This window comes from Trachurus trachurus (assembly GCF_905171665.1).
Source record: "Trachurus trachurus genome assembly, chromosome: 3".
Classification (NCBI taxonomy): Eukaryota; Metazoa; Chordata; class Actinopteri; order Carangiformes; family Carangidae; genus Trachurus; species Trachurus trachurus.
The window spans coordinates 39,512,769-39,656,947 of record NC_139893.1 but is presented as its reverse complement, the minus strand read 5'-3'; the positions used below and the strand labels follow the sequence as shown (position 1 = coordinate 39,656,947).

The 144,179-nt window shown below is 41.5% G+C and overlaps 3 protein-coding genes across 4 annotated transcripts in view; 1 reads left to right on the top strand and 2 right to left on the bottom strand.

Annotated features, from left to right (window-relative positions):
• Nucleotides 1-48,623, bottom strand: part of itga11a (integrin, alpha 11a) — a gene marked incomplete at its 5' end in the record, with an annotated part of 57,758 nt that extends 9,135 nt beyond the window's left edge. Inside the window, 21 exons of the mRNA XM_083998555.1 lie at nt 1,862-1,960; nt 2,136-2,346; nt 3,045-3,130; nt 3,211-3,321; nt 4,363-4,502; nt 6,987-7,153; nt 7,956-8,086; nt 9,691-9,894; nt 13,315-13,458; nt 15,646-15,794; nt 17,648-17,792; nt 21,206-21,276; nt 22,579-22,744; nt 23,225-23,369; nt 24,504-24,652; nt 24,898-25,025; nt 25,166-25,280; nt 25,542-25,633; nt 26,802-26,914; nt 40,146-40,260; nt 48,551-48,623. Of these exons, the coding sequence (XP_083854681.1) occupies nt 1,862-1,960; nt 2,136-2,346; nt 3,045-3,130; nt 3,211-3,321; nt 4,363-4,502; nt 6,987-7,153; nt 7,956-8,086; nt 9,691-9,894; nt 13,315-13,458; nt 15,646-15,794; nt 17,648-17,792; nt 21,206-21,276; nt 22,579-22,744; nt 23,225-23,369; nt 24,504-24,652; nt 24,898-25,025; nt 25,166-25,280; nt 25,542-25,633; nt 26,802-26,914; nt 40,146-40,260; nt 48,551-48,623 (2,754 nt within the window). The remainder of the gene's footprint in view (nt 1-1,861; nt 1,961-2,135; nt 2,347-3,044; nt 3,131-3,210; nt 3,322-4,362; nt 4,503-6,986; nt 7,154-7,955; nt 8,087-9,690; nt 9,895-13,314; nt 13,459-15,645; nt 15,795-17,647; nt 17,793-21,205; nt 21,277-22,578; nt 22,745-23,224; nt 23,370-24,503; nt 24,653-24,897; nt 25,026-25,165; nt 25,281-25,541; nt 25,634-26,801; nt 26,915-40,145; nt 40,261-48,550) is intronic.
• A 26,318-nt stretch (nt 48,624-74,941) lies between these two features.
• Nucleotides 74,942-133,423, top strand: coro2ba (coronin, actin binding protein, 2Ba). Of its 2 annotated transcripts, none has more exons than XM_083995363.1 (12): nt 74,942-75,163; nt 110,308-110,508; nt 119,672-119,788; nt 121,266-121,415; nt 123,250-123,414; nt 125,135-125,251; nt 125,361-125,465; nt 126,756-126,852; nt 126,954-127,066; nt 128,721-128,811; nt 130,559-130,698; nt 131,267-133,423. In XM_083995363.1, the coding sequence occupies exons 1-12, from the start codon at nt 75,149-75,151 to the stop codon at nt 131,399-131,401; spliced, it is 1,446 nt and encodes a 481-aa protein (XP_083851489.1). In that variant the 5' UTR covers nt 74,942-75,148; the 3' UTR covers nt 131,402-133,423. The 2 variants fall into 2 exon arrangements, with proteins under 2 accessions (XP_083851489.1, XP_083851490.1); XM_083995364.1 differs by lacking the exon at nt 74,942-75,163 and adding an exon at nt 107,305-107,401.
• A 99-nt stretch (nt 133,424-133,522) lies between these two features.
• anp32a (acidic (leucine-rich) nuclear phosphoprotein 32 family, member A) lies at nt 133,523-142,955 on the bottom strand. Its single transcript, XM_083996200.1, has 7 exons — nt 142,802-142,955; nt 138,625-138,774; nt 138,419-138,541; nt 137,451-137,649; nt 137,200-137,315; nt 137,054-137,108; nt 133,523-134,747 (listed from the first exon to the last, which is right to left on the bottom strand). Exons 1-7 carry the CDS (start codon nt 142,853-142,855, stop codon nt 134,674-134,676), a joined length of 771 nt encoding a protein of 256 aa, XP_083852326.1. The 5' UTR covers nt 142,856-142,955; the 3' UTR covers nt 133,523-134,673.
• Nucleotides 142,956-144,179: the final 1,224 nt, after the last annotated feature.

Sequence of the window (144,179 nt, the reverse complement as noted above, 5' to 3'; positions counted from 1 at the left end):
TTGAAGCCCCGACATGAGAAATTGTTCCGAAAAAAATTAAATAAGTCTATATTTTAAGCTTGTTTGTAGCGGAAGCTCCCAGTGTCTCAGTTCACTGCTCTTCCTGTGTCAGTGCAAATCTTGCGTGATTTGTACTGACCGGTGGAACAAATTCTCATGTTGGGGCTTCAATACAAGAGGGACATTACAGACGAGCAGTATGGAGGTATTTGGATGTATTTTGGTGTGTCTTTTTGGACGAAGAAAGTTGGTATCCATTGACAACCATTATATGGACAAATACTGCTGCACGGACCCCCCCGTAACACAGAGAAGGCACGGAGGACAGCTCTTAGTCGACATGAGGGTGAGTAGATAATGAGTGAAATTTGAATTTTGGGTGAACTATCCCTTTAATGATTTTCAAGACAGCTGTGTGAGTGATGGCAACAAACTCACATAATATTATGGCCTGTGTCCCTGAAATTCTCCAACCTCCCCACTGTGGGTTTTTAGTAGCACCGGAATGTGTGACCTCATATAAATTGCGGGAGATTTATTTTGATATTATACTTGAAATTGGAAAATGTGAACTCAAAGTCGTCCCCATCAGGTACAGTTTACAGTATAACTCTGACCTATTCTTATTTATCAGTTTTATTACTTGAAAGATCAGTTTGTTCAAAGTGTTCAGAGATGGAAAAATATCTCTGAAAACACTTGAAAAGGTTTGGGTTTCTACTACTCTATGAAATCGAGATGTATTTCAACCTCTGGAACTGCATCAAGCAGACACTGTGTCAGGCTAAAGAAAATAGGAAGCTCTAAAACACTAAATCACATAAAATCATTGACACTGATGATAAAGATGGTCCATCCTGTCCCCTGCCCTTATCTAGCTTATTGACTAAATCAATCAGTACTTTTTTTTAATTTTTTTTTATCTATCTCCAGGCAAAGTTTCATCCAGTGCAGTGAGACATTGGTGGATTTCGGTGTTGGTCTTTTGGAAATATGATATGTTGACAATTTCACAGGTCCTGTATTCCTCAAAAGACTGATAGAAATTGTAAATGGAATTTTCTTAGGAAGGATTTTTTTTTTACAGGCCTTGAAATAGGCCTACATCATCACCAAAATGGACAAAGTGGTAAAAATTTGGACAACATTTTAAGTTCTTTGGATGTAAGAACATGGGACTGCTCTATGAGGACTGACACAGATAAAACCTGTAGATGTCAGTTATAAATATGTTAATGTACCACTGAGAGATGTTTACACTGACGTTATAATAAGATCTTAGATTAATCGTATATTACAGTTGCTTCAGTCACATTTGTTAGCTTTGGAGGGTTAAATAGAGAAGGGCATGTTTCAGTGTGGACGCTGTAGATGTCAGGCTATAGAAAGAAGAGATCTCACAAACCAGAACTAAACTGGGCTCCTCTGGTTGCCTTGTGGTTCTTACATTAACCAGTGTGGTCTGTCATGGTCATCTAGAGCCTGGAGCATGTGTTCAGGGCCCCTGTGGTCTAATACAGTCCACGTCAATGTTTTCTCAGCCCCTGGGTAGCAGCACCATGCAGCTGGGACTGGGCTGCAGGCATTTACTCTGATTTTTATTCCAGTCAGAAATGAAAACATCTCAGCTGACTTTTATCTTATCTGGGAATCGGTATGAACAATTTCCAATATGAATAAATTGCTCATGGTGGGAATGATAAAGCTTTACCTCTTTTTCCACTTTAAATGAGGAAAGGATGACTCTCATCTAAAGCATTTAAGGACATAAATCCAAAACATTGGATATAAGACAGGAAAATTAACCAATGGTTGATTTTTCGAAGTAATATATAACATAAAATGAATTAGATCACCTCACCTGAGACTTGGCCCTCATGAATGGAGCGCTGACATTGCAAAGCTTCTCATTCCTCAGTTTGTCCTCAGTGTAACACTCGATCTTGATGTCAGAGTTGTCCTAGATCAAAAATAACCACAGTTCAGATTTTCATTGCAGCACTGGCATCTGGAATGCAGGCTGAATCTCATCTAATCTGCTGGTTAAACATGAGACGTCTCAGGACATACATATACAGTAGTTTCACAAAGTTTTGAGAAAACCACGCGACTAATTCAGGGTGATCATCAGGTACCTTGACTATGAGGCTGGAGAAGCGTAGATTGTGTGTGTAGGTGATGTTAAGGCGAGTGTTGTAGGCGTTCTCTCCCTTGTTCTCCAGCCGTACGTCCACCACCATCCTCCTCCTGTTTCCCTCCATCACCCTCAGAGACCCCTCGGCCCCCTGCTCGCTCACATGGCGGCAAAAAGCCCCACGAGACTGTACAGGCTGCACACAGAACTGACTGCGAGCGAGGGAGGGAGAGGAAGTCAAACCATGAGTAAAAGAGGAGCCACAGATTCAGTATAGTGTAATCATTTTTACATTAAAGGGATAGTTCAACATTTTGGAAAATTGGCCCACTGCCATAATCCCTATAGTTTTAGGAGTAGGTTTGTTACCTTTAATTGTCGGTGCAAGCTATTTTTAGAATGGCGGAGCAGAGCCGCGAGCTGCTCAGAGCTACGCTACGGAAGCTAATGGGATTTTTTGGTTTCCCTCATCAAACTCATCAAATACACAATCCAACAACTCCAAAACCAACAACATTCACCACGCTATGAGATTATAATGGAACGTTAACGAGACAGAGTTGTTTTCGAGGCAAATGCAAAGACTGCTTGCCGAAAACCTCGAAAATCTCGTAACGTTCCGTTCTTTTTCATAGTGTGGTAAATGTTGTTGGTTTTGGAGTTGTTGGATTGTGTATTTGATGAGTTTGATGAGGGAAACCAAGAAATCCCATGAGCCTCCGTAGCGTAGCTCTGAGCAGCTCACAGCTCTGCTCCACCGTTCTAAAAATAGCTTGCACCGACAATTAAAGGTAACGAACGTACTCCTAAAACTATTGGGATTATGGCAATGCGCCAATTTGCCAAAATGATGAACTATCCCTTTAAATTGTCTGCATATTCTCACGTAGGTGAGTATGTATGTGCCTACTTTCGAGTCATCAGGTCGGTCATACTCTGCAGTGCGAGGTCCGGTATGCAGCGGTCGTCCTCGTCACAGCCGTTCCAGAAGGGCAGCTGGTCAAAGACACAAGCTTGGATGAGTCAAAGAAACAAGTGCTCCTTGTCTTTCTGGAGGACGTCAGAATGTCTCTCACCTCAGTCCTCACAACAGTAGGCCAGCTGTCATCCAGCACCGGCCCGTTGTCTGGACGCTGCAGTCCCACTTGTACAGCGAACACTATGGGCCTGGCATAGTCTGTGGTCTCCTAATATGGGACATTAAGTTCAAAAGATTACTGGTGGATTTACTGTATCATGGCACTTTATCTATGGCACACACATACACAAGTTCCACACGATGATGACGATGATCTCATCTTAATGAAGACTGTTTGTTGGCTTTGACTCCAGTCTGAGACCAAATTAATAGTGGTAGCACATCTTAATTAGTAGGTTTGGGGCCAAAATACTAATTTTCTCATGATTTATTCTGGCTTACATCAGCATGGTGATTCTGAACCAGAATAAATCATGTGAAAAGTGAGTATTTTGTCCCCAAATTTACTAATTAAGATGCAATACCATTGCAAGTTTTTTTTTGCAAACTTTGGTAACGCTTTATACTTTATTAAGGTCCTTGTAATAAGCGTTAGTTAATTAATTCGGCCCTTATAAGATGCTTATTAACATAATTATGTGTTTATAAGACTATGTAAGTGTTAATAATGTTATTATAATATAGTTAATATCAGACTAGGAGATTTACAAGAACTTAGAAGAAACTTGTTAACAATTTGTAGGTGTTTATGAACATTAATAAAAGCCTCATGAGTATCTTATAAGTGTTCATAATAGCATTACAAACACATATTGACTCAATTCATCTTTTTTTGTTTACTTTAATAATATTAAAATGTACTTCTATTATCAGTTAATATGCACTTGTTAACAGTTAAGTATGTTTCTTGGCAGCTACTGGATCAGCTACTAGATCTCATAAGGGCCTTATTACCTATTAACTAATGCTTATTACTGTACAAGGACCATAATAAAGCATTACCCAAACTTTTTGATTCATATCAAGGTCTTCGGTTCAGCACTCTGATTTGAGTGAGCCTCTTTTTGTGACCAAATTAATAGTCTAATATAGCCAAAGAGTTTTTGCTGAAATTCATGTTAAAAAGTGGACTCAATATCTAATGATGACAGAATTTGAACAAACAAATAAGCTTAAATAAATATGAACGATAACACATTTTCAAATCCATTCTCTCATTGCAAGTTTCCAGTGTCTACGTTGACCTCACCATGACATGGAAGTAGATGTGTTCGCAGGTCTCTTCTCCAGGAAGGAGGGTCAGGTTTTGGGGCTGCAGCTTGTTTGGGTTGTCCAGTATGGCCCGGGGGTTGAAACGTCGCTCCGCAATGGAGACATTATATTTGATCCCTAGAGGGTAAAATAAATAATAATGAACCTTCATATGAAACTGTTCTACTGCATATGATCATATTCTGCTGTTCTTGTGTTTAAATGTTTCAGAGATGGATGGGCTCCTGTCCTAAGTGAATAAATGGCAGCAACGGGCCATGGTAAATGACATCACTGCAGAGCAATATTAACTTGACTCTGAACATATAATAAATGTGTGACCAACATATACAAGAATCTATCCCCTCTGGCTTTAGTACTGAGTCACTTCCAAGCCACATTGTTTTAAAGGCTTTCCATTTCTTGCATCTTGTTTTCATGGCATGAGAAAAAAAATCCACCCGGGCTGAACTTATGCATGCCTTCTGTTGGGGGGGTCAAGCAGAGAATTAGAGAGCTGGAGAAAGATCTGAGCAGATAATGGATACAGAACTGGAAGCTTTTATCCAATTTCCACCACATCACAAGGATCATTATCAACCAATATAAAATGTTTTTCCTTTTTTGACGAGAGAATTACAACACTTCTTCCTGCACTGAGGATCTGGACTTGGACGGTTCTTGACTGTTTTAAAAGTTATGGGGCTGGTTGAGTAGTTTTTGTTTACAGACGCCACTCTCAAATATCGTGTACAGATATTTGCACATTGGCATAAATAAGATTTACTTGTATGAGAAAAATTCCATTTTATGCAACAGACCACTGTGAACTTCGAAACACCAGCACATCTGCCACGCATTACCATCCAGACACGACAATGAGAAGAAAATTAAATCAACGTGCTCCACTGTAGGCAACCGTGGAAGACAAGATAACTCCCTCTGTTCCTTCCCTCCTCTGTTTTGACACATCCGATAGATTTGATAAAGATGTCGACGGGTCAGGGGGTTAACTCGGAACACGCTCCCCCGCACCTCGGCTTCCTCCCCCCCATGAAAGCCTGTGAAACTGGACCCCGCCATGATATCTCTTAAAACAAATTGTGAGCAGAGAAGGCTCACATTCATTTGCAGGGGGGCTAAACCGGTCTGTAGGTTTGAAGGGTCAGTGAGCCGTTGCTGACATCGAACGGTCAGAAACACCTCACAGAAGATAAAAACAATATGGCGAGCGGATTTAACATTTAAAATCTAAGTTTGACTATCCGGAATTAACATTGTAGATATCAACAACGTCTTTCTGACTAGTCGTAATTACATTTTGAATAGTTGGATTTTTTATTCAAGATATCTGTAATTCAGTTTTGCCTCTTGTCAAAAAGAACATTTCAGATATCCGCAACTACATTCTTCCTATCCACAATTGTGATTTCAGATATCCACAACTACGTTCTTCCTAGGACAAATGACGTCACTTTTGCCATTCATGTGTATGGGGTTTGTCATTACAGATATCTACAATTCAGTTGCGGATATCCGCCATGTGAATTACAGATATCTGTAACTGAATTACGACTAGTACGAATTCCAGTTTGAGATATGTACAACGTCATTTTGACTAGTCATAATTGCAGTTACAGATATCTACAACGTCATTTCGCCTAGTCAAAACTTAATTACAGATATCTGAAAAGGGACATGTAGATATCTTTAATTGAGGTGAATTAAAGGTATCTTGAACTGGAATTATGACTAGTCAGAATAAAATTGTAGATATCTCAAACTGGAATTAGTACTAGTCGTAATTCAGTTACAGATATCTGTAATTCACATTGCGGATAACTGCAACTGAATTGTAGATATCTGTAATAACGAACCCCATACACATGAATGGCAAAAGTGACGTCATTTGTCCTAGGAAGAACGTAGTTGTGGATATCTGAAATCACATTGTGGATAGGAAGAATGTAGTTGCAGATATCTGAAATGTTCTTTTTGACTAGGCAAAACTGAATTACAGATATCTACAACACATATCCAGTCTGGCTTTTAAATGTTAAAATGGCTTGCCATACGTAGATGCATTCCAACACTGGACACCACCGGCGTGGTTCTGATAGACCAGCTGTGGATGCAGCATGTCGGCTTTGGCAGAGAAACTGCAGTGAGATCAGAATCTCTTGCTGCCAGCGACGGCCCATGCACTCTGCCCTCGGCGCCACAAGCTACACGGTGAAATGACTGCTGGACATGGAGGGTTGAAGTGAAGTGATGGATTTTCTCACTTTAAGCCAACTATGTTTCATTCTGTCATGTATCAGTGCAACTGCATTGCAACTGCAGATCCAAAATGTATACATTTTTCAGATGGGTGCATTGGCAAAAATACTCTGCTAAAAGTTTGACAGTATCCAATACAGCAGACAGGGCAAGAATCTTTTTATGTCAGAGACTAAATATGATTGAGTAGTTTTTGTTTGGTAAGTATTAATGTGATGAGTTGTATAAGAAATAAAAGGCTCAGCCAGTGGACGAGGGTTTTGTTACCAAACATCAGGCAGGGGGAGGAACAAGGAAACTTTGCTGGGTTTACACAGCAGTGGATTATTTTTGCTGGCTTACCAATTTCCTGTGTGGGAAGAATGGCTGTCCTGGCAGTGATGTTGAAACATACAATGGCTGACATACAGGTCACGTCTTTGCCACCTCTCTGACAGTCCTTCACAAAGATGTTGATCTTACTGGGCTCAAACCGGACAGTGGCGTATATCCGGATAACACTCTGTGACCTGTCAGGGCATGAAGGTATAAAAGATGAAGCCAACCTTTAACTTGTTAGACTCCAGGCAGGACAATCAATTCCTGAAAAGACAAGTCTTTCGTAAAGGGATAGTTCATAATTTTGGCAAATTGGCCCATTGCCATAATCCCTATAGTCATAGCAGTAGGTTCCTTACCTTTAATTGTCGGTGCAAGCTATTTTTAGAACGGCGGAGCAGAGCCGAGCTGCTCAGAGCTACGCTACGGAGGCTAACGGGATTTCTTGGTTTCCATCAAACTCATCAAATACACAATCCAACAACTCCACAACGCTCTGATGGACAAGTTGTGAGCTGCACATTCACCACGCTATGAGATAATAACAGAATGTTACCAGACAGAGTTGTTTTAGAGGGAAATTCATGCAAAACCACTGATACGCGTTCCCGCCGAGGCCAGTTTTTCATCAAGCAGTCTCTGCGTTTGCCTCGAAAACAACTCTGTCTGGTAACGTTCCGTTATTATCTCATAGCGTGGTGAATGTGCCGGTCACAACTTTGGAGTTGTTGGATTGTGTATTTGATGAGTTTGATGAGGGAAACCAAGAAATCCCATGAGCCTCCGTAGCGTAGTTCTGAGCAGCTCGCGGCTCTGCTCCGCTGTTCTAAAAATAACTTGCACAGACAATTAAAGGTAACGAACCTACTGCTAAAACTATAGGGATCATGGCAATGGGTCAAATTGCCAAAATGTTGAACTATCCCTTTAACTGCAGCAAACTTCTTTTATGTTTTTGTCAACAGTCTTAGTAATTTGCTGTGAAATACTAACCAGAGGAGAACGGCAGCGCCGAGGGAACCCACTGCCAGGTCCACTAAACCGTCGTCGTTCATGTCCATGGTGCCGTGGATGCTGCGGCCAAAGTACTGCAGGCCGGGGGCTAAATCTGCTGCTGCTATCCTCTGACAAACAGGAAGAGGAAAAAACATCATAATGAAAACAACCACAATTTACAGTCTCATTGTTAGAGCGGCCACATGAGCAATTAAACTGTGCAGTTCAAGTTTTTGGGAAATACAGTAATCCCATTCAAAGCCATAATGGAATTTAGACTGTACATTCACAATGATGTAGTCAAGAATCATAAAAATCCTCATCACTCCAGAAGTATTTAACTGTTTCTTAAACTGTAAGACCATAGACTACTGCGAAAGAGCCAAAAACAGTTTAGAGGTTCTATGTCCAATGTAACTTAAGTTTCCTAGGGTTTGTGTGGCGTGCACCTTTGTACCCTTTAGCCAATCTGGTGCAAATCACTTATTTTTAGATTATTACCAACCATTCCTTGAAGCATAACAATGTTTTGATATGTTCACTGCAGCTGGCTGTTTCTGTTTAAGAATTATCAGATAGGCTGCAGCGGATTAACTTATTTTGTACAGACTTGTTTGTCCCTTGTGTCTGACAGTCACTAGCCATCCACCTGTCCAGCAGCTGGCCCTCAGTCCTTTATCACTCACTCAGTATATAGCATCACCTTCATGCAGTCTGCTGTTGTGCTCCTTTATCTTTTGGTCTACAGGTCCATTATCCTATCCTGTCTGACTGTCATGGCCACTGCTGGTCTCCTTATTTTTCTTTGTGACTTGTGACTGAACTGAGCGTCAAACTTTCCACCAAGTAAACCCCCACACATCTGGGTACTGAACTGTTACAAGTATAGAATGACACTTATAGCGAGTCTGTTTTGTTTTACCATAGTGAACTGAACATAAATCAGTGGCTGCCTAGAAAGTGGTAATTCTAATGAAAAACATTTGGTATGATTTGGGAAGTGGTCAGCAGTGATATGAACTGTGTGGGAAATTATAGTCAATAGACAAAAACATCCAGATACATTTGTTCTGTCTGTTAAAGGGACAACGAGGAGTTTCTATTTGGTTATAAAAAAGTCTCACATATAATTAATGGATTCAGTAACACTTAATACGCGATTCAACAAGTGCTTTATAGAACGAGTTATACGATATTATTTAGAACAACTTGCCAGGTTGTGTAAACTCCTCCATTAGCCGCTGTATTCAGAAAAGAAAATTGATTTTGAGCCCACTATGGGTCTTAACATTAGTGTAATCACTCATCTATCAGACGATGCAGCCCAAACTTTGTGCAAAATTCTATTTTCGAGTAAATCCTGGATGAAAGTAGAAAAAAAAAAAAAAAGTCTCACGTTAATGTGGATGAATCTACGTTACCACTTGTTAATGGGCCCATTTTCGATAAATATATTGTTTTGTCTCTATCGTTATTTTGTTATTATTAGTGGTGGTGGAAATGCTGGGCGAGCCGACCAGCGTTTCTTTACTTTCGGTTTCGTGGCGAGTCATGAGAATAACACCGCCGAATCGCCGTTTATGGTGGGAACTACGACGGTATGTGATCGTCTTCCAACCTCTGACAAATAATTTCACGGTGCACGGAGGCTCATAAATGTGGTGTGAAAACACTTTGCTTTTCCAAAACTCATCATTGTCCCTTTAAGTGTATTTTTTTCCAGACTTCCTACCTGTTTGTATTTGCGTATTATTCTGTTTTGCTGACTGAAGAAAACATAAACAGCTCCTTTGTGGTCGTCTTCCAGCGGCGCTCCCACCACCAAGTCGTTGAAGCCGTCGCCGTTTAGATCGGGGACGGGAGCGAGCGATGAACCAAAGCGAGCGTTCTGGCCGCCGTTGTGGATCTCCAACGCCCCTTCGAGGATGAAACGATTCTGAGGGATGACGGGAAACATAATGAATTCATACTTTGTTATCTTTTCGGGAATATCCTAAAGCGTACTCATAAATATTAGATACATGTTTTACATGTTGCACAAATCATCATCATCTAACCAACAGAAAGCATTTGTTTTTCCTTTGGATCCGCTTCATGAATATTTCAAAGCAACCGTGCCTTAAGGGAAAACTGAAAAGAACTACTTACTCTGTCATTTCATGTTGGTAAATAGACATTAGCTTTAGGGGGAAGTTCATAAAAGTTCATTTAATTATAAGTTACTGCAACAAATAAACAAACAAAATATCACACGCACATGTGCAAGGAAAACAGACAAAGCCTTTACAGTATACACATTTATAGTATGAATGAGCATGTGTTAGTCAAAGACAGTGCTCTTGTGCATTATATCCAGAGGGAAGATCTAGTTTTCCAGGACTAATCAATTTCTTCATTACCTGTCAATAACTCATTTAGACATCTCATTATGAGCCCAAGGCAGAGATTGTTATCTGTCCTCCATCCTGTGAAGTTTGTTTTTGCACTTACATCAAAACCATTTTAAGAGCTCTAATCATAATTTATACAGGAAAAAGCAACAAGCACGTCTTTTGAAATCCATCCTCTAATCAAACAGAAGATAATGTTTGGATCAGCTTCTGTAATTTTCCACATAATCCCTTAATTCTGCCTGTTTGAACTCAAATATTTTAAACATGTGGGATACAAAAGTGAGGAATTTTACCTCCAGGTCATAAAATAACTTAAGGGCGCCGTATAGCTTTAGTGTATTTATTTGAAGTTCTATTCTTGGTGAGTGTTAAGTCAGATGGAAAATATCTATGATGTCTTTGAAAGCAGCTACCCAACTGGAAAACAGTCTGACAAAATGGAGCCAAATGCTCACGTCCATCAGTGGTCATGCATATCATTGCTCCACTTGGCATCCCGGCCCATAATGTAATTTAAGGTCGTCCGACGTAACGTGAGATCACTTGTTTTTCCAGTTGTGCAAATGGGACGGGTGTTGATTTAGGAGTGGAGCTTTGCTACCTGATGTGTGCATGTGTGACAAAGAGGGAGACTGATAGAGAGTTGGAGAAAAAATATAGCCAGCTCTGTTTAAATTTGAAACACATGGATCGTGTGGAGGCCATGAAGGGTCATGACTAGTCTGCAGCGCAACTTCTGCATGTGGCTGTTCTGCTGCGCTTTCGCTTAAGACCTGCAGAGTTGCACAATGATCGATGTGAACGCAGCTTAGTAGCAGCTTGTTATTGATTATATCTGTGTCCTGTACTTGATAATTTCCACCATTCTGCTGACTGGAAGACATTCATCTCACATGAATGAGAATTAGAAAGAGGAAAATATCTATCTACAATAGAAGGGCTCTGTGAGGCTTCAGGCTGAGTGCTGCTTTGAGTTAAATGCTAAAATCAGAATATTGACATACTCACAATCACAATATTAAACAGCACAAATTCTTTTTTTTACCTCCTTGAGGTCAAACAAACAGGACATACTGTCATCATCTAAGTTGATATGGCAAACATGTTGAAAAGCAGATGTCTAAACTGCACATGTGACTGTCAAATATTCACTCTTTTACCTCAGTTTTGTTCTACTCCAGATAGAAGGAGACCCTACAGCAGCTGGATGGAGACTGTGTCTGTCTGCTGTTTGGTGCTGGGGGTAGTGTTCGCTGGGGTTTCAGAGCATTTATGATAAAAGCAGCTGCATAGCTATGGCCGAAAACGGCACCATATGGGCACTGAGAGTGAACCAAAGCAATAAAATCGTGGGACAGAAAACCCAAACAATGAGCGAAAAGACACTACAAAAGCACCATGAGGGAAATTGCAGGCATGTGATCCGTTGTTAACATAAAACTTTTGATTATGGCTGCTTTGAAATGAAAACTATTTTAAGTGTCAGAGCAATCCATCAAATCGTTATAGAGATTTCTCCATTTCAAAAAAAAAAAGCAGAAAATGGAGACCAGACCTATGTGAGGTACTGGTTTACAGCAGATGTAGAAGATATTTCTATTTTTTGATGAGATTCTTGACTAGTATTGTCATTCCTAAAGTTATGCTGCTGGAATGGCTAATGGCCAACAAAAATGCTTTTTTTTACACTTCTTAAAAGTCAAGTCTGCAGAATCACATGGATGTGGATGAGCAACATACACTGTGACTACAGGGTGTCCAACCTTTAACAGTCTTCCAATAACAATACCACTGTGCAGCATCTAGAGCAACACCTGAAACAACCTCATCATGATTATTAATTGCCCTGAACATGTGGTATTACTGTCAAGTAGATGACAGACAGTTTTAAAAGGAGTGATTTCTCTCTGTTTGTGTTTTGACTGTTAGGCTTGGCTTTGCCTGCCTGCCACCTGTGATGTGGTTTGGGCCACAGCAGATATTTAAATACCTCTTTCTATGGCTTCTCATTGGATTCAAAACAGCTGAAGACATTCATTATTCCAATGAGCACGACAGACCCAGAATACCAGGAGATTTCCTTCTATTAAAGAAAGTTCTCGCCTCCAAATACTTTGCTGGAAATGGCTTTAAAAAGGGGCAGAATACTTTCCTGTTGAGTTCACGCTACATGTCTAGTAAAGCCTACACACTGGCATGGCAGGGGTTTTCTCATGTGATCAACACATTTATTCTGGACATAGTCATGTGTCAAATGTCTGTCTGCAGCATGTCAAGTGTGGAGCTGCAGGGCAGCAGAGTGTGTGTTACAGCAGTGGTTCTCAAAGTCAAATTTTTCTTGAAATTGTACCACTTTTTTCTAGAATTTTTAATTAAATTTTTTTTTTGAGAAATTTTTACCACTTTTTCTAGATTTTTTTTTAAACTTTGAGAAATTTTACCAGTTTCTTCTAGAATTTTTTAAAAACTTTTTTGAAAAATGTTATCACTTTTTTAGAAATCTTATCACTTTTTTCTAGAATTTTGATTTTTGATTTTATTTCATTTTATTTTTTGAGAATTTTTACCACTATTTTCTAGAAATGTTTAATTGTTTTTGGAGAAATTGTGGCACTTTTTTCCCCCAGAAATTTGTGTACAATATTTCTACAAATTCACACCATTGGCCCTAATTTGAACGTATACATTGACTAAAAAAATAATGTTCATCAGTCTCAGAACAAATATTTGTGTATTTCTAGTGTTTGCTTCAACATTTTGTCCAATGGGGGTCTATGGTCTACTTTGTGTCAATTTAGGGGTCCTTGAGAACCACTGTGTTGCAGGACACTTCTGGTGTGAGGTGTTAGAAATGACTGGGAGGGTCTGGAGTTTGAACAGGTGCTGACCCACTTCTGAGTAATGATGGCTTAGTCTATGGTTGATACGTGTCCAGGCTTTGTGTGTTTAGAGTTGATACCCACCAGCTCTGTCACTCTGTAGATGTAGACTTTTCCCTTCTCCATGCCTGCGCTGAAGAACATCGGAGCTGCCACTAAGAGGTTGTCAGTCACACCGTCCCCATCAATATCCAGAGGTGCGATCTCGCTGCCATAATAGGAGCCAATCTGAAAGAGACATATACTGTAAGCATTCCAATGCTAAGATCTTCATTGTTTGTTATTTAATCATTTAATGCAATTCATTTAGGTTATTACACTGTTTTATGGAAGAGTGTGTTTATTTAAATGCCATAACAAAGATTATCGTGTACTGTCTATCCCTGAAATTCTTGACTTTCCCTGTTGTTTGTTGGCCCACGTCTTGTTTGGCTCTAATGATCTGCTGTGGCTTTTGAGGTTAAATATTCTAAGCAAATGGGGGTCTGTGTTGTGTCTCAGCAAGTGGTCAGAGCCCTGACGCTTTGGTCGGTGCTCAGACTGCGAAAGCTGCACGGAGAGAATCTGGATTAGTCACCAGAGCGGATGGAACATCATCTATTGGTTTTCAGATCTGAAACATCTGCCTATAAAAAAAGGGCTCTTTTCTGGAGATCTGTTTGATCGAGAGAGTTCACTTCAAAAAAACATCTGCCACTTTTGGATGAACTGTTGCTGACAAGGTACAATGTAAGCTGCTGCAGGATCACTTCAGACTGGCAGTCTGTGAAGCGCTGCCAGTCATGAGTGTAGTGCTCATTAACACAGAGAGCCACATCCTATTTGAAATGAGGGCCATTTTTAGACTTAATGCAACTAATGTGACAGTGGGATTAAATCTCAGCAGATGAGCTGATGAACAATATTACAAATACATAGCATGTAACAACAACAGAGCTTACACCCCTTCACATACATTAAATGTGTCGTAACTTGTGTCAACCCACAGCATCAGTGCAGCTTGATGTGTTTATGTCATTTGGGCTACAGCAGCACAGTCATTTTATTGAGCTCAGATTTCAAAATGAAAATCCTTTTGGCTATTGGCCGTTTCCACTGAATATTAATTTTTCAGGCCATCTTGTCTAATTTTCTATGATCATGAATTGGAATAATTTTAACACTTTCCAAAGTGCCAAGATGTCTAAAACAGACAGAGGAAGACAAGGAGGATCTATCCCTGAATCTGGCTAAAGGAGGGCCCTCCACTGCCAGCTGGGATCCTGCTTTTATGCACATATACGTAAAGTCATGAAGAGATGCTCTTCAAGCATTTTTATATATTTTCCTAAAAACTTAATGTAACTATCCACAGTCTAACTAAAGTGCCTTGCCAGCGATTTTTTTGTTTTTTTTTGTATAAGAATAACTAGCTGCTATATGATGCTGCTGCTATGAGAATTTCCTATTGAAACGCAATGCACATTTATTTATCCTTGGCTACATATTGTGAATTGCCTCTATGCAGAAGTTATGCAGGTATGCATGTCATTAATAGTATGCATGTCATTAATCAACTTAATCACAGTGCAGTGGCATAGCCAAATTTGTTTACAAAAACCTGTGGCATTCAAAAAAATCATAGAAAGTTCCTGTGGGATAATTCACTGTTGCCCATAAAGTTGGAGTAATTTTGTTTTCAGACACACTCCTCTTTTTATTCCCATTTCTACATGTCAGTAATCATCTTTGACCAGGTGCAATGATTACATACCGAATCCCAGTTACCAGTATTGAGACGATATACACTTTATCAAGAATAAATCACATTGTCACAATCATTTCATGAGAAGAGGTAAAAACAACATTTTATTCCAACTTCATGGGCAACAGTGTAGAAAGATCTACACAGTAGACACACTTTAAAAGAGCTATTTACTTTAAGTTTTCCTATTGCTACATAGCCAACTTAAGCACTGACAGCTGTTTAATTTCCAGTCTTTGTTGGCAGGAGCTTCAGCCATCAATGCATTCAAAAGACATGAGGTTATAGTCCGCTCCCTGAGCAGCTACCTCTCTATAGTCGATGCTAACTTCAGTACAAGAAAAGAAGTAATAAAGATTAAAGCAAAATAAGAGGGTTGCATTCCACTGGACAGTTGTTAAAGGAATGAAGTTTGCAACTTTTCTCCTAGACTGGTAGTAAATTGCCGTTAATGCCTGCAACCTGGGGTATGTAGCGATAGCAAAATTTATAAATAGCCCCTTTAAAGACACTCATAGGTAACTCAGCTGCTCTTCGTCAGTGGCAGCGCAAACAGTGATTTATAACAAAGTTTCATGACATTCCTTGCTGCGCTGTGGCAATTTTCCAAAGCATGGAGCTGATGAGTTTTTTTTATCAGATTGAAGGGAACGGGCTGGACACCAGAGTACCTGATGGCCTTTGAGGGAATGCAGGATGGTGAGGTTTCCTGAGTTCTTCAGAGTGAATATGATGACTTTGCCGGTGTGGTTGAATCGTGGAGCTCCCGCTATGAGCAGCCGGCCATTCTTGGCTGACACCACAGACGTCACAGTGTACCCTGGTTATGTAAAACACAGCCATTACTCACAGACACGGAAACTCTCTTTCTCACTCTTGCCAATGTAAAAGACTATTTGTGACGTGATTAATTATCTATTTCGTACTTCATCTTTTTCTTCTCTTGATTATGGATCTGGAAATCAAATAAACTAATGGTTTGATGGATGTCAAACACACAGTCAAAAGTCAACAAAAAATGTCGGACACTGCACTTTATTGCCCTATTCACTGAGCTAACAGTGTTGGGCCTAACCTTTATATTGACATTTGTAGCAATGATTTGCATGACTCAAGGAAAAAACTGTAAAAACGTTGTAATTTGAGGAGTTAAAACTCAGTGTGCTGCATTCAGTAACGCAGAAGTGGTTGTTCTGGTTTCTCAGGTTTCTCCGATTTCTTCTTCCATGTCTTCTATTTCATTGTATTCCACTAAAAATTCCACTTACACCCAGTATACTTTTCCACCTTCATCTCTCATCTTCACCCCCCCCCCCCCTTTTTTTTTTTCTTCCCAGCTTTAACTTTCTCCCTGTCTGTCCAAAATTATGCTTCCTCCTCATATTACTATTGAGTCTAGAATATGGCTTCCATTGGCAGGCTGGTGAATAAGCTCAGAAACAAACCACTGATGGTAAAAGCAGAGGTCTGTGGTGGTGGGGTGAGATGGGGCTGGATATGATGGGAAGCGCTGGAGCAATGGGTACACTTTATAGAGCCGGGCTGCAGCTCGGACAATTGGTGCTAAACCACAGGTCTTCTACCAAGGCAACCATACATCCTTCCTTCACAAAGGAGGCTCCGTGTGAGGGAGAGAATAATCAAGGGGTGTGCGACTTTAACTGTCACTAGCTGCGTTTCCATTACAGATTTTCGCAAAATAAAAGCGATATTTCTGAAACTTCGAAAAAGTGCAATTGCTATTTGTGGGTGTTTCCATTGAAAGGTATTTTGCGAATGAGCCGTAATGCGTCTTGCGTTTCTATGGTGACGGCACAGCGATCTCAGCTGCCGACAGCTGTTGCTGTTATTGTTTTTAACAAAGACAAAAACAGCGCTTGATTGCTGAAAGGCAAAGCCCGTGTGGCGCTGGCAGCGGCCACAAATAAGGGCGCACTCACACGGGCCAGTTGTTCCGCACCGTGCTGAAGCCCGAATACCCCCCCCCCCCCCCCTCTCCCCCGCTGGCCCGCACTCACACCACCTCCAACCCAAGCTGATCAAGTACGGTTGCCTCCGTTGATAGAGGGATTATTTGTTTACCAACACGGCGGATGTGCGCTTTAACCTGACTGCAGAAGCCTTTTAAACACCAGCGGTGATGAGGCGCTGACAACAATAGGTGGTTGTGACCACACACCCGTACTGGTTTATGTGACTTAAGGTGACATTTCGCGCAGGAGGGAGTGGGAGTGTGGATGCGAGCCACATTTCCTTCAACCATGCACAGAAAAGGGGAATGATAGGAAAGGTTTTTCTAATTTAATGAGAAACAATGCCCAGGTCAGCAATGCATGACAATAAACGTGTGGTTCATTTGTCCCCTCAAGTTACATAAACCAACACAGCGTGGACACACACAACTCCGGTGACGCCGGTGACGTGTAGAAAAGCGAAAAAAGTGTTTCCATTACACTTTTGCGATACACGTTTGTATCGATACGTCTCAAAAACCACCTCATGAGAGCGTAAAAACTTTGTTGCGATATTTGAGAGTTTTTTCGAAATGTAGGTGTTTCCATTACCAGTTTTTAATTTCGATATTTAGGTTTTGCGCATTTCAAGGGGTAATGGAAACGCACCTAATGACAGAACAGCAACACTGTCCTCTACAGTTTTAAGGGTGTTACTTACCCAAGTAGGCCCCATGGTTTTTGAGCTCTTCAGGGAACTCCTGTGTGTAGGATGATTTGGGAGGGACCACCTTCCCCTGCCGTGTTTCCTTCAGTACTGCTCCGTTCCAATCGTAAGCCCCAACAGCCCCCACCAGAATCCCATCCTGCAGAGAATGCATTTTACACTTTAGTATAAAATTTGTACCATATATATACAGGGCCGTTGCTAGGAATTCTGGGCCCCCTTAAATAATACTAAATTGGGCCCCTCCCCCTAACTTTTCCAGTTTTTTTTCTTAGACTACATATGTATTATCATTTTTTATTTTGCCTACTTTGTTTTGATGCTAGTGTAGCATTACACTGCAAAAACTCAAGTATCTTACCAAGAATATTTGTCTTATTTCTAGTCAAAATGTCATTTCTAGTCAAATCAAATCTCATTATACTGAAAATAAGACACGTCATATTAAAAGTAGCTTGTTTTTAGACACTTTTTTACTCCTTTCAAGCATATTTTCACTTGGAATAAGTATAGAAAAAATCTGATAGTGGAACAAGTTTTTCTTCCTTATTACAAGCACAAAAAACATGCTTTCACTGGCAGATTTTTCTACTTATTTCAAGTGAAAATTTGTTTGAAACAAGTGAAAATGATGTAAAAACAAGTAAATTTTTAGGTTATGAGTCCTATTTTAAGTGGAAAGAGATTAGTTTTGAATAGAAATGAGACATTTGGACAAGAAATAAGACAAATATTCTTGGAAAGATGTTGAGTTTTTACAGTGTACTATGAGTATTAGTCAGGGTCTTATGCAGAATAATTCAGTCATACAAAGATTAGACTACTGGGGCTTTTTGTGGGCCCCACTGGGCGCTGGGCCCCTAGAATTATCATCACCTTTCTCCCCTATACAACGGCCCTGGATCATTTCGTTGACCACTGTCTGTGGGGTTGGTTCACCATTATTTCAGATAGATTAATGGTGGTGAAACATTTTTTGGTAACATAAATTCTCACTATACATCTGGATTATTTTAAAAGAATATGAAGAAAATCTATTTAGAGTACAATCAATATTTACATATACCTGTGTTCTGCTCACAAATCAGTCGAGTTGAACACACAATAGTAATAATCCACCCATTCCTGGAAACATTCACTAAACTATAATGGCAGAGTGCATACCTCGGCCAAGGCCAAACAATCCTACACATGTCGGCGAGGTTCAGAAGTCATAGATCTCCACCCTATTAATATGTCATTGGTACGCACATTATTTTCCTTCAAGGAAATATCAAATGTTTAAGAAAGCAATAAACTTTTGGATCTGCCCCTTTCGTGAGATCCACACCAAACTTTAATGGGTTCCTCCCTGACCCATGGCCCATCCCTCCAATAAGTAGAAAAACAACCAACCAACCAACCAACCAACCAACCAACCAGGTGATAGGTGAAAAACCTAACCTGACAGAGGGGTTGGGGTTAGGGTTACCCTGACCCCAAAATGATGGTTAAACAGTCATATTAGACAGCATGAGTCATTCATCTCATTCAACAAATTTGATATCCTTTCCCTCTCTAAAGGTCTCAACATTTCCTGTAGAGAGTGCAGTGAAAGTTCATGTGAAAGTCATTTTCTTTTTCCTTCTTCCAGATCAAACACTGGATAAATTCAAATTTCTTCTTCTTTGGCAGTGGTCCAACCCATTTCATCACAAACCAGCTTTAATCTGAACACAAATGGACCTTTTCTTTCTTTGATCAATAAGCACATAGTTTTGGTTTACTGCAGGCCTCATTTGTCCCAACTATACATTGTCAAGACTTTCCCACCTTTCAGATGTAACAATAATCTTTCCCAGCTTCAAAAAAAAAATCACTGTCAAGCCCATATGTACAACACATTCAAATTCCTTATCCAGTGTCCATTTTGTTGTTTGTTGTTTATTCCCACACTCATTAAGCCCTTCCCTAGCTACAACATACCACCCACTGAAGCCCACATGGATCCCACACTGTATGTCCACACCACAGAGACAGCATTAAAATCTCCATTATCAAACCACTGCTGTATCTTGATCAGTCTGTGTTTTAACTATATATCTTCAACAAAGCAAACAAACCAGCAAGTACAATAAGTTGCAGACACGAGCAGGGATGGAGGAGGGATTTGGTCCTCAATGGTTCACCATATTTTGTATCACTGACACTATAATTATAGGGTTGCTCTGCATAATGAGCTCAGTTTTTTTTTTTTTTTGCCATAGACAATATGCCAACAACACATTTTCCAGTGTTTGAGCAGTAGCCAGAAGGCCTGCAATTCCTTCCTGAAAGAAGGAATTGTGTGCTCACCACGCTGCCACTACGTCACTCTCTGACAGCTGCGTTATGCCAATGTGGTTATCTGTTTTGGTCAAAATGGTCTCCATGGCAAATGAATGAAACCTCAAAACAGTTCATTTCATATAAAGCAGTGACCTATTTCAGCAGCAGTTGCATGTATGGACAAGTGCCTCGCAAGTTAGTACGTCAACTTTTTTATTCTACTTGAAGAGCCACAGAGTTCTAGTTAAACATACAAAACTGTAAAGAGGATCAAGCTCAACAAACTACTACATGTAATGTGCGTTCACATTATGTTAAATACAGAGGCTAATTCTGCAAATAAGCCTAAACGGAGCCTTGGGATTATTTTTCAGCATTGTTTACAGTTAAAGAAACAAAGAGCATATAGAGAAAGTGCTATGTATGCAGACATCTGGATACTATATGACATAAGCAGCCTTCAGAGTTGGCACGCATCACATTCAGCAAAACCATCTGGGCTTTCGGGACTGTTTTCTCCTTTAAAGCCCCGACATTCTTTCCAATAAGTTATCCGACTCTCAACACTCAGGTTGGTGTTGTCGAGCATCTCTGGAATCTGGCCTTGAGGACCGAATTTCCAAACATTCCTGCCACCCAGCTACAAATCCTGCTTTATATTTAATTTTCATCATAAAAGGGATATATTTATTTCTCCCATGACAAATCGCACTGTGAAAGGGGACTGGAAAATCAAAGCGGTTGCATCAGCGAATGTCTCAGCGGAGCCAGAGAGGGAGGAATGGAAATCAATTAATTGCTATGAATAGCAGGTAGAGAAGAGATGTGCATGTGCCTTATCTTCCTCCTCCAGCTGTGTCGCCCCTAAAGCCAGCACACCTGCAACTACATGCACTTAGATTCAATCAGAAACCTCGAGGAAGGAAGAAGGAAAAATAACCCATTCTGAAGCACAACTGTCTAAACCTCATTAATACGTTTCCCTGTGGGACACGTGGTGTCTTATTTCCCCCATCACGAACTGGCTGAGATGGAAAAAGGCCCGTCTCCTCTGTCAGGGGCTCCTAAATCAGAATGACCTAAACCCTCAGGGGCCACACAGCCGGCACCTCAGGGGGGGACTGGAGAGTGATGAATGGCAGGTCGTGGGGAGGAGGTATGATGCGCCAGAAATTGAGACAATGTGTGTTGTTGTACATGTTGACAGATGGTATGAGGCGACGTGGTAGCAGGAGTCAGGCTCACCTCCACGTTGTGTGCGGAAAATCCAGCCTGAGACATCTGGAGGCCAAACGCTGTCCCATTCTTACTGGTTCCTGTGTAAACAAGTCAGTCAGCGGCGGATAAAGTTAATCTTCCAAACGGTCACATTCTGAGGGGAATGGCATTGAAGTCATTTCACATTTAAGAGATGTAAGAGGTATTTTGATGTACTACTAATTGTAGCTGGATCAGTTGTAGCGTAATCAGTGGGGCTGGAAAAAAAATTGTGCTTTCATGACAAGTTCATCTTTTCTTCTTAAAGGGATAGTTCACCCAAAATTGAAATTTCACTCATTATCTACTCACCCTCATGTGGACTAAGGGCTGGGAGAAGTTTCAGAGTCCTCCGTGGCTTCTCTGAGTTACAGGGGGTCTCGGCGTAGCAGTGCATGTCCATATAACGGTTGCAAATGGATACCAACTGTCTTCGTAACAAAAAGACACACCAAAAAACATCCAAATACCTCCATGCTGCTCATATGTAATGTCCGTCTTGTATTGAAGCCCCGGAATGTGAAATTGTCCTGAAAAAAATGAAATCAGTCTATTTTTCAAGCTTGTTTTGTAGCGGAAGCTTCTCTTCCCGGTTCGTTTGGACGTACCAGGGTCTGTCCTCTTCCCAGTTCGTCCAAATTTGACGAACCAGGAAGAGGAGCTTCGAGAAGCTTCCGCTACAAACAAGCTTGAAAAATAGACTTATTACATTTTTTTCGGGACAATTTCGCATTTCGGGGCTTCAATACAAGACGGACATTATACGAGCAGCATGGAGGTATTTGGATGTTTTTTGGTGTGTCTTTTTGTTATGAAGACAGTTGGTATCCATTTGCAACCGTTATATGGACATGCACTGCTACGCCGAGACCCCCTGTAACTCAGAGAAGCCACGGAGGACTCTGAAACTTCTCCCAGCCCTTAGTCCACATGAGGGGGAGTAGATAATGAAATTCAATTTTGGGTGAACTATCCCTTTAACAATCATTCAGCCTATAAAATGTCTCACAATATCAGAGAGCTCAAGGTGACATTTTCAAAATGTGAATTTTATCCAACCATTAGTTCAAACCCAAATGTATTCAAAAAACACTCTTCTTGGAGAATCTGCAACAACAATTTTCTAAATATTTTATAATTTTATATTAGCTCACTTGGTTTTAAAGGTTTTAGGTAAAGTGTGAAGTGTGTTGAAATGGCTGATTGACTGATCACCTATAGTCTCTGAGGTTATTCAAGTTGACCTAAGTTTGTAAATCCCATGAAGACCCACTGCATCCTTTAGTTAAAAAGTTACAATATGAAGCAGAGTGTGAGTGACATTTCTAAGCAGCTTCAGTGAAATTCATTTCATCCACAACCTTCCAAGCTGAAGATGCGTTCTCCAAGGGCGTCAACGATATCCTTCAGCGCCGACTCATCTGTCACATTAAAGAAGTGTTTGTCATCTGGGTCGCTGGCAATGTACTTGATTTCATTGAGGAAGGCCTCAGGGTTGATTCCTCTACGGTTGTAGTAGCCCAGGACCTGTGATGATAACATTCATTTGTCAGTGCATGCATGAGGTACTCGAGTGTGAAACCGTTTATCTGTCACATTTTTAAAACTTCTCTTTGAGAGGGTTTAAGAGGATTTTGACTTTCTGCACCAGTGCCAGTGCTGTCACCAATTTCAGTTGATTTTCATGCTGAACGACTTCAGAGCCTGTGCCCAGCTGAGCTGCTGGATGGAAACATGCTGCTAGCTGTTCCAGCAGTGGGACAAACCAAAGGACCATGTGGTCTGGAGGAGATCATTTACACCTAGAACTGCACTTCCACTGAGCGTACGCTTGGAGCTCTCTGAGGGCCTCTGGCTCCATTCTCAACTTAGCTCTTGAAGCACTTGCTTTTACTCCATGAGGTCACCTTATTAATGTTTATAGTGATTTAATGATGCACAGGAAATTTATTAGCCATCAGAAAACCAAGTGAAAACCCAGGTGCAGAAGAAATCGAGCAGACTCACAGCGATTGCATAACGGGTGATGCCATCCCGCTCGCTGTCCTCAATGGCTTGCTGGAGATCTGGACTGTCATGTGACTCTCCGTCCGTTATCACGATCATCACCTTCTTGGCACCGCGGCGACCTCCTTGTTTGAACGCTTGTGAGCTGTTAGAACATGTAAGATATGATGATCAAATTAAAGGGGACATATTATGTAAATATCACTTTTTGAAGGCTCTTTAACATATATTTAGGTGTTTGTCTTGCCTTCTGCCCTGAAAATGTGAGAGTTGACAAAAAAAAATCTGTAATGTTCAGGCTCCCGAGGTTGAAATCCATGTGGTTTTCCGTTTTTTACAACCTGGACCTTATTTCTAGCATTTACTCACCCAGACAACTTTGGTGTCATTTGGAGTCGTTTTGACGAAATGAGCCCCAGTGGAGCGGCGCGTATATCCGTATAATGCAAGTACTCGGAGCACCCAAGCGCAGCCTCTATATAACGCATTATCTGCGGTGAAACTCGTTCATTTCACCAATATTATGTTATGATACACTAGTGCTATTGCCCTCCGAGCCCGTGGTGGCATGTTATCAACATGCTGCGCCTGTAGGTTGACATACTGACCTCTGACCTGGATGATGTCATCTCCGACCGCGGTGCGGCGCGGCTAACTTGCTACCGCTAATGCTATGGTTCATTTCTGTGTGTTTCTGACTTGTCAGAACAAAATGAGCAGCTGGATGAAGTTCAGCTTCCACAGGCTTCCTCTCCTCAACCTGGACTCACTAAAGCTCCGGCTAGTTGAGATAAAAATGGACCTGAATGCCAAAGCAGAATGATTATTATCAGAATGAGCCGGGCAGCGGTCGGAGATGACATCATCCAGATCAGAGGTCAGTAGGTCAACCGACAGACCCCGGATGTTGATAACATGCCACCACGGGCTCGGAGGGGAATAGCACTAGTGTATCATAACAAAATATTGGTGAAATGAACAAGTTTTGCAGCGGATAATGTGTTATTTAGAGGCTGCATTGCGTGCCCCGTGTTCTCGCATTATACGGATATACGCGCCGCTCCACTGGGGCTAATTTCGTCAAAACGACTCCAAATGACACCAAAGTTTTATTTTATGCTAGAAATAAGGTCCAGGTTGTAAAAAAAACGGAAATTATCCTTTAAGACACATGGGAACTATTTTAATTTCTGGAAAGGGGGCATAATATTAAAGGCTCCATTAAAGGAGATAATTGAGGCACAGTGAAGTGGTGGTAACTTTCACAGAGATAAAGTACCGGGCAACATTGATGCCAAGAGCTGTGTTGGTCTCTTCGCCTCCTCGCTGGTTGATGCTGCGAGCTCTTTTCACCACTTCCTCAACTGATTTGTAGTCGCTGAGTTTGAATTCATGAACCACCTTCTCTCCGTACTGCACCACTCCAACCTGTCACAAAAACAGATTGATCTATTAGTTAGCAAGAGCTTTACTTTCATGCAGATATGAATTGAAATGAAATGCAGAATTTGCACAGCACTATAAGCTTGTAAAAAATATATATATATATATATATACTGGAAAATGTATTAAAAAAAACTTATATAATTTGGGTCCAATATTTAAATGTATCCAACAGGAAACATTACCAATACATCTTATCTTCTTTTAGTATTGCCTCCTTTCTTACACACCTGTATTTGACCTGGTCCAATATAGAACTTCTGAAGAATGTTGATGAGAAAAGCCTGCACTTCATACCAGGGGTAGATGGAGTTTGAGCCATCCAGAACTATCACTATGTCCATGTAGGTCTCACATCCTGAAAAACATTTAGAGATGAGACTTAATCCTGAGTGCATACACCGACACACTGAGAAAACAGATGTCCACGAATGAGTAAATAATCCCCTGCTTTGACTGAGAACTGTCGAACGGTCTGAAAACTGAAGAGATGCTTACTCTGAAAGGCCGGCGCGATCGTCCTGGAGAATTTGAAGCTCGCGTTGACTCTGGAGCATATGCCAGTGCTGTAGTAAGAGCTGCCACACTCGTAGGACCACAGCGGCCCACAGGCCTGGAACATAAGTGGAAGCATTTGTAGAGGCAGCATTATCAACCTCAGCATATTACCAAAGAGTTACAGTAGGTTCTTGCTCTCAGAAAACTTCCGAAGGGAGAGCAGTATGACAACCTTGTAATCAAAAGACAATCTTGTGGGATTGCCCTTTTTTTCCATTTTCACTATCAAATGTGTTTCTTTTTCCTGCAAAGGTTCTTCAGCAACAGCCCATTACTGAGCTCCATCCCCAAGAGGTAGTTTAAAAGCCACACTCACCACAAAGCTGTTGTCTTTAGGGTTAGACGTGAGCGTCATCCCCAGCCTCATCTTGTCTTTGCGCTCCGATACGTTGGTCAGAGATATCCTTCCTTGAGGGAAAAAGAATCTCAGTCAGATGATCTCGGACACACGGACTCGCATATACATAAATACGTGCACTATCCTTCAGAGACCAAACACAGGTTCCACCATCTGGGACGGTGGTTTGTTATTGCTGTCTGGGCAGCCTAACCAGTGTCTACATCCACTCATCTAAACGTTTACTTGACAGAGCTTCCTGTGCCCACCTTACCAGCGTGACACATGTGCGTCCCATATGAAGTAGCGTGCGGTGAGATGTGTGGTGTAACACACATGTGGAAAGGTACATGAACCATTTTAAAAAATAGTAAAGTCTGGAATGATCGGTATGGTCCCCACACCTCTGTCTCACACATGCCACCATGATGCTCGCTGGAAAGCTTACAGACGTCTACACATTTACAGTCTATGTATACACATTTGTATTCATTCACAATGGGAGTGGTGCTTGTGATACTGTACCTAAACAGACAAACAGTTGACACAAGTAAAAAAAAACAGGAAACGACGTGAAGTTATGATGATATATGTAGGTAGTATAAGTGTGTGTGTAGATAGGTGGCAGGTGGAGTGGTATTATACATATATAATATGGTATAGATCAGTGGTTCTCAAAGTTTTTTACATCAAGGAGTCGGACCCCTAAACTGACACAAATTAGACCACGGACCCCCATTGGACAAAATTTTGAAGCAAACACCAGAAAGACACAAATATTTGTTCCGAGACTGAATAAAGTTTTGTACATTCAAATTAGGGCCAATGGTGTGAATTTTTGGAAATATTATAGAGACATTTCTGGAAAAAAAAGTGGTACAATTTCTCCTATAACATTTCTAGAAAGAAGTGGTAAAATTCTAAAAAAAAAAAGTAAAAAAAGAATTCTCCAAAAAAAAAGGAAAAAGTTTAACAATTCTCGAAAAAATTGTAAAATTTCAAGAAAAAGTTGGGGACCCCCTTGAACCCTCTCAAGGACCCCTGGGGGTCCCCGGACCCCACGTTGAGAACCACTGGTATAGATGATACAATAAAAATAAGTAAATAAAGTATAACATGTAAATTATAAATAAAATAAATAATAATAGTTTGCATTAATCTGCAATAAGGTATGATGTATTCACATAGTATTGTGCAATATAAGTTAAGCTAATGTCATATGACAAGATAATACTGTACCTAAATTGAGTTTGGAGCAGCCGTTGCCATTGATTCGTTTGCTGAGCGAACATTTGTAAACGTCCCCTGTCTGGTAAGGGCCATTCATTTCATATGGAGCCCCCACTAATAACCTGCAAAAAAAAGAAGAAACAGTTAACAACAACAGTTAGAACATGTTAGTGTGTTGTTTGTCTGAAAAAACTTAATGGCAAGAGTGACAACCTTTGTTCTTTTTAACAGTAACTGGTCTTTTGTGTGGTTTCTAACTCTCTGAAGGAATATGACTGCAACTGTTACCATCAGTCACCCAGACAAAACACATGGGTTGACCCAGAAGAGTTCAAGCCTTTATTTATCCAGGGAGGTTAACTAAGCATGTTTAACCATGTCCAGGAGACTGCAGGTCACCTTCATAAACAGTTCCCCACAGTCACACCCAGTAGCCAGCAGTCATCTCCTGTGACTCATATTCCGTCCTTTAACACTATATTAACAGAACATATGGAGGCACACTCAATAGTGCACGTCAGTTACTGTGTCAGTATGTGTGTGTGCAAGGTTTCGTATTTCTACAATGTTGCAACAGCTTTAGGTAAAAACTAAAAAACTTAAAACCACAGGCTAAAGTGTTACTGTTCTTTACAGGAAACAAGGCTCAGTTTTAAGTGTCATTCCGAAGTGAGAGGAGCACAACACCTCACATGTGTCTGCTCATGTTGTTAAGGGGTTTTTATTTCTGTAAAATTTGAAAGCCCAGACACACTGGGTCTCATTCATGAAACGTGAGTAAATCTGTGTGTAGATTTGCACATAAAAGCTCACTCTACTAAAACTCTACTCCGGATTCATGAAAGGTGCGGGAAACTCAGATTTGATCGTAAACACGTGTGTAAGATGATGAATGCAAACCCATCGTAAACTAACAACACGCCCCCGGTGATCAGCAATTAGCATAGATCGCCATACATGAATAGCCATATAAGGAGCTCCTGACCACCATATTAGGAGGTAGGCGCATCCTGTTCACCTGTGGCCATGACGCAATCAAGGAAAGAGGGAGAGAGAGAGAAAAAGAGAGATCACGGATCGAAGTCTTTTTGGGTGAAGTGGAGTCCAGAAAAAAATATTTAATTCTCTTCTGTTAGTGGTGGTGTGACTGGGACAGAGGTCAAAGGTGTGGAGGGAAGAAACAGATGTAGTGAATTAAGTAGGCCTATCCTTGGTTGATTAAAGAACCGTTTAAGAAGTAAAGCCAGAATAGTTCGATATGAAACATGAAAAAAAAAAAAAATACTACACACAACTACAGAGCTACAGCAGCGACGGGAGGAGGAGGCTCTTCACAGCCTCAGCTGTAGAGGAGCATGGTTGTATCAACACATGAAGTTATATAGGCAGGTTATATTGTTACAGAAGCACCAGCCGTCTGTCACAGCTCCATCAAACCGGTGCCGACTGCGTTGCTGCGCAGGGTGAAGTGTGCGTCCACCAAGTGTGTAGCAACACAAAAAAGTTTTTTCCGGTTTTATATCAGATTATTATCATCATTAGATGGAGCTTTGACGTGTTTGTGCGTATCCGATCCCTAAAACGTCTCTCTCCAAATATTTCTAATTGTTTGTCATGTTTAGATTACGTGTAAGCCGTCGGCGTATTTTGAACATGAGAGAGAGTAATACGGATTAAAATTGTAATTTTCAACAGTGACAAGCAGTATTTATTTGCATTCCTACATTTACACAAGCGCTACACACAGTCCGGAGCAGGTGTAGATTTCGTGAGTAGCTACGAAAAAATCAGCACAACTAAAAGATTGATGAATGCGGAAATCCACGTAAATTTGCGCTGCTCAGGGTTTACACACAAATCCGTGCTGCTCACGTTTCATGAATGAGACAACATGAGGTAAAAAGTTGTACATCCTCACAGCCTGGTTTGGATTATATTCAGTTTAAGATGCACCACCTTCACTCATCATTTGAAGGAAGAACATACAGCACGGATGACTGTATGTACCACATCAGCAGCAACATGTCTTCATCTGTGCTTTAAGAAAGTTATACTGGTGCATTTGAGAGTAAATTTCTTTTCATGCCACAGCAGCTCATATTTCCAAAGAATACAAGAAGGATTTGGAAACACTTGTTGCTATTGACCAGCAGGTACTATATCACAGCAGCAGCAGAGTCCTTTGAATTCATTTTTAATGAAAATTATACACTTTAACTTGAATAGTTGCTGCAGGTATAATTATCACTTCTAAAGACTAAACTTCAAATTTATATTTTGTTTTGCATGTCTCTTGAATTTTTTTTGGTGATTTTTGTGTTGATTTGTAACTTTATAGTCAAATGACATATACATGTATACACCACCACTGCATACCAAGTTTCCAAAGCAAAGAAAAAACTGGTTTAATATATATATATATATATATATATATATATATATATATATATATATATATATATATATATATATATATATATATATATATATATATATATATATATATATATATAAGCTATATATATAAGCTCTCAAACTAAAACCAGCTATGACAGCAGCAGCTTGCACACTGCTGCTGTTCACATACACATATGAAAGTACTTCACATAATACTTTTGACCTGAGGGTCCACTCTAATGAATAGTCAATTATCATACGGTACAATTTCTCTTGAAGTGACATCAATGTGTGAATCACATGAACAGACATTCATAGTTGTTAGATTTAGTGACTTGCTCAGGGAAACCTTTACAGTAGTTGTAGAATGGAGGTATTTGTCATCCATTTGTTGCATTAAGATTAAACTGTCCAACCAGTCATTACTGCAATTATGTTTTCATTGGGATCTCTCGCAGCAACATTTATTTTCATAAGGGTTATCCAATTAATAAAAAAAGGGGGGGAAAGTGTTGTCATAGACCAACATGGGATTTAAATTTTCACAAAGAGCAGTGATGAGTGCTGGAAATTCCTTTCACATGACGGAGTCAGTCCTGCACTTGACTTAACAGTGGGTTTCCTGTGCAGGGTCAGTGTGGTCTTATAAATGTCACTAAAAGGTTTTAGATGACTTTGGGTGATGGGGAATATAAAGTCCTCTGGTGCTTTTACTTCAGGACTGATGGACACCTTAAAGGGGGCTATAATTCACATGAATTTCAGAGATAAGATGTATATTCTTTACAGGCAACACAAGAAGAGTGTTGAAGCTGCTGTACACAAACTCCTCAGGTTCAACTATTTGTCCTGTAGGGTTTTTATGCTATATCTCGTGATGCATGTCTGGTTATCGCGTGATGTTTTCAAATCAAGTGGCTCACCATTTGTTCATCTCAATCCTGCACTATCACAAGGCTCAAAGTCCATATGCCCCAGGTTTTAACACATCAGCAGAGATTGCCCTCAGCTCCATTGCTAGTGAATTTCATATACAACACAGGTCCAACTTCTCCACAGTGCAGGCACATGCTTCTGTAAACTGATGTGTTACAGTTCATACACTATTGATTGTTTGAAGCTCTCATATACAGTTCAGTAGTGAGTATTTGTCTCTGAAGTAAAATAAATAATGGACTCTTACACAATTTCAGAGGCCTTAGCATACACAGTTTTTAACATAACTTAATATTTCAAAGTGTGTACCAATCATAAAAGCTAATACCAACCCTCACTGTTGCTGTATAACATGTACTGTAAGATGACCTACCTATTAATTCATAATAAATGGTTTATGTCTGCATTTTGGCATTATCAGTTGTGTGTTGTTTTAAAAAAAATCTCACCTCAGTTTACCCAATTCAAGGCCGCCCTAGATGAATCACATCCCTGAAAAGCTGCAGTAAATGGAGTAAGTGATCTACTGTAGGAATTTAACAACTGTGGGGTCCGAGTGAAAAATCACAGGGAGGGCAGTGAGCAAAGGAGCAACTTCCATTTCACTGATGCCCCAAAGGAAAGACACTCGACACCACTTTATTGTAAAAACAGACTCTGGTCAGCCCCATGCATGGTCTCTTAGGTCAAAGTCTAACAAATTAGGAAAGACAGATTTTCAGCAGCAGGATTTCTAGGTCAGGCTCATGATCCATGGACTTTTGGAACTGTTTCAAATTCCCAAGAAAAGCCTTAAAAAGCATTTAGTCAGAAAGGTGTGTTGTCAAAGCATTCCTTGTAACTGGCTAAGGTTAGCATGACATAACATGATGTAACTGATTTCAGCAGAAATCAAAGCTGTGGAGACCGCCGTGTGCTGCTGAACACTATTCCTAAGACTCAAAGATTTGCAGACAAATACCATTTATTCAATTGCTGCAGAACAAGAGCAGATAAGAGCTGACAGTCTGTTGGAAGAGAGGGCTCATTTCTTTTAGTGAAACTGTGAAAATATGTTCTTTCTCTCTGAAAGTCTGATGAATCTAGACTGAGAGCGCCTTCAGACACAACAAAAACATTAAAACAATTCAGCTTGAATGTCCCATGAATTCATCTGTTTGTGCTATAAAAGCTAGAAACCCTGAAATTTACTTTAAAAGCTCAATGTCCATTAGAATTAGAACCTCAGATGAGCTACAGCATTGCCCTGTCTTTTTCCTAATATGCCGTTTGAACTTCAGCAATAAAGTTGTACCGAGGAAAATCATGTTACAGAATTAAGCTCCAGAACAGAAGTGGATCTTGTGGTGAGACCGTTTGTTCATGTACCATTTCCAAGACTGAGCATGAACCTCTGGTCTTAAGTATATTTCTTGCTGTCATTTGGCCTGTCGTCTTTATTTGTGAATTTCTTTTAGCGCAGCTGTACATGCTAGATATGATATATTAGGGATACAAACACAGAATGATATCAATTATAGTCTGACAGCTTACAGCAGCGATTGAGGACAAGAGAAAATGTGGTTAAAACAGTCCATCACTGTACATCAAAGAGAGACGCATATGGAAGTGAGCATCAGTGTTATTGCTCTGGGAGCCAACTTTTTAAAGTCTCAGTCTCTGGAAGTCATTTTCACCACAGTGGCTCCGGCAGAGTTCATACACTCATAGCTATTAATATCATGATTATTACTTCAGTTATTGCTACCCCTTGGCAAGAGGACACACTGCAGCCCAAGTTCAGGTCAGGATACAACTACCTTGATGAAAAGGGACTTTTGTTGCCTCGGACTTGGACGCCTGCCTCGGGACCTCCTGAATTTCACCAGAAGCTGTTCAAACAATCCCGTTCCAGAGCTCATTAGGGTCGAGCGCTAGCCCCAGTGCATCATCACTGCAAGTATGGTAATGACACCGAAAAGAAATAACTTGACCCAAAATGAATGCATGGACATTTTCTACCATGGTTACCAGGGAATACAGGATTTTGGGGTTTGAGGAAGCGCCATCCCCAAGCCTAGGCTGTCATTAATGTGGTAATGTTTTTCATATTTGGAAGGAGGAGATGTATACGCTGTGAAACCACATCCATGCCCCAAACATGAGCGCGCTACTCCAGTGTCACGCTTACTCATCACATTCCATCCGTCTGCTTTAACAGGATGTGTTCTTTTGTTAATGCTGCCTCATAAATCAAAGGAAGTGCAATGCTCATATGATCAGTTTACTAAGACATTTATATGAGGTGGCAGCTTCACTTGACAACATTAAGTAGACGTAAGAAGACATAAGACAATTACAACTACTCATTTCAACTATTCAGTTTTTCTCGTTTTGTTTTGAGAAATGTTTTCTCAGTTGGCTGGTTGGTCCACCATTTTCCTCCAACTTGGATGGATTGGTTGGAATTTGTATGGACATTTATGGTTCCCATTGGATGCATCCTGCTGACTTTGGTCATCTCCTAGCACTCCTAATTTTCACTTATCCAACAAACATTAACAGGACGCCCCTGTGGCTCAGGGATCCAGACATGGATTACGTCAAATATTTATACTGACATTCATGGTTCCCAGATGATAAACCAGAATGACTCCCCCTGACTTGTCCTCTCGGTGCCATCATGTGGCTGACATTTGGCATTTTAGAGCAATGACAAACTTTGGCGATGGCTTAACTTTCCATCATTAAATATTAGCATGCTAACATGGCAAATGGTGAGCATGGTCCAATAATTACATTACACCTGTTAAAACCTTGGCAGTGGTGTGTTTGTTAGTGTATGTTGATGGTAAGTCTGATACCAAGCTCAAAGCCTGTCACTGACGCCAGCTTGACTGTAGACTCCCTGATTTCAAGTACATTTTGCTTTTATTGTTACTCAGCCCTCGAACAGTTACAACCTACTTGATTTTAAGTGGATCATGCAGACATCGTAATCACATGACTGTGATTGTTTTACCTGAACTAAAACTCAATAGATCGGATTGTGTTTTCCTTCCGAGGTCCGGAGGTGTGGAAACGCCTTCCTTTGCACTTCTGCAAATTGGCTAAATAAAAGGAACACTATTTAAGGGCCAGTGGTGAAAGACGTCATGGACTTCCTGTGGTTCTTTGTGGTGTGCAACTCGTAACTGAGCTAAGGAGTAAAGGTCAGGTCTCCGCTGAGGAGAACTGGTACAACTGCAGAAAAATAAACAGTGGAAAACAGAAAGTGGGAGACTACTGTGGTGCATGGCTCAAATATGCGGGTCCGTGTATCCCATCAGGTTTAAAGACCTGAGCTAGTTGCCAATTGGAAGTGATGTGGCCTCTTCTCAACTCCCCGTAGAGTGTCTGGTCTGGCAGAGTGTTTAGTGCACCATAATGCTGCGTAGACACGAGAGGAAATGACACATTCTTGACATGATGACCTTTCCTCAACTTGGTAGCTCCATCAGCAGTCATGGACAGAACCTGTCAGCGGACCTCATAAAGACTACTCAACGCCTTCAAATCTATGAAATTGAATATTACTACAATATTTTTTTTTCTTATACTTTCTTACTTAAATTTTGCAAAATGATCATGTTCATACCGCATGCTTGCCTGACAGGAAATAATCTCAGGACAGACAAGTTTTCTCTTACACACTATTTGAGTATCACACGGACACACGAAAGCTCTTGCTCTAGGCACACTGAATCAATAAACGCTACTTTCTTAATTTAGTCCTCATAGAAAGCCTTTTTCACTGCACGCCTGTCTTACTTCATGGTCTGGTCATAAAGTTTTTTTTTTTTTTTTTACAGAGTCACTTTCCAGCTGTGATCCTGTTTCTATCTAAACAAAGCTGAAAGTTTTGAGAAATCGGACAACTCTGGAAAAGTTGACAGTGCTACAGTTTGGCACAAATTCTCACGGGCAATGTTAGTAATAGTAACAATTTAAATTCCCTTGAGAGCCCAGCTGAGGTGAGACCACTTGAGCAGAGAGTGGAGGTTAGTAAGTTAAAAGGCATACGGTAAATAGCCAAGGAGAGCATTGGCTGTATTGTGGTTAATATCATCTGCATCACTCAAAACCAGTTTTCTAATTCATAAATCTTACTGTAAAGTCACATGTCTGTATCCAGTGTAGTCTCACAGGCAGTCAGATAACAAAACCCCACAGAGTCTGCAGAGCTGCCCCCCCCTGAAGTGTGCTGACACTTGGTGAGCACATGTCCTATGTACTGTGGAGTTGCTGTCTGACACTTCAAAGATGGATCTTGATTTACAGATTTGCCCTAATGTGCAGAAATATCTGCCTCATTGGCACATTCATGTTTGAGGAGGGGGTGGGGGTGGGGTAGAAATCCTTAAAAAAAGCTTCTTAGTCGACAAACATGAAAGTGAGACATGTGTTGAGTTAAAATCATCACTGCTCAGTGCTCGTATCGCAACAACAAAGCATCATTGACCTGGTACCAGAGACAGACAGTGGTTGTAGTTAAGAACTGGAACATAATCAGATACTCAAGTACCATTGTGCATCTCCATTGTGTACTATTTTATACTATTTTAAGCTTAAATATAAGTCAGAGCGACTTCTTGTACATTTTACTCCAGCTATAGTTGGACCTTTCTCTGCAGATTAACATTTTAATTAAAGGGATAGTTCAACATTTTGGCAAATGCAGAGACTACTTGCCAAAAAACTGCCCCAGACGGAGACGCACATCAGCAGTTTTGCATGAATTTACCTCGAAAACAACTAGTAGCGTTCCATCATTATCTCATAGCATGGTGGAATGTGCAGGTCACAACTTGTCCACCAGAGCGTTGTGGAGTTGTTGGATTGTGTATTTGATGAGTTTGATGAGGGAAACCAAGAAATCCCATCAGCCTCCGTAGCGTAGCTCTGAGCAGCTTGTATATATTACTATACTGTATGTCACACTTATTAAACATGCTGTATACGTTCACCTTTGGTATACTTCTTTTGCAGGTGATACTTAAATGCATGTAACCAAGTAAATGTGAGTGGGTGTAAAGGAGTAACAAATCTGAACACCTTCTCGACAACTTAAGCTCCAGTTCTCAAATGAAGCCAGTAGATAAATAGATAAAACTATCTTAAACAGCAGCTGGTCCTTGGTTGAGGATCATTATCCACTGTGGGGAGGGTCCGTAGTGGATGAAACACATCAACTCTTGTCAAAACTGTATATTAAGTTCATTTTCAATCTTTCTAATGATCCTTTCACGCTCGGCGATGTAGTGTTTTCCCTATTAGAGGCAGATCCTGCAACATTCCTTAGTGCAGCTGAGAACTGTCAGACGATGTATTGCACACAAATCCTCCCACAGACACAAACAAATATACCGTCTTGCTTGAGTATGTGCACGCAGCTGTGTGTTCACAGACCCACACCTACGCACTCTGCGCTGCACTGATGTACCAGACCTTTTTAAAGTAAAGTCAGCTGGATGAGTAAGTCATTTACCAAGCAGACTGACCAGTCACAACCAAGGTGTAAAAATAGTGGGAGACTCAGCTCTGTGGGTCACAGCTGGTTCAGTGAGACTACTGGTGTGTCTACTATCACAATACTGAAACCACATTTTCTAACATTGTTAACATATACAAATAGAAGACATTTAAAAAAAATACTTTCTTTCCTTGAGTAAATTAGGAGAATTTCCACCACATTAGTGCTCTCCCACACTACAACTACTTTATTTCTTATGAATAAAGGCACTTTTATACAAGATGTTTGTACACCTAATAAAGATGTCAAAACTCAGGTCCCTCCAGCTCCATTTGGCGGTGTGCTCTGTGTGCAGTCTGCACTGCTGTGCACTATTCCTCCACTGCAAATGTTTTCACCTCATTCTCAGACATTTACCTCAGTTGAGGCTGTGTCTCTGGCGATCTTTATTCCACACATGTCGGCCTCATCAGACCTCTCGGCTTCTGGTAGACATGGTTGCCTGACAGATGCTCAGACTGACAAAGAAGTTAGATTTTACGGTATAACCGACAACGTCACTATAATGTGTGTTCTGCAAGAAAGGACTTTGACTTGTGTGAACTAGCAGCTCCTTCTTTGTCCATACATCCTTCCTGTGTGTCATCCTGCTGTACACTAAGGACATGCATTTACAGTACAACCCCAACAAACTATATCTTGAGCAATTTTATTTGTTCAGCCCGTTTTTACAAACAGTTTGTCTCAAAGGGCTTTACATGGCATCATAACAACATCCTCTGTCCTTAGACCCTCACATCGACTGAGGAAAAACTCCATGGAAAACCCTTTTAACAGGGAAAAATTGGAGAAAGCTCAGGGTGAGCAACAGAGGAGGGATCCCTCACCCAGGACAGACAGACGTGCAATAGATGTTGTTACAGACAAGAAAACAGTTTATAGTTGAGATTAATGTATTAAAAGAAATTATTTTTCAACAAAGTAAAGATAGATGGGCATTAGATACTTGGGGTAAACCAAAACTGCGTACTTACTGTGAAATAAAACAGGTATTTGGCCCAGAAAACTATGTTTTGTATAATTTGTCTAAAAAGAAAAGATCCCTGTGTGCTCAATTGAGAGCTGTATTCTTGGTCTTCATATTGAGACAGCAGAAGGCGATAGAATCTGTAATTTATGTGACATCCAAGAGGTGGAGAATGAAATTCATTTTGTGTTCTACTGTCCTTTCTATGACTAAAATTGTTTAGTAAAGTAGATCCAAATAACAAATGTGTGTGGTTAGACGATGCTGAGAAGCTAAAACTTCTTTTTCATTTGAATATTTTTGCATTTTCTTTATTTCTTGAAAAGGCTTGGGCAATGAGACGAAGAGCGATGTATAGTTGAATACTGAAAGTGATCTTAAGTTGTTTATTTATGTCACACCTGTGTGGCAGGTAACACCAACAGGAAGGACTGTCTAGTCTTTGTTTTTGTATTTGTTATTGTGTCTTGTAATCTCATATAGGATGGGCCAGTGGTGGCATGACACGAAAATAAATTATTAATTAATTGATTGGAGAAACCTCAGGGTGAGCAACAGAGGAGGGATCCCTCACCCAGGACGGACAGACTTGCAATAGATGTTGTTACAGACAAGACATGGGTGGTGGGACTGCTCGCGGCGGGGTTGCAGGGTCGGAGCTTTGCGCCCACACTTGTGATTTTTGAATCTCGCGACTCGAATCCCGCAAATCTTCGCGCGTACTTCGGGCGCTACAACTACTGTACTGCCACCTGCTGGGCCGGAGGGGAAATACGGGAGATTTATAGGAAAATATGCAAACGGGAAGACGGCGGGACAGACGATTAAAATAACAGAATTTCCCAGGGAAAACGGGAGGGTTGACAGGTCTGCCAAAAACCAACCAGGTGTTTGTCTGTAGATCAAGATCAACATGTCAAAAATGTAAAAACTCCATTGCAGTTTATGTCAAGTAAACTGTTTGTCTAAGGGGAACTATTTTAGATTGTACATTCATGCACATTTGGTGTGATGACCGCACATCGGTGTTCCCTTTATTGCCTTACTCAGTCACCACAATGCCCATGTTCACTATAATATTAGAACCACATCACTGAGTCACACAGTGTGGCTCATTGATGTGTTTAGGACATCTTACAACCATCATACTCCTCATACTCTTCTTACTCTCAGCTGAACCAGACCTCATGTCCTGCTTCAGGGTGATGGAGGATGGAAACATTTGCCAGAGGAGCAGCTATAAATAATCAGTGTTGGACACTGAGCCCAGTATGATATTTACTGCAGATTCAGCACATTGGTTCCCATTGTTAGCACAGCAGCATAGTGAAAGAAACAATGGTTGAGCTGTTACTCACTTAAACTGCAATGTTGTTGTGATTAGATGGAGTGCAACAAATAATACTTTTGTTACACTAACACACTATGGGTTGGGAAACAATTGTGATTAAAGTCCAATAATTGAAGAATTGGCATCTTTTTGCAAATGGGTACCTCTAAAGTTTCAGAGCGTGATTCACTGTCACACCTTTTTACAAATCACACCTTCAACTTCACATCCTAATAAACGGGTGAACATGTGCATTGAAGGATTTGAATCCAGTAAATGATAATGTCATGTTGACTTAAAGCAGAAGTAAGCGATCCGGTGGTTTTGGCTAACTTCCTGTCAGCAGATGGAGTTAGCAGTCCCCGCCCTCATCCCTACGTCACCACATTCACGCGCATCCCTTGGCTGCACACACAGAGAGGACCGCCCCTTTATGCCGTTCTCTCTCCTCATTGGATAAAGGTTGTTGGATACAAGGAAAGTTTTCTCCTCGGCTTACAGCAGAGCAGAGTGACTTACAGACCCGTGTTTCAGACCAAACACTCTATAGAAGTGATTGCTGTCGGTAGATAGAACTATTTAAGACTTATATTAACACAAATATTCCGCTTACTTCTGCTTTAAAAGGTAGAGCACTATTACAGGATTTACACTAATATCAAAACATTAATTTGCCTAATTAACTATTATTTATTTGCACGTTAGCCTGAGATGATATAGGTACAGCCATGGTCCAATGGCTGTATGTCAGCTGTACGTAGTGCATAGTGTTATGAAGCATAAAGCACTCCTGATCGGAGACTGTGCCTACATGATCCAAGGTACAAGTTGCAAGAACAGGCATCGAGTGCAGGGTGGAATAGAAATTACAAGTCAGTATACCAGCGAAATGATTTTGAATTTCGTATGTTCTGTTATGTTGCAACCTGATTAATTGTGCTCATGGGAAGCATTAGTAAAGTATAAATATAGGTCACTTGTACTTTCCAAATGTCCTCATCCGGCCCTTTTCTGAACTATCACTGGGAGTTTCCCACTGCATAGTTTATTAATCTCTAGCTGGACACATGTTTTATCCAATGAAGCATCAAGCTGAGGATTAGATATTGACCAGGTACTGCGAGTCCTGCAGGACTCTGCACAGCGGCAGTTCTATGATGTTTCATCATATCGTTCCCAAGGTACGTACTACAAACATGCTGCTTACGAAATGTTTACTCATATTACTTTGATTATCTGGTGCAATCATTGTTGTTAAAACTACATGTAATGTTTTATAAGAAATTGGAAACAGAGACGATTTCAAGCATTGAAACAAACAGTCAATGTCCTCGTGTATTTTGGTGAGGCCAGTCTGAAAGTCACTGAGGTCGGACAACATTTTTAAAAAAAGATTCAGAATTAAAATATTTATAAAGTGAATTTATGATTAACACACACCCACACACACACCACACAGAAGCACAGCTGGCAAGGGCGCTACTGCAGTGCTTGCAAACCAGACATTTTTGGGGATGCCAGGAACTAATTCTGGCCACCAAACGGTGCCAGCTGGCCTAATAATAGCGTGTGTTAGGAATCAGCTTGCGCTATGAGGTAATATGATGAATGTGAGGTATCCAGCACAGAACTCCAGGTTACTTTGCAAGCACAAATTAATGGGAGGAAACTTTGCGCAACCCAAGACAGGTAGAATAGATCACTATCTTTCATGGGGGGAAAAAAACCCAGAGACATCCTATTATAGCTATCTCTGCCAAGTCAGACAGTCTGTCAGCACTACGGCTTGTCAGCATGTGTTTTACAGTCATAATGTACTTGACCCCTTAATCTCAGCCATAGATCACTGGGGCTCTAACATTCTGGCTTGTTTACAGAGGCACGAAAGTATATATCACAATAAGAGATACTTACGTTTAATGTAATAAGATATAGATGATAAAAATTTCAATTCTGGCACTCACGATGTTGAAGGCCTTTTTAATGTCTATATACAGTTTTTCTAGTTGCTGGAAAAAGTAATCATTTTATAATGAATAGTGACATTGCTAACTATGAGATTTCTCAATGGTTTGAATGTAAAGAATAAAGCCTATGCCAAGTCATTTGAAGAAAAAGAAAAGCTATTTATTTTACACAACAGTAATGTGTAAGTAAATGAGAGTGCCTTACCACTTTTCTCCTCCAGCAGCCACGTGTTGCTGAACAGTGTATCCAAACTGGGCTTGTTTAGGACCTTTGATGATCCTGTGTTTCTTTGTGTCAATGTTGAAGCAGTCATTGAACCCTAAAAGACAGAAAACACAGTTATCATCAGCACCATCTACAGAAGAGCTTTGAAGGGATAGTTCCACATTTTGGCAAATTGGCCCATTGCCATAATCCCTATAGTCATAGCAGTAGGTTCGTTACTTTTAATTGTCGGTGCAAGCTATTTTTAGAACGGCGGAGCAGAGCCGTGAGCTGCTCAGAGCTACGCTACGGAGGCTCATGGGATTTCTTGGTTTCCCTCATCAAACTCATCAAATACACAATCCAACAACTCCACAACGCTCTGGTGGACAAGTTGTGACCTGCACACAACGTTACCAGACAGAGTTGTTTTAGAGGGAAATTCATGCAAAACCGCTGATGCGTGTTGCCTTCAGGGACAGTTTTTCATCAAGCAGTCTCTGTATTTCCCTCTAAAACAACTCTGTCTGGTAACGTTGTGTTATTATCTCATAGCGTGGTGAATGTGCAGGTCACAACTTGTCCACCAGAGCATTTTGGAGTTGTTGGATTGTGTATTTGATGAGTTTGATGAGGGAAACCAAGAAATCTCATGAGCCTCCGTAGCGTGGCGTAGCCAATGGGCCAATTTGCCATAATGTTGAACTATCCCTTTAATTAATTTCTGTCAACATTACCCCCTCCCCCCAAAAGCCGATGGTGGTGTTTGTTGCTGGACAAGATCTTGAGCTATCATTGTTCACATTGGTCCTCTGAGCAGCCATTTCTTCAGGACAGACCATAATCTGCTGTGAGTTGCTATTGGAAAGTGATGAGGTTGGCAGGCTAGCTGGTTAGCATGCTGACTTCAGTAAGTCAACACTGGTGTTGCTTTCCACCTCTGGAGACAGCTGGATCAAGTCTGATGCTGAGCTTGCAACATTTCCTCCAGGCTGGTAAATAAACAGCTGTTAATGCTAACACTGGCTGTGTACCGAAAGCAAAATGAACAAATAGCTCCTGTAAGGTCAGTGCCTAGTTTTATAGCGTGAGAAACAATATACAGCACATCTAGTCTTCAGTCCTGTCTGGTCATATCTCAGCAACTTTATAGATGTTTTGACTGGGAGAACACACATGACATTAATAATGATCAGACCTCAGCATCTGGCCCTAAATGCAACACACAGCGGTAAGTCATCCTTTGCTCAAAATGCTTAAAAATATCCTCACGCTGTTTCATTTCCGTCTGCAGACTAAACACAGACTTCACTCATTAGGAAACAAATATTAATTGTCCAAGTAAAGCAGCCTGTCGCATTCGAGTGCTCTTCTTCCATCAGACATTTGCAGATCCAGCCGCATTGCATCAAAGTGACTCATCTGGCTTGTCTCAGCACAACGTATACATGTAACAGACCTACATTCAAGATGTCAGATGTGGGTTTTTTTTTTTTCAAATCCAACGGCTGAAAAGGCCTGCACTGCATCACCGCTAAATTTTGAGCAACTGAAATAATACAGTGGGCAAAAGGATTCTGCAGTGAGCCCCGTTTTGTAGTTACACTTGATAGGTGAAGTGTAATGAGGGGCGAGAGGTAAAAGCTGCTGTGGGACCTGATCAAAGTGAGGCTGTTCTCCTGATTGTGCAGTTTCCTCTCACATGTTTGGACACCTCACCAGGTGGGAGGACATGTCTGTTATCTATTAAAATACCGATCAGATAAAGTATTTTGCAGATTTTGCATGTCACCAAGTTGCCCATTACAGCTTATTAATGGTGACAGCATGATTTGGCTTTTAAATTTCCATCAAAAGAGGAGGACTCTGGTTGAGGACACAGAGGTGATGAGATTTTCCTTTTGGCAGGGGAGAAGGGGAAAAATATAATTGTCTGCCCCCTCTCTTCCTCTCCATCCATCTCTCTCCGTTCATCTGTCTTCTGCTTAATCCCCTGCAGCTCTCCGTTTTCACCGCTTGCCAGACCTATCACGAGCGTGTCGGCTGATCGGTGTTCAGCGCCATTGATGTGTCAGCTACTGTAAGGTCAGGGACCACGCTGACCTTTATTCTAGAGGTCACACATCCTCCAAACCTCAACATGTAGCAACTTGGGCTGGGAACAGTCATTTTCAGAGACAAAAAACATATAAAGAGAAGAAAGTTTGACAGAAAGCGAAGTTTATTTGATGTTTAATAGGACACTCAGTTTTATTTTGTAGAAGATGAAAACCTTAAAAAATAACAGCTGAGCTGAAAACACAAAGGCAACTACTTCCAATCACCACAACCAACACCTTCCCTCCTCTCCCCGTACACACAAACACACCACCCCAACTTGTTAGATCTCTGCGGCTCTTGTCCACACACTAATGCCCTTCTTCAATCACCCCCACCTCACACTAAACATCCCCACCGATAGCTCACTCCCCATCTGTGAGGCTCTGGGGTCAGGTTAAGTCAAGTGAGCCTTTTTTTCTCTGCTAGGGGAATTTCAGTTAAATGTAAACAACAATGCAGGAATGCTCAACAAAGTTGGAAAACATAAAACTCCAATGAACCCAGAGGAGCTCTAATTACAGACAGCTACAGTAGACACGTGGTTGTCGCGTGACTGTGAATCAGTGAAACTGCATTTTCTTTTTCTTTTTTTTAAAGCATTTTTTTTGGCTTTTCGCCTTTATTTGATAGCACAGTAGAGATAGACAGGAAAGGGGGAGGCAGAGAGAGGGGGAATGACATGCAGGACAGTAGCCTCTACATGGGGCGGCCGCTTTACCCACTGTACCACGCACCGCCCCTGAAACTGCATTTTCATTGGTAGATGTAAACAGGTGAAAGTTTCATGGACAGACAGATTGCGTAGGTAAAAAGATCACAGAATATTAGAGTTTGTTAGCCACAATTTTCTATGTATAGGCTACTCCCAGTAATGCCCAAAAGCCTGCAGAGCCAGTTTGTTTGAGTATGGTTAATTTTTACATTTACTTGCACTGTATCATTAAATTATTGCAATCATTTTGTTGAATGAATTGTGTGTCACAGTATGAATAAGTTAAAGGGATAATTCACCCAAAATTGAAACTGAATTTTCTTCTCTGAGTTACAGGGGGTCTCGGCGTAGCAGTGCATGTCCATATAACGGTTGCAAATGGATACCAACTGTCTTCTTAACAAAAAGACACACCAAAAAACATCCAAATGCCACCATGCTGCACGTATGTAATGTCCGTCTTGTATTGAAGCCCTGAAATGCGAAATTGTCCTGAAAAAAATTAAATAAGTCTATATTTCAAGCTTGCTTCTCAAATCTCCTCTTCCCGGTTTGTCAAATTTGGACGAACCGGGAAGAGGGCAGACCCTGGTTCATCCAAATTTGACGAACCGGGAAGAGGAGCTTCCGCTACAAACAAGCTTGAAATATAGACTTATTTAATTTTTTTCGGGACAATTTCGCATTTCGGGGCTTCAATACAAGACGGACATTACATACAAGCAGCATGGAGGTATTTGGATGTTTTTTGGTGTGTCTTTTTGTTACAAAGACAGTTGGTATCCATTTGTAACCGTTATATTGACATGCACTGCTACGCCGAGACCCCCTGTAACTCAGAGAAGCCACGGAGGACTCTGAAACTTCTCCCAGCCCTTAGTCCACATGAGGTAGATAATGAGTGAAATTTCAATTTTGAGTGAACTATCCCTTTAAATGAAATTTAAATGTATATCAGACATAATATAAAAATAAGGGTCCAACTGCAGCTCAGCTTCATTTATGCGGTTTGGTTGTGTAGTTGTTGCATTTTGACGCAGAAAAGAAGTCACATATTGAGCAGCTGTATGCTGTAAGAAAAAGTAGTCCATCAACAGAAATCTGAAGTTGCCTACATTCCTCAGATAGTGAATGCTTAGTAGTGTTGATACGTTGTCCAAACAAACAGCAAACCTAACTCTCTTCCCACTGTTTCTTTAACACGTGTCTGTAAACCTGGTGCTGAAACTGAGACCGCTGAGGCCACAACTTCATGCCACAGTTCTACAACGGGGCATTATGTGAGTGGAGTGACAGCCACACAAGTGAGCGAGTCATTCATCGTTTACTGTTTGAACACCCAGGGGTATATCGCACCTTGATTGGCAACAACCGTAGACCATTTGTTCCGTTTCGTGAAAACCTCCATTAAAATAAATAGCCATCTCTGCCATGTGGGCTCTTCGTGTAAATATTGACACATTCTCCATATTGCTCATTTCCTGCTGTATGAAAGCTTCACATGTTCTGCTGCTCTTTCATCCTGCCAACAAACATCCTCCTGCAGGTTCTGTTTATCGAGAAACATTAAAGGGCTGACTGAAAATAGATGGCTGGGAACGGATAGGTGTAAGAAAAGTCCATTTAAAAAAAAAAATCTGTAGGTAACTCTTGGCAGTGTGGCACGGTCTAAATCATTCCGACATCTCTCCATCATTGTTCAGCTGGAGCGCAAAAACATTCTGGTACAGTAGCTGATTTAATGCTAAGATGACGTTTAAGCGAACCCAAAATAAATATCCCAAGATGCGATCGCAGGAGAGAGCTGAAGTCTGCCCAAGAAATGAGGAGAGGCAAAGACAGCGTCAGGGAAACGTGTCAGGGTGAAAGCATGAGAATGGAGGTGATCCAGTTTCCATTTCAGGCTACTAATGTGGCACGGCAATTTAATATTCCCAGTAATATCAGCAGCTTCTAACGCAATGTCGGGGAGTCTTGCTGAGTTTCCTGTGTACCGACTCCCGTGCCCAGATAAATAAACCTCAGGCCGGTGCTGCCGGTGCGACCCACATTAGTTCGCTGCTGCCTTTGGCCTGACACCAAGCTGTGGGAGCTCCACCACAGATCCACTGACAAAGAGCAGCCGTGTGAGCGTCTTGTGCAAACTGCTGGCCAGGAGGAGACATCCTCATATCAGACAAACATGATGCAGTTTCCTTTCTCTCCCCCCCCCCCCCCCCCCCCACCCTCTGTGTTTAGGAGCAGATTTGGTGTGCACATGTCAGTGCATAAAAACCACATTTTAACTGCATCTGGCGGGTTTTATGAGTCCAGTGGCATGAATCTTTAACAAATACGAGAACTGAGTCTCCACATGAAATACATTTCAAAAGCAACCAAATGTCCTGTCCATTGATCCATCTCTGGGTTTCCATTACAATGGTTTTCTTTGGAGAGATGCTTTACAGTGGACAATATACTTTTAAACATGTTGGCACCTTATACCATTATTAACACAAGCCAATGTAAATACTCGCAGAGACGTGGGGGTATCTGAAACCAGATGTTCCCGATACACACCAGCCAACTGGGCACGGGCTAACAAGCCGTTAACCCTACGAAGCCAAACAAACCAAGTCTCTGTGGCGGTGCGATACCAACAGCAGCTATCACACACAACACAGCTACAGATCAAAAAGGCAGCTGACACAGCACAAGCATCTGCCAACATGAATCCCTCATCTGGATCCTCACCAAACCAAAGTGTAATCAGTCAAGATAACCTTACAGAACAAGACAATGGCCTTTTTCAACCACACAATTTTACTACTCTCACTTCAGTAAACAGACCGACTAAGACAACAACAGCATTATTTCATTAGGCAAATGGCCCCAAAATGACAGAGTTGGTTCCAAGTGACACAGCCCTCTAGTGTCTGTACTGTAGGAGTTTGGAGCCCTTCTCACTGAAGGAGGTGGCTCAATGAAACTGTTCAACTTCACATTATTTTAACCATCGCTGCTCATGGAACCCAAACCAAGATGGTTTGCAACATTAAAGGAGACATATTCTGCCCCCTTTCCACAAATTAAAATAGTCCCCAGGTGTCTTAAAGACATGACTGTGACATGCTTTGGTCAAAATTCCCCAAGGATCAAACATCACAGCTCTTTTCATCCTCTCTAAACAGCCCTGTTCAGAACGGCTGCTTTCAGTGCCTGTCCCTTTAAATGGTACCAGGTAGGGGTGGGGTTATGCAAATTTGAGTCCTAGTTACATCAAGACAACTGAGGGAACAGCTCATAAAACCACGTGGATTTCAACCTAGGGAGTCTGAACATTACAGATTTTTTTGTCAATTCTCGCATTTTGGGGCCGGAAGGCAAGACAAACACCTAAATACATGTGAAAGAGCCTTCAAAAAGTGATATTTCCATAATATGTCCCCTTTAACTAATGTAACCAATCACCTATTTTTACTAAGCATCCAAAAAATGACCAGAGCTAATCAAATTTTAGCCGTAGCGTGCACTACCTACCCAGACCGACAAGCAGAGGTGATTATACTACTAACATCAAGAGGCAGGGTAGAAATGTCGACTCAATGTTCACAATGCAACTTTTTAAGATGATATTATGTGAAGAAATATCATCTGTTCTTCTGGCTCCTCGTGGCTGAACACTGTAAATGCAGCTGCAGTAGTAAGAAGCATCACACAGGTGGTGACAGTGAGGAGACAGCTGGATTGTACATCCTGTATAAAGCTTTGTGCTCCAAGTCAGATCTGAGCATGGACTACCTATACTCCTTACAAAAATGGTATGAGTGGATGATGATGATGATGCAAAAAGAGGCTCCCAAATTTCCTTTGGAAAGTGGCCTGATGTAATTGCAACCATGCAAGTTGAGGTTTACTCATTAGGAAATAATGGACTATAGCCTTGAAACTTATCAGAACACCCCCATGTTGTTTGTTTAACAGGCAACAGAATCTGGCATACTGTCATTTAGACTTAATGAACCATAAATTATGCATTTTGGAGGACCTCCAATAACAACAACTCATTTCTTGTCTCAGTAATCCTTTAGCACTGTCACTTTGTCACACACATCTCACATCAACATGGAAGTCAAAGTGAGAGCTATGCATGACAACTTCATCATCATAATCATCATCATCATCCTGTCATTTTGAGCCTCCATAGGGATGGATCTGGTGAATGTATGGAGAGAGAGCAATGTTCTGTAAGGGAAATGTTAAATCTATGTGTTGTACTTCGATGTTAAATGCTAATGTTTCGGAGAAAAATTCAACCCGCCGTTTACATCCCGATGGGACCACTGATCCAAAAGTTCCGGGCTTTCTCACACACAACACAAATATCAGACTAAAATGCTGCCTCCTTATGTGCCTGTCAAAACATCTCCCACCACAGCCAGCAGCGAGTCTTTCTCCGCAGACTCCAGCTACAAGGTCATGTCTCCTTCTCTGTGGCATCAGCCCAAAACCTAGTTCCAACAAATTCCAAAATCAAACCAAATATTTACAATAGAGATTTCCTCTCCCCCACCCTTAAGTTTTGTGTTATTTGCCACACTAAATGAGGATAAACTAATTCTGCAAAAAAAGATAACAGTATTTATGTTTGGGGTGATAACAGAATAATACATTAAGAAAAACAACAACAACCTGAAATACATCATTTTCACCATCATCATCATTTTGCATTCGCTTACACTGAACTATACAGACTTTTACCATATCATTGCCCCCAACTACTAAACTTTTTATTGTGTATTTTATGTGGAAAATGCAGTAGGTTTGGCTGGCTTTACTTGTGCATGCAGGAATATAATATATTTTTTCTATGCGACCCATATCGAATCCTTTGAAAGAATACAGATATATAATCTTTGCTCCTTTTTATTCACTCCGTCTCTCTCCCTCTCTTCCATGCTGTCTAGATGTGTTACTGTTATAGTGATTTCACTGGTAATTGACCACAGCTCTGGCTCAGCACCAACAACTCTGCAGCCGCTGGAAACTTGACTGTGCAAAGATAGCATCAACTTTTCATTTCAGCGAACATGAATGCTTCCAGTGAGACAGAGCACCTCTGTAGACCTGAGGGGGGACAACATATCCTTCAGTCAATTCACTGAACTCTGTCGTCCTGTCCCTTACTGGTCATACTGGGCCAAGATGTCAGGTTAGGAAGACATTCACACAGACAGCCATTCATTCACCTAAGATGCTCAGATATTAGGATTCCTTTAACTGCACAACATCTGTGTACGTTTGTCTTGTGTGTATTCATCAAACACTAACCGAGAAGTTCCCTAATGTCACTTTTTTTAGAAGTTTTGCTTGGAGTTATTTATGTCAGACCTTTAAAAGCAACAGAGTCAAAATTTCCTGTGTCTGTTGGAAAAGTATAACTATCAATTAAAGCGCCATTATTATACTGCAAAGCTGCTTGACTAAAGAAAGACAGTCAGGTTTATACCCCAACAGCACAACAAGTATATAAGGATATATAGAGACACACACACACACATTCACACATGCACACTCCAACAATAACAAACCTACATAAACACCTCTCACTCACCTAACTGCTGGCTGCAGATCCAGAGCAGGATGAAGCAGTAGTACTCCATATGTTTGCCGGTGCAAGCGTGCATGTGCATATGTGTGTGTGTGAGTGTGAACAGCTGTGAGTGTGTATGTGGTGGGCTGAGGCACAGAGACCCAGTGGCAGGCAAAGTTAAAGATCCCACTCTGATTGACTCCAAGTCTAAGTTAAAGCGCTGCCTATATCTTGGGGAAGTAGGAGGGGATTGCAGGAGGAGAAGAAGGAGGAGGAGGAGGAAGAGGAGGAGGTCCCCTCACACAGCAGGCAGAAACAGTCTGTCTCTCACACACTCCTTCAGCTCAGTGTGACTGGGTGAATACTCTCAGATGGCTCATATTGGAGCAAAGTTTTTTCTTAATGGACATGTTTTAAAAACAGTCTAATGTGGAACAAATTAAATAGAACTGGTGAATTAAAGTAGTACTAAACTGTGGTTGGGCACCTCCAATGATTTTATGAGATGTGTGAGGAAGCTTAATGATATTTAGTCAATAATAAAAAATAAAAAAAAAACCCTTGACATAAGCATCTGGTTCCATGACTGAAAAAGGAATACAGACACAACAACTATAAGGAATGAAAGAGCTCAGAAAGACATAAGCAGATTCAAGGCATGAATGACGCAAGTAGGCACGTCAGAATTTGAAAAGACATTTTGAAATGTCTTAAAGAAAAGAAAAGAAAACACACACACACACACACACACACACACACACACACACACACACACACACACACACACACACACACACACACACACACACACACACACACACACACACACACACACACACACACACACACACAGTACTGTACATCACCACCAAACCTTTTCTCTCGACAGACCAGAACCATCTCTGTCAGACTGGAGCTATGCACCACTAATGCTATCATCATGGCACAACCACAAACTAACCAGTGTATTAACGGTGGAACGCAAATGTGGGGTTTCTATGTTACCTCATACCCCTGCACTTGAACCATCCAGTCCTAACTACAGAATGTATAATGATCCCACTTACGTAATAAGACATAGTTTGTGCATATTAGCTCTCCTGAAATCCATTTGCGGTCACCTTGTAGATCTCCAAATCAGCACTTAACTACCGTATGTCACAGATACGCACATCTTGTCTTGACACAGGCCTCATTCTCACTTTGGTTTGGCAAATGATTTTTAGACTGGTAGCACTGTGTTTAAATACATCAGCACCTGCGTCTGCAAACTACTTATACAGCTTTGCACAGAATAGTTGGCTAGTAACCCAGTAAATGAAGCAGTTAAGTTCTAATGTTAAAATGTTCCACTGATACAAACCGGGATCATTACAAGTTAGTTTAATTCATTCAATGGTTTTTTGTGTATTGATCCAATATTAACACTCAGGCCTGGACTGGATGATTCCAAAACCAACCGATGTCGACTGCTTCTCATTATGTAAAAACAAAACAGTTTGGAAACGATGGATGCCCTAAATTAGAACCGTTAATGATGTATGACTAATTTGAGAGAAAGTCTGCCTTATGTCAGTCGTCTCCAAGGAAACATTGTTGGGCTGCTAAACACCTCTGGCATGTCATCTTCATCACACTGACCACCTTTTTTCGCGAATAAAGTAACACTGCATTCAATGGCTCAAATGTAAACATACACACACTCAATTTGTGTGATTTGATGAAAAAACAAAAAAAGGTATTGTGTATATATATATTTTTTTACATATATACACACACTAATATTGTCCAATAGCAACTCACTCTAGCATCCAATCTTCCCTGAAGATGAGCTATATGACAACCTCTTGTCTTGTGAACTCAAAGCCAAAGCTCACTGTGACAATACTGCAAAAGAAAACTAGAAATATCCCTTTCCCTACATGAATAAAATTCAACTAAACTGACTTTAGAATGTATTTAAACTGTCAAACTGTTAGGTGGTGTTGGGGAAAACGGTGGTTGTTGCTGGCATTGGCATCAGCAACCAGAATTAGTCTGCTAATTCTGTTAATACCGGGTATATTAGTGGTTGACTGTGGTTTTTCTATGTGGGTATATAGAAAAAGTGGCCTACATTCACTGGATAACATGAGCTGTAAATGTATTGCATCTTGGGGTTTAAATGGCAGGATACAACAGGTTAACAGGAGAATATGTTAAGTCAGGTTAGGATTACAGGGCGGGCTGCAATAAGTAGAATAAATGACCTACATCTCCCCCTCAGTACCACACATACAGCAACACAGTCTAACAGTCCACGTGAGACTGTGGAGCGCCTGCAAAGCTCATCATGGAGGTAACTCATGATGAATTTGTCAAATACCCAGATCTGATATCCATCTTTTCAACAGCTGTCTATCTGAAAATCTGTCAAATGGACAAATGGACACCCTCGTCTCCAACAGGCACTTCCTCTCCTTTCAACATGGAGTAATCACAGATAACAGAAATCAAGTCAGTATTTGTGCTTAGATGACTCAGGATAACCAAAGCTTCAAAAAAGAGCAAAAAATTAAATCAGGCCTTTCATTAAGGGTGCTTAAAAGCTCATTGGGTTTTTATTTGAATCATCACTGCTCCTCAGTATATATAGACAGTTGCCCCCCCCCCCCCTTTTCTGTCTTTCTTTCAAGTCAGGAAATTAAGCCCTGCATGCTGGTGCCTGAAAATGTCCACATATCACCACTGATGTGAATATCAGTGGGCTGGGTTCTTGAAATGAGTTACTGCATTAGGTGAATGAAAGTAAGTGATATTCAGTGGCCGGATGCAGAACAAACGTCTGCATTTGACATTAGGACATTTCCTGCGCTGTGAAACTCCAAACATCAACACGACGCTGACATTATGTTGTGCTTCCTGCTGACATTGTATTGATTTAAAGCAAAAGTATGTCTTCAGGGTATACCAGGTTACATCATGACCATATAGTAATTTCCTCGAGCAGACTTAACGAGACAATACAACAAAGAAACGTTTCAATGGGCAGCATTCCTTGCCCATCAGACTCCATTTCCCATAATTGGAGGAGAAAATCAAGAAGTTATAGGGGGTTGGCAATCATTATAACAGAAAAAAAAAAGTTCTCCATAAACATGAAAAGTTTCATAACATGAATTGTTTCATCCAGTATTGTGGGCACATATTCATGGCCCAAGAATCTCCCACTGTCAGTTTGTAAGAAAAATGATAGATCAGGGGGGGAACCTACAATTAAGATGAAGCTCTGCTGCTCTGAATGAAGGCAGTGTGCCAGTGCCGTTAAGGAGTCAGGCTCTTTATGTCAGTGTTTCAAGACCGGGGAGGTGGGGGTCGCACTTCTCCCCAGTGCTTTGCTGTTAACCAAAATTGCCATGTAGATATTTAGCTCACTGTCAGTAACGGGGGGACTAGAGTCAAGGGGAACACAGTCAAACTAAATGGAGTGTGAAAAATTAGATTTTGAAACCTTATGCTTTTTCCCCTCCTCCAAACCATAAGAGCCATACAGAGTCCTACTGTGAAGTGCAGCCTGAAATCAATACTGAACAGGAGCTGCACATACATCACCTTCTCAGGGCCCTCTCTCCAACACCATACCACAACTGCAAGCAATTACCTCAATCACTCCAGGATTATCTGTTTGTGTGCGATATACGGCCGTCTCCCCAGGCTAGAACGGGAGCTTTGGCCAGACACAGGACAAGTCTTCTGGGATCAGACATAAAGAAGCAAATAGCCGACCCCCATCAGAGTTCAGGCTGGGTGCGTGCCTCATGTTGAGACCCACCGTCAACCATCCCATCATAATGTTGTCATGCTTGAAACCTCCAAGCCTGGTCTCTGGGGCTTTAATCCAGCAGCTTCTGGACTGCTTTTTTCAGAGGCATCGTTACTTACACAATAGCTCTGTAGCCAGTTTGAAGTGTGAAGGATGCAGGTTTTTGAGGGGCCAGGCCTCGTTTAAATCCAACTGTTTTCTTTTACCTTTTTCCCCCCAATTTTAGTGGGTGTTTCTGCAGTTTCTTTCATCGCTGTGTAGGGCCTCTGAAGTTACTAAATCAGGACACAAAATTCTTCACTGCAACACAAGCTCTTCATGTTTTTCAAGGCAGGTTGGCACCTCTTTAAAAGGTGCATCAATTGACTCTTGAAAACAAGGGGGCAGAAAAACATCAATGCAACTAAAGCCTCAGTTGAACCCTCCAATAATCACCTTTTAAAGAACTTAATGTGATTTTGTTGCAATTACTGTCCATTTGTCATAGTTTGTTTAAAGCTTTGGCCAACGTTGAGAAAGATTGATCATTATTAATAACGTCATTTAGATGGTGGTTATGGCCCAATAGTGCAACCTACACAATGTGAAGAGCAAAAGGAACAAAAAAAAATCCAGGTAACACTTTACTTGACGCCTATCTCTATAACACATATAATGCACATAATGCTTTATGACAATAATCATAACACACTATAAAGCATTTTATCTTGACTTAAGGTCAGGTATTATAATACGTTATTATTGTTAGTAACTCTCTGACAATGCCGACATAATGCATTATAAATATAGTTATAATGTGTTATAATTAGCTTATAGATGTGTTTAACTATCATTATAAACACTCATAAATTACCATAAGGCTTTATAACATGAGCACATCATAGAACATTTTATAATGTCTTATAAAATCAAGTATTATAATAGAGTTAGAATGCTGATGATGTGTTATGCTTATTGTTATAAAGCCCTATGATAATTTATGTGTGTTTTTATACACATTTATAAGCCAATTTATAACACATAACTATACTCATAATGCATTATCGATGTGGGCATTGCCAGCGAGTTACTAACAATTATAATGTATAGTCATGATAAAATGCTTTACAGTGTGTTAAGATTATTGTTATAAAGCATTATGATAATTTATGAGTGTTCATAACTATAGTTAAGCAGTGCTATAACTGCATTATAACTCATTATAAGTATGGTTATGATGCATTATAGAGATAGGCGTCAAATAAAGTGTTACCAAAATCCATTCTCTCTAGAAGCTGCAGGCCAGCAAAGAAACTGACCAATTGGTCACTCTTTCATACCCTCAATTCAATCCCTTCACTCAGTTTAGTCACCCTCCTGCTCCTCGTCCCGACCCCCTTCCGCATTTGAATCTACGAGCGGTTTGTAAGGCCCTGAGCAATTCAGCAATAAACATATATACACTGAATACATGAATTCAGCTGCCTGAATTCAGGCCGAAAGAAAGCGGAAGTCTGCCACTGATCGTTTATCGTTTGACCGATGGAGAACGCTCCACCAAGGTATGAGCCTGAAAAGCGATGTTGATTGAGTTTTTCTTGGACAGGTATTCTTTCATTTTTATTGTGGAAGTTGTGACTTGTGAATCCGACATTGTTACTCCGCATTCGAAGCTGGCGCTGTGTTGGGTTTCTGCTGGCAGGCTTGTTGCTCTGCTGTGCAGGAGGGGGTGTGTTGTTCGGAGGCTCCGAGGGGAGAGTGTGTTCTCATCGTCTTTCACAGCGTTGACCATAGCTTTAAGTGGTTATTACTGATAGTAAAACAATTTGCCCCTATCTGGCATAATAAAGATATCTCTCACCCTTCCAGCATTTGACATTGTTATCACAAAGTTTAGATCTTTTAGATCATCTACTTTAAAATGTATGTCATTTTGCAATAGGCTTTATCCAGACAGAAATATCAGTGTATTTACCTTTTAGACTCAAATTCACACAGTGATGACAATGAAAATCCCTCAGCGACGAACACAGTTTGCTTCCTAATCTGAAATCTACTGTACAGTAGATCTAGAGCCAACAACACACAAAGGCTTTTCAGTTTTGTTTAAATTGAGAAAACCACATCCCTCTTCTCTTCCATATCGCTCTCTGTCTCGGGGGATGGACTTCCTCAAGAGTGCATGAGATCTAAAGCAACAAAACAATGCCAGGGAGTGTTCACCCTTTGACTAAAAGCAGTGAATCATCTGGGAGGGCAGATTTAAAACCACTGATCTGGGTGTGAAGCTTTCACTTTTAACCAATAGAGAGTGTCTCATGTGCAGTTTTATGAACACAGCAGCATTCACTGTCAGGAGGCATCTCCAGCTCCCTGTTACTGTCTGAGATACTTCTTCTTGGAAATTGTTCTTCAAACATTTACCCGTACATGCTGAAGCTTATTGCCCACGGAGATGTTACTTTCCACAAATCACGGCCAAGTAAGGCAGGAGGAAGGATGAAACAATGAATGGTTTTTATAGCAATAGAGAAACACATTCGGAGTCCTCAAAGGAGCTTTTCAAACATGTTACTGTTCCAGCAGCTCGTTGTTGGCCTGGCTGCCTGTGCTGTGAGGACGGCAGGGAGAGGATAGCGCACTCAGCCAGTAGCCCTGCAGAAAGCATTAACCTGGAGGAAGTGTTGGGCGGTCCTCATCTCTGGAAGGCATTATGTACTGTTATGAACCAAACATGACTCCATGTGTGACCCATATTTCACAAGTTACCATTTTATATAGTCTGATGTATTTGTTCATCTAATGCACATATTTTTATTATTCAAGTAGACAATTATGAGGATGTGGGAGGGTAAGTCAGGGTTGTTATGGAAGGAAAAATACTAAAATATTCTGCTTTTTTCTGCATTTTACTTCAATAAAAAAGTTAGATTAAAAGCAGAAGTAAGCATAGTAATCCAGTGGTTTTGTCTAACTTCCTGTCAGCAGATGGAGTTAGCAGTCCCCGCCCTCGTCCCTACGTCACCACATTCACGCGCATCCCTTGGCTGCACACACAGAGAGGACTGCCCCTTTATGCCGTTCTCTCTCCTCATTGGATAAAGGTTGTAGGATACAAGGAAAGTTTTCTCCTCGGCTTACAGCAGAGCAGAGTGACTGACAGACCCGTGTTTCAGACCAAACACTCTATAGAAGTGATTGCTGTCGGAAGATAGAACTATTTAAGACTTATATTAACACAAACATTCCGCTTACTTCTGCTTTAATCATTAGTGACTGACCATAGGGAGTAAACAACACAGCAAGTGGCCAACAACTGGAGCGACACCCAACAACCTTACACATAGTTAAAGCAGAAGTGAGTGATATATTTGTGTTAATATAAGTCTTAAATAGTTATATCTTCCGACAGCAATCACTTACATAGAGTGTTTGGACTGAAACACGGGTCTGTCAGTCCCTCTGCTCTGCTCTGAGCCGAGGAGAAAACATTTATCGTATCCTACAGTTTTTATCCAATGAGGAGAGAGAACGGCATGCAGGGCTGTGTGTGCAGCCAAGGAACGCCGTGAATGTGGTGATGTAGCGACGAGGACTGTTATGGTGCGTTCAAGGAAACTCGTATTTTTCCGACCGTGAAGTGGTACCAGTTCGATCTGGTACGAGTTCACCGGTCGGAAGTTACGAGTGGCCGTTATAGTGACTTTCACCGGTAAAACAGGTCGGAAAAACACGAGTGGGTTGCCTGGAACGCTACAAAGTCGTAAGTTGTGACTTGAAGCTGTAATTTACGATTTCAAAAGCCTGCCTGGAACGCAGCATTAGCGAAAACGACCGGATCACTCACTTCTGCTTTAACCAATAAATGTGTAACAAAACATTTTTTTTTAATGAAATGTTGTAAAGTAAAAAATTGAAATTTTCTAATAACTCTAATTTTTCCTTGCAGTCAATTCCTTGTCAATTTCCAAAAAATATGACATCCAAAAGAAAGAAAAAAGTACAACTGCATGTTAAAAATGGAAATGCAGGTCTTCCGTTTTATTAAATGCATTAAGTCATCTCTCTGGAATGAGAGGAGATAGTCAACCAGCGATGGAGCAACACAAATCAAAGCAATGCGAGTGGATTTGGATGAGGAGAACTTGAGTGACAGAATGCAGGCTGAGAGGAATTCAGTGGTTTTAAAGCTGCCAAGCAGAAATCTTGTTACTCTGCAGAATGCAGAGGGGTTATTTTATGTTCGCGAAGCCTTTCTTGTGCTCACTGTATGTGACGACTATGCAGTGCGGCTTATGAAGATTCCTCACTTGTAGGAAAGTACCTAAAGTCACCTATATGCAAGATTATACTGTGAAGCATAAATAAACAGAGCAAGGATCTCATTCAGTGTTTTCTAAAGAATGCATTTAGAATAAACCTGAGATCTCTGTTTTTAAGCTTCATAGATTCAGAGACCGTCTATCCACATAACCAAGGTGGAAATGCGTAATACATCCCACATATCATTATGTGCAAGTCACTGTGGTGTTGGAAATACACCACAGTGACTTGCAAATCGGAAATACAGAGTTATAGGCCTCATGGGCTTCTGTTAATTTGGGGGTAAATAAGCAGAAGTTGCTGTATTTCCATCATTCACTTTCTTTGCCTAATCCAGGCTCAGTGAGAGCTGAAGCCTGTCCCAGGATACATTAGGTAGAGGGCAGGAAGTGACCATGTGACAGACAGACAGACAGGTGGCTTGCCTTAGGTAATGCCTCCAAGCAATCAGTACAACATATTTCAGTAACGGCACTGACTTTATACTCTACGTTGTAGAGAATAATAGAGTAAAGAATAAAGAGTTTCCACGGTTACTCCCACTCAGCCTGCATTTAGTGGTCATTAGAGAACCTGCATCGTAAGGTACTTTTAAAAAAAGGTAATGTCACATCAGTCTGCCACTGACTCAGAGGGAAACATTTGAAGAGTGTTCACTGTGAGAAATCTGTTCATTATTAGGCACTGGTTGAAAAATAAAAAACTACTGCTTACTGTACTGCTGCTGTTATGAAAAGGACTGTTCACCTTCAGAAGATTAATGTTAACCCTGCAGCTCAAGGGAGCGTTTTACCTCTATAAAGACATATATATTCAAGACGTGAATTTATGGAAAAAGACTAAGCCTCAAACTGTCTCTGTATCACAGTAGGCAGCTGTTGGCAATAGCAAAGAAGAGGAAATCAAAGATAAATCCATTGAAGCGTAAATGTCCAAATGCCACCAAATGACCCCTGCTCTTGTAGGTGACTGTTTGCTGAGACTCAGGCTGCAACAACATGGTGATAAAGCAGGGTATTCCAGATGTCCCGCTTCAGAAACATTTTCCAGCTCCTCCTGGAGGATCCCATGCCAGTCCCAGGCCAGATGGGATACGTAATCCCTACAGTGGATTCTGGATTGACCACAGGGTCTTCTCCCAATTGGACATGCCCAGGGAACCTCCAGAGAAAGGCAACCAGGTCCTTCAGACTTGGAGAGACACAACCAAGTCCCAAGTCTCAGCTTTAGATTCCCTCTGGATAGTAGACTGGTCTAACTTAGACAAAATATTGATCAGTGATGTTAAAACATGTGGCTCCATTGTTGCCACCAACAGCAAAATTCTTAAAGCAGAAGTAAGCGGAATGCTTGTAGTTATATCTTCCGACAGCAATCACTTCTATAGAGTGTTTGGTCTGAAACACGGGTCTGTCAGTCACTCTGCTCTGCTCTGAGCCCAGGAGAAAACTTTCCTTGTATCCTACAACCTTTATCCAATGAGGAGAGAGAACGGCATAAAGGGGCGGTCCTCTCTGTGTGTGCAGCCAAGGGATGCGCGTGAATGTGGTGACTTACTTCTGCTTTAATTTTTTTTTCTCAGTCAAGTGGTATCACAACAGTTTTCAGCTGAAGCACAAACCCCTTGGGTGAAGTGTCAATAGTTCGTCTGGGGATCTAAATTTAGTCTCAGAGGAGACTGAGCCACGATGGAGAGCCAAAGCAGTTTAAGAGTTAAAGAGGGGAACAATCATCACAGGCATCATGAATCTACCAGAGGTTCAAAGAGATGGTTTTCCACCAATATTCAGCTTCACACCATTAGCACACTGTTGAGCTTTGTCTTACTGAGTGGATTTCCCAAGAGCAAAAAAAAAACAACCACTCGGTAACTGCTACAATCTCATTAGTAGTTGACTATGTGTGGAAAAACCCAATATATAGTAAAAATGATCATAATATACAGCCACATACTGTACAGGGAATGAGAGAAGTAAATGTTTCTGTCTGCGCTAGAGTGAGTCATGCTAACTTTTCCAGATCTCTGGCAGTGCGTTGTGCAGGTTTGAGTTGTGCCAGTAGCAATAGTGGGAAATAGACTAATGTGGAAACTAAAGCCACACGCCACAAGATGGACGACAATGGAACGCCGCAAAGCTCACACATCCAGATTCAGGGTAAAGCCATGTCTCTCGACACCCAGCTTTAACACAAAGCCTTGCTGCCCATATGAAATTACTCCCATGAATGTAGTTATGTGCTATATGTCAGGAAGGACCCCCCCCCCCCCCCCCCAGTCTTCACCCTAATAGTGGATACATATGATATATAATGCTGAATGTGAGACAGTCGTAGACATAATATAAAATCAGCTCTTATTTGAGCCTTGGGTCTTGTAGTTGTGTTACTTTCCAGCACATACAGACAAAAGAATGAATTCCCGTCACTCACCAACTCCCTATATCCAATCACACAGCTCACACGTCCTCACACAGGGTTAGGTCATTCTGTCCTGCGGTCTAACATAAACTTCTGCCTTCGTCATATCTTCATCATGGGAGAACACACACTACTGTTTCATTGCGTTTGCATTTACATTCATTGCAAGACAGATGGAAAAATTGTACTGGGCTTTTTTTTTCTCCTTTTGGATCTCAATGGAAAACCAAAGTGTCTACAATTTTCTGCTTGTAATTATTAGGTTTCGTAAAAGCTTATACGCAATTATCTGTTGCAGGTTGACCACTCAAACACCAACTTAAGTCCCTCTCAGACTTTTTGAACACAATCCTTATGACAACACATCAATGGTTAACGCAACACAACTTGTGGCGCGTGTTTCCAAAGGGACAGTCTGTGTGCGATGGTATTTTCTGTTGTTTTACACCCTGGCAGCTACTGTTCCAATGAGAGCTTAAATTTTCTGTTTATTTTTGTACCAGCCCTGGCTGATGATTCGCTCACGAGAAGATGGATTCAGTTTCCCTAACTATGTTTGTATTTTTCAAAGAGCTATTGAATTTGGCAAGCGCAGGATATCTGCCCTTAATGGCTGCTAATCCAGTTTAGTTTCATGCTGTACATTGTGTTTAAAAAGCATCTGCCAAGATTACACTGGGGTTTTCTCAGAGGGCACAACCTGCAGTTACTGCTTAGGTTGAGGTTTTACAAACTAAAAAGGGAACATTTTATTTCGTCAGCACATATCTAACTGTTCTCCAGGTAGAGACAAAAGTAAAAGGCCAGTTGTCAGTTAGTCAGTGGATTATGTGTTTAGCCAAAAATGAGTTTGGTGAGATTCGGATTTGGTTCCAATTCTAGGTGCTAATGATCATGCATAGTAAAATCCTTGTGTTTTTTAAATTTCACTGCAAATCAGTTCTTTGCACCCAATCGTTTTACAGATCGCCGTATGCATTTGCGGATCCTGCAGCAGCAGAATTCAATTAATCACTGAGGCAGGAAAGGATCGCAAATATTAAATATGTTCATACATTTATCAGTTTGTATGTGTATGTCAGTCATTTGCAGTTACTGCTTAGGTTGAGGTTTTACGAACTAAAATGGGAAAATTAGATTTTTCGTCAGCACATATCTAACTGTTCTCCAGGTAGAGACAAACGTAAAAGATACTGATAGGCCATTAGATCAGAATGTTAAATGGAGCAATGCTTAAATCAAAACACCACATTACCATTTTCAGCAGTGCAACATCTGGGGGAGCATGTTTTTGTAGGATAGCAGTTAACAGGCCAGTTGTCAGTTAGTCAGTGGTTTTGTTATATATAATGTGAGGCTGACAGTTGTGGCTTGTGCCACTGGGGATGAATAACTGACCCCAGCCTACAGGTCTGGTAATGGAGGCCTCTTATCACCAAGGGTCCTGCCCTTGAGTCAGCCTGAGCCCATAATCAGAGGCCGGGAGTCCGGGACACTGGGGGGGAATTTAAAATGTAAATATGAATGTGTGAACGGGGGCAGAAAAGGAGCAGGATTATAACCAGAGAGGTCACTCAGAGTCCGCAAACTGGAAGAACAGACGTGGGTCCAGTGCTTGCCCCTCCCTCATTACCTCACTATAAATCCAGCCACCAAACAGCTACAGCGTCAGACTGTTTATCCCAGGAGGCTGGTGTGACTTTTAAAAAGTGTTTCTTTGGAATATGGGACAACACAATAAGTCAGGAATGTTATTGGTGTCCCTGGTGACCACATGTTCTAGAGAAGTGTCAAGTTTAAAGTGCACAAAGCCCTGACTTGATCAAGTGCAGGCCACATACTGCGGACGCGCTTACCAATGAACTAATGTCTGTTGTGTAAAAGGACAAACAGAAACACTGCTAAATTTGGACAAGTCTTCAGTGAATGTTGACTGTGTAACCTCAATGACATGTGCACTGATAAAAAAAAAGGCTTTATTCTCACACGAGAGGACAAGCTGGTGTGTGTGACAAATTATATTGCTCTGGTTAGTGGTTACAGTTTATAAGTATCAGTGGATTATGTGTTTAGCCAAAAATGAGTTTGGTGAGATTCGGATTTGGTTCCAATTCCAGGTGCTAATGATCATGCATAGTGAAATCCTTGTGTTTTTTAAATTTCACTGCAAATCAGTTCTTTGCACCCAATCGTTTTACAGATCGCCGTACGCATTTGCGGATCCTGCAGCAGCAGAAGTGTACCAAAATTCTTGTGTAAAAAGACACATTTACAGAACTATTTACACATTTACAGATTTATGCACACTTACAGATCTTTGCACACATTTGCAGATTTGTCTTCACTTGGGAAATCTAAATACAGTCAAGGATTTGTTTTACACATTTACAAACCTGATTACGCACACAGATTCTGAACACACATTTGCTGATTCATGTACATACACACACATGTCAGTACACATTTACAGATCTCATCACACACACAGATTGAGATACACATTTGCAAATAATAAAGTAACAATAATACAGTACCTCCATACAATATAAAGGGCACGTATAGGCTTGAATTCAATTTATCACTGAGGCAGTAAAGGATCGCAAATATTAAATATGTTCATAAATTTATCAGTTTTCGATTACTGTGAAAAGCTGAATGGGATCATGGAGGAGTGGAGACAAAAAAAGAGATTTTCCTGCCAGAACGGAAACACAAATCATTCAGTCTTCATGGCGCTGTATAAACTAGCTGTACAACGGAAAAATCAATCTGTTACTGTGATGATAAAAAGCTGTGGGAGAGATTTGTTCATCATAAATATAGTTGAATGTATTTTAAGCCATACTTCAATGTTTCTTAAACAGTGCCACCTTCAGGGAGATGATCAGACTTAGATTATAGGATATGATGAGATGAAATATCTTGACAGTACATAAAGTATGCAACAGTACATCCAGACTCACCCACACACACACACACACACACACACACACACACACACACACACACACACACACACACACACACACACACACACACACACACCACAGCCTCGCCGATCATACCAGACACACTGCATTAAACATAATGAACATCACATTCCCTCCATAGCAAAGTCTGAAAAATGAGCCATGGAAAGAAATTCAGGTACCTTCACCAAACACCACCAAAAGATATATAGCTGACTGGTGCCCCTTTCTCACCCTGCCAAACAGCTGGTGTCCAGGAATGAAATGTTTAGCTGGAAATACCAACTCAGACTTTTAAAACGTTTTCAACAACCCCCACTGCTCTGGGATTTTCCAGAAGAGGACAGCACGGGTCCAGGGGCAGGGTCCAGAGCTGCACAGGGTCCACAGGCCTGCTGAGCAGCTTTCCTCTATCGAGCACAGGTAAATATGCCCCCTACCCCAACCCACTCCCATCTGTTCAGTTACACATTTTATGAGCACCGAGTCCATGGTGCACCTGAGGAGTTCTGGTTACAAGCATGTCTTCATTCCCATTAAGTGCCCCTTTCTGCTTTTCTGAAACTAACTCATGCGTCGTTCAATGTCCTGAGAACACTTTTCTCCTCACTTAAAGGGATAGTTCAACATTTAAGCAAATTGGCCCATTGCCATAATCCCTATAGTATAGTTTTTCAAGCAAGCAGTAGTAGTAAGTAGTAGTAGCAGTAAGCAGTCTCTGTATTTCCCTCTAAAACAACTCTGTCTGGTAACGTTCTGTTATTATCTCATAGCGTGGTGAATGTGCAGGTCACAACTTGTCCACCAGAGCGTTGTGGAGTTGTTGGATTGTGTATTTGATGAGGGAAACCAAGAAATCCCATGAGCCTCTGTAGCGTAGCTCTGAGCAGCTCACGGCTCTGCTCTGCCGTTCTAAAAATAGCTTGCACCGACAATTAAAGATAACGAACCTACTCCTAAAACTATAGGAATTATGGCAATGGGACAATTTGCCAAAATGTTGAATTATCCCTTTAATCAGCCTATATGCCTGTGATTATAGAACATATATACATACATACAACCTTGATGCAGATGGAGTCAACCTCCTTCAAACCCTTTACACACCACACACACAGATTTAGACAATTCAATTATTGTTTTTGGCTTTAAAGCCTGAAATAGATTTGGGCCTCTCACCTACAGTAATTAATGCAGCCATATTCTCTTCCACTCTTTCAAATACTTGTTCCTAACACCAGCTGTTTCCACACAGATGTGGCTGCATATGAACTATTAACCACGACAAAAGGAGGCATCAGAGAAGATTGCCTACATCCTCTGATGCAGCAGATGTTGTATAGTCCGTGGGAAAACACTTCCTGTTTTTTGAAAAACGCCTCATGGTTATTGAACAGCAACGACAACAAACTCTCTAAACAACCTGGATTAATGTCATGTGTGTCCACCTTTCAACTATTAGATATCCGTTTACAGAATCTCATTCTCCTGTTAATCAATCACATCATGAACACATTAAGAAAATGCACATATTGAAGGAGCAACAAGATAAAAGGAGAACAGTGCCTGGAACATTTGTTTGAGTACCATTTAATACTTTTTTCAGAGGAAATTGTATCTAAATTACTTTGTGTCATAATGAATCCAGACAAATTCTCTGACTGAACAACACAATGCCACTTGCTCCATGTGTTAGACATATGCCACTGGTTTCAGGGCGGCTGGCACTAATCAGACTTTGCATGCGTTCCAAGTTTGATTACCGGCTCAATCAAACACAATCAAGAGGAAAGTTGGAATGCAATCAATCCCTCGCAGTTAGGATTCAAGCTGTTTGTCAGATATAAACAATTCAACAACAGAGCAGACAACAGAAGGAGGCAAAGAGCAGACAAGAATTTATAAAACCTCAACAAATTTTCAAAGATTTTATTTTATTTTTTTCTTTATAAATTTCTGAACCAACCAGAAGCAGTTCTTGTCAGACGACAATACATTTCTCTGGACATTTTTGCGCTTTCTGGTAACTGACCTGACTTTTTGACATTGAGGTGTAGGCAAACATAATTCATGCGCCTTTGTTTTCACTTTTAGCAGTACCCTGGAAGGGACGCAGACCTCTGCACAGGGTTCAATAGCATTCCACTGCTTTTATGATAAGCCGTGGCCAGTTAGTGCTAAGCCTGGGAGTGAAAACTTCAGGCAGGCCAACAAGCTGTGTAAGCAACGACAGGAGCTGCACTAATTGAAGAAAGAGCGTTGGACTTAGGGCTGGACTAGGAGTTAGCCTTGCTGCTTTTGAGTTACAAAGACCACACAGCCACATCTACACCGCTTCTGTTTTTGTTATGCTATCATCTCAACAGATCACCACAACTTACTCACATGACCTTAGCTAGAAGAAAAAGACAAAAACACTTTATAATTGTCTGTCTTTTTGTGCTGATCAATAACAGAAAGGGTTTAAACTGGGCCGTGGATTGTTCATACAAATTATGGTTTTGCTTAATAAAGATATTTGAATCTGTAAAGGTATTGTCAGTGGTTACTGGGAGGAATGATATTGCCATTACTTAACCAACAATGTATGCAATAACTAGCAGGAGGACAATTTTGCCAGTCCGCCTAACAGTAGGCCTTAGGCCTACTTAAGTAGTGATGGGGTGAAATTGTTAATTAAAGGGACAACGAGGAGTTTCTCCAGCGGCAGAACGAAAAATTCTGCGACAATAAAAAAGTCTCATATTAATGTGGATGAATCTACGTTACCACTTGTTAATGGGCCCATTTTCGATAAATATATCGTTTTGTCTCCGTGTCACCGTGCGCGCGGAGGCTCATGGGAAATGTAGTATGAAAACACTTCGCTTTCCAAAACTCCTCGTTGTCCCTTTAATGTATAAATCAAGTCAAACATTGAAAGAACAAGCCAAGGAAATAAACAATGTGGTGCGAGACTGCACCATAAAGAAGCTTAGAGTATGGAAGGGAACGTGTAAACAAATTAGAAATAAACCAACAAACTTGAAAATGTGACTATTTCTGTAAAGTTCAAAGCCAAGTGGTTCCCAGCAAGCTTAGGAAAATCAAAGCCCACAATAAGCCATCAGTGCATTCAAGATGGCCGCTCAACCCCCTGCTCCCCTCTTCAGCACAACAGGATACCACACAAGAAAAATAAAACATAAAATCTCATTCAGTCGACTAGTTAGCTGCACACTACCACAGACATAGAAGAACATTGAACAAACACACAATTAACTGTGGCGCACATCAATCTACAGCTTGTGCACACAACTCCAAACTTTTATCCTTCACCAAACATGCGGAATCAATCAAACCACATTTTAACAATCATCTATCAAACAATATCATCAGCTAAGCTAAACAGCAGTTGGCAAACCAGCTTATTGGTACATTGCCACCTACTGGACTGGAGTGTGGATCAGAAGATTGGCAGTAAAAGAAAAACTGGAAAAAAAAAAACTAACCAAAAAAAAGGGGGAAAAAATCAAATTCTCTCTGTTATACAAATTATTTCCTTCAAAAAAGTTATTAGTTGTCCATATATTTGTCCCAGTGCCTTCTTGCCTAAGATATTCTCTAGCGTATTCCCCTGGGTCCTAATGCTAGCCACCTCTTTTCTTCCCCTGCACATTCCAAAAGATGGTGGCGAGGAGCACTGTCACACATCAACCCAAAATCTCCTGTAGATGTTTGACTGGGACGAGATCTGATGATTGTGAAGGCCACATCATACGACTGACATCATCTTTATTCTCATACTCCTTCCTGCCCTGTGACATCCTACCTGCCTCATCAACCCACTGCCTTTAAACAGAAAGAACCGAGCCAGGAATCATTTGCCAGTGTGGTATCCTTCAACTTGACCCCAAATGGAAATCAAATGAACATAAAAGGCGCTTCATATTCATTGGTGGGAACTGAGCTGACCAAAGGAATATTTAAATGTACGGTGTCTGCCAAACTGACTTGCTCATTCAGGGCAGTGCACGATCCTAGAGGGGATTGTAAGTTATGAATGTGTTTTCCTCTTGCTTATTGACTTTTATGAGAGCCAAATATATAGCCTTTGGCTATTGTAAAGAGAAAATGAGTGAACAAGAGCAGGGTGGCATTTCTACATTTCTGTCTAATTCCATATAATGGAAGGACGTTGGTATCAGAGCATGACGAAGCCAATGGTGCAAAACTTATCTCCGTCTCCTGTCGGTTCTTTATTTGATGAGAGCTTGTGAGCTATGTTTCCAGTGATTTTTTTTTTTACTTTATTTGAGGTCTATTGCTAAGGTCTGCTTAACTACTACCACATGTTACGTCTTTGTGCTGCTGTCACCGACTTAATGTGAGTGTGTTGTTTTCCAGACTCTGTGTGTGGTGAATGTGTGAGGGAGAGAGGAAAAGAAAAAGACGCAGCAACAAACAGTGGAGAATAAAATAGAATGTGAGTGTCTGGTTACTCAGCGTGGACCTTTTTCCAAATGGTAGCAGCACACCAGAAATCAGTAACATATCTCCATCCTTATTTGCATCATCTGTTACTTTTATGAATCAAACAATTCAGCAACAGGTTTACCAAGGGTCATTTAGAAATAAAAAAAAGTTTTTTTTTAAATATATTTATGACAGCATAGTTTAGAAGCATCTTTCCTTGACAGTGACATGAATCAGAGTCTGGTGAGGTGAGGAGTGGAAGAGGATGGCTTTTTTCCATCAGAGGACTGTGTAAATCTGCCCCAATGACCGGCAGGTGAAAAAATAGAGCAAATGAGAGGCTCTGGGAAGGGAACTGTGGCTGGAGAGGAGACTTGGATGAATTCTAAACCAATGGAAAAATGACTCAAAGAGAAGGCAAAGACTGGAACGATACATTTGTGCGCCGGGTGAATAAACTGTGGAATTGACTGCTCATGGTTGAGCTATGCATCACCTACACAAAGAGGCGCACACACGTGAGGACTGTCTCTTTGAAATACACAAGACTGGTTGATTACAGCCTCAATCACTCTCTCTCCCACTCGCTGCCGTATTTCCTATTTCTGTCAGCTTCTATCAGCTTGTTTCTATTCATTTCTTCATGGTCTCTTACCCCCCACCTCCCCTTCTTCGTCGTCTTCTTCTTCTTCTTCTTCTTCTTCACTTTGCTTCAGATAAAGGAAGTGGTTTGTGTGCAGACTGTGGCTGGCTGGAACACTGTGCTGTGCACTGGAGAAGCCGAAATCTGAGCCCCTGTGCATTAAATGTTCCACTAGAGCAACAATTTCTGTGAGGGGAAATCATGTGGTGGGCTAGTGTTAGAGGATCCGAGGGGGGGGGGGCTCAGGCTCAGTCAGGGTACAAGGGGGAGAGTGAGAGAGAGCAGGGCTAACGGGGAGAAATGCTCATTACTATAAATAAGTACTTGGCCATTCTGACGGTTGGCTTGGTTTTGGTGCACACCATAAACTGTAGGTCTGAATTAAAAGTTGACCACATGTCTTAGTGCATTCATTGTCTTCTTTCTCCTCCATCGTTCTCATCTCTCTCCCTCCCTCTGCTGTCAGCCGGCCAGCAAAGCAGGAAGATGACAAAGAAACACAGACCTGTATGTGCGGGTCACATGTCAACATTATAAGACATAGGTACACAGTGCCATCTGTGGACAGGCCTCAGTCCAGAACATATTTCAGTTGGAGTCATTTTAATTTCTTGCAAGGCTAAGTCTTCTGAAAAAGCAGTTGAGGGCTTGGCTTGCTGTGGGATTTGTTGCAATAGTTTACCAGTTGAGGCAAACTAAGAAGAGTACAGTATGCACTGGCACTAGATCAACATGCTGCAGCACACATTTCTTTGAAGCTAATATGTTAAAGAGGAACTATGCAAGACTTTTAATTTAACTATGCTACATTTTTTACTTTAATTAAAGCAGAAGTAAGCAATCCGGTGGTTTTGTCTAACTTCTTGTCAGCCGATGGAGTTAGCAGTCCCCGCCCTCGTCCCTACGTCACCACATTCACGCGCATCCCTTGGCTGCACACACAGAGAGGACCGCCCCTTTATGCCGTTCTCTCTCCTCATTGGATAAAGGTTGTAGGATACAAGGAAAGTTCTCTCCTCGGCTTACAGCAGAGCAGAGTGACTGACAGACCCGTGTTTCAGACCAAACACTCTATATAATTGATTGCTGTCGGAAGATAGAACTATTTAAGACTTATATTAACACAAACATTCACCTTACCTACTTTCTCTGCAACATCAGTGCCTCAACCAGGTGTCCCAGTTCTCGTCTTGGCAACACAAATGTGCCCCGTAACCCATAATCTCTTGTTTATGACAGATAAGACTTCACAAATATACACGTCATACTGTAACATCATATATTGTATAATGAATAACGTTATCCACGGCTCCATTGATTGATTTCTTGCATGCAAGAAACAAATGCACATGGCTGGGAGAAAAACAGCGGAAAAGCGACCGGACTCGCAAAGTTTCCCTTTAAATCTTTGCTACAGGTCCTCATCCTCTGCTATGGGCTTTCATGTGCTACTCCCCTGACAGTATGTTATGTCCCTGGTTGATGCCTATATGTTTCTACATGTCTATTATAGTGACATACTGTATGTGCAGTGGTGGACAGTAACAGAGTAAATTTACTTGAGTACTGTACTTAAGTACATATAGGATTTGTACTTTACTTGAGTATTAGATTTCTTTGATACTCATTACTTGAATACATTTCCAAGACAAATATTTTTACTTTTACTGGAGTTAATTAGTAGGAAGGCTGAAAAGTACTGGTTACTTTCAGGTCTTTTTCTAAAATCCTATTGGACAAAAGCTGTGTTAGTCAAAGAAGGAAACCCTAACCCCTAAAAGCAGCACATCAGTGCAGCTGCTTTCAAAGAGTTCATTCTCACAAACAAGAGTTAAAAGCTCCTTACATTCATTTAGAAACAATTATAGTAATTCACTGATGTGAAAAATAAGAAATGTAGCCTACTCTTACTCTTACTTTTACTTAAAGTAAATTTAAAAGCATGTACTTTTGGATACTTAAGTAAAAGCAAGTACTTTTTTACTCTTACTGGAGTAACATGTAGACTGAGCTACTTTTACTTGTAACAGAGTAAATTTTGACCTGTCGTATTTGTACTCTTACTCAAGTACTGGGGTTGAGTACTCTGTCCATCTCTGCATACATGTATGTGCTTTTAGGTAGTATTATTTTAGTGATGCACCATGTAAATTGTATACAACAAGTACAATGCATGTAGGCTACTCTTGTTTTGTTGTGTTTGATTACAGACTGGGACTACAGCTGGAAACTAGCTAGAATAGCTATTAGCTAATATTGGTGTGGCACATTTACAGTAATGGTGATTAATAAAAGTTAAAGTAAAGTAAAAGATAGTAACACTTCAAGTTTTCCTGTTGGCCTAAGGTTGAACCGTTTGTAATCACCAGTCTCCAGTTTCTGAGATGCTGGATGGAAGGTCACAACTCAGTATGAAGCTTGGAATAGTTTTTACTTTGCAGTTTTGAAGTTGCCTATGCAAGCAGCCTTTAGTCTGCAAGATTAGTCATTGCATGACTGTTATTATTATGTGGTTTCTGAATGGTGAGTCAACTGGAGGTCCTTAGGTGAGCCTTCTATTTTTGCCAGTGGTTTGAACACTATTGCTAGTTTTCACTGAGAGATAGACAGTCAGCTTGAATCAGTGGGCACCGTGGTTGTTTACATCCGACACAGTCATCTACTAAGCAGCTTTATTAAATAGCGCCTTACATGATATCACTGCCACACACTGGAGTTAGTGGGAGAATGAATCATGAGGGATTCCACTGAGAGTTGTTGCGTCAACAGGATTATTAAAACAATGACGGGAATCCATGTACAAATATATTGCGAATGTGAGGCCAGCTGACAACGTGTCAGGTTTAGAATATCATTTTGCTGCAAACTGTCATCAGAAGAGCTGCAATTATAGGGTTTATCAGCTGTGGTAAGCTCTCGAAATGATCTATTAATGTTTAAATCGAATATTTAAACAGAGCAGTGAATCGGTTTCACAAGCTTGCACAAGGCACCACCAGCGGCATAACTGGCTTTCATCTGCTGAAGAGAACAAAAAATATGAAAATGCAGCCAATGATGAGATTAAGCCCATTCTGGGTTTATACATTAATGATACTTCAGTGTTGAGGTTGAATGAGCTCTATGTTACACAACACTGACATTTAAAAAATATTACAGTCATTACTGACAATGTCTTGGAATCAATTGATGATCATGTAATCAGAGTCAGCAGTGGGATGACAGTCATGACATCCGGTTCTCCAAAGTTAAACCATCCTGATAACAGGAAATAATAATAACTCTATACACATGTAAATATAATAGATGCATATGGATTGGCTGCACCATTGACAACTTGATTTGTCAATGGAGCCCCACAATACATCTGCGATCTTTTAACCCCATATTCTCTGGAACTCACTCCCACTACACATCCGTATTCTGGACTAAATCGATATATTCAGTTCTCACCTCAAAGCACACCTCTTCAAAATTGCTTACTCTGTTTAATGCTCCTCGTGTATTCATTTCCTCATATTGCATTTTCTTTTTGTTTGCATGTGTTTATATGTTGTTGTTTTTTGCTACTGTTCTTTTATTTTTTTTAAACATCTAAAGACACTGTTGTTTAGACAAGCTTTTAGCTGATGCCTTGGTTTAGTTATTTTATTGGTATGTTTTATTTTTTTTAATATGATTTATTTATGTTGTGTTATTTTAAATTGCCCTATTGTGCCACTCTGTACTCATTCACTTTGTGAGTTTATGTGTAAAAAGTGCTAGATTACTTCCTTCCTTACTTACTTGATTTTAGAAACCGTTACTTTGTTTAAAGAAAATAGTTGTACTGTGATTTTGGTTCAGAAAGATCACATCAAAGTAGATACGATTACAACATTTGTCGGTGATGCACTTGTAAAGACATTACCGTAAACAGTGACTGGGCTGCAATCAAGACATTCACAGCACGATAATTAAATCTACCACATCTATCATTTAAATCTGATAATTTATGGGATTTGTTAAGTAGAAGTAATTGAGTCTTCAGAATACAAATAAGAAAAGTCTTCAGAAGAAAGACAAGAACATTTCCAATATGTATTATCATCTTGGGGGTAATAATATGATGTCACCACAAGAGGGCAGCAAACTCCTAAATATGGTGGACTCCCCCAAGTTCCAGTACTAAGCTGTCTGAGGGTCAGACCAGTAAACAAGGAAATGAAATTCCTAATGCAAAACAGATACAGAGGAATCATTGGTGTAGTGGAGCTGACCCCGAGTCTGTTTTTATTATTCCTCTTATCTAAATCAACATTATTTCCATCCATTTAACTTTCACTATGAACATTTTAATACATGTTCTCTCCCCCAACCTCCATTTTCTTTGAACAGGACCATGTGGTGGAACATGGGCGACACGGTGGCTCCGGGTCTGTTTGCCACCTCCACCCAGTGGATGATGTATTTTCCTCCCACACCTTTTTCACAGTGTGAATTGGAAAGACTGCGTTCTTCCAACATCCTGAAGAACTAGACTTGGATGAAGTGCTTGCTATGGCACAGCGTGTTAGTTTCACACTGGGTCAGACTCATGCGTGTTATAGAAATGACACATCTCATTTGTTCTCGTCTTTTAAATGAGACAAACTGTCAAACCTTTTGAGGATGTAATGAAAAGACTTTGATATGAAAGGTTGTTGTTTCTGTCAGCTGTGTTTTCATTGTCACTAATGTCACTTCAGAACCAGCCAATCACCTACTCTGCCCAGTTTCTCTCCTGCTGATGGCTCCACAATTCAAACACCTGCTCCCATTTACCTCTGTACATATACACTAACCAGTTCTACTGGTGTCTTTGTGTTTAGTGCCAAGCTTTTCAGACCTCAAGTCTTGTAACTGCTGATTCCTGTTCCTGACTGTTTGTGTGACTGCTTCCTGCCTGCTGCCCTTCTGTACCACTGCCAGTCCAGTAAAGACTCTTTACCTGCCAGCAGTGACTCTGTTGTACTTTGGGATCTTAGGAGTCATGGAATGTGTCAGATTCTAGGTTTGGAAACTCATACTTTAGCACTCAAAAGCATGAATCCCTCGTGATACATTAACCATTTAAGATTTTGAGCAACAGAGTAGTTTAAATACTGGAGAGCTGGGCTCTACTGTATTCTAGAGTCAGTGACAGTCTTTGCATTCCAAATATTCTCTTGTATACAGTTTGAGGACCCTCCTTCCTCACCCATAATATACACACAGACACAGGAAATACTATTGTTCTAGACAGGAAATGCTGAGAGTGGGTCCTCAGATGACACTCCTAAGGACTGGGATTGAGGAGTAAGGTGGACTTACTATGTGCATGTAGATGCACAACACAAAGCCAGTATTGTGGGCTGCAACCGTTAGAGAAGAGTCTCGGACAGCCACGGGAAGTTAAGCCATGGCAACTGAGCTGGAATCTTTCCCTGTTTGTAGTATACCTCTGTGTAGACAATTGCCATGGAAAGATGTGTGACTCTGTGTGGGTTGTAGCCTTGGTGCTACTATACTTGTGGCCTTACAGGGAAAAGACCACATAGAAACACAAGGAAAGGTACCACAAAATCACTGATTCTGACTTCTTTGTATGATTCAATAAAGGGATAGTTCACCCAAAATTGAAATGTCTCATTATCTACTCACCCTCATGTGGACTAAGGGCTGGGAGAAGTTTCAGAGTCCTCCGTGGCTTCTCTGAGTTACAGGGGGTCTCGGCATAGTGCATGTCCATATAACGGTTGCAAATGGATACCAACTGTCTTCGTAACAAAAAGACACACCAAAAAACATCCAAATACCTCCATGCTGCTCGTATGTAATGTCCGTCTTGTATTGAAGCCCCGAAATGTGAAATTGTCCCGAAAAAAATTAAATAAGTCTATTTTTCAAGCTTGTTTTGTAGCAGAAGCTTCTCGAAGATCCTCTTCCCGGTTCGTCAAATTTGGACCAACTGGGAAGAGAAGCTTCCGCTACAAACAAGCTTGAAATATAGATTTATTTAATTTTCGCATTTCGGGGCTTCAATACAAGACAGACATTACATACGAGCAGCATGGAGGTATTTGGATGTTTTTTGGTGTGTCTTTTTGTTACGAAGAAAAGTGGTATCCATTTGCAACCGTTATATGGACATGCACTGCTACGCCGAGACCCCCTGTAACTCAGAGAAGAATTTCAATTTTGGATGAACTATCCCTTTAAGGTTTAAGACTCAGTGTCTCACTAATGTGAGAGAAGTTAGTTTTTAAAAAGAGTATTGGTAAAACATCTAGTATACTATCAAAACTACTGAGTTTTTGTAAAAATCCGTTTCAAGATGTACTCTTAGCATGAGAGAAACTTTATATTTTTCATTCGGTTTAACAGTGTCTACAATTGGAGCTGCCCAGGTCCATCTTTTGAAACTGATAGAGGCGCAAGGTGCCAGGAGGGGAATGAGATCCGCCCAGAGTTGCTGAGGGTCTTGGACAGTGAAGAGGTTCATCAGCCAACACAGTCCTACAATGTGGCATGTAGGTTGGGGACTGTGCCTGTGGACTGGCAGGCAGGGATGCTGGAAAAGAGACCCCGAATGATTGTGTAACTTCAGCTTCAGGAATGTGGATTCGATCCTGGCCGCGCGACTACAACTCTGTACCTGGCAAGGGGTCATGGGAGTTTACCCATCTACTGTAGTCTTCATGTGCTTCTGACTGAGCTCCTGGTGGGATCTCGGAGGAGATATCTCAGAAATAAAGGCTTCCAGGGCCATAACGAGTGAGAGTTGTGTGCCTCAAGCAGGTTTTCCCCTTTTTACCAATAGGCTACTGGTTGTGGATTTAAAGGGCATGGTTCCTCTTGCAGATGCTCGGCTCTGTTCAGACTATGACCTTCAGCGTGAACTGGTGAAGTCTGCAGCCGAGTGTGAGGCAGCTGGGATGAAGGCTCAGCACCTCAGAGTCTGAGGCTGTGGTTATGTGCCAGAAAGCTGAGCTCAAGTTTGCTCAGATCGGGTTGGGATGTAGTTTCTGAAGGAATGAAAGTGTCTCAGGATCAGGATCATTTTATTTGTATTTAATCCTGTAGTTATTTTATTGCTCTGGCAGAGGGTCTGTGAAAATGACTGCATCAAATGCTCACTAGAAATCCACCAAATCCAACTTCAAGAAAACTCTGAACACAGGATGACTGGCAGGAAAATAGCAGAATATCTTCCTACCAACGGCGTTGAAAGTAAAACTGTTTCCTTTCATGTTGCTCAATGGCACTGGCACCGTGAATCAGTAAACAGATCAATATGACCATGACAATTCGATTATTCCCGTTGGCTTGCATGCAAACTCTTGACATGCACATGAACTTTGAACTATATTATTACATAATTCCCCCACTTGGCGAAAAATAAAGGCGGCGGATAAACGTGGTTCCGGTGCGCACCGGCACCGGCAGCACACCTCTGTAACGGACACTCAGTAGCTCCGTTCCCTCCACGCCGAGGAGCAGACTGCGACACAGCGTCCCCCTCCCTCCCCTCCTCCCTCCCTCCCCCAGTTTCTGCAGTCCTCTCCCTTCCTGTCCCACGCAGCACTGCTCCAGTCTCCCCCCGCAGCCCTCATCAATAAGCTGTATTTTGCCCACCACTAATCATATTGCGAGAGAGACAGAAAGAGAGGCGGACAGACCTCGTGCGCATCATCAGTGCGTGTGTGCAGCTGGTGAGGGAGGGGGGGAGGGAGGGGAGGGGTGTATCCTAGCAGGGAGCTTTTCCCTGTTGTAGTAACCAACCGCACGCAGTCTGCCAGCCATTACTTCACTGCAGCAGCAATCACCCTCTCGGTACTTAGTGAGCCAGACACACTAACCTGTCTGTCCCCTCCTCTTTTCTCTCTCTCCCTCCTTCTCTCTCTCTCTCTCTCCCTGCATATTCAGCAGAGCTGCCCTCCTCTCCTCTCCTCCTCATCACTCTCACACTCCTGCGGCATTGCTCTCTGCTTGAAGGGGACACTGGCCTGCTCCTCACACACTGGTTCTGCATGACTGTCACAAAGGTAAGAGCGGTTTGGATGGAGAGCAACTTACAGGCTGTCACCAGTGATTCTGGGCTTGGAATCAGATTGCAATGTGAAGGTTGTTTAATGTATTATTATCCTCTCTGATTGGCCGGGTATGAGTTTTTTGAGTAGTGCCGGAGTTGCTGTGTTGTGCAAGGTTGTCAGGATGCTGCCTCCTGTGGATGTGTGTTAATCTCAGTGTGTGTGTTTGTGTGACTGTGTGGCCATCAGAAATGCAGTCTGGTCAAGATGATAAATGATAAAATAAAGTCTGATTCTGTGATCGCATCCCCTAGTCTGCAGTGACATACCGTACATGGATTCTGGGTATGAAGAAGTTATTTTATGTGTGTTTGAGCTGTATAAACTTTATGTGGTCTTTGTGTTCAGAGAATGAATGAAATGTGAGGCCTCACACTCTTCACTGTTTCTTAAACGGGCAATTTTGTGTCAACCTGCATGTTTTAACTGAGATATGCACATGCAGGGTTGCTGAGAGTATGTATTGTTGGAGACAACGTTTGGAACTGTAATTTACTAGATTATAAGAGCTGATAAATGTTTTCATACTAATTGGCTGCTAGCAGCTGCAGGGTGTACAGTACAGTGTATCTCCTAAAGCCCTGCTCTGATTTTGACAAACAGTGATTTCTAATCCTAATTAACAGCCCATTACAATATGCAAATCCTTGTTTAAAGTAGCATTTACATATAAAAACAAAACAAAACAAAAAACGGCTGTCTATTGTGTCAGTGTAATTTTGTCATGTTGCAGCTTCTTGGTTTGTGGCAGCTGGGATTATACCCTGTTTACACATCATTTAAAACAAATTATTAAATGAAAAATAATATTTTTTTATTATTTGGCAAATATCAATGAAAAATGTAATGTCTCATTGCAGGGACTCACCCTTCAGTTTCTCCACAAGGCAAACTGCTGAATACATTCATCATTGTAATAACAGTGACCAACATATAATAATAATATTTTTGTTTTTTTAGGAAATTTTAGGAGTTTGGCCAGTGAATCTGTGAATATACTGTATATAAATCAATGCAGAGACACCAACACAAATGTGTTTGTGTTTAGCAGTCTGGAGCTGATCTCCAAGTTATCCCTGCTTGTGGGAGTGTTTGTGTTGACACAAGTGTGTATTGGTGGTCGCAGTCTGTGCTTAATGCTGCAGCAGCCAGTCCAATCCTCTTAATCAATTAACAGAGAGGGAGAGAGAGAGAGAGAGAGAGGGAGAGGGACAGGAAGAGACACACACAGAGAGAGAGGAAATTAGCACACCTACTCCCATGTAGAGAATTAACCTGGACAGAAATAGATGACCCACTGGTGGCACAGGACAATGGCCTATTTACTCACACTGATGGTCCCACACCTGCAACTTCCACACAAAACTTCTGTTAACACGGAAACAGTTTGGTTTGTGTTTCCAGCCTGAAAGTCTTCCTTTAAACGAATCCACACAAACCCACAGACGGCCACTCTGGAAGTAGAGTTTTTCTGCCCATGTGTGAGAGACGTGGTGTGGGAGGTGTGTGCTGCTGCTGTGTAGGTGGATGTTCTCCACTACCAAGAGCTGGAAGAGGAAAAGGTCAGGTGTTCTATACGCTGGCATGGAGCCAAAGCCAAAGCGAGTCCGACTGTAGACGTGGCCAAAGGCACCGAAGAGAATTTTAATGAATGTACCCGTGACTTTCCTTTTTTTTTTTTTTTTTGTCTTTGCTAGCATCTTTGCTTTTTTTTTAACATGCAAATATGGAAATGAGGTGAAGAGGAAGGAATGAGGGGAGGGAACAAAAGACAGGCAAAAACATGCTTTGACATCTTTGCAAAAAAAAAAAAAAGCAAAAGGAGCTATGAAAGCACATTATCCAGTGGTATCTAAAAGATGATGGGTGTGTGGGAGAGGCAGAGAAAGAGAGAGTCAAGGGAGCAGTTTTCATAGCTCCGCCTGCCAACAGCAGACAAGTCACCTTGGGAGGGAAACAGGACAAGAGCTTCTATGCTGACAGGGCTAAACAACCTTCTACCCAGCAGCAGCACACAGATGCAGACCGACAATATTTGAGAGAGGCTGTCCCTGCAATGCCCACGTAGTATCAGACCGAGTCCGGCCTGATCTCTTAATATTACAGTATGGATTTACAAAATACTGCTAGGGACATAGACATTTATGCATGTAGAAAGAGCATGATCCCAGTCAGACAGTGTATTGTTGGTGTGGTTTGGTCTTATGAGCACCAAAATGTTAGCTAAACACAGAATTACTCAGGTTATCTCCTCCTCATCTGCATGTCTGCATATCTGATTAACCAAAAACTAGTTGTTAAACAAGGCTTAAACAAAGCTCTGCCGGGAGTGTCCTTGCTGTAATAAATAAATGATAAGCTTTTTTGGCTGTAAAACATCAACAATCTTTTGAGATGACAAGAGGAGCGATATGATGTCCAGGCAAAACCAAATTTAAGATATTTCTTAAGAAATCAGGTCAGGTATTTTATTATAGAATAGATGTCAGGCTGGCAACCTGTGCTGGCAACATATGGAGTCATAGGGGTGCCAAAAATAATCAATCTAATTAAAGAATACAGAAATAAATGTGGAAATTAAAGCAGGAAGGAATAAATAAAAGATAAATCAATAAGCAATTAACTCATTGAGTGCCAACCACGTAATTTCTCGTTTTTCGTTCCCATGCGTTGAGTGCCAAAAACGAGATTTTTCGTTTTTTGCTTTTTTTTTTTAATTATGAAAATAGACACTTTAATACACATTATATGTAAATTTGGGGACTCTATGACGAGGAGAACTGAAATAGATGACGATCAAAGTCACATGACAGCTCATGATGTGGAAGTTTTTATCATAACTCGGCTTTTGCAAACGGAGTTCTGCATGCAGATGCAGCGCAGATGCAGCGCAGCTGCTCTGCTCTCACCCGCGAGGCTCCAGCAGCTCGGAGCAGAAACAGGAAGCTCTCAGCCGACTGTCCCGCCCGGTCTTCAGCTGGAGCAACACCGTGTCCTCCCCAAAGTCCTCCCGCGGTAAAATCTGATGGTCTCTGGGCCAAAGCAGACCGGCATCACCGACCCGTACCACAGAAGGACCGCGACCACCGGCGGGACCGGTATTCGCGAGCCGCTGTGGCCGACAGACCCTCACGTTCCGCGGCCAGAGGCTGTGACACGGCACGGTGCGTCTGTGTTATTGTTGTTTAGTGGCGCCCCCCCCCCCCCCCGCCCCCGATGGTGGTTTTGTGAATAGAACAACAATTGTTGTATATATTTATCTTATACGAGCCCTTTGATCCAGAAATGCGAGTGTGAGAAGAGCGACAGGCACAAACAGAGCACCTTTCATAAAAGACGCTCTATCTCCTTTTCTAGAAAAAAAGGAGGGATTTTGGTGAAACCCAGCCATGTTTAGCTTGACTTTTCTCAGGAACAGAGGCACGTAGAAACAAACGGTTTGTGGTCATTTGAAGCATAAAGTTAAACCTTTCAATTGAGCTACAGTATGTGTTGGTGGCAATAATATAGAATACACTATGGCTCTACATAAAAAGTCAAAAATGGTCTAAATTGCCAGTACACTTGACTAAAACTTTGGAAAGGAGCGCGGCACTCAATGAGTTAATTAAAAATGTGTAAATATAGAGACTAGGACAAGGCAAGGGCAACAGGGGACAAACAGTTTGCTGTTTTATGTATTTCTTAATTTATTTACTTATTTATTCTTGTTGATAATTCAACACTTTTTTATGGTTTTACAGTCACATAAAAATGATCTTTATTACACAACACAGTGCACTGTATATTGGATGTTGTTTTGGCCGCTGCATCCATGAGTTTTCATTTTTGAGAGATGTTCTGTCTCTCTTTGTGATACATCCTGAACATCAAGAAGACCTCACATTGGTGGTGGTCCTAGATGACAGTTTAATCCTCCAACACTTACGTCAGATTCAAACATTTTTTACAGCAGCAGGTTTTTTCCAAATAAAGTATTGAAGCTTTTCCAGCAGGTCTGCTTTTGCTCTCTCTCTCTCTCTCTCTCTCTCTCTCTCTCTATGGAATAAGTAGTTTCTCTCCCATCGAATCTATCAGAAGACTGTAGCCGTGAAGGCAGTAACAGATACTGGTTATTGTTGATCCCTGAGCTACTGCATCCAGGATTCATTTTCCATAGCAGACATACTTCTGTTCAGACGTTACTTGCTATAGCTCGTCAATCCCAGTGGTGATGGATGTTAATACACAGATCAACCAAGAGAAAAAAATAAACTAACATTTACTCCTCTTACAAAATGCTGACAGACAAAATAGGTCATTGCATGTTTAAATTCAAACATGGCTCTACTGGGCTCAGTCCTCTCTTAGACGGGACCATCACTTCTTCAGCTTCTTAATAACACTTCAGTTTACTGGCAGTCATTTTTTAAGGCCTGCAGGTTTAGCTTAGCCTGACAAGCCAGACTATATCATTAAAATGTATATAAATCTATAAATCTGGCAATGACCGGGAGCGTACCCCGGGCCCTATGTTCCCCAGGTCTTATGTTCCCCGGTTTTCCCAAAAAGGGTCCTATGTTCCCCGGTCGCAATACATACTGGGGAACATAGGACCCTTTTTCTGAAAAACTGTCCTATGTTCCCCACTGTTGCTGGTTGATGGGCTCTCTCTACTTACCTGGACTCTCTCTCTCTATCAGGCCTGTCTAGCGTCTACCTGGTCTTTTTACTAAACTTAACCAACTCCTTTCTTCGTTGCCTAAACCCAACCAATGGTACAATTACACTTCTCACTCAAAGTCACAAAAAGGGGGGAAAAGCGGGGAACATTTTCTAAAAAAGGGTCCTATGTTCCCCTGTCTGGACACAGAGGGGAACATAGGACCCTTTTGGGGAAAAGCGGGGAACATAGGACCCTTTTTTAGGGTCCCATACAAAGTGGGGAACATAGGACCTGGGGAACAGGACCCGGGGAACATAGGGATGATCCCCAATGACCGGTAGACCTCGGCTCAATCCAGGGGGCGGGATGAAGGCTGTCCTCTGCACCAATAGGGTAGCGCTACGACCAATCAGAGCAAAGAGCAGGATGACGTTAGCCTGACAAGCCAATTAAAATGTATGTCGTCATGGCGTTAAGCCCGCCCAACGACTCTCTAAACAGATAGAGCGCTGTGATTGGTGAACACAAACGGTGTTCGAGACTCAAAAAGTTCCTATGGCTCGTTTCTAGACCCACCTACGGAGCAAATAGATTGGCTGCCCGCTAGGGTGCAGCTAGATTTCTAGGCTAGGTTTAGCTCATATATTGTGACCAAATATCATAATCCCTCAAATTGAAAACTGTAATATGATTAGTGAAATACCTGAGAGCAGTGCATCCCTAAATTGCAGGATGATGTAGTTACACTGTAGGTTTATGAGGAGCGATGCTGGGAGCAGGACTTTTAAACACTGCTGGGTAGAAGCTGATGAAAGTCTTCTTTTCATGAATCCAGTGCAGAGTACTGTGAATGTAAATAATGTCTATTCTACTATCATTCATCTATTCTTTGTCAACTCGCTGACAATTATTTATTATATCCAACCTAGTATCAGTACTTTTATTCTGAAAGCTGTAATGTAAAATCTCCTGATGCACTTTTGCTACACTTGGTAAATGGAAAATGATGCTTTTTGAGACAATAGCTGTGTTTGCCTTAACCAGAACTTGAAAAGCATTTGAAATATGGAAATTAAGTTGTTTTTTCAAGCTAATTGAGTAAGCCATATTTTGCAAAAGTAAATTTAAGTCCCGTGACGAGTGGTCACATGACATCCAGAAACATTGTTGACTATTATCCCCCAAAAATCTTTGGTACATGGCTGCTGCCAGATACCAGTGGTTTGCCTCTCATTTGTCATTATGTGCACCACATACGCTTGTCGCCTTTGATTAAACACCACAACAGCTGTCTCAGCGAATGCATGCAATTGAAGTCTCTGTCCGACATGTTGCAGATGCTGGAAAACCGTTGCCATGTTTATCGCAATTAAATTGAGCTTTATATGTAAAACATCTCTCAATGGAAACAGAAACCATTCGCAAATCAACTTTCTGAAAAAAATATTCTATTTCACTGCAATATGCAAAATGCTTATTGTTGTTTCTACCTTCCATGCAGCATTTTACTTCCATTTATTTGTTTCTCTATTATTTTGTTGCTGTTAAAGAGGAACCATGTAAGTCCGGTCGCTTTTCCACTGTTTTGCTAACTCTCCTCCCGGCCATGTGCAAATTTGTTTTCAATGAAGCCGGCCAGAAATCAATCAATAGAGTGGTAATGAATACGTGTATATTTGTGTAGTTTAATCTATTATAAACAAGAGATTATGGGTTATGGGGCACGTTTGTGTTGCGGACGTCGCGGTGCGCAGAGATGAGAGCTGGGATTATGGGGTGGTGGCGGCCTCGATCTTGCAAAATTGTTTTTCAGCCAAGAGATGCAATAAGTAAGACGCTAGATGGAAGGAAGGCAGAACGCCTCCATTGTCACTCGTAACAAGCTAAGCTATTTATTAAACCATCACAATTACTCCAAAGCTGTTTAATGAAGGTAAATATGTAGCATAGTTACACTGCAAATCCTGCATAATTCCTCTTTAAAGGGCTGTTGAACATGTTTGTAGCTCATCTACAAATGATTCACTTCTTCACACGGCAATGAGGAGAATATTGAAACAACAGAATGTGTTTTTGTTGAGGTGCTCGGTGCTGCGTGCAGCATGCTGCTCTCAGCGGTGCAGCAGAAAACTGCCAACATAGCTAGCACATCAGGGGCACAGCACGAGATGATTATTACTATATTGGGACGCTCTGTTCTCATCTCATCTGCTCTGTGATTGTGTTTGTCTGTGTGTACTTGAGTGTGTGGACATGTGTGGGAGGGCACAAATGTGAGTTGGCAGACGCATTATGTGTACGGGGGTGGAAAACTTCCATTACTACTAAATCGGTAGAGTAGCCAGCAAAAGAGCAAACCTGTTTATCTGCTGTCTTTTGACCTTCCGCTGTGTGAATTGTGTGTGCCTGTGTGCGCTCAGGGCTTTTTGAATTGATCACAACGTAGCCAAGTTAAATCCCACCCTCCCTTCCATGAGATAAAAGAAGGAACAACAACCCTATACAGTAAAACCACTCAGCTTTCAGTGTGTTCCAGAAAAGACCACTTCAGTGTCCTCCAACAACACAGGGGGCAACAGAGGCTAGCTGCAAGCATTGATCGTTGCCCCGAGTTACCTTCCTGTCAGTTTTAGTTGTGCTCTCAGCCCGCGGGGTTCAAGGGAGAGGCATAATGGCCACGGCGGGATCTCTCTGTGAAAGAAACTGACCTCTCCAGAAGACCGAGGTCACCCAGCCCCTCCGTCTGCCAAACAACCTCCAGCCAGAGTCTTCAGGCAATAAAAAGCAACACGAGGACCCGACTCTGTTTCATATTCAGAGCAATTTCTGCTGAGCATTTAGCAACCTATTGAAATGTGCCATAAAGCATAACGACAAGTCGCTGGCAGAGAAACGGGTTGCGCCATTTTGGCTCATGTCTAGTTGAACAATCTCCCCTCTTTGATTAGAAAGCTGTGATTTGCACAGAGAGACCCCCCTTTTTAAATGGTCCAGTTGTTTTTGGTTGGATACCACAGAAAGAGCAGTGTGCCATGTCTGAGGAGGGGGTGGAGGGGTGTGACTGAGAAGAAGGGCAGAGGGAGGAGAAGAGTGACCAAGACAGGGAGGGGGGGGGCTGACCTTTGGAGAGCACCTTTTTGTTCCTTTAGACACCAGCTAAAAATGCTCCCCAGCTAACACTAAAGGGAGTCCATGCAGTGATAAATGAGGGTCCCCGAGGACCGCACACACACACACACACACACACATATTCATATATCTGTATTCCCATACTTGCAAGTGCCCTTTATCACCATTGATTTTCCGGCTCATAACTCTAACCTTAACCATCTGCACTGCAACCGTAACCTCACTCTAATCCTATTTTAACTTGAACCCCTCAGACTAAAAGCCTAAGCTGTTGAAGGTGGGAGGAGCACCCACCAAAATTTCTCCCTTCTGCAAAAATGTCTTGCAGGTCTGAAACCCAATCATCACAACGCACACTTCCAAGCGCGGTGCCTCTCTCTGACTTTATATTTAACCTGCTGACGTGAATCCTCCATAATTCAAAGTAACAATCCAGCTGTGTTAAGTGTGTTTGCAATTACATATCTGCAAACACCCCAATTATGAAGGACGCCCGTGCTGCTCTGATGTCAAACGCACATATGTGGTTGGAAAGACATCTGAAAGCCATTTCCAGCGTGTTTATGGTATAGCTTCTGCTCTTTACTGTAAGGCAGTTAGGGCTCTTGTAACGTTAAATGGTTCAAGATTCGCTTGGTGATGTGAGAGCTTTGACACGTGTCAGTGACTGTCCTCTTTCCTTTTCATATGCTTTTTATAGAGGTTTTATTCATCCAGTCAAAATAGAAAACTGTACACACACATACACACACAAATCCCAGCACATCCACGCTCAAACTGTCTAAATTCTTCACTCCGGGCACCTCGCCCGCCATAAATCTTAATTGAGTCTGATTTAGACCACTGGCCATTTGTCAAGCTTAATGTTTACCCGCACGCTCTGTCTCTCTTTCTCCCTCACAGACTGACACATTAAACGGAGAGCTAAATCGCTAACCTAGCAACCCAAAACCTGCTATTCCTGAAAAAGGAAAAATACACAACAGCCTATAGCACATTAAGAATACTAGACCCAGAATTGAGCTTTTTTTTGTTTCCTTACATTCACCATAAATGGAGCAGATAAAAGAATTAGCACGAGGGGAGAAAGTTGTTTGTGTGTGAGGAAGGGGATAGACAAAAAAGTGTGAGAATAAAAAGGGGGGAATAGTTTGCATGAAAGCCACAGAAAAGCATTCACCACAGGAAGACATTCAGATCTCATGAGCTCATTGCCTGTCAGAAAGCTTCCTTATCCTGATCACTGTGTCTGTGCCTGACTGTGTGTGTGTGTGTGTGTGTGTGTGTGTGTGTGTGTGTGTGTGTGTGTGTGTGTGTGTGTGTGTGTGTGTGTGTGTGTGTGCATAACTGTCTGTGAAAAACTGTACTTTTCAAATCTGTGTGAAAAACCCTGAACTCTGTCTCCAAAAGAATTGTGAAACTCTTCTCTTTCCCTGTGTCAATGCATAAATCATCCCTCCGCTGTAAATGCATTCACACAGTCCAGACTCTCACAGGACGCTCGCTCATACAGTAGGTGGCTTTCTCACCACAGTACTGAAGTATGGGGGGGGGGGGGCTTTGTTGTGGCTCTTTGTTAGATAAGTGTTCATTTCTGGAGCCAAGCCTTTGGGAGGCTGCTGAAATAAAGGAGGACGGAGTCATGTGAAATTATTTGCGAAACATCCTCCAGCGGAAATAAAGACACAGGAGAGAGTGACCATTACCAGCATCCCCTTTCCCCCTCCAGCTGAGATTAGGTGCACATCTCATTCAGTGTGTGTGTGTGTGTGTGTGTGTGTGTGTGTGTGTGTGTGTGTGCAGTCTGTATAATCAGGACATAGGATGTGCTTCCTGTTTGTGAGCCTGGGGACAAGGCAATAAGTGCACAGAGACAGCTGGGTGTTTTACTTTATATGTGCATGGTTGTGTGCAATATACTGTGTATGTATGTAGAGAGAGAGAGAGCATTTCTCAGCCTGAGGGTGATTAGATAATGACTTCATTCCAGAGAAGCTTTGGTTTCAGATCATCATTTGTGTTTTTTATCATGTATGAAGTGATTCGTTATGACTTGTGTTAATTACATAGATGAATTCAAACACTCACACTTCATCCTCTCTTTCTGTCCTTTCATCCACTGCACATGTCATTATGAAATTACTCATTTGTCTTGTCTTCTCTCATTAATATCCTTCTGCCTCTCGTTCTGTCTTACATCTTAAAACTGCAGCTATCTGCTTTCTTTTCTATGTCTATGTATCTTTGTCTTTCTTTTTTCATTTACCTTCTCTAAGTCCATCCCTTATTCAGAGAGTCCTGAACATCAGTGACAGTCTGTCATCAGACAGTCTCCACTCTAGCATTGAAACAGGCTGAATGGCCTGCAGCAGCAGCAGCAGCAGCAGCAGTAGCAGCAGCAGCAGCAGCAGCAGCTGTAGGGATGTTATTTATATCCAAAATAAATAATCTGAATATTCGTCTCTTCAAACACCTCTTAGCTCTGCAATACAATTCAATTCAGCAGCAGCACAAACTACATCCTCCAAAATCATCATACATTTGATAGAACGCCGAGACTGTTGCATTAGCCTGCAGCAGCTCTTCCTTATGAACTTACATCTGGGTGTATAGAAGTCAGACACAGCAAGGTACATCAATCAATCAATAAACTAATCAATCAATCAATCAATCAATCAATCAATCAATCAATCAATCAATCAATCAATCAATCAATCAATCAATCAATCAATCAATCAATCAATCAATCAATCAATCAATCAATCTGACTTTATTTATATGGCACTTTTCAATCAAATAAAATTGTAGCACAAAGTACTTTACACCATAAAAGCAAACAAAACAAAAGAGAATTAAAACCAAAAGCCACACAAATCCCCCCAACACACACACACACACACACACACACACACACACACACACACACACACACACACACACACACACACACACACACACACACACCACACACACACACACACACACACACACACACACACACACACACACACACACACACACACACACACACACACACACACGCATAAGAACTTGAAAGAAGGTAACTGAAGCGCTATCTTACTCTCACCAATTTGCATGATGATCAGTGGATCAGGCAGGTCAGTCAGTCTGAACTGATTGTGATTGCTGTTTCCTAGTTTGATGGGGAATGCAGGTGTGCTCACTTTGAATTTAACATTCAATAAACTAGAAAGTCATCTATTTTATAGCCTGTTTGTTTGTCCGAAGGGTTGTGTTTATTTTAACATTGGTCTGCTTCTTGCTGATGTCACCATGTCCCAAGATAATAACTGGTGAAAAATAGAAACAAATGTGTTCCTTAATATAAATAGGGGGAAAGAAAGTGAAATGACTTAATAACAAGTGTTTAATATACCAAGCTCTTCCTGTTTTAGTGAACTGAGTGAGTGAGAAAGGAATGCACTCACTGGGCTGGTGAAGCTGCAGTGGTCAGTCCATGTCATCTGGGCCGTTGCAGTGCCACTGCAGTGAGCATGGGGGTGACTGCTGAAACAGTAGCTGTCTGCTTGGGAGGCTTGATGGAAATGTCATGGAATCTACTTGCGTAATTTTATCCCACATCACATTCCCAAACCATGAGGATGACAATGGCAGCACTGTGCGGTGGGTTGTGTTTGCGTTTCTTGTCTGCTTAATGCAGTGTCAACTCACATTTGAGGTGCGTTCTCTCATCAGCGCTGACGCCTGATGTTGTGTGAGTTGTTTTTGTGGTACGGTGGTGGTGGTGGTGCACTGTGATGCTGGTGAAACCGACAGAGTATGAGCATCTCTGGGTGTGTTTTGCTGCAGGCAGACCTGTATTCTACACTGAATGAGACAGAGCTGAGTGAACATAAGTGAGCGGTGGGGCAACGGAGGAGAGCACATCCATGGAGGAGGATGCTACCACCCACACACTCTCCATCACTTAAACACACAAACATACAGACATCAGCGATGGAGTTCATCTGGGTCAAATTCAGCTCTATTTTCTCTCTGGGCGCTGATAGAAGCGATATAGATATAGATATACTGTAGATATCAGTCTCTCTATGACACAAAACACTTCTTTTTTTCCATTTCCCTCCCTCATGTGCTTTCTCTCCCTCTTTATGTTAAACATGTCTGTAATAACCACACTCCAGTCCAGTGTGCTAGATGAAATGAAAATGAATTTTACAGGTGGTTATTCATGGTGTTTTGTTGTGCTGACCAGACCGATGAGCCTACGAGGAGGTCACATAAACCATAAATACATAAGCCTCTTATAAAGGCTGCAGTATAGAGTAAAACGTCAGCTCTGAGCCACAGATAAACCCTGGTGTGTCAGCAGTTTGTTAGATGAGCGTGGCCAAAGCAATCCGGTTTATAATCAAGGCTGCTTTGAGTTCACATGACGTTTGGAGAGATCAGGTGCCAGGTGGCAGTGGACAAGGTCCATCAGACATGGCACTTGACCATTGCTGTGTAAAACACAGTGCTCTTCTTGCACCGGTGATTCCTAGTAGTTGGTTGTGATGTGCAGGGAACAAAGCGTGACTTGGTGCAAAGAAGCTTCTTACATCTGGCTGTTTACACTCTTCAGACCAACAGACGAGTTACAAAAAAAAGACATGACAGGGATGTAGAAGTAGAGGAGTGATCTGCAAAGCAGCCAATCCAACATATGATACGATATATTAACTGTGTATTGGGGGACTTAAAGGGATAGTTCAACATTTTGGCAAATTGGCCCATTGCCATAATCCCTATAGTCTTACAGTAGGAGTAGGTTCATTACCTTCAATTGCCGGTGCAAGCTGTTTTTAGAACGGCGGAGCAGAGCCGTGAGCTGCGGAACGTTATGAGACAGAGTTGCTTTTGAGGTAAATTGATGCAAAACCGCTGATGCGCGTTCCCGTTGAGGGCGGTTTTTCGGCAAGCAGTCTCTGTATTTCCCTCTAAAACAACTCTGTCTGGTAACGTTGTGTTATTATCTCATAGCGTGGTGAATGTGTAGGTCACAACTTGTCCACCATAGTGTTTTGGAGTTGTTGGATTGTGTATTTGATGAGTTTGATGAGCCTCCATAGCGTAGCTCCAAGCAGCTCGCGGCTCTGCTCCGCTGTTCTAAAAATATCTTGTACCGACAATTAAAGGGCCAATTTGCCAAAATGTTGAACTATCCCTTTAATACTTGAATTTTTTTTGTGTGTCATGACTCTGCTTCACCACGGCTGATTTATGAATTCACAGAACTCTGATTCCTCCTTGTGAGTTCCTGCCAGATATATTTTACACTGCAGGGAAACGCCAGTGCAAATGTCAATCGGTCCTTATGTTTGGAGGATTTGTTATTAATTACAGCTGTCTGGATTTCCATTGTTGTCACTATGGTAACGCAGTGGGCATGCCCGTCTGGCCAAAGAAGAGCAGTCCAACAACGGGGGCAAGAAACAAAGAGGTTTTAAAAGTGATTGGTCATGAGAATTTCATACCACTCTAGTTATGAACTACATTCTCTGCTTCTTGTTGAATTATTAACATTTATGATCATTATTCACCCTGGCACATTTAATATGTTGCTCTTAGGGTATTAATAAAACATATTGACAAATTGCCCATTCATACAGAATTCTATATAAAAGACCAATTTACATGCTTGAGGCAAATTTACAGTGACAATGTCTTGCACTTGCAATCCCATCTCTATTTTCTACAATTAAAGCTTGGAGGGAAAAAAAAAAACATTAAGCAGATACTTTTATCACCACATGTTGGATTTTTTTGTTTGGAAGATCCGTGCACTTTTTGATATGAGGACAAGAAAACCCATTGCTCCGGGAAACTCCTGTGGACACCACATTGCTGTATGTAGACCTACTGTTTGCATTTTCTCTGTGTTATTGTTTAGTGGATGGACTCCCCAGCTGAGAGCCAGCTGTGTCTGCATTCCTGCCTCTCTCCTCCACTGTTGATGCTGACTGCAGCTCAGAGGGTTTGCTGCATCAACCCTGATGTGCCAGCTCATTTATTTATGTAGAAGGTTGGTGGAAACTGGGGTTTAATTCGACGTTCTTATTGTTTTTGCTTGATGTGTGGCTGTTCGTTTGAATCTTTGTTGTCGAAGATTTAAGAATCTAAAGGGTTCTGGAAATGGACAGCACCTCAGGCAGACACAAAGCCTGTGATTTATTACAAAACTACTATTAACAAAGAGGAGAACTGGCAGAGAGTGCAGGGAGAGACCGGTCTTTAAGCTGCAGGTGGCGGGAGTGACAGGTGTGTCAGCCCAGCCTGCATGTACACACACAGACAAGACACAGAAGGAAAGGGGGCAAGGAAACACCTGGATATGTTGTTTTCTCATGAGTTGTCTGACTGAATCATAAATGAAGCACCACTGGACTCACAGTGATGAAAAAATTAATACCCATGTTCTGTTTCTTCTGGATGTTAAAGAAGCTGTATGTAAGACTGTGGCCAAAACTGTTGCTAATTCAAAACATTGCAGCATGTTGTACCCCCCCACTTGGTGATTGGGAGACAGCAGTGGGTGGAGCAACAGGCCAAAACACAAAATCAAAACATAAACATGATTTGCGGGCTGCAAATACAGTTTTTATATGTGAATATTCTGGCTATACTATTGTTGTCAGTTAGAACCAATATTTCAAATTAACATGATGCCTTAGTCTCTAGTGACATATTGGGTGATTTTATGATTACTTGACATACATTTCTTACCTAGAGCTCCTTTAAAGCATGTAGTTGTTTGTCAGTTGTAAGAACTTAAGAAGCTTACATGGAGTAGCTACATGCTGCTGTTTGCATGGAATAAATTCAATTTGTCTTATTTTTGTGCTCATATTATGCAATTATGTTCTTTCCATAAAATGTCAAGAAGCAAGGCTCCTATGATAATATTTAATGCAACATGGATGGATGGATTGATGGCCCAGCGGCCCAAGTGGGGAGGGGGCTGTATCAAATGACATTTACCCCTAAACCTAACTTAACCTTTTCTTGTTTGAAATTAAATCAAACAGCTTCAAAATGACCACAGAGAGACACAACATGGGTAAAATGAGATATACAACAACCACCAAAAGATGCAAAATGAAAACAGATGCAATACAATTAAAAAGAACTCCAGGAGGCCTACAGCTACTTGGAACATCTTCCACTTATTTCAGCCTGGTATTCCTGGTTTTAGTTCAAAGGTATCGTATTTAACTGCTCTTTGTATTTCGCCTGTCGGTCACACATGATAAGGACCTCAGGCTGGCAGCACTGCTGACAATGAAGAATGGGAGCTGTGAAGGCCAATAAAGGCAAAAAACAGTATTCCATAGTGTCAGGGGAAAAAAACACTTAATGTGGTTTTGAATGGAAGGGTGCTGAGGGAAGCAGCAAAGAAAGGCTTGTAAAATGAAAGGTGGTCATGGGAAGATAGAGGCTTTAATCTTTACTTTTATTCTGTGAATATTGACCATGCCCCACCTTAATGCTCTGCTACTGCAGAGAAGTAGGCCTGCAGTACATTACATTGAGTTTGCAGGGTTAAGTTATCATCATTTCATTAGTGAATCATTTGCAAATACAAACTGCCCAGATAAAAATGTAATTCAATGCAAACACAAAGAAAACCAGGGCCAGAGCTGGTTATTTTGTAACCTGTGTAGAACTGTGCTCTTCACCCTTAATTAATTAATTGGATAATAAAACAACGAGCTGCTGCACACTGTGAGCTAACACACATGTCAACAGACAAGTCAGCTAATGTTGTGAAGACCCACCTAGCTCATGTTATGAGCTGTAGCCTAGCTATATTAGCCTAAACAAGCTAACATTAGCCTTTGTGAATATTAGTTCAGATACCAGCTGACCTCTCTACTGGAAACTCTCCTACAGTAGCCTACATTATAGAGACAAATTAGACACAGAATATGAAATGCCTACAGAAATACATGAAAGAAAAGCAACATATACAGTGCAGGAATGTGTGTGGTTGTGTCACAAAAAGTAACTTGAGTTACAAATGCCCACACTACTACTTTTATTTTTTTGTAAAACACATCTTACTGCAGTGTTTCCCAAACTTTTTTGGCTCGTGACCCCATTTTGACATCACAAATTTCTGGCGACCCCATGCGATCGTGGCCGTCAATCAAGATGCTCAATTTATATTTGAGAAAGTTAAAGTATAGAATAGAGTTGTTTAAGACTGTGTGTGGTGTTTTTAATCATAATTTTAAAAAGAATAATAATTAGTAGAAAAAAGGGGGGCCCCATTTCAATTCCAGGTGACCCCACATGGGGTCCCGACCCCAAGGTTGAAAACACCACTGGCCTGTTTCAGTTTGAAAGTCTGTTTAATCTACCTCGGCTACCACTGGTGAAAGTGACATAAGTGTTACGAAAGTCCTATAGGAAATATACAATATACAATAATACAATATAGAACGTCTCTGGTGTTACTGATCTTTCTTAGCAGCTGTTGTGGAGTTACATTCTGCATTTAAACACTCTAGCTGTCTTTACTGCTCCTCTTTCACTCCTGCAGAGTTGACAATCTGCTTCCTGTTTAGGCCTACCGGCTCGTGCATGCCTAGTGTACAGTACGTGATTGTTCTGGTATGTACAAAGTAGTGTATGGCCCTAGTCTGTGTTTGATTCATGCATTGATGTGGTTTAACCATTCAATTCAAATTCAAGCCGTCAGTGAGTGTTTTGTTGCTGCTCGTCAAGTCTGTGTAGAAAAGAAAAGCTTAGCAAAACAGACTCCATGAGTTTTAGATAGAAAATCATGTGTGTCATGTTTTTGTACATTGTTTAATTTTGATTCGTTCAAATGTCACTCTGGAACCTTTGTGTATGGCCTGTGTGACAATCACTCAAATGTAAGTTTTGAAAGGAACTGTCTCACTTGGATTCCTCACATTTTTCTCATGCCAGTATCTTGAATAATAATATGGAAATTCTATTAAAATTAACATTACCCCTTCACTTTTCTAAGGGCTAACTCCATGGAAATTTGAAGTCAGTACAGTCAGTATTTGGAAACGTACCTAGAGCATAGCATATGGAAAAGCACTGCAAATTCATTATATCACAGGAAAGTACATTCAGTTGCCAGTTCATTAGGTTCACTGACCGAAAGTGCAGTTGTGCGATAAATCCTATAAATACTTTGGACAAAATAAAAGACGCACCTTTCTAATGCAAGCTCTGCAGACCGTACAGATGAGTCAACACCTTTCCAAAATGGGCTCAACACACACTGAGCTTTATTTTCATGAAGGTAGGATTTATCGCAGGACTGTTGTGCATTAGTCTGCATCAGATTTGACTATAAACTGGCAGCTGAGTGTACTCTTTTAGAAAGAACAACCTGAGTAGTTGATGGAACATTTGAAACGGAGCATAACAGAGCGGGGTTGACTTGATCTGTTTGATAAGATTACTATCTAATCCATCCAAAACACTGTAATACATAAAAAAGATGGGATAGGACAAGGATGATGTAGATAAAGCAGTAAGCCTGAGTATGACTCTGGAAGTGAGCAGATCAGCAGGGAGTAGACGGTGCCAATAAAGAATCCCATATGGAATAACATCCAGAATTAAATGTGTCTCCAGAGAGAGTAATGAAATGAGGTCTGTGTTTTACAATTGGATCTTAAACTGGGACACGTAGGCTCCGATTGACAGGCTGGCAATAAACAGATCAATGCAACAGACTGGAAAGAGGTGCATGACAATATAATATAATATAATAGATGTCAAATGTACTGGGAGCTACCCAAACACAGTCCTCACATTTTCTAATATAAACTATATAATACACCTCAACAATATTATTATAATAAAATACAGTATTATAGAGACACATGTACGTGTAGTGACAGCAGCATTAATATTGTAGTTTTCCCCGGGTGATGAGCAGCGTGGCTCCTCTGAAATAGGTCAAATTCACTACACATTAACCTTCACCCACATATGGGAATACTGTCAATCCAAATGTGGCTCTCACACGGATGCAAAGATTATTACTGCTGCCTGGTTTGGCTCTCTCCCTCTCTCTCTCTTTCTGTGTGTGTGTGTGTGAGATAATATTGCAGTGACACTGGAGAAGTGATTTCCATACGTGCAGGAGTGCTTACTGTCCTTTTCGACAGTAGGTTTAAAGGGATAGTAGCATTTTTTTTAAAGTGGGGTTGTATGATCTACAAACAGCCCCTAAGTACTTTAATTGCAGTAGAAGACTCTCTACACTCCTCCCGTTAGCAACGGCAGCCCATAGCCCTGCTCAGAGATTTACAACATACATTGTTGTTGATGGACCCAAAGAAACGGCCTATTTTCGTGTCCTAAAAGAGGTTTTACCTGTGTGTGTGTGTGTGTGTGTGTGTGTGTGTGTGTGTGTGTGTGTGTGTGTGTGTGTGTGATAATATTGCAGTGACACTGGAGAAGTGATTTCCATACGTGCAGGAGTGCTTACTGTCCTTTTCGACAGTAGGTTTAAAGGGATAGTAGCATTTTTTTTAAAGTGGGGTTGTATGATCTACAAACAGCCCCTAAGTACTTTAATTGCAGTAGAAGACTCTCTACACTCCTCCCGTTAGCAACGCCAGCCCATAGCCCTGCTCAGAGATTTACAACATACAGTGTTGTTGATGGACCCAAAGAAACGGCCTATTTTCGTGTCCTAAAAGAGGTTTTACCTGTGTGTGTGTGTGTGTGTGTGTGTGTGTGTGTGTGTGTGTGTGTGTGTGTGTGTGTGTGTGTGTGTGTGTGTGTGTGTGTGTGTGTGTGTGTGTGTGTGTGTGTGTGTGTGTGTGTGTGTGTGTGTGTGTGTGTGTGTGTGTGTGTGTGTGACTGTGTCTCTGTGAGTGAAGCGCACACACACCAACCCATGGACTGGAAGGTGAAGAGCACTATCTCTTCCTTCATCATTTCACCTGTCTGAGTTTGAACAGTGCACTCTCATCTACACTGACTTGTTTTCCATCCCTGCCTGTTATGACTGTGGAAATGACTCCAGGCCTGACTTCAGTAGAAAAACCCATTAGGAGTCTTTCCCCACAACCCTCTGCCCTGAATAAACAGGAACATCTGGAGCTTCCCTGCCCCCCACTTTAAGGCTGGCAAAGGTGCCAGGAATCTGTTTGTCTCTCACAGATTGGATCTTCTCTCTTTGCTGCCTCTGATAATGGGCTGTGATCTGTCATTTCTGATGCAGACGCTACACAAGGAGAAAATACTTATAGCAGCATCATGAGTAAGCTGAGTCTTTATACAGTCTCTTTAGCGCTACTGCATTTTTATTCCTGCTGTTGTCTTGACAACTCATTAATCCAGACTCTGCTCCAGCATCAGCAAACCTTACTGTAACTCTCCTTGTCCAAATGATAAAGTGATTTATAATGAAAAGTGCAAACACACATGTTTTTCATGGACTTAACCTTCACCTCATAGATCTTTGATGTTAATCAACTATAGTCCATTAAACTGTAAGGAACCAGAAAGAGATATCAGAGCACTGACCTGGAGCAGCAATATCATATTGATTTGTATGAGGTTCCTTAACAAGAACATCAGTTATCTCATTGCTCTGCATATCGGAAAAATAGCTCTGTTATACTGTAGCTTTTCACCACTGGTATCTGTCCTCTGCACTTACTGTCAGTCAGTCCATCCCCTGGTCCTCTGGTCCAGAGCAACATACCTTAACAAGCACTGGAAAGACTGTCTGTGAGCAGTTGCACAACGACTCCTCAGGTTCCTGGTGACTCCCTCACATGTTGTGTAACACGGCCATTGGGCCAAAATGTCTGGTTGTATACAACAGGAAAATAGGAATCTAGAAACCAGAGAAATCATGGAATTTACTGATCTATGGTCCCCAGATAATGAATCCTTTCAACACTGGACTAATTCCCTTTAGCAGTGTACAAATGCCAATATTGTCAACACTGCATATTATATCTCATAATCTGGTAGATGACTACCATGACATTAGCACATCATGGCCTACAGATTCATTCATTTACATCATAGTCACATCTTCAGATTTAAAAGAACTCACTAAGGCTCCTTTGTTTTTATGCCATGTCTACAGTTGCTTCCATTTCATCGAAGTCAAGTCATTTTGGCAAATTGGCCTATTGCTATAATCCCTATAGTTTTAGGAGTAAATTTGTTACCTTTAATTGTCCGTGCAAGCTATTTTTAGAATGACGGAGCAGCGAGCTGCTCAGAGCTACGCTACAGAGGCTCATGGAATTTCTTGGTTTCATCAAATGCACAATCCAACGACTCCAAAACGCTCTGGTGGACAAGTTGTGACCTGCACATTCACCACGCTATGAGATAATAACACAACGTTACCAGACAGAGTTGTTTTAGAGGTAAATTCATGCAAAACCGCTGATCCACGTTCCCGTTGGGGCCAGTTTTTCTGTATTTACCTCAAAAACAACTCTGTCTCATAACATTATGTTATTATCTCATAGCGTGGTGAATGCTCAGGTCACAACTTGTCCACCAGAGCGTTTTGGAGTTGTTGGATTGTGTATTTGATGAGTTTGATTAGCCTCTGTAGCGTAGCTCTGAGCAGCTCACGGCTCTGCTCCGCCGTTCTAAAAATATCTTGCACCGACAATTAAAGGTAACGAACCTGCTATGACTATAGGGATTATGATAATGGGCCAATTTGCTACAATCTTGAACTATCCCTTTAAAATTCATTGTATTATATCTTCTTAATCATATAAGTACTGTGTCAAATGTCCCTACTAAGTTTTGTTTTCTTTATGTAAATGTCTCTTTTGGCACCACAGTGAACATTTGATTTATTTGCCATTGGAAAGTGGAACATTAGACCTGTCTGATTCTTCTCCTTCTTGGATTAATTATTGTATTCTTCCATGTCGTTCCAAGCACATCACATAAATGATTGGAAGATCAGTATTCTAGCAGCACAAATCCAAGGTTCAGACAGTCACTGTCTGGAATGGAGAAGTCCTTGGCCACGCAGATGGTCTGGCACTTGGCTTGGCCCTGTTCACTGTCTAGGTTTGTTGTTTTTTTTCACGCTCTCCATCCCTGCAAGAGAGACAGAGTAAGAGAGAGAGAGATAGTGAGAAGATGCAGGGGAGAGAGAGAGAGAGAGAGAGACAGACAGTGATAGATAGAGAGGGTAGTGATACCAGAAGAGTGTTCAGTCCATCTGGTTGCTGACATAGTTGAGCAGGATTGCCTGGCATACTGAATCTCTCTGTCTGAGCTTCAAAGTGTTGTGCCTCATCCAATTTGGATGAACAAGTCACTTTTAACCAGACTTGTGAAAAACTGACAAATGCTTTGTATGAAGACGATCAGATAATTCAAAATATCACAGACGACTCAGTGTTTGAAATAGTTGAATTGAATGATTGGTTGATGCTTCTAATGAAGAAGAGTGGTAGCTGCATGTCTTTGCTATAGATAAGGTAGGATGTATAGTCCATTTTTCACAGCAGACATTTGACTTAGCACAAAAATGAAGTCAGTTAATTGTCCCAGTATGACGGTGAAACAGCGAGCCAGCATGCACAATACTGAAACTAAAGCTGCCACCTGTAATTAAGCCATCAGTGGTTCTTATTATTCGTACCTGAGCTTTGCCTACACTGACATGTCAAAACATCCTCTGTGACAATGGGTAGTTATGCACCGGTACTGCACATATTGCTTTGATTCAGCTGCTCAAAGGAACATACTGGTTCTCTCACTTTTAGGGATGGATGGTTACCTGACAACTGATCATCCCTCTGTCTGCATGAGATACTGTAGATCTGTGTGTGTATGCAGTGGTAATCCAGTAGAGTGGCACTGCTTTGTTTGCATACACAGACGCATGGACACTGCAACACACTTTATGCCTGTGTTAAGGTCTAGCTAGTAGAAAGACTGAACTCCAAATGCACAGACAAACTGGTTTAGAGGGTTTATTACAACAAATAAAGGGGGAAGAGGGGCAGAGTGGAAGGAAGACTGAGACGAGACAGGGAAGCAGGCTGGGTATGGTATGGCTGCAGGCCGAGGGAGAGAAACAGCAGGTAAAAAACCAGGAGCAAAAAACATCAGAAGGAGCACACACACACACACACACACACACACACACAGACACATACACATACACACACTCACACACACACAACAACCAAAAAACAAGTGGGCAGAACAGTTACCACGAGTGGATTAACAACTGGCAGCGAGTGGAGGGAGAGAGCAGTCTATAAGCTGCAGGTGTGTCAGGAGGTCCGGTGGGGGATGAACAGTGAATAGCCAAGCCCAGCCTGCACACACACACACACACACACACACACACACACACACACACACACACACACACACACACACACACACACACACACACACACACACACACACACACACACACACACACACACACACACACACACACACACACACAATGGGAAACATAGAAAGGATACAGAAGGACAGGGGAAATGGAAACACATAGGGAAAAACCCTAACCCCCTGCCCAGTTTCTTATTTCTTACTTAAAGGAGACATATTATGGAAATATCACTTTTTGAAGGCTCTTTAACATATATTTAGGTGTTTGTCTTGCCTTCTGCCCCCAAAATGTGAGAATTGACAAAACAATCTGTAATGTTCAGGCTCCCTATGAGCTGTTCCCTCAGGTGTCTCCCAGTGATGTAACTAGCTTTTGAATTTGCATAACCCTAATTCTACCTGGTACCAGTAGAAGGGGCGGGGCAAGCAGTGGTTCATTTGCATTTAAAGGGACAGGCACTGAAAGCAGCCGTTCTGAACAGGGCTGTTTAGAGAGGATGAAAAGAGCTGTGATGTTTGATCCTTGGGGGATTTTGACCAAAGCATGTCACAGACATGTCTTTAAGACACCTGGGAACTATTTTAATTTGTGGAAAGGGGGATAATATGTTTCCTTTAAGGCAAAAGAACACAATGTCAAACTCAAGGCCTGGGGGCCAGATCCAGCCCGCGATACATTGTTATGTGGCCTGCAAGAAGAAAATTTCACATTTCTATTATTACCTGCCCACCGGTATAGCGCTCATATTACTCACACTACTCACACTACAAATCCCATAATAAATCCCATAATGCTCCTTGTGTGATTGAGTTTGACACCCATGGCGGCTCAAGTCTCAGCATGACAGCAGCAGTCTGGGTCAAATGCCCAATCAGCAATCACCATGAAGCTGTGAAATGCAGTATGTTAAGAGATCTGAAGGACTCACTCACATCACTCCTCAGAGCTGTTTCTGTGCTCCTTTACCTCACTGATGGGTTTCAATATTTTGATGAAAGTGCTGCTTCATCTCTCTCTCCTGCATTTTTTTTGGGCTCAGCTCCATTTACCTTTTCTCAATCTGAACATGTGCCAGAGCAATTTCATTTCAGAGCTGATGAGACCTGCGTACTGCTCCATAAATCAACTTTCATTAGTGTTGCCTCTGTTCAAACAGAGGTTCACCACATGAAGAGCATGTTGTCCCTTAGCAAACTGCAGTAAGAGCAAATGACTGCAGCAGTGTATATAGACACAGAAAAGCCATGCAACACTTAGTAACAATGCAATTATTTATCCACAGGGATGAGGATGCAGCATGTGACAGCTCACTAGTGTTGCAGAGATAAAATGATGAAACTTTTTTTCCTCTTAGACACTGATATTTTAACCAGAGTCCTTAAATCGTGAAAATATCAATATTTATCTCCAGACAGTTGTCTCAGTGTGTGTGTGTGTGTGTGTGTGTGTGTGTGTGCTGCAGAGTGCGCAGGTGGTTTGACAGAGGGGAGTTAATCTCTGTCCCCTGCTCCTCCTCCCTGTCTGCTTTTTTTCTTTTGTTTCTTTAAATATTTCATCATTCTGTCGGTCTGCCCCTGCTCTCTCTCCCCTCTCTTCTCTCTTCTTATCCTCTCTTTCAATTTGACTCTCTCATCCTCTTTTTAAGGCTGTGGCCTCCTTCCCTTTATCTGTATTTATCTATTGTCCCTGTGCCTCATACGTCCTCTTGGGGTTCTCTGTCTTTCCCTTCTGGACTTTCGCCCCCCCCTCTGTCACTCGGGGTGTGGGGCCCAGATCACATCATTATGCTCCAAAAAGCATGTGGCAGACACTCCTGGGGGAAAAGCAAAAGCAAGCACAGGGGAGATTATTAATTTAGACCTTTCTTCAGGTTCTTGGACGACTGACCTTTTTAAGTAAAAGGAAAAAATGTGTCTCTGATTTCTGTTTGAATGTGAGATATTGCATGTATACCCGTATTAATTATATTGCCTGGATAATAACGCTGCTGACAACAAACTCATTTTACACTGGATGGCTTCCGGACACCCACTCCTCCATGTTCTTGTGCTGTGATAAGAGCCCTTCTGCTGGGTCTCTGTGTCTCCTGGCCTTGAGTGGTGGGCTCTTTGCACCATTACCGATGCTTAACGGGGCTGGCTTAAGGCCTGAGAGCTGCCATTAGCTGAGCTTCTGCATCTCCTGTCATTATCACTGACTAATACCCTATCATCATGAACACACCACAGCTCCTGCAGCATTGGCTGCTATTTCACCAAGCTTCCGTCTCTGACTGTATAGAATGTAAACTAGATTTAACATATGTTGTTATTAACATATCAACAAAGATGGATGAGTTTCATGATCGAGTTACCGTGTACTCACTACTGTCAATAGGGGTCAGTGCAGTTTTCAACCACCAAGCAAGCTGAAAGATTATTTTATTAAAGGGACAACTAGGAGTTTCTCCAGCAACAGAACGAAAAATTCCACAACAATAAAAAAGTCTCATATTAATGTGGATGAATCTACGTTACCACTTGTTAATGGGCCCATTTTCGATAAATATATTGTTTTGTCTCTATGGTTATTTTGTTATTATTAGTGGTGGAGGAAATGCTGGGCAAGCCAACCAGCGTTTCTTTACTTTCGGTTTCGTGGCGAGTCATGAGAATAACGCGGCCAAATCGCCATTTATGGTCGGAACTACGACGGTATCTGATCGTCTTCGAACCTCCGACTTTAATTCTTGATGAATGAAAACATGAGTCTGTCTTGCGCCGGTCAAAGAAATTCACGGTGCGCGGAGGCTCATAAATGTAGTGTGAAAACGCTTCGCTTTTCCAAAACTCCTAGTTGTCCCTTTAAAGTATGAGCAGGTTTCTTTCTTGTTGGTCTCAGTGATTTTTCAACAAACTTCCTGGCTGCCCTTTGGTATTAATCTTCTCTGTGCTATAGCCAATGCATGTCAATACAGTAGCTATACATGTACGTCACGGCGTTGAGCTATAGCACTACTGTGACATCACAACAAGCTCACAATTCAAATGCTACCATGTTAATATTTAGCAGGTATATTTTGTAACATGTTCAGAATCATAGTTTAGCAGATGACTGGCAGTGTCATTAGTTTTTCAGGTATTTGCTTATGAACCAACACATTTCTGACCTGACTATACCGAACAGTCACTGAAGTTAATCCTGAGGAGCTCATGTATGAGTTCATCCATCAGTTGAAGAGTTATCTCAGTGGAAAACGAAAATATATACCAGTAATCTTCAAGGTGGCACTACAGGCGCTGCAGCTGCATTTACCGTGCGCCCCTGTCTGTATTTGAACCTGTGTCTGTCTATGTGCGGGCAGAGATGAGATATGGGGCCCTAGTTTCGTCGACCAGGTGAAGTCTAACGTCAGCGCAGCTTCGCCACGCCAACGGGGTGTGGCCCAGGTCCATTTCGCAAGATTCGTGGGCCGCGCAGTCAGACTTACGCCAGCGCAATCCCTCCCCTCGTCCCTCCCACCGGCGCAAACGGCAAAGAGGGAGGAGAGAGGGCGGAAGGGAGACAGGAGGAGGAGAGAAAGGCGTGGAGTGGGTTTGACACAGCCGAGTCAGATCTTCACCAATCAAAGGAGCTCCTCTCCTCACCTTTAACTGCGCGGCGGGTGATGCGCGCTGCAAGTTTGTCATTTTATACTTTGACATGGACGGAGGAAACAGCGACGCCAGAGGCCGAACCTCTCCCCGGAGGAAACAGCTGTTTCCCCGGAGGTCCGAGCTCAGAGTGACCAATAATGAGTTTACTAATATACTTAACCAGGATTGATCTGATACACTGAGAACCCCTACGCAATCTAAGAAACAACAACTAATAAACTAATAAAGAAACTCACATTTATTCAAACCCTGTGTATAAGATCAGAGGTGTAGGCTACACTAATCACAACATAAACACACACCATGTGGATGAAATCAGCAAGGACGCGCTCTCTCTCTCTCTCTCTCTCTCTCTCTCTCTCTCTCTCTCTCTCTCTGTCCTCCTCTCTCTCTCTCTCTGTCCGTCTCTTTTTTTCTCTTTTTTTCTCTGTGATAGAGATGCTGAGTATACTGTAGTAGGCTATATACTGACTATCTGATACCGAGGCAGTGGTGGTGGACTAAGAGAGATGATGATTTGTGTTTTGTTTTTCATTACGGCTGCGTGATGCGGTCGCACGTGCTTATGAATGAATAAGTAAATAAATAAATACAGCGATCATCACAAGGGCAGAGTGGTATCTCAACACGGCAGCGACATGCAGTCATCCACCCTCAGTCCTGCTTGGGACATCCACAGCTGCTTTTCAGTGCCAGTTCGTCCCTGCTGTGTTAATTCAGGTGGAGTTTCCTTTACGCACCGACAGCCTTTGATCTCTGCTTTGATCTGACGTCAGATGTGACGGGACAATCTATATAGATATAAATTCACGTGTTGATTCCGTTAGTTGCATTAAATAGTGGTTATTGTGGATATTTATTGCATTGAAATGTGTCTGGAACTGTGGAGATCTGCCTGTGAGGTCTTGGTGACGTGTGTGCACTGCAGGTCAGTCAGCCAAACTTGCACTGCACCTGCTGCGCTCCGCGCTGCGCTGAGACTAGACCTGGTTGGAGGTGGCGAGCTTTCAGCGCAACTTCGGCGGGACATTTTCGGACGAAACTTCCACTGCACCAAGCTGAATCTGTGACGCCTCCCCCTGCTGCGCGGCCACGCCTATCTCAGCGCAGCGCGATCTGCCAATCTTCCAATCTGACTTTGCGCTCGGCTGCGCTGGTCGAAACTTGCATTAGACCGGCTGCGCTACCTTGCGCCACCTGCGCTGCGCCAGCAAACTAGGGCCCATGGTGTTTTTTTTAATAATCATGCTAGCGTTTCACCATCTCTCATCTGTCAGCTGTCAGCCTCTCAACCTGCAGCCTCTCTCGCGTGCGGGCGCACCGCACGTAAACACACGTGAGGAGAAAAAAAAATTTTTTTTTTTTTTCTGTTAGTGAGAAACACTGATCAAGCTGTGCGTACGCACAACTCTGCGCAATATTCCATTGATAAATCACACCGGACCCAAGAATGGTGCGGACATGAACACACCTCATATTCCATGATTCCACCCCCAGAATGCCTCAGCACAACCATATGTGGTCAGCACAATTAAGTAGCCATGTGCGCTCTGGAGCGGCAACAAATTAACAACAAAGACAACGGGGGCGGAGAGCTTGATTCACCCGGAATGATGCTTCGGCGGACCTGCCCTCGCTTTTGAGGTCGGTTCTTACAGTCTGTTGTGAGGAAAAATGCCTGCTGTCCAGACAACTGTGTTTTTAATTTTTAATTTTTTTTTTTTGTTCTTCATCACGCGATCGACCCAAATGTCTTCGCGATCGACCGGTCGATCGCGATCGACGTAATGAGCACCCCTGGTTTAGAGGCTTTGTAATGCAGGGCTGTACTGTAGCTTTACACCCCCACAGTCTGTCACAGTTGAGCTCATGCTACTTCTACTTGAGGGGCTGACGTGAATAATAGGAAGTTGTTGCCCTTTAACCCAACTCTACTGTTCACTTTAATGTGATGCGTTACAGATGAGCCTGTGTGTGTATTTAAACTCCAGAAATAATACAATAGACATTAATAGGCAAGTTAATGGTGAGTGAGTGAGTTGCAGCAGCTCCTGTGATTTCTCTTTTCAACTGATTGAAATTAATGCAGTTTCAAATAAAAGATTACCTTTCCAACATTCCTGAACTGGCCATGTGGAAAACCTGACAAAAAGCCAGATGGACTGATTCACTCTGGGCTGCAGGAGCAGGTGTGTTAAATCTATTCTCTCCTGTTTTTAGTTTATTCCATTTGCCACTTGCCCACAGCTGCAGCAGCCTGCAGTGCTGCTTGTGTCTTTTGTTTACATTTTTGCATATGTAACGCTTTAACCAAACATTGCATGCATGTTCTGTCTGCCTCAGACACTGTGTAGATTATAGTTTAAACTGATTGTGATGATTTTTTGTGAGCTAAGATTGTAAGCCAAGTCATGACATTCCAGTAGCATTTTTCTATGGTTTGCTTATTCGAATATTTGTTTATTCTCTTGTAAAAATCACAAAACCCATTTTTTTTTTTTTTTAAACAGTCGAGAGATTGTCTCATGGCACAGAAAAAAACTCCAGGCCCATAAAGGTTTACAAGCACAGCAGCACAATGACATATGTCATCCTGGAATTGGCTTTATCCATATCCATATATTCAACATTTAAAATGGATTATCTGTGGAGTCTGAAATGTTTACAGCACTGTTGTTCCAGACATTAGACATATTTCAGGTAAATATAGCACCTCATTTTTATCCGAAGGTGAGAAGTGAAGTGTGCAACAGACAGACAGAAGATATTAAAAGTGTCATCGGTCAGTCAGTCTTTTTGAAACTGTAGAAGTAGTTTTAACTCTTTACAATACATGCATTTCTGTGCAAAATACCCCAAGAATCTGTAGATCCAATCAGAGCTTTGTAAGATTTTATACAAAAAAATCTTATATGGATATGATCCAGATTTTTGCAGACGCCTAAAAAGGAAAACCCCAGATACTTGGGTATGTTGCAAGCAATCTCAGAAGTGCTAAATCTTTAGAAAAATCACATAGGCTACTGTTGTTAATAGTCTGATGGATTTTATTTCTTTAAATGACTGATAACTTGGCTGTGGGCTGCCATGCGGTCAGAGATGTTGGCTGTCAGCTGATGGCTCGTAAAATGCAAATACTTTATTCTTCTAATCACCAGCTTCACGGAACACAAAGGCCTTTTATAAGCACCACTGCACCATCAGACATTGCTATAGCAGTGTGGAAAATATCTCAGCCCTTCCAGCCAAGCTGTGACACTTCCTGTGTGAGTCAGGAATAGAGTGGCCACTTCACACTGAGAGAATTTTTTTTTATTATTATTGCAGAGGCAGCCAATAGGACGTCTCTCTTTTTGTGATATTAACTCCTAGCGGAGATGGGAAGTCATCATAAATGACTGTACAGTGTCAGTGCCAAGGGAGAGGGGGAAAGACAGAACATGGCATGGTGGCTTGACAGGGCTTCACTATGTCTGAGCGACAAGACATGGTTTGGCTTTTGTATCTATTGAATGTGAGCTCAGATGGTCCTACTTCCTTACTTGGCACCCACACAGAGAAAATCCTGATTGGAATAGTTTTACCCATTGATTTGATTTGGTGGTGATTGAATGGCCTTTTGTGTCTCATAATGAGTCTGTGTGTTGTGTTGTCATTGACTATGTTCAGTTCAGGAAGAGAGTGGACGTTTGACTGCAGCTGGGACAACTGAAGAGTACAGTCAAGTAATGTTCCTCTTCCAAATAGTTGTTTTTATGAAAATAACCATTTTGAAGTGGATTTTTTGTTTTTTGTTGCAGTTCGACAGCTGGTTTTATATTTTGGTGAATTTTTTATACTGAAAATAAGATTTTCTGCTTTTAGGAAATTGGTTTAAAAACATTAGACAGAGACAGACTGAGTGAGCATCAAGCAGCAGCAGCAGCAGCAGGAGCAATGACTTAAGGCAAGACGGTAAAAAAGAAAAAGAAGAACTCAATAAACACACTGCTCTCTGGAGTGGTCTGCCTCACAGTCATACATGTATACTGGTACAAACAGACAAATTATGGTCAGACGTAGACACAGACACACGCGCACACACACACACACACACACACACACACACACACACACACACACACACACACACACACACACACACACACACACACACACACACCTACTCTACCACGAGGCCAGTGCAAACTGCCTTCACAGGGAACCTGCAGGGCTCCGCCTCCATTTCAAACACACAGACAATCATCAGGGGAAGCAATTTTCACTATAACACCTGCCTCACTGTATTGACCTGACCAGAGGCCGTCTCAGAAAATGTTGGCAAGATACCTCAGGGTTTGTCAGAGAGGAGCAGTCAGAGGTTTACTATTATCCCCATAGCTCCAATAAACCTTTAACTGTGCATTTAAATGTGGTTGAAAAGACACTTTAGGGTTTACATGTTTGTTGTGTAGTGTAAATAATATAGTCCTTACTTGGTAAGGAGGCTTAGTCACTGTGTTTTAATAAACTGTAATCGTTATTTCTAAAGAACTCATTTAGATACTAAGGAGCAAACACTGATGCTCAAATGAACTTCAGCTATTTCAAGTCTTGATTGCACCTTGTTGACACATTTCAGACCCTGGTAACATCATAATTGTAATATATAAATCAGACATAGCTAAAATAGGCTTTAGCACCAAGGGATGTTAAGATAACTATTACATACTCACAGATTAATTTGACACCTCCATACATTGAACAGTTATTAGCATAGAGACACATGCCTTTGGTGGGGAAGCCTGATCTTCACTCAAATACATTATGGAGTTCAAGTTTGTCTAAAAGACTGAGAATTGATGATAGGGTCATTAAATCTAAGGCCTTGTCCACACCAACCGTGCTTTTGGAACCGGAGTCCAGGGTGAAGTTTTCGGCCGATTCTGGTTTTAGCAGTTGCGTGTGGATTTGACAGTCGTGATTGTTTCCATTCAGCACGCGCTCAGCTCCTCTACGCACCTCTGTAGAAGTTGTTAGCTAGAGTTGGGGAGCATACATCAGTCCGACTGCCCAAAAGTCCGACGGCTCATTTCTCCGACTACTCATCCTACAGTGTTAAGGTTAGGTTTAGGGTAAGGTTAAGGGCTAGGGCTACTTAAGTCGGAGGTCGGACTAATAGACGCAAAAATAAAGAAATGTATGGTTAGTGTATGTATCGTCTGACAGACGTCATGCGCCCGCTAGAGTTAACGTTAGCTTGCTAGCTAATATGGTAATGTCCTCTTTTCTGTGAGGAAAGTCGGCAGATTTTTCACAGTAGCCTACTGCGCTATGAAGACAGCCAAGATATCCTCATACTTTGAACAGTATCCCAGTCTATACTTTCCTAAATTTTCTGAACTTAATATTGGTTTGCTATCTTTACTAGCCTAGTTCTACCTCACTGTCAGTCCAAACAAACGATTCCCGCCTGTGAGTCACCATTGTTGCAAGTGTTTTGCTTTTGGTGCTTTCCCTTTCCCGTATTAAACTATTTTGATTGTTAAAACAGCCTTTCCATTTTACCTTACATTGCCACCTATTGTATTGTACTGTGGCATATGTATTACATGTGCATTGCATCACTTGGAAGCGTATTTTACGGTTGCGTGTGAGATTTATTACACCATTTGTGTGGACGCGTGATTGTATTTAACAAAACTTTGGTTGCAAAGACAAGGCCTAAGTTGGCAACACTGCCTGTTTGCGCCAAATCATTTTTGAAAGTGAAGCAACCAATTTGGAAAATCTAACTCTGGGCCATCCAACCAACGGTGCAACTTCAGCACTCGGTCACACAGCATTCAGCTGACTGATGGTTTAACTTGATTACTCAGTCAGTCGGTCAGTCAGCAACAGACCTGTTTACAAGGCTGTGGCCCTGCTGCTGCTGCTGCTGCTGCTGCTGCTGCTGCTGTCCAACCAGGAGAGGTAGAGATAAGAGATTAAAAGAAGGAGGAAGGGAGAGAAAAAACTAGTAAACAAGCAGTGGGTGAGAAAGGAAGGGCGGTGAATGTCTACTGATCTAACACGTATACTCTGCTGGTATAGAGACAAACACAGTGAGAGAGACAGAGGCCAGTCTGAGTGGCAGGATGGGAGAGAAGAGTAAGAGCAGGAGAGGGGAGGGGAGGGGAGGGTGTGGGTGGGGGGGGGTAGTAGCCCTCCAGCTATCAGTACTAGTAGGAGGAGAAGAGGGTGGGAAGACGGCGTTTAAAGGGGAGGGGGGAAAACATGAGAGAGAAGGAGGTAGAGCACACACATGCCGCCTGCTTGGATTTGAAGGGAAAGGAAGGAAGCGCAGAGATCCTGGCGGTTCCCTCAGAGAGGAGGGTGGATGTCTGCAAAGTGAGAAGGCCACACTGTGCTGTCACTGTCAGGACGCCGGGAAGGTAAGGGGACATTTTCAATAAGGTGATAAGTCGAGTGCTGTGAGGAAGTGTATAGTTATGGAAGGGATGGGGTATCCTGAATTCAACTTCGTACTGAAACATTTTAATGCTGAAAATGTGCTTTAAAAAGTCCAGAAGGCCTCATACTGTGTCACCCAGAGAGAAAACTCCAGCTTACACTCAAGACGCCCAAGTCTTATGATCTGCGTTGGTAGATGCAAAAGTCATTCCCTCTTTTATTGCTGTGTTTTTCAGTATGTTTTCATGCACACTGACTCACTGTGTGTGCGTGTGTTTCTCTGCTGCAAACACTCATGAGATAAGGAAGACACAAACACACATTGACAGACATCCTCTCTGTGCCGTACGCCAGCGACCGATGAATGAGCATCCTTGTGATGGGGGCTCAAAGCAGACGAGTCTCCTCTTTCCCCTCGCCTCTGAGCGGCCCTCAGGCCACTTTCTGCCGCTCTTCTGTTCTACATTAATTCTTTAACAAGTTGCCATTATACAACTCATACAGACACGGCTTCAGATCAGTCGATCCCGGATTTGAATGGGAGAAGGGCGGATCATTTATATGCTTCATATGACCAGATCTCAGTAGAATCACATCTGTTTTGTAAATGCGCGTATTTTGCCTGTGTATGTTTCATTCCTACGGTGCATCACACAAATGTCGTGGCTATTTTTCCATGATCAAACAAACTTGAAATAATAATAATAAAAAAAAGCTGCACCATGGGAACAAAACTCTCTATGTAAAGAACATTGTACGGCGTATGTACTATTGTTTAGAGAAGAAATTACCCACACTCACCATTTTCTCCAGTCTGGTTGGAGACGGAGAGGGACAGGGAAAGACAATGGCAGCAGCATGGTCAGGGGATGTTTGTATTTGCATGCATAGGCTACACTGCTCCCTTCCACCCCCCCCACCCTCCAGTCCCCCTCTGTAACTGAGGAACAATGCTGAATAGAGGATTGCCTGATGTCATCCGTCCTTACTGCCACTGATCTGACTGAGAATCACACATTCCCAGTTCCATTTGGTGGAGCGATCCAGTCTCCTTCAGCCGTGTCATAAACAGACTGAGAGAATGTCCATATTGATTAGTGAGAAATTCCCACCACTTCTTTCCTCATGGGCCGAAGGTCATTTGAGATCCACTTCCTGTGACTGAGTCAACCTTTCAGTTGTTATGCAGAGCGGAGCGGTAGAAAAAAACAAAAGCTCCATCAATGCGTTCTTGTGGTGAAGTGACCAACAAAAGAAGCATCTTGAGTCAAACATAACCACTTCTCTTTTGTTGTGTGCAGTGGCTTGCAAACAATGGCTGCCTCTCTGTTCCACAAGATCTTTCTGAAGTAAAACTGAGTGACAAACAACAGGACATACTGTGGTGCGCTGAGCTGCTCGGAGATTAATCTGCCTCGGTTTATACACTTGTCTTTTTGTGATCGTGTTATTTGGAACAATCTTATTCCTTCACACATTAATCACTGGCTCTGAGGCAGAGTGAAATAGTGTCAAAACAATTTTCACCCTTTAAAAGTCTCACTCCCATGACCAGTTTGGACAGCTTCCCACAACTGCATGTGTGACTGTTATCATGTCTGCACAGATGGGACAGCCCACCCTGCAACTGTGGGCTTGGTACAAGGGAATGTGCCATTAGCCTTTACTGATTCCTTCTAGACAGTCATATACATCACGCCCAGTGCTGGAGAATACTTAGACAAACAAGCAGCATGTTTCCTTGTTTGTTTAACTTGGTTACCTCATCCTGCTGTGTTCTTCTGCCTACACACAATGACAAACGTGCTACTCAATTAATATCTACACACTAACCTAACCTCTGAGAGAAAAAGCACTGTGAACTTGACCACAGTGCAAACTGCAAGCACATTTACTGTCTTTCTTTCTTTCTTTCTTTCTTTCTTTCTTTCTTTCTTTCTTTCTTTCTTTCTTTCTTTCTTTCTTTCTTTCTTTCTTTCTTTCTTATTCCCTGGTTGGATAGGAGCAGGGAGAAGATACTTATATCTATATCTTATATCTTATATCTTATACTGCCTGCTCCTCACTCAATACGCAGTAGTTATTCTGAAATAATCTGTCAGTCACTGAGCAACCGTTTTACAATGAAGTAAACAAAACAAACAAAAACATACAGTAACAAACAAACAATGTTTCAATCTGAAATTTTTTGCATTAATAAAAAGAGTTTGTGATTGTTATTTCCTTTAGATTTTCTTGAATATCTTGAGATCATTACATTGAGAATTTTTACAAAGTAAACACAGACCAGGTATTCAAGGAGGACGTAATGAAAAAGAAATGTAATAGAAAGATTAGTAAGAAATTAATCAATTCATCAAATGACAGAAAATTGATTCATAATAATGACTGACTTATAAAGGTTCCAACTTGTGAAATATGAGTCTTTTTCTCACCATTGAAAGAGGACATATTATGGAAATATCACTTTTTGAAGGCTCTTTAACATACATTTGGGTGTTTGTTTTGCCTTCTGCCCCCAAAATGCGAGAATTGACAAAAAAATCTGTAATGTTCAGGCTCCCTAGGTTGAAATCCATGTGGTTTTACCAGCTGTTTTGAGAGGATGAAAAGAGCTGTGATGTTTGATCCTTGGGGGATTTTGACCAAAGCATGTCACAGACATGTCTTTAAGACACCTGGGAACTATTTTAATTTCTGGAAAAGGGGGCAGAATATGTCTCATTTAATATCATTGTGAACTGAACATATTTGGGCTTTGGGTTGTTTTTGGTCAAAACGGGCAGTATAAAAACATCTTCATGGGCTTCTGGCAATTGTGATGGACGTTGCTTTGATATATCGATGGACTGGTATAAATGCTTGTTTGTTTTTTTGTTCCTCTCAGATGTCATGGCGTCCGACGTACCGAAGCTCCAAGTTTCGAAATGTCTACGGGAAAGTAGCCAACAGGGAGCACTGCTACGACGGCGTCCCCATCACCAAGAACGTCTGTGACAACCACTTCTGCGCCGTCAACTCCAAGTTCGTTGCGGTCGTCACAGAGGCGGCCGGCGGGGGCTCCTTCATCGTTATACCTGTTTCCCAGGTAACCGCCACTGTTACACTGTCTGTCTGCTGTACATTACTATCAACTCTACGAGGAGTATTTGGGCGCGGTGCATTTTAAACCAGATGTACATAACATTTGTTCAACAGTCATATAATTCACAGTGGGTCGAAGCTCAAACTCGACAATGTCACTGAGTAATATGGCGTACATTCTTCTAGGGTTCAGACTGGACTTTTTTTTTCTGCAGCTTTATACATTTCTGTGGTTTCAGCTCCTTCGCAGCAGAATAGAATGTGAAGTTGGAGAGCTGTTTCCACATAAATGAAGCACAGACCCTGCTATTGCAAAGCACGCCAGCCTTACATCCTCCAGCCAGGATCTAAAGGCAAAGTTCAGACATGGTTGTGTTGCCAACAGGAGCACATAAAGGCAGAGTGGTACTGCCCATAAATACCACAGAAAAGCACTGTTGTATTGGAAAGTGTGAAATTCTGTTTTTGGATTATAGCAGAAGGGAATGTGTTTCACCTCACTCTTCACATCCAGCAACTAAATTCTGATTTATCGCTTTTGCTGAAATATTCATTATACAACTTTGCATTTATAAAGACATCCATTTGCTTTATGGAGGATACATCATGTTAAGCTTGTTTGATTTACCCTGGTGATGATGTGAGTATGTACAGCAGTTTTGAAGTTTTGTGCCTGTGCTTGTAGTCAGCAAGACAAATGTTCCCTTTTGGATGCTGATTATTGTTGCATTCTTTTATGTTCCCCCTGTATTAACAACAATGCAGCATAAATAATGGAGCTATAGATGTACAGTACTTTGCATCTCACTCCTCCTCATAAATAACATTGGAGGTCTGAGAAACCGTTAAGTGCTTTGCCTCTTTAAGAGAGACTCTGCCAGAGATTCTGTACTTGAAAAGCTCTTGGCTGCTGAGCAGGGTCAAGTCAAGCTGCTATCAGGCAGGAGAAGTATTCAGTAGGCTGAAGCAGAGAGACCGCAGCTACGTTTTACTGTAGTACATCACTGTGTGTGTGTGTGTGTGTGTGTGTGTGTGTGTGTGTGTGTGTGTGTGTGTGTGTGTGTGTGTGTGTGTGTGTGTGTGTGTGTGTGTGTGTGTGTGTGTGTGTGTGTGTGTGTGTATAAATTTGGGCAATTAGATAGTTAGTGTGAAGTGCTACAATGATGTCAGCCTTTTTTTCTTCAGATCTGAAACCATCCACAGCTGCCATGCTTCATTACATCATTTTATATACAGAGCAACTGTGTAGTTCCAGTATGTAGTCAGGGCCCACATCCTCACTTTAGGCTATATAACCTTTCATAAAGTCCTTTAAGAGAGAGGGTCTTCATTTGGTCCACCTCCTCTGCTTCACTGAGATGTGCCTCTGCTGAGAGTGCAGGCAGTCACTGCACAGCGCTCTTTGTTTATGAAACTCCTTTGTTTTGAGCTTTAGCATTTGAAGGAGAGTGGCACAGCAGCCCATAATGAAAGTAACACTGGCTGGCACAGTGTTCGTTTGGAAATGGTTGATTGCATAGACAGAAAGAGAAGGTCTCAGCAGCTGGGTTCACATATGGCTATTTGGTGGCTTGTTCCTCCTTTATTATATTTATATTGTATAGTGTCATTTAATTGTACAGGATTTATGGAAGAGACAGAAGTCGGTGATACAAGCGGTATTGAGGTAGTGAGTTGCTTTTTTCCAGTCACTATAATGACAATCAAGAAAAAGGCTAATATTAGTACTATCTGCTGATAGTAGAGGTAATTAAGGCAGTCATTTCCTGAATGTCAGCTTGGGGTCTTCGGTTTTTAGAGGGTTTAAAAATATCTTTTTGCACATTATCACCCACAGCAGGCTGACTAATAATTCTTGAAGTGAAGCTCATACTTTGACTGTGGTATTTTTTCATGCTGTGTAATGACTCTTTCCATGAGTCCTCCAAAGCCCATAACTAGATCGATTTCCTGCAAGTCAAAGTATTGCACTTAAGCATTTCCCGGGGTTTCTGCTGAGTTGACGAGTTCAGAAATGGTATTTATCATACTCAGCAGCGGCACAGATGACATCCTCTGAGGGACGGCGGCTGGCGTTCCATGCACGATGCTCTGATCAAAACAACAAATCAGCAAACCCATGTGACCCAGAAGGAGGAGCAGTTAAGACATAGCTCTTAGTTTATTTCATTCATTTTTGTCATCTTTAAAGGGCCATACCAGATATAGATTTAAAGTATATTACTTAAAGGGGTAGTTCAACATTTTGGCAAATTGTCCCATTGCCATAATCCTTATAGTTTTAGAGGTAGGTTCGACCTTTAATTGTCAGTGCAAGCTATTTTTAGAACGGCGGAGCAGAGCCACAAGCTGCTCAGAGCTACGCTACAGAGGCTAATGGAATTTCTTGGTTTCCCTTATCAAACTCATCAAATACACAATCCAACAACTCCAAAACGCTCTGATGGACAAGTTGTGACCTGCACATTCACCACGCTATGAGATAATAACAGATGCGCGTTACTGTCGGGGGCAGTTTTTCAGCAAGCAGTTTCTGCATTTGCCTCTAAAACAACTCTATCTCATAACGTTCCATTATTATCTCACAGCGTGGTGAACGTGCATGTCACAACTTGCAGCTCGCGGCTCTGCTCCGCCGTTCTAAAAATAGCTTGCACTGACAATTAAATGGCAATGGGCCAATTTGCCAAAATGTTGAACTATCCCTTTAAGCATATGATACATATTCTGCTAAATGTGTGTGTGTGTTGTTCATGCTACAGCTGTGGAAGGAAGTTTATCAAATGTAAATTAAATGGAGTTGAATCTTAAGTAGGTGGAGGTATGCTACACAGGTCGACGCCACCAGTCACACTTTGGATCAAATCAATGGCTGTCTGTCCTGTTTAGTAGATACCGTATCATCAGAAGCAGTCTGTGGTGTGCCAGTTATCTGAGAATAATTAGAACAGGTAGGACAATTACAAAAGACAGGAGAGACTGAGGTTTTGTTTGAAATATAACACAGATGAATTAAATTACTCCCCTTTCTTGCTTGAAGGCACTCTTACTCTTGTGAACGTTTAAAATGAGCCCCTTCTGGTTTCATTATATATCCACACACTAATCTGTGGTGGGTATGGCTAATGGCGAGACGTGAGCACGGCAGACTATTACGATGACAGCCGGCGAGACAGCCATATGGTTAGCCCCAGACGATGCCACCAGGCAGCGAGTGGAAGGAAGGACTACCGCTGGCACCACCTGTCACACGGCCCCGCCAAGAAGATGACACATAAGGTCACACACACCTCTCCTCCACCGCAGACAAAGACAGTGCAGAGGGCGTGGTGCTGTTTGAATCACTGCTACTACTCCTACTACTGCTACTACTACACTGTAGAATTACTAGTGTGGTGGAGCACGTACAGAGGTGTATGAATCATCTTCTTGATTATTATTGGCTAAAGCTGATGCTGAAGCATTTAGTTGATCAATGGTAAAACAACAATTTTGTCAAGTGTAAATCCTGTTAAAAGGGTTTTCTATGGAGTTTTTCCTCAGTGGATGTGAGGGTCTATGGACAGAGGATGTTGTTATGATGCCATGTAAAGCCCTTTGAGACAAACTGTTTGTAAAAAAAAAACGGGCTATACAAATAAAATTGCCTTGCCTTGCCTTGCCTTGCCTTTTGTCAATAATAAAAATAAATGAATAAAATATAGAAAGGATCTCTAAATGTATCTTTTGATTTTTTAGAGACTAGTGATTTGTATGTCATCACTCCATGATATTGTAATGGGCAGGTTTGTTTTTTTCCTATTTTATGATATTTTATGGAGCAAAACATTAATCAATGATGAAACTGTTAGTTGCCTCCCTATATGTTTCATTCACTGCTGTTGAGATGTTTTCTATCGATATTATCTATTATGTAGCCTCATTTTTCTCTTATTGTTGTCATTCTGTTTTCTTATTGTGCTTTTACTTCCATTCTTATTGAATATATCATTTTTCATTTCTTTCAAGCACATTAAACAACCTCTGTGTATGATAATGTGCTATACCAATACATTTGCATGCTATTATAAAACGGAAAGGTGAAATCCGGCGATCTGATTGGTTGTTAACCGTGGTATATTGAGCATATACCACGGCTACTATTCTAAAACCTTATCACAGCGCAGGCTATCACTCCGCGTCAGGCACGTATGACTGGTATGAATGGAAGTTGTTGTCATGTATCCATGACAACGGACTGTTGCCGTCCGTAGCAAAAGACAGCTGATGTTTTTAGGATGTTAAAAAACGGACTAAAGTAGTTGAATTCACATGTTTAAGGCGAACTTTCACCTCCGGGGAGGGTTAACAATGGTAGAGGGGACTGAGCAGTGACTTTCACCTGAAAAAATGCGGAGGAAAAGACGAGATGCAGAGCTAACTTGGAGCTAACGTCTGGAGAGGTGGGACTATTTTTTCACAGTGAGGCTATTTTATTGGATAATATGTATTTCTGGTTGAATAAAACTACATGAAATTGATTGCGTATCCCTCTTTTATATTGCCTTTATTCGTAACCGTTTTATAAAAGCAATATATCACTCCAGTCCGTGGTATATGCTCATTATACCACTCCAAGGGGGTTGTCGTCCCTCCGCTTCGCGTCGGGCCGAACAACGCCCCTTAGCCGTGGTATAATGAGCATATACCACGGCCTGTCGTGATATATTGCTTAAATATCTGTTACCTTGAATATAACTGCAACAAAGTGTAAGTGCTGCTCATCCAGAGTATTTTATTTTATTTTATTTTCAGTGCACTTGTTTCGTTGGCATGCACAGAAGGAAAAGGGCATTTCCAACATGGCAGACAATGCTCATATTCACAACCTAGCAGAGCATTACTTTGCTACAGTATCATGAACTGCCACTGTAGTGTGACGTCACCATAAACAAGGTCCTACTGTACAGTGAAACAGATGCAGCAGTGATCCAGTGACAGAGGCCAGATCACCTGACGGTCCCGGCCCTGCAGGCAGAGCAGACATGCATTTCAAATAAAAGCACCAGGCGCCTGCATTAGACCATTAACATGAGGTAAACCACAGCAGCAGAATATTCAATTCACTTGACTTACTAAGCATGACTCAGCGTGTTGCTTTCAGTTGGAAGAGAAGCAGCCGGGCCATATGGGAGAAGACGCCACAAAATCTTCTGCTATAGAAATGTTCAGCTAAGATGTACAGTCCTTTGAGTCAGCATCCAGCAGCAGAGGAGAAACTGGAGGAAACTAAATTACAGACGTGTATGGACAAAACACAATTACTCCTTCGGTTACTGTACCTCTGTTCTCTTAAAGGGATAGTTCACCCAAAATTCAAATTTCACTCATTATCTACTCACCCTCATGTCGACAAAAGGGCTGGGAGAATTTTCAGAGTCCTTCGTTCCTTCTCTGAGTAACGAGGGGGGTCCGTGCAGCAGTATTTGTCCATATAATGGTTGTGAATGGATACCAACTTTCTTCGTCCAAAAAGACACCAAAAAACATCCAAATACCTCCATACTGCTCGTCTGTAATGTCCCTCTTGTATTGAAGCCCCGACATGAGAAATTGTTCCGCCGGTCAGTGCAAATCACGCGAGATTTGCACTGACACAGGAAGGGCAGTGAACGGAGACACTGGGAGCTTCCACTACAAACAAGCTTAAAACATAGACTTATTTAATTTTTTTCGGAACAATTTCTCATGTCGGGGCTTCAATACAAGAGGGACATTACAGACGAGCAGTATGGAGGTATTTGGATGTTTTTTGGTGTCTTTTTGGACGAAGAAAGTTGGTATCCATTGACAACCATTATATGGACAAATACTGCTGCGTGGACCCCCCCCCCCCCGTAACTCAGAGAAGGAACGGAGGACTCTGAAAATTCTCACAGCTCTTAGTTGACATGAGGCTGAGTAGATAATGAGTGAAATTTGAATTTTGGGTGAACTATCCCTTTAATCGCGATTCCACATCATGACAGAGGAGCCATACTGCATTTTCAAAAGAATATCCCTCTGCATGCTGTTGGAATAGGTTGTGGCAGAAATCACAGAGCTTCAGAGGTGAGACACATTAGTCCAGATTGACTGGGTATTTCAGATCAATAGGAGTTGGTGGCAATCAGAGTGCTGTCTCTGGTGGACCGGAGCCTTTGGGACCTCACCAGCACATCTGTGCGTCACCGGCAGGGATCAGCAGTCTCAGGAAATGAGCTGCAGAGAGACAATGAGGCCTAATGTTGTGCCATTTTCCTGCCAGTTCATCCAGATAAATGTTAGTCACCGGTGGCTGTTCATCATTTTCTTTTTCTTTTTCTTTTTTTAATCTTTTTATTTTGTGGCACTCAAATTAAATCCAAGCTGGAGAGATTTATTTTGTTCATTTGATGTTCCATTATCATTTCCTCCTTAAACCTCGTGGGCTTCCTTAGCTTCCTTCCCATCAGACACAAATCCTTTGCAGGTAATTAGTTCCACCTAAATAAAGAGTCTCCTAGATCTGATGTTATTAATGTTGCCAGGTCATGTTAAAACCTTCCAGTCATTGTAACACTTAACAGAAAAAGCATCAGCATGACTTGTCTTTTTTATATTATGCATTGAAAGGAGTTATTGACTGGAATTTACATGTATGTATATGTACTGTAATTAGCAGATATTAGTTTCGGTGATAACTGTGACCCAGGTGCTCAAGAAATATTATTATATGGTATGTCATCTCGTTACTCTGCTGGCCTGCATCAGTGAACATCAGTTTGTCCTTGTTTCCTCTCACACTGACTGAATTTATTTGTCACTTCACTGTCACTTCACGTTTTGGCATCTTCTTCTAATCTTGTCAGCAAAGCGTTCAGTATATCTGGCAGTGTGTTAAGTGATAGTTCACCCAAAATTGAAATTTCTCATTATCTACTCGCCCTCATGTGGACTAAGGGCTGGGAGAAGTTTCAGAGTCCTCCGTGGCTTTGTAGCGGAAGCTCCTCGAAGCTCCTCTTCCCGGTTCGTCAAATTTGGACGAACTGGGAAGAGGAGCTTCTGTTACAAACAAGTTTGAAATATAGACTTATTTAATTTTTTTCGGGACAATTTCGCATTTCGGGGCTTCAATACAAGACGGACATTACAAACGAGCAGCATGGAGGTATTTGGATGTTTTTTGGTGTGTCTTTTTGTTACGAAGACAGTTGGTATCCATTTGCAACCGTTATATGGACATGCACTGCTACGCCGAGACCCCCTGTAACTCAGAGAAGCCACGGAGGACTCTGAAACTTCTCCCAGCCCTTAGTCCACATGAGGGGGAGGAGATAATGAGTGAAATTTCAATTTTGGGTGAACTATCCCTTTAAATATGACTTTCTGCACACTGACACTTAAGATTTAGTCTATATCTTTATATACAATATACCATAATAATTGTGTGTGCTTCTGGGATTGGAAACTACTTTGTCCTCGGCAGGCTATAACCTGTCTACTGGGGTTTAGCACTAAGCTAGTATTGATCGATATGAGTAGTGGATCTACCGGTCATGTACATTTATAGAATTCTTTTAGTATGAAAAGTTGTGCACTCGAAGGAAACAGAGCAGTGATTCTACTGATACATTTGTTGCAGGACTTGAAATAGCAAACAATTTATTATTGAAAGGAGGTTTTGTTACAGCCTGATAATGCATCTGAAGTCAATCTTCATGGCTCAGTGAGAACACACACACATATGCATGCACACACACACACACACACACAGACGCAGGGTTTCACTGACGCATGACTGAGCACTCCTAAACAAATCTCAGAGGAAATGAAAAAAAAGAGGTCAGTGGATTGAATTGACATCAAACATTCATGACATCATGTCAGACAGTAAAAAGCTTTGTGTCCTTGTGTTGTTATGAGCCGGCGCCCCTCTGTGGACTCTGTGAGTCACTGCATCAACAGCAACGTCTCAGACCTCCCTCTGCAATAACCTGCACTGTTCTGTGTTTGTCCAGGAGTTATTGAGGCATCTCACTGCATTTTATTATGTCAGTCAGCACAAGCTAAGAATAGTTGAGTTGAATAGATGAACACAGATCATTTCTTACTTGCATCTGGCAGCAAATATGAATGAATTCTTATTATTTCCTTCACCTATCATGACGTATTGGTGCTTTTTTTCTATTATTATTTTTGAGTAATCTACATTCTTTTGTTACACATGCTGTTTCAGCCCAGATGAATTATTTGAAGTCAAATTAATTTGTATTATCTATGCTATTCACTCAGCTCTGTTCCCACCGACATTCATTTATAATGTGTGATTGATGGTGTTGCACACAGAACAATTGATTGTATTCTTTACTGCCAAGACATTTCTCTCTTTGGCAAAACTTTTCACACAGCTCTCTCAGCCAACTCAGCACAACAGTTTACATCACAGCCAAATTGCATCAATGCAACCAAAACACTACATCCATATTTCAGATCAACACTGACATTTTTTTTTCTTTAAATGAGAAATCTTTATCACTCAGAACACTGACCTAAAAACATGAAGGATTACAGTATTCACTACTATTGTCTTTGAAGTAGCTCAGATTGAATTGTATTTATTCATTTGGCATAAATAATATTTTTTTAATACCATATATGGGTACAGTAACTCAGAGTGCACTAAATGAAATTTAGTGCAGTAATTCTGCACAAAAGAGCCCATATATTTATGTAAATGCTATATATATAGAGAAAATATCAGAAAAGAAAAAAAAAATATATATATATATATACTATATATATATATATATTTATTTATTTTTTCAGATTCTCTGCAGATATCAAACATTCATAGTGTGTAAGAAGCAAAAAATAATTCCTTGTGGAGTCAGGGAGTCAGGTGGAAGGAAGAGTGACACCACCAAATGTCTGGGATACTGTAACACAAATGATTCAGCCTCATTCAGCTTCAAAAGCGTTTTGTGTCAAAGCAATGAGAGGTGATGCATGGTTTAGTTTATCCTTTGTGCTGACTGTGTGAAGTGGTGTCGAGGAATAAACTCATTTAACAGACCTGTGTGATATTTTTTGTCTCTTATCAATGTATGTTATCCCAAAAAAAAAAAAAAAAAGGTGTGAAATATTATATTGTGCTGTTTCTGTTTCAGGCTGGCCGCCTGGACTCTCATTACCCAAAAGTGTGCGGCCACCAAGGCAATGTGCTGGATATCAAGTGGAACCCCTTCTTTGAAAACATTGTGGCCTCCTGCTCTGAGGACACCTCGGTACGTGACCCACACTCTTCTTCCTTCTTTAAACTCTGTCATTGATCCCAACAGGTTGCAGAGGGTTGAGCGTGGCTCGATGACTTTGAAGATGTGAAACACAAACTGCCTTTGTGAAACCACACAGGTCGACTGCCCCGCGGGGCAAAGAGGTCATGGGCTCATTATGGCCAGAGGGCCGCTGATTCACAGAGTCTGCACTGGACAGGGGGCTTGTGATTGGATGTTGGCTGGCAGCTGCTCTGCTCCATGATGTTGTTGTGCGGCAGTGGCCTGAAAATGGGAAATGACAGATGTGAAATGCCTTTGAGCAGCACATGAATCTGCTGGGTGTTCAGGGACTGGCTACACAAAGTGATATTAGACACAACATCATATCTCAATCACTATCGCTCTTAATCTCACATGTTACATGACCAATACTAAGACCCCCGTAGCCCGTAGGCCTTTTTTTTTTATTCCAGTACATGCACCTGTTACATTACTCTACTGAGCCACTGCAGCACTGTGTCCTGTATATAGTACTTTCACTTGTTGAAGGATAATCTCCTCTGGTCCAGCACAGAGCCTCTGGCCATAGCTGTAATCCACTCTAATCCTAATGCAATGGACTACATTGATAGCATGTGGTATTTTTGATCAGAGGAATCTCCAGCTGCGCCATACTGATTGAGTTCTGTAGTTCATAGTAATGACTTATGAAAAACACATACTGTAGTGGCCCTTGACAGAAATATATAATTCACCTATGAACCTGTGCTATAATAACTATGTATAAACATCTGTCTTTTGTGTGTCTGCTCCATGATAGCGGGCTTTGCATTTGTTTATATTCTTTTTTTAAATTTTATTTTATTTTTTTATTGTGAAACATAAGACAAACAACATAACGGACATACAGCAATGGATACACAAGATGTGCGTGTGTAGTTCGAGTGCAGTGTAGTGTGGTGATGGTAATAGTGCAAAGTTAAGGAAAGAAATTAAAGAATCACAACGGTGACATAGGTCGCAATAACAAATACGATATAAAGGATAGTAGGGATAACAGTTGTGATAGCAAACATATAGCAAACATAACTCATACTAGTACTAATGACAGCATTCATTCTGAAGGTAAGAAGGAAGAAATAGGGACAGCCGGGATAAAGGATGAAATAATGAAACAAGGGAAGAGGGAGCAGAGGATGGATGCTTAAGTGGAATTGGACGTTAGTGAATAAATAAGAACAGACAGATAAATTGATTAATTAATAAAATGAATGTGCGAATGGGAGGAAGAGAAAAAAAAGAGGAAATAAATAATAAATAATAAAGTTAATAAATAAGGAGAGAAAACCAAAAAACAATTGAACAAGTAAATGCATGGATAAGTAAATAATAAACTGGGGCCATTTTGTGGAATGTCACATTGACAAGATGCATCAGGTCCCGCATTTGTTTATATTGGACGTGTGTGTGTGTGTGACCGTGCCAGGTGCGAGTATGGGAGATCCCAGAGGGCGGTCTGAGGCGCAACATGACGGAGGCGGTGCTGGAGCTGTACGGTCACAGCAGACGGGTGGGGCTCATCGAGTGGCATCCCACCAGCAGCGGCATCCTCTTCAGTGCTGGCTATGACTACAAGGTACCACAGCAAGCTCGACTCAACACACTAGGCTAGATTTAGCTTGCATTCCACGCAGGTTAAAGGAATTTTAGCTCATTTCAGGAGTGACTTTGTCATGTTGAAAGTGTTGTTTTTTTGTGATATATCATTGTGTAATTATTTAATTAAAGGGATAGTTCACCCAGAATTGAAATTTCTCATTATCTACTCACCCTTATATGGACTAAGGGCTAGGAGAAGTTTCAGAGTCCTCCGTGGCTTCTCTGAGTGACAGGGGGTCTCGGCGTAGCAGTGCATGTCCATATAACGGTTGCAAATGGATACCAACTGTCTTCGTAACAAAAAGACACACCAAAAAACATCCAAATACCTCCATGCTGCTCGTATGTAATGTCCGTCTTATATTGAAGCCCCGAAATGCAAAATTGTCCCGAAAAAAATTAAATAAGTCTATATTTCAAGCTTGTTTGTAGCGGAAGCTTCTCTTACCGGTTCGTCACATTTGGACGACAATTTCGCATTTCAGGGCTTCAAAATTTCAATTTTGGGTGAACTATCCCTTTAACCTACAGGTAATTAAAATAACAGTTTTGTTGGTCAATAATCAGTAAATGCCTTTATTGTTATTGCAGTGTACAGTGCAATTACTACAGTGCAAACAGTAAGCACAGTGAACATAACATTACTGACACATTACGATCTATATAAATACATAAACAAAACAATCAATATAAGATGACTAGAAGTATAAAAGCAGAGTAACTCCATGGACTTCATTGTTCTTGCACATAGCTGATTTGCACAGATAATATTGCACATAATCAGTGTGTTATTGTACAGGATAGTGTTGTACTTGACCTGCAGAATAGCTTTCTGGCAGCACTCTGGTAAAAGTTTACCAGGGATCTGGAAGTGCAGGTTCTTAAGGACGTGTGTCTCCATCCAGAGGAGAGCAGGGTGAAAATGTGGTGACGGTGGGATGAATCTCTGATGATGTTTTTGCTCGGTTGAAGAGAGCAGGTTTACAATAAATTGTTAATATACTTTAAAGGAGACATATTCTGCCTCCTTTCCACAAATTAAAATAGTTCCCAGGTGTCTTAAAGACATGTCTGTGACATGCTTTGTACTAGGGAACATCTAAGTATGGGACAACGGATGGAAATTACCCTGTGGCTAAAATCCGGCTTGTTTACGATTCTATATGTTTTGTTCATGAACTTGCATTGTCCCACCCCAAATACAATTGAATTGAAAATCCCCCAAGGATCAAACATCACAGCTCATTTCATCCTCTCTAAACAGCCCTGTTCAGAACGGCTGCTTTCAGTGTCTGTCCCTTTAAATGCAAATGAACCACTGCTTGCCCCGCCCCTTCTACTGCTACCAGGTAGGGGTGGTATTATGCACCACTGGTAGGGGTGGTATTATGCAAATTTGAAACCTTTAGTTACACCACTGGAAGACAACTGAGGGAACAGCTCATAAAACCATGGATTTCAACTTAGGGAGCCTGAACATTACAGATTTTTTATATATGTTAAAGATCCTTCAAAAAGTGATATTTCCATAATATGTCTCCTTTAATGCAAGAGTTACTGAGTTTTTTGTCAACCTAATATTTTTATATGGCAGGCCTGATTTTTCTTTGCCAGGCTATTTTGCAACCATGAGACGTTTTTCTGACTTCACTCAGATATAATGAGACATTACTGTTTGATGTGTCAGCAGTATCACACCGAAAGCCAAAGTCAGCTTTCATTCACAACCTCACAGCATAATCACACCTTTGATCCAAGCAGCGCAGACATCTAACGGCTCCACCCAAACAATCTTTTCCGCCATGTGTCAGATCCTGATCTGGAACCTGGAGATCGGAGAGCCGGTTAAAATGATCGACTGCCACAACGACGTCGTCCTCAGCATGTCCTTCAACACAGACGGCAGCCTGCTGGCCACCAGCTGCAAAGACAAGAAGCTGCGAGTCATCGAGCCACGCTCTGGGAGAGTCCTTCAGGTCAGAGGGAGGGGATGATGGAGTGTGTGTGTGCATGGACACCGTGGGAACCACCAGACTTAAAAATATCCTTGCATGTGGAGGCCAGGCCCCTTAGCTCCAGTTAAAGGAACTCTTAATCTTACTCCCAGTCCCACATCTTCCAGTGATATTTTAGACAGTGGTCCCTTTTCATTAAACAATTGAAGCCCAGTGCACAAAGCAGAGTCCATAAACAAATGGATTTCTGTGTTTTGTAAAGGAACAATGTGCAGAGACTGACTCAACCTCACCCCCTCCAACATGGTCAACATGGTTCTCCATTAAAATTTCTCACTCGGTTTGTAAAATCAATACTTTAAGTTGACTCATTAACTTTTAGATTACCTATTTAAGTTTTTGCCATGACTACATAACCAACATTAGCATGAACTGCTGCTTACCCACCAGTTTGAGAAGAAACACTGAGTTCAGCATCAAGCTTTATTCCCTTACTCACCCACATTGGTCTCCAGTGGTGGAGAGCAACAACAGTGTTTACTCTCACCTCCAGTGAGTGACCTCCATGTTCCCCGGGTCCTATGTTCCCTGCTTTGTATGTGACTGGTGAACATAGGACCCTTTTCCAGAAAAAAGGTTGTATGTTCCCCGTTTTTCCCAAAAAGGGTATGGTGCCCAGGGAACATGCAATTTTTGGTCCCATACCTGGAAGTGGAGTTGTGACACTGCAGATTTTTGCCTATTTTTGAGTGAGAAGTGGAATTGTGACTTTGAGTGAGAAGTGGAATTGTCCCATTGGTTGGGTTTAGGCAATGAAGAAAGGAGTTGGTTAAGTTTAGTAAAAAAGACCAGGTAGAGGCTAGACAGGCCAGGATAGATAGAGAGAGTCCAGATAAGTAGAGAGAGTCCATCGTCCAGCAACGACGGGGGCGTTTTTCCCAAAAAAGGGTCCTGTGTTCCCTGTTTTTCCCAAAAAGGGTCCTATGTTCCAAAAAAGGCTCCTATGTTTCCCGGTCGCAATACATAGGCTACATGTAGGCTATTGTGGCCGGGTAATGTAGGACCCCTTACTGGGAAAAACGGGGAACATAGGACCCGAGTGTTAGCATGCTAACCAGCTAGCCCTGACCTGCTGTGTCATTTCCTGATAGTAGTTCACTGCAGTCTAAGATCTCCCATGAACACAAAGTAGCGCTGCTTAGAGTGCATGTTACTGTGTTATGAAGACAGTAATGGATGAAGCTTTGTCAAGCCACAGCAACCATCATTCACTCCCAACAAGAAACCACATTTAGCAACACAGAAAACTTACAAATACCTTCTTTAGCATATTTATAAGTGCCAAAAGCTAAACTGGTCTACACCACCTCTAAATGTTTGACCTTGGTGATCCTGCTGCCTGATCACAGTGAAATGGATTTTGATTAGACTCGGGTGCTGCTCCCCTGCTGCTCCAAGTGGAGGTGATCAAGACGAGGCAGCAGGAACAGGAGTGGGGGAAAAGGGACAAATCATGAAAATGTTCTTTTCCTGTGACATATTTATAACAAAATTCTAACAGAGCCATGCTGTTGACTGTGGAAGCAACATAGAATTATACTTACGCTTGTATGCTTGAACACTTACACTAAACTATAAAACTATCATCAGTCCTGTCCTCCTGTTCTTTTTCTTCCTCTTTATGAGGAACATGTCCTGTGTGAAGTTAGCATTAAAGCTTCACTGTGTTTTGCTCCACCAGCAAGCCAGTTGTAAGAACCACCGTGTAAACCGAGTGGTGTTCCTGGGCAACATGAAGCGGCTGCTCACCACGGGGGTTTCTCGCTGGAACACCCGGCAGATCGCACTCTGGGATCAGGTCAGACAACACCTCCATATGGCTCACGCCTCTAATGCCAGAGTGGGCGGAGGAAGTCTGTGTGGTTAATTCCCTGTGTGTATGTGTGTGTGTGTGTTTCTCTTCCCAGGAGGATTTGGCCATGCCAATTGTGGAGGAGGACATAGACGGCCTCTCAGGACTGTTGTTTCCCTTCTACGATGCTGACACACACATGTTGTACCTGGCAGGCAAGGTTAGCACTGCCCCAACGTTGAACTGATTCTAACTGTAATATTTCTCAGACTTACTGTCCTGTAAGACAGTGACAGGTAATATTTTTGACTGACATGTTTCTATAAAGCAGATTCTTGCATACTGTCCTCAATTGTCAGAAACAAGTATTAGCCTACTCATAAAAGCTTTTGACCTTTATCTGTAAATTTGAATAAACCATCACAGAGACATTTGTCTAAGTAACAGTTGTCAGATACCCTAAACAAAACTAATGTGACAAGTAGACACTATTGTGTTTTTTTAGATTAAAGAATATGTTTTTGATTGTTAGACATGCACACATAATTTACAGTAATGAATAACCAGATCAACTAAACTAAAACAGCAATAAAGAAAATGTGTAAATGTTGTATCCCAACAACATTAAAGGTCAAGTACAGGAAGTAAAGTCTGTCATAATGTTATCTGTGAGTGAGAACAAGTTGAAAGACGTCATTCAATTTATGATAAAAGGAGGTCAAATATGTTGTGTTGTTTAGGCATCACTGCACTTGATGGTGCTGTTTGGGACATGGCTGTAATTAAAAAGTTGAAATATTAAAGTATTACAATACCATTCAAGTTTTCTTTAAAGGGATAGTTCACCCAAAATTCAAATTTCACTCATTATCTACTCACCCTCATGTCGACTAAGAGCTGTGAGAATTTTCAGAGTCCTTCGTGCCTTCTCTGAGTTACAGGGGGTCCGTGCAGCAGTATCTGTCCATATAATGGTTGTGAATGGTGCTCACTTTTCTTCGTTCAAAAAAACACACCAAAAAACATCCAAATAGCTCCATACTGCTCGTCTGTAATGTCCCTCTTGTATTGAAGCCCCGACATGAGAAATTGTTCCGCCAGTCTGACACAGGAAGAGCAGTGAACTGAGACACTGGGAGCTTCCGCTACAAAAAAGCTTAAAATATAGACTTATTTAATTTTTTTCTGAACAATTTCTCATGTCGGGGCTTCAATACAAGAGGGACATTACAGACGAGCAGTATGGAGGTATTTGGATGTTTTTTGGTGTGCCTTTTTGGACGAAGAAAAGTGAGCACCATTCACAACCATTATATGGACAAATACTGCTGCGCGGACCCCCCCGTAACTCCGAGAAGGAACGGAGGACTCTGAAAATTCTCGACATGAGGGTGAGTAGATAATGAGTGAAATTTGAATTTTGGGTGAACTATCACTTTAAGCACCACAGGGCTACATGAGATTATAGTATAGTATTGTAAAAGGAAGTCTCATTCTGGTGCATTGGCAGGGTGACGGCAACATCCGTTACTTTGAGGTCACCACGGAAAAGCCATACCTCCAGTACCTTATGGAGTTCCGGTCTCCGGCTCCACAGAAAGGACTCGGTGAGCCATCTGTTTATTAGCAAATATTGATGATCTGTCCCACTGAGAGCAGGCAGAGAGAGAGAAAACCCCCTAACACACACTTCTGCTCTGGTCTGCAGGTGTGATGCCAAAGCATGGGCTGGACGTGTCAGCCTGCGAGGTGTACCGCTTCTACAAGCTAGTCACCCTGAAGGGTTTGATTGAGCCCATTTCAATGATTGTGCCAAGAAGGGTGAGTGGGAGTGAGATAAAGTCTACTCTGTTCTCTTATTAAGAGTCATTTGTGGAATATTTATTTTCTCTTTCTTTCAGCACGCAGAGAGTTAATAAGACATTTAGTTTTTTGTTTGAATTTAATCCAAGTTTGTTGGAAACGCATCTTGGCAAGACCAAATGTATCTGAATGCAAAAGGTAATAATGATAAAATAATTTTCCAGTTCTTAGTTTGACTTGAAAACAAACACACTGGAAGCAAAACAGAAAGGAGAGGCCAGCAAGAGATGAAGCAGGGACATATTATGGAAATATCACTTTTTGAAGGCTCTTTAACATACATTATATTTGGGTGTTTGTCTTGCCTTGATTAATCCAGGTGTGCCTGACCATTGTTGTGAGGTCAGACACACCTGGATTAATCAGTTGGTCCAATAATGTAAGACAGGAAATAAAGGAGCTGGCCTATTTCAGGAAGTAGTGGAGCTGTGCATAAAGCCCATTGACCAAAAAAAATGTAATTTTCAGGCTCCCTAGATTGAAATCCATGTGGTTTTATGAGCTGTTCCCTCAGTTGTCTTCCAGTGATGTAATTAGTTTTCGAATTTGCATAACCCCACCCCTACCTGGTACCAGTAGAAGGGGCGGGGCAAGCAGTGGTTCATTTGCATTTAAAGGGACAGACAGTGAAAGCAGCCGTTCTGAACAGGGCTGTTTAGAGAGGATGAAAAGAGCTGTGATGTTTGATCCTTGAGGGATTTTGACCAAAGCATGTCACAGACATGTCTTTAAGGCCCTGTCCAGACGAATCCGTTTTTTTCGAATCCGGATAAATACTTTATCGGATTGGCCTCGCGTCCACACGGATCCGGCGTTTTCAGGGGGTGAAAACGGTATTTTTTGAAAACGGGTCCCAGAGTGGGAAAATTTGAAAACGGCGCCCCAGCGTTTTCGTCTGGACGGCCAATACGGATTTTTTCTGAAACGATGATGTCATGCCCCCCGCCGCTCTACCTGTAACCTGAGACACACACACACACACCGCTGCAGCAGCTGCACACTGACAGTCTATGCACGTAACAACAACAACGGCCGACTAACGTCGCGTCGCTCAGACGCTGCAGCTGAATCACGTCTGTTTAATCATCACTGATCGTCATATTTACTCTGACACGACTCCATGTCAACATTTAATCCATGTTTGAGTTTGAATACAGCGGGGGACTTCTTCTTCTATTGAATTACAGCGGGGACTTCCCGTCTTCTTCTCTGTCTTAAGTGTTTATGTGTGGCAGGCAGCGCTGCAGCGACACACACGCTCCACACACACGCCTGCAGTAGGCTATGTAGGTAGCCTACTACAGCGTTTTGGGTCGTTTTCAGGTGATCAGTGTGGACGCAGATATTTTTGAAAACGATGCCGTGTTTACGGAGATTTTTTTCAAAACGATTAAGAAAAAGATCGGATTCGGTGAAACCGCGTATTCGTCTGGACGGGGCCTAAGACACCTGGGAACTATTTCAATTTGGGGAAAGGGGGCAAAATATGTCTCCTTTAAGCCAAATAAACCATACATAGCTTTTTTTCCCTTCAGACTAGACTTGTACATAATCAACTTTTCCACATGTAATCAATAAAATAAGAATGTATGTGATGTTTCCTGGTTTACAGTCAGACACATACCAAGAGGACATCTACCCCATGACAGCAGGGACAGAACCTGCGCTGTCCGCCAGCGAGTGGCTGAGCGGCATTGATAGAGGTAAACAACACTTTAGACACACTCTGGTTGGATGGCGGTTTTTAAAAGTAAAGAAAAAGAATCAGAAGTCACTTTTTGCTGAATAAAAATGCACATTATGTAAAGATTAACAGTGAAGCTAACAGATTACCAGAGTATCACCCTGTTTTGCTGTATGAATGACGTGCAAGACCGATGCGATGTGCTGGAACCCATCTGGTTGGTGGTATGACAGATATTAAAAAACAGAGCTACAGTACAGTGGGGTAAGGAAAGGTCATCTTCCATCACCATGTCTTGACTTTGGCCTGTGTTGTCACCAACATGTTGCAAACTCAAACACAGACATTTTCACATTCACATTTCAACATAGCACTTCTATGGGCTCTGCACTGCAAAAACTCAAATATCTTACCAAGAATATTTGTCTTATTTCTAGTCAAAATGTCATTTCTAGTCAAAACAAATCTCATTATACTTAAAATAAGACTCATCACATTAAAAAGTAGCTTGTTTTTAGACACTTTTTTTTTTTTTTTTTTTTACCTCTTTCAAGCATATTTTCACTTGAAATAAGTAGAAAAAATCTGATAGTGGAGCAAGTTTTTCTTCACACAAAACCTGCTTTCACTGCTTTCTACTTATTTCAAGTGAAAATTTGTTTGAAACAAGTGAAAATTAACTAAAAACACGTTCATTTTTAGGTGATGAGTCTTATTTTAAGTGGAGAGACACTTGTTTTGACTAGAAATGAGACATTTTGACAAGAAATAAGACAAATATTCTTGGAAAGATTCTGAGTTTTTGCAGTGTGATCTGTATTTCATAGGGTTTTTAAATGACATTAGCCAAATGAACATTGACTCTGGGATGTAGTCTGTTGTGGGCCTAAACCACCACCACCACCCCTCTTTTTTTTGTCTGCTCAAGTTTCCAGTAGATCACAAACATAATGCAACATGAGAAACTAAGGCAACAAGATCACACAATCAATTCTACATAAGCTGGGCAACACAGTCTCATGAATATTTATTCGGTTATGTTTCTTTCTTGATCATTCTTGGTCCTTGAGATTAAACATTCAAATGAGTCAATGTCCATCATTAATTCTTCACTCTTCCAGTGGCTGTGAACAGTCCTTCAAGTGCCAGTAAATCCTGCCAGCGCCAGCAGACTTCTTGTTTGGGTATACCTGCTGCTTGGAGAGACATGTCTCCTTGTAAACACAGATGGGAAGATTCTGGCAGCAGTTTATGAAACCACTCTCCAATATTTCTGGCTGCTTGTTTCCAAAAAGGAGACACAAAAGAACAATCCCATGATAAAAGTACCTGGTTTCCTTTCACACCTCCAACCGTTATTTCCATCCTATCAAATTAAGATCTGTTTCCTAGATTTACAGTTGCCATTCACTGTGTATGCTATAATCCCCAGTTTAATTAAAACATGATAGGAGCTTGTTATCTCTTTCTCTTAAAATAACCACCAAGCCGCCTTCTAATTGTTCCAGTCTTCCCTCCGTGGAGATAAGTTGATGCTTACCAAACTTTATAAATGCGCAGAGGCATCTAATGAGGAAAAGTGCAGATTCTAGTATGCAAAGCAGTGTGTACATGATGAACAAAGACTCACAATTACAGGAGTTTGTTAAACATGGAGCAATAATAGCCTCCCTGTGGAGATCCGTGAAGGACTTTAAAGCCTCTTTGTGCATTATTGTGTTGGCTTTCATTCACTCAGGAGTGTTTTTGCTCCTTTCTGCAAACAGACCCGGTCTTAATGTCCCTGAAGGACGGTTACCACCGGCCAAACCAGTTAGTGTTCAAGGCCCCGGTGAAGGAGAAGAAGAGCGTGGTGGTGAACGGGATCGACCTGCTGGAGAACGTACCCCCCAGGACGGAGAACGAGGTACGTGAGGAGCCGAGGCTGTGGATGAAAGTGGTCACACTCTATTTTACTCTTCCTCTATTATAAACCAGGCAACTACGACCATGTAAGTGTCAGAACATTACAAATAAGGACGTGGTGAATAATGGCTATGACCATAAATAATAAAGTAATGGTACTAATAAAGTATTAGTTTTGTCATACAATTATGTTTTTTCTTCTTTGTTGCCATGTGTTGTGGGAGTTTGGTTCCACGTTCATTAAATAAAGATTGGTTGATTGGATTCCTGTTGGAGAGTTTGATGAATTGGACTGGCTGAGGTAACTCTGGAGAGAGCTAGTCAGTGGACGTCAAATGGAAATTGATTCGTCAGACTAGCAGCCTAATTAGGTTTCATCTCACCTCAGCATCCATTCAGTAGCTGCTCTGTAGCTTCGGCTGACAGAACACATTTGTCATCCAAAATGTTACATTATGCAAATTTTACTTGAGCTTCTCATTCTCAGCTCTGTCATTTTTCTAGCGTTTCAAGCTCATCTGTGGAAGCGTATTTGACTTGTGACATGTTTCTTCTCGTCCTCCACGCAGCTCCTGCGGATGTTCTTCCGGCAGCAGGACGAGCTGCGGCGGCTGAAGGAGGAGCTGACCACCAAGGACGTGCGAATACGCCAACTGGAGCTGGAGCTCAACAACCTGAAGAACGTTAGCCCAAACAACGTCTGACCTCTCAGGCCCCCCCCCCCCCCCCCCTGGACTGGCAAAGCTGCTTCCTTTGCCCCCCCCGCCCCCCCTCCTCCCCTCCACCCAGATCTGACCTCCAACAACGAGCTTCTGAGCCCTCCCACTCTGCTTTTTTTTATATGTTGCATTCTATCATAACTTGATTTCTGCTGCACTGCATATAGTGCACACATTAATAATGATAACTGTTGGATAATGTCGTAGCTGGTGCAGTTAGTGGAGAATTGTAATGATGAAAAGTATGATAAGTAACAGAGGCAATGCAGTGTTCATGGACGACCACTTTAACATGACATCAACGACATGGAAAGATCGAGATCCAGTCAGTTTGGGTATTATCTGTTCTTACAAATGAATCTATCATGCTCTCTAGTGTTATGATCAATTCCTGCATCTTTTCAAGCCAGAGCACCAAGGTGTTTGGTTTTTATCACTATGCCTCGTCTTTGTCAGGGCTAAACTGGAGGATGTACAGACTGTCACCGGCTCCTATTTTTCTTCCCCAAGGCCTTAGACCCTGCTGCAGACACGCTTTTGCAGCGAGCTGCAGTGTCATCTCAGAATCGTTCGGCTGATGTCGAGTAGTTTTGCACCTGAGGAGCTGTTTTGGAGACGCGGATCATGTTTTTTTTCCCACCGAGCTGCTTTTCCCGTTTACTGCTTCTCTCACCTACAAATGTGGGCTGTAAATTTACATCACATAGCTAATCCGTTCTTTTCCCAAGGAGTGGATGGTTGATTCACTTCAAGTATTTTGTATTTCCATAGTGGGAAAGCAGCTGGGGAGACATGGATCCAGAGGCGGTGGACTTGTGTGACTACTGACGTGGTCTCAAGGGAAGCTTTGCAGGCCGTTATTGGTTTTTAGGGCTAAATTCTGAGGATGGGCGACAGTGTATATTTGCTTCTATTTATTTGTCACATTTTACCTTTTTAGCTAATAACATGTATATTTGTTAATCCCACTGTTTTTTTTTGTTTTTTTTGGATGATGTGGCTACACAAAAGTAATGATTGTGATGCTTGATAGATTTTGCTGAATGTGTCCGGTGGAAATATGGTGCAAGATTTGTGTGAAGCTGTACTCACATGGTATTAGTTTGACATCAACAGCATAACCTGACATAAGGTATGAAAATATACTCTTGCCTATTAATAACAGTACAGAAAACTGTAATGATAACCATCCTTTTACATTTAATCTAAGTATATTACTATTACTGAGACATGTTTACCGTAGATGTGTAACTTTGCCTCTCTCTCCACTTGCACCATCAAACAAACCCCCCCCCCGCCGCCGCCAAAGGTCCGAAAGTGAACAGAAGTGGGCACTGGATTAATTGTGGATGTTTGATTGGCTCCGTTGTTCCAGACAGGTTCAAGATGTTACCAGAAAGATTCTTCTAAACATCCCATGTGTCTTTTTCATCCAAGCCCAACCACTTCCAGCCTGTTGTTTATTACTGATTCTGCTCTTCTTGGATTGAGAGAAGGAAAAAAAGGTTGAGTCCACTGTGTGCACGACAAGAATGGAATTTGTACCCAGAGTGAGTTAAAAGTAAGTTAAAGACTGAAGGTCACAAGTCTCTCCTGATCTGGTCACAGCAGGTACAGAAAGGGTCTGAAGCTTCGTAGAAGAAACAACAAAACACACGTGTGAGCCCTTTAACTGTAGACTTGAACCTCTGAGACATGAATGGTAAATGTATGTTTCTATCACGTTAAATGAAGGGGGCACAGTGAAAGTAGGGAATGGGAAACTCACTTGGTGTAATTGTTGGATGGCACTAGTGTTACCATGGCAATAATACCTCCAGTTTTTTTTGGGCACTGAACCAGATGAACCTTTTTTTGGGAAATAAGTAAACCCTAGTTAATGTTTGCTCTGTTTGGTCTTTATCTCATCCACTCAGTGTGTCTGGGGTCGGTTTTTGTGTGTGGACAACAAAAAACAAAACATGTGAGTGTCATCAACATCTTATGACTTCAAACTGGAACTCTGTGTTGTTATACAAGGACCACAAACTTCAAAACATATATAAAAGGGATTTATTGAAGTGAATGGGAGGGGAAAAAGAAACAGAATTTGGCTGATGAACAGTGGATTTAACAGAGTGAATAATCACTGAGGTAGGCCAATTTGACCATTGCGTATACTAGTGAGAACAAAGTTCAAATAACTGACCTTTTTTTTTTCCAGAGTTTACACTTTGAAACGATACATGTTCAAATGCACAAAAGTCGCATTTGTAACCTCCATTTATAATCAATGACTTCTCTATCTACCACCACAAACTCAAACATTGCCACCTTAATGTCTGTCACAGAAAAAGGAAACATGGAAAAAGCAATAATGAGCTCTGATGTTGAACATTTCTCTTTATGGAAAGATTATGCATACAAAGTTATCTTCAAATTCAAGAAATTTCCACACTGCGTATTTTAGATAAAGCAGCATACATATTTAATATCTTATTACAGTTCATAGTTTCACCTCAGTTGTCTGTTCAATGTCTGCCGTCATCAAAGAGAATACAAAAAAATAGATTTGGTCATTATTTACAAGAACACGTAATTTCCGAACTATCAAAGCTGAGGGTTTAAGGAGGAGGAGCAGCTTTGACAAGGGCAGACATTTTTTTTTGCTATGATTTAAAAATATGCCCTGTGAGGGGTCACACTGTGCATGTTCAGACAGAAGTTTCACACCAGGACAGCAGAGAGTATTGGCATACTGGTGACACTACAAACACATACTTTACATTAAAACAAAAACCAAAAAAGTACAATGCAAAAATAACTTTAAGACGAGGATAGGGCAGCCATACATGAAATCCAGTAGTTGACTTTAAAATGTATTAGACATGCACTCTTTTTTTGTTTCATTTTGTGTGTTTTTTTTAGTTTTTTTTTTAAGGGGGAGGTCTTAAAATACAGAAGTCATCAGAAACTGGTCTTACACAAACAGTGAGAAAACAAAAAACATTTCTTAAAAAGGTTTATCTTTGCTATTATTTGATATTACAAAACTGGTGTCCACGAAGCAGTCAAAAGTGGACAGTAAAGACTGGAACACGGGATCATCAAAGGTACAGAAACTTTTACTTATTTCTCCAGACAACCCCATCTACCTGACTGGCCAATAACAAAAACCACTCCTACTGCAATATGAAACTGGGGAGGAAAAAAATACATGGGGTTGTTGACTGGGAGATACACGTTTAAAACAGTTCACAACTTAGCTTCACGAGGACTCAATCATCATCATCATCATCATCCTCCCCGTCCTCGTCCAGTTCCCTTTTCCTCTTCTGACCTCGCTCCTCTTCTGGAAAACAAAGAGACACAAATATTTCCCATCAGACCTCAGACTGCTGACGATGTCAAGAGAACATGTGAGATGTGAGATGGGTGGACATGTCTGGATTTCTGCTGTGTAGTATAGAGACATGGCATCTATACTCTGCATTACACACCACTCTAAGCAGCGTCTAAACTAAGCTAAACTAAGACCTAAGCCTTCGTAACGCTACATCATTCTTTGCTAAGAATATCTTCCCTAAAACATTTGTTGGTAAGGTTGCTCTTCTTAGGCTATTTGAGCCATGTTTCAACTCACATTGCCACACACACACACACACACACACACACACACACACACACACACACAACACCCATGTTAGTAATCATTGTTGCCCATTAAACCGATATTATCCTATGGTACAGCAACTGTGGTTCACCAGTAATTTTCTGCCTTAAAAAATAAAGAAAATTGTTTTGGAAACTTTTTTACTAAATTGAAGTGTGCAGCCAATAGAACTAGAAGCTTTATTCAACTAATAATATGACATTTGGTTATTATTCTTATTCTAATAAGATTAATGATAGTTGGGGCGGTGCGTGGCGCAGTGGTTAAAGCGGCCGCCCCATGTAGAGGCTACAGTCCTCAACGCGGTTTGAATCCCGCGTCGGGCAGACCTTTCCTGCATGTCATTCCCCCTCTCTCTGCCTCCCCCCTTCCTGTCTATCTCACTATGTACTATCCAATAAAAGGCAAAAAGGCCAAAAAAATACTTTAAAAGAAAAAAAAGATTAATGATAGTCATCGACAATATGGCCAACAATTAGGGTCTAATTAGGTAGGCTATATGTTGTGCTCGGGCCACTTGTGAGGCCTCGGCTTGAAGTTAAAATCGATGTCAGCCAATTTCAGCACCTTCTCGTGGATAGCGCGCCTTATGTCATTCCTGAGGAAGCTCCTGAGAAATGGGAACCAGGCGTAGAACGGTAAACAACTTTGGTAAGGTATACCTTACGGGTCTTCTCAGCGCGCTAAGAAAGAATGTTATCTGGAAACCAGCCACAGGACACTATTGTAGCAGAGTGGAGCTCCCTGCAGCTGGATGCTGGTCCATCATCCAGGACTGTGGCACCAGCTCCAGGAGTTTTCAAGACAAAAACTAACAACTGGTTTCCTTTGTGAGGTTTAACTGGGACTGTTATTCTTCAGTCACCACTGGCTCACCTACATGTACAGGACACCCTCATTTGTATTAATTCCTGTTCTGACAGTCTACACATGCACATTTACAATTTTCACTCCATCACACTTGATGTTTCGACCAAATCAGGAAGAAAAAATATGACCTGATGAGAATTCAATGTAACATGATACAAAGTGTCTTCATTGGTGTCACTGTGCAGTGGCTGCTGGTGACATGCACCAACGCTGTTAACTAGCTGCAAACTTAGAGGTTAAAGGGATAGTTCACCCAAATTTCACTCATTATCTACTCACCCTCATGTCGACTAAGAGCTGTGAGAGTTTTCAGAGTCCTCCGTTCCTTCTCTGAGTTACGGGGGGGTCCGTGCAGCAGTATTTGTCCATATAATGGTTGTCAATGGATACCAACTTTCTTCATCCAAAAAGACACACCAAAAAACATCCAAATACCTCCATACTGCTCGTCTGTAATGTCCCTCTTGAATTGAAGCCCCAACATGAGAAATTGTTCCGAAAAAAATGTAATAAGTCTATATTTCAAGCTTGTTTTGTAGCGGAAGCTTCTTGAAGCTCCTCTTCCTGGTTCGTCAAATTTGGACAAACCAGGGTCTGTCCTCTTCCCAGTTCGTCCAAATTTGACCAACTGGTAAGAGGAGCTTTGAGAAGCTTCCGCTACAAAACAAGCTTGAAATATAGACTTATTAAATTTTTTTTTTTCGGGACAATTTCGCATTTCAGGGCTTCAATACAAGACGGACATTACGAGCAGCATGGAGGTATTTGGATGTTTTTTGGTGTGTCTTTTTGTTACAAAGACAGTTGGTATCCATTTGCAACCGTTATATTGACATGCATTGCTACGCTGAGACTTCTCCCAGCCCTTCGTCGACATGAGGTGAGTAGATAATGAGTGAAATTTCAATTTTGGGTGAACTATCCCTTTAACTATGTAGAGGGAAATGCATCCAAATATCTGCAAGAATATATGAAATGCATTCTGGAAATTTTTAATGTAGAAAACCACCTTTGTTTCAAGAAAGCGCACCTCTATGTGTTGATTTCTTTGCTGTTTACACTTCCAGTAGCGTAGTATGTTACGTAGTATGGAACAGGAAGACCATTTCACTCACCTTCATCATCCTCGTCGTCAACCTCTTTGTCGTTCAAATCCTCCTCCTCTTCCTCCTTTTTTAAAACAATCAGATGAGAGTCATTTCAAACAATCAATTTTGAACAATGACAAGAATTCAGATGTCATCCGTCATTCTCATCCCACCTCTCCACTGAGGTCGTCCTCTTCCTCGTCTTCGTTCTCGTCCTCATCCTCCTCTCCCTCCTCCTCCTCCTCGTCTCCCGGTGCTGCGTCCTCATCGTACTCCTCCTCGTCTACATCTGTGGGGAAAGCGGTTGCTGGTTAATTGTTGTCCAAATGTTCAAATGTCTAAAATAAGCAGCTTGGAGAGACGCGATAGAAAGAACCCAGCTGCTCTGGTAAAGGCTTATACGAAGGACTCGACGCCAACTCACCGTCTTCGTCGTCCTCATCGTCGTCCAACCCCTCGGCGTAGACCTCGGCGTCAGAGTCCGGTGCCTCTTTGTCGTCTTTGTCGTACCCGTCCAGGTACGTGAGCTGGGGTAGTAGCTTGAACACGTTGTCTCTGTACTCGTTCAGGTTTGTCACTTCACAGTTAAACAGATCTAGACTTTTCAGGGTCCCCAACTCTTTCTGTCAAAACAACAATCACGTCTGATGAAGAACAGCAGCCAGATGCTTAAAGGGATAGTTCAACATTTTGGCAAATTGGCCCATTGCCATAATCGCTATAGTCATAGCAGTAGGTTCGTTACCTTTATTTGTCGGTGTAAGCTATTTTTAGAACAGCGGGGCAGAGCCGTGAGCTGCTAAGAGCTACGCTACGGAGGCTAAAGGAATTTCTTGGTTTTCCTCATCAAACTCATCAAATACACAATCCAACAACTCCAAAAGGCTGTCGTGGACAAGTTGTGACCTGCACAATCACCACGTTATGAGATAATAACAGAACGTTACGAGACGGAGCCGTTTTAGAGGGAAATTCATGCAAAACTGCTGATGCGTGTTGCGTTCAGGGACAGTTTTTCAGCAAGCAGTCTCTGTATTTACTCTGTATTTACCTCGAAAACGGCTCAGTTTCGTAACGTTCCGTTATTATCTCATAGCGTGGTGATTGTGCAGCTCACAACTTGTCCACGAAAGCGTTTTGGAGTTTTGGGATTTTGTATTTGATGAGTTTGATGAGGGAAACCAAGAAATTCCTTTAGCCTCCGTAGCGTAGCTCTGAGCACCTCGCCGCTCCGCTCCTCCGTTCTAAAAATAGCTTGCACCAACAATTAAAGGTAACAAACCTACTGCTGTGACTATAGCGATTATGGCAATGGGCCAATTTGCCAAAATGTTGAACTATCCCTTTAACAGACTTTGCCTTTTTTTTTTTGTACTTCAACACTAAACTTACCAATGGTTCTATTGTGCTGAGGTCTTTAATCTTGTTGCCACTGAGGTTGAGATGTGTGAGGTTGGGGCACTTCGCCGCCAGAACTTCCAACCCTCCTGAGATCCTGTTATCGCTGAGTTCAAGCTGTTGATCAAATTAGCAATTCAAATATGCAACACCTTGAAGCCTGAAGTCATGGACTCGTTGTGCCTAGAATAATCACCCACCTTTTTGAGTTTATTTAGCTTTGGCAAGTGGGCAACTGTCGTCAGTCCGACGTTGATTGTGCTTAGAAACTCCAGCTCCTCAAATTCATCTGTTAGACCCTCGATCTTGCCTTCGTTCGAGCGACAGTTGTCTAGCACCAGTTCTTTGACCTGTAGAACAAACACACACACACGCACACACACACACATCCGGTCAGATTGGAAACTTTATAAGAAAAATAAGTCAAGAATCTGAAAAAGCAACGTTGTAAATTCACGTTCTCCCAAGGTCAGAGCTAGTCTGATGAAATCATCATGGAGATCAATAGCTCTTAGTCCTACTGAGGCTGAATGTGACATCACCTCATGTAATGTGAATTTGGAAATGAGTGTAATGTGTATTGTAGCAACTGACACACTAAACTGATATTTTGATTTTCAGGGAGCTGCCAATTCAATTCAGTACATTCACTTTTAAAGGGATTAAATAAAGAGTTTGTCTAAGACGCAAACTACCACAGGATGATCTTGGTTTATGGTCAGTACATTGTACACTTCCTCAAGTATGTGTATGTTACCTGAGGATATCTACATTGCAGTCTATACAGAATATATTACTATAATCAGCTTGTGATGTGGCAGTATATAAAGTGGTTTGCAATAGCTCCATGTTGACAATATGCTGCTAATGGTTGGCTCTGTCCAATTATGTCAATTAGGGCAGCAGATAATGATCATTTTCAGTATTTTTATTTTTATAATTTTATTAATTATTTGGTCAATTACATGTGGAAATATAGGAGATGAAATTATTTTCAATAGACTAAAATGAGATCTTCCAAATGTTAAATTCTGTCTGAACATCTAAATAACAAGGTGTTCAGTTTACCATCATTATGACACAAAAGCATCAAATCCTCACAACAGCAGATGTTTGCCATTTTTGCTTAAAGAATTACTATAACTCTATCAAAAAAGACAATAAATTTTCTAATTAAATAACCATCACAGAACAAATATACATAAGTATTAAATTTTTTTTTGATAGGTTAATTACTAATTTTGCTGATATTATTTTAGTAAAACTTTGAAATCAGGGCTTTGTAATTGTGAGGGAGGGTTTTTATTGTGAGCTATTTTCACCTAAGTAAAAAGGATCTTACCCTTCCCACTACTTTTATGGTTTTGTTAATGAAAAGAAGGGAACACTGGTGTAAGATGGTTTTGAAGAGATTATACAATGTTAATTTTATATGTTCAGGCAATTTTGATATTTAGTTTCTAAAGTGAGAAGTAGTAAATTATAACCCCTACATCAAAATCAGCTTTTCTTCAAAAGGTTAATGTAATTTTTTATTACACAATCTTAGGAAATAGAAAAAAGGTAGAGAGTAAACGTGGCATGTTCAAAGGTTTTAGAATATTACATATTTGGTCAGTTCTTTGTAAACTTGTCCTCTTTGGCAGACGCTGCAGAATCTTTCCATTCTTGGTGTAGAGGAGTTTCCAACTGGAGATCACTTCAGGTTGTGAGATATTTTCAGGCTGCCCCTCATGTTTCAGATCTACCTACAGATATCCAGTGATGTTCAGGTCAGGGGACTGTGAGGGCTGTTCTAAAGCCGGTGTCAGCTTGTGTTTCTTTAAAGTAGTTTCGGGTGGATTTTGAGGTCTGCTTCGGATCATTGTCCTGTTGGAGAAATCAGCCTCCACTCAGTTGCATTTTCTCGACTGACTGCAGGATTTTTGGATCAAGAATTTGCTGATATTTACTGGAATCCATCCTTCCCTCTCTGCAGCCACACAAGCTCATAGTAGTGTATTTACACCCCTGAATACCTGTTACTGACCAATGAGGATGGTCAAACCTTTGCAACCTTTGCTGGCTTACCAACCAGGACTGCAAAAACCCTTTGAGAGGTTTCCTCTGCTCTTATCTGTCTAACTTATTTAATTAACAGCAAATGTATCAGGAATTTGCACTACTGAAGTCTGGCCCCCCATCCTTCATCTTGTGGCCCTGATCTTAAAAAGGGACCCCGTGTCAAAATCTGGTTTTAAGATCTGTTTAATTTTCTTTCTTTTTTTTGTCGTTTCATCAAATGGCTTTTTCTGTGTCAAGTAATTATCACACAGAGAGCCACAGGCAAAGACATGATATGCCATCATGGGAAATTGCAGTGCTGTAACCAGTAATCATTTTTCATTATCAATATATGACTAAATAATCAAGGGCTTTCTTTATCAAAAGCACTTAATTGTTGAGTTTGCCACAATCAATGACAGGGGAGGAAGCAAATAATCACACTGAAGAGGCTGGCACTGATGATTTTTTTTTTTTAAGAATGACTCTTTAAATGACTAATCATTTAGTAAAATTCACATTCACTTTCTATTAATTAACTCTTAATTCTTGCATGCTGGCTGATGCCTGGGTGCCTGAACTGCACTGTGGACTGATAGTGGTTAATAGTAATTTTGCCAGTTGTTCCTGAGGAGCCCCTCGTTCAGCCATGTTTTGTTATGTTCTATATCTATCTAGTTCATAAAAGGAAAAAAGCCTCATGATGCATTTGAAGAAAGGCTCATTCCTATGTCAAATAGCTGCAGGAGTTCCCTTCATACACTTGCATGCAGCTCAACAGTGGCCTACTATAACAGTGTATGATGACATTTAAATATAGTCTGATCTGAGATCACAGGTGTGCAGTTATCAGATATTTCACCGCGGCCTTAAACGTGACTCAGCCAATCAGCACAGAGGAGTGAGACTACATGAATAAAAAAAATTACTGTAGCCTACATAATAATCTGTAGACTGCGCACATTTCAGCTCTCCAAAGTATCGCGATGCGCTGCTTCTCTTCCCATTACGTAAATATCACATTTAGCTCCCTTTTTTTCCAGCAGAAATAGCCACAGTACGGCAGGTTGTCGGGCTTTATTCTCACTGGTTACCGAGCGAAAGTGTAATAAGAGCTGTGTGTGAGCGGCGCAGATGCACATTAGTCAAAACAAGTGGCTACGAGTCGTGCACAGGGTCATTTGTGAGTAGGAGGGGCAGTTAAAGCCGATTAGATAGCTGCCAGGCAAACGTTTCATTGTTGCTTGTGCTTTAAACAGTTTGTCGACGGGATTGATGGCGTGTTTTAGGATTCTGTTATTTAAGCAGGTACGACGAGGCGTGGGTCGTGTGTGTGTCGAGTGAACGGGGATATTCGGTGTGTAGGCTGTTTCGCTTTGCCTTTGTTTTCTGGGTAAGATGGCGGCGGCTTGTCCTAGTTCTGAAAAGTGGAGCAACAGCGCGGCTCGACCGTTTGTTTTCATTAAGACGGGAGCTGTGGGGCGGATAAGAGACTGGAGATGAACCGAGCGAATACACATCCGCTAGTTTGTAGGTCCTACCGACGACCGTTTGTTGTTGTGTTTTCACCCCCTCCTCCTCCTCCTCTACCGCCGCCTCCTCCTCCTCCTCCTCCCGTGTCGCTGCCCAGCCCGGTGGCTGGTAACGGTCCGCGCTGACACCGCTTTCTTCTCGGCCGCTGAACCGCTCGGTGGCTGCGGCTGCTCGGCTAGCCGGGCACCGGGCTTCGGGCTTCGAGCTCCGGGCTGCAGCTCGCCGAGCAGCCGCGGGTCTGGGACGCAGTAACAAGGCGGTAAACCGAGGCTGTAATCTTTATGCATCATTGATAATTTCATGACTTTGAGTATCCGCATCCTTAAACGCGCCAAGTGCACGGCTCCAAAATGTTTCTCTCTGAACGCATTCCACCCCCAGTCCGAGCATGCACACAGCGCTCCGGCATCGGCGAGTAGCTAGAAATGACAATATCAACGGCTTTTTAATAAAACCAAAAGAGGCGCATTCGTAGATGAAAAGTTACAAATATGGCTCCTCGCGCTGCTTGCCTTGTTTATACCGCTGGCATAAAAAGCTGTGCTGCATCTCAAACTGCAAGAAAAAAAAACAACAAAAAAAAAACGTGAAGCTCAGAGCCGCACAAAAGTTGAACAGCAGTACCTGCAGCACCTGGCCGCTGGAAACGCCACCGCAAAGCAACAATGTGACCCGACGTCTCCATCATCTTTTAACTTAGAAGAAACTTTGTATCCCCCCACACAACCCCAAGACATCACACGAGAGATTCTCCATTAGCTGAGTGTGAAACATGAGCAGCGAGATGAGAGGCCAACTTACGTCTGACGGAGTGCGGTTCCGCAACTCTAGATGAATTCTTTTCTTCATGTCCATCCTTGATCCGCGCGCGCCCGCGATATGATACACACTTTTAATAATTACTGCAAATGCAACTACTACCACCTCCAGAACAGACTGCTGTTGTTCATTCAAACTTGATCCGCTCGGTGGGCGGGAGCTCGGCTCGGGATTGTCGTCACCGCCGACCAATGGCAGCAGCCGAATAAAGAGGGAACGGATTTACAGACGCGCAGGCCAATGAAGCCGCCCTTGTAAAACTGGGTGGGGTTTTGTTGTTGAAGTTTGGTTGTTTGTTAACTTAAGTTTACATGGATAATCTTATGCTTACTATACTATACAGTGTTGTAGAGTGAATCCACGCCGCGGGGAAGGGATGCCTCATGTCTGTGTGTGCGCAGCTGACACTATTAAAACCTCCACCCGACTTGAAACCTTGTGTGGCTGGTGGGCGTGTTTCATTTCATTTAGTCTGTCATGAAGCAACATGCATATGATATATAGAGCAATATTCACAGAGAATGAAAAGGAGGGGGAAAACATAACAATTATAAATTCTATCTGGGGAGAAGGAGAGGTGAAGAAAATGAATAGCTATAGAGCAGGGAAACAACAATAGAAATAGCCTAGTATGTAAATAAATAAAGGTGATTGACACAGGGGAAAATAACTCCATTACACAAAATGTGCCTATATTTACTCTTTTTAAGCAAATATCTTGGAAAAGGTTGATAACTGCCATAGCATGTATGCCTACACCTACATTAGAATGATATAATAATTAGAATACAGAAAGCAATAAAGCTACTGTTTAATGTGTAAAAATTAGACTTTTTCATGAGTCATTAATGTTGGATTATTATGAGTGTTAATTATTGGGGTCATACAGAACTTCTCACATCTTTATGTCTTAAAAAACGGCAAACTTGAACCCCCCCCCCAAAAAAAAAAAAAACCTGGTGCAATGAACACTCTGATCATCTCAGACCAGTAAAAGCTCAGTCTGAGTCTGAAAAAGGTAAATCCACCGGTCTGTAGCCGCTGGACACCAGCAGTAGGTGTAGCTGTAGGTTGCAATTTTCAGCTGAACTCTTGATACATTAAAAAAAAAAAAAAAAAAACATTGAAATAAAGTTTGATGAGGAGGGTTTTAAATAACATTTCCGGCATAATCCATTTGAAGATCAACCCTAACTGCTCTGTAATAAAGTGTTGGTTGATGGATGATGAAATATTTCTCCAGAGTGGAACATTTGTGTGCCAAACAGAAATTCATGCCAGTGTTTATCAAGAGGGAGCACTGTCTGTGTCACCATCTCACTCCCCTTACCCATGTGACTCTATTAGTGATAACTAATGT

Coding starts and splice junctions, on each gene's coding strand:
- anp32a (XM_083996200.1), bottom strand. CDS start 142,855: ATGGACATGAAGAAAAGAATTCATCTAGAGTTGCGGAACCGCACTCCG. Junction 138,775..142,801: donor GGAACCGCACTCCGTCAGAC/GTAAGTTGGCCT, acceptor TTTGTTCTACAG/GTCAAAGAACTGGTGCTAGA. Junction 137,650..138,418: donor TCAGCACAATAGAACCATTG/GTAAGTTTAGTG, acceptor TTGTTTTGACAG/AAAGAGTTGGGGACCCTGAA.
- coro2ba (XM_083995363.1), top strand. Junction 121,416..123,249: donor GTGCTGGCTATGACTACAAG/GTACCACAGCAA, acceptor GCCATGTGTCAG/ATCCTGATCTGGAACCTGGA. Junction 128,812..130,558: donor GCTGAGCGGCATTGATAGAG/GTAAACAACACT, acceptor TTCTGCAAACAG/ACCCGGTCTTAATGTCCCTG.